This window comes from Diadema antillarum, unplaced genomic scaffold (assembly GCF_040938485.1).
Source record: "Diadema antillarum isolate AM-2024a unplaced genomic scaffold, OU_Dant_1.0 seq00001137_RagTag, whole genome shotgun sequence".
In the NCBI taxonomy this organism is placed as follows: domain Eukaryota; kingdom Metazoa; phylum Echinodermata; class Echinoidea; order Diadematoida; family Diadematidae; genus Diadema; species Diadema antillarum.
This window is the reverse complement of record NW_027271949.1, coordinates 1,051,885-1,196,063: the sequence shown is the minus strand read 5'-3', so window position 1 is coordinate 1,196,063 and position 144,179 is coordinate 1,051,885. Positions and strand designations below refer to the sequence as shown.

General features: G+C 38.5%; 1 protein-coding gene and 1 long non-coding RNA gene across 3 annotated transcripts; one reads left to right on the top strand and one right to left on the bottom strand.

Moving 5' to 3' along the window:
- Positions 1–37,318: 37,318 nt before the first annotated feature.
- On the top strand, positions 37,319–113,532 carry LOC139744121 (general transcription factor IIF subunit 1-like). Of its 2 annotated transcripts, none has more exons than XM_071654578.1 (13): positions 37,319–37,410; positions 44,212–44,288; positions 53,850–53,922; positions 61,585–61,790; positions 70,108–70,278; positions 71,751–71,862; positions 82,419–82,485; positions 84,464–84,620; positions 89,511–89,689; positions 102,956–103,038; positions 109,506–109,635; positions 112,166–112,271; positions 113,150–113,532. In XM_071654578.1, exons 1-13 carry the CDS (start codon positions 37,399–37,401, stop codon positions 113,361–113,363), a joined length of 1,587 nt encoding a protein of 528 aa, XP_071510679.1. In that variant the 5' UTR covers positions 37,319–37,398; the 3' UTR covers positions 113,364–113,532. The 2 variants fall into 2 exon arrangements, with proteins under 2 accessions (XP_071510679.1, XP_071510677.1); XM_071654576.1 differs by having other exon boundaries at positions 102,953–103,038.
- A 9,629-nt stretch (positions 113,533–123,161) lies between these two features.
- On the bottom strand, positions 123,162–128,273 carry LOC139744118 (uncharacterized). The gene is made up of 4 exons (XR_011711807.1): positions 127,808–128,273; positions 124,577–124,697; positions 123,796–123,940; positions 123,162–123,260 (listed from the first exon to the last, which is right to left on the bottom strand). It is a non-coding gene; the product is annotated as an uncharacterized lncRNA (long non-coding RNA).
- Between the last annotated feature and the right edge of the window lie 15,906 nt (positions 128,274–144,179).

The window sequence follows — 144,179 nt, the reverse complement described above, 5'->3', positions numbered from 1 at the left end:
CAAAAACAAAGAAAATAATCACATGCAATTCAGGCCCTATAGGGCCTACTCTTACTGCATTTCCAAACACACTATTCATGTCCCTAATTCCACCCTAGCCACCACCCTCATCCCCACCCTCCGCACGCCCTCTCTATGCATATGAAAACTACTCTACCCACCTCAAACCCATCTATGTCTACACCTGTCCACACGAACATTCACATAAACACACACACACACACACACACACACACACACACACGCACACACACACACCACACACACATACACAAACGCACACAACAGGCAAACACGCTCTTTTCATCATTTCGTCTTTCCCCTCCCCGGAGTCCGGCAACACACCTAACTCGAAAAATTCAGTACATGAGCAACATAATAACCTCCCTGAGTTTGTAGTCAAAGGAGCAAGTCGCTCATAAGCGAGCTGCTCTTGAGCAAGTCGTTCAAATGACATAAGCGATAATCAAAATAAAATTTCCACCTATCATTCCTTTGTCTGTATAACAAACGATTTAAACACATTTTACGTTGCGTCTCAACAAAAACCTAAAATTTGTCATTTTAACCCCCCCCCCCCCCCCCAGGAAAAAAAAAATCATAATCTTGATACATTAGGTTTCTCTTCATTTCGTCTTTTTTCATACCATAAAAATTCAAAAATCGTATCTTCTTCAGAAAAATACCCACTGTGGAATTAATATGAGGGATGAAACATAATTTTACTTTGGCAATGCATACGTTTTTATCAGTTGAGTTGTAATTTCCCCGTAAGTGTTAAATCCCTTTCTTTCCGCCACTCTAACAACCTTTTTGATTCTACTAAATATCTCTTTTGAAATGCAAATAATCTTCAACTTTTACACTAAAACAAAATACCTAAAATCTTAATTCCTGAACAAATTCGCAACGCAGATACATCCGGTTTATCACAAACATCGCTCATCCACGGAAAAAAAAAAAATCTTCTCTTAATTAACTTAGAGGCCAGTGATTTTTTTTAAATTCTTCAGAAATGATCCATAGCCGAACAATTTCTCATGTTCCTCAAACTGAACTTCTTTAATATCATCATCTATTCTTATTACCTGAGCCAGTGTTTCAATCGCTAACAAAAAGAGATAGGGTACCCCTGTCGAACACCCCGTTTGATTTCAAAATATCCAGCAGAATACCCACCGTTCATAACACAACTACTAGTATTCACACACACACACATACACACAAACACGAGCATGCGTCCATAAGCACACATAATATACGTATTCATTCCCCATTATAGTCAAGTAGGAACGAACTGTATTGATGTATGTATAAAGAGTTTATTTGATGAAGGAAAGTAACACTTTCTTATCTGACCCTATGTTACACTAATTCCAATACTGATGCAATTATATCTATATTCTCAGTTACTAGATTTATGCAGAAATAACATTACACATAGCACAGCATATAATTCATAACATTACGCACAGAGCAATGAACTATGAGGTGCACTCAAAGCTTAAAAAGTATATCAATGCTATGATGTCTTTTAACAGATATGCTATGATGTTACTGAAAGCAAGACCCCAATAAATAATTTTCGAATGGAAAAAAAAGGTAAGAGTAAGGACTTCATGATTATGTTTAAATGCAAAAGTTTTTGAGTAAAAAGAAAAATAGTCTCCCCCTCATAATTTTGTCCAGGCCAATATAATCCTTTTATGCTTTATGGCCTACTCAGTATTTGGTACTATGATGGACATAAGATTAACTCTGTACGTACGCATTATTTCAATATCACCAATTTTCTTCAGTAAAGCGCCTATTTCGTGTCCTAAGCAATTATGAAAAAAGGGGATTTTCAATACCTTTTTGCTTTGCTTCCCTTTATTGGTAACAGAAAGCTCCATTATGTATAGCCAGAATTCAGCATTAAACATCTATTATTGTACCCAAGTATTAATACAGAGTTTGAATATTCGGCAGAAAGGAATATCATTTTATCAGCATTAATAAGAATGTGACAGCTCACATCCCCCACCCCCTCCAAAATATCTACGCCGTCCCGACAAAAAAAAAAAGGTCCTTACTTTTAACTGATTGTTTCTTTCTGTTAACCTGCTCATTTTGTGGATATGAACTAAGATTATTATTCCAAGCACTTATACTACAGATACTACAGATGACAATGCAGAGCATCGGCGTAAATTCCGGGGGGGGGGGGAGGGGGTGGGGATTGAGAAAGGGGATAGCCTGTACAAACACTCCCCCCCCCCCCCCCCGAAATTGGAAAAAAATATATATAGATGTATTAATTTCAGCATATTGCATATATGGAAGCCCGCCTAGTGAGAACTAAAAGAACTTAACAGTATTTTATCTTTTAGGATTTGCATACATAATTCTCTGAAGCACTCGCTCACAAATAGTAATATCAACTTAAAGCATGGTTCAGATGTTGAAAACGCAAAATTCAATGCCAGGGTATACCTGCTATGACGTGCGCCACTCGGGACCATCTACAAATTACATACGAAAAACAAAACAAAAACAAAACAAAACAAAACAAAACAGACAGAAACGACCTCCCCCCATCCCCCATTTTTTGAATCATTGAGCAAAAGATGATGTCTGAGTCAGGATGCATCTATGGCAAAGAGGCAAATGCCCCGCCCCATCAAAAATAAAAATGTTGGGGCAAAAATTTGCCCCTCCCACATTATTTCCGAGATGAGGAAAATCTCGTACTTTTTTGGCAGAAAAATTTCCAAATATTCCACCAGAAGTAGGTTCCAGATCGTTGAATTGCAATTTAAAAAATACAAAAGCTCCCCCTCTCGGTCCCTTTCCATGGACTTTATACACTCTTGAGGTTGAAAAATTTCCGAATTTTTCATCAAAAAGTGTGCATCAGATCTTTCACTTTTAATACAAAACGCAAAAGTTCCCTCATTTTATGGCAATGTGATATTCCCTTCCAATTGACCCTTCCGTCGCTCAGTGCCTTATACTAGGTGTTACAAAAAAAACATTTCCCACTTTTCATCCTTAATAGTTCAAAAACTATATATCAGATAATAGTGACATTGATATGGGCAATAGCTGAATAGTGTACAATTTTGTTGGAGGTAATTTAAAAATGATAGCATAAATCAGTTTCATTAAATTCAAGATTTATCTTTAAGTTAGGTTTCAGATTTTGCTGTGTTTTCAACTCTCTGTACAAAATTTTAGTTTTGCACAGGGGTCAATTGGTGAGTATGGGAGTGTGTGGTTAACACCCTGACAATGGTCCTGAACAATGGCCAGGATTGGAATGCTCTATATTACATACTCATGAGAAATACCACTATCACAGCTAGTCTTTATTCATCCTGAAATGTAATGTATGCAAGCACATGAAAACACGTGCTTACTCTTTTCACGTGAATGCATTTTACCCCTTACCATGAATTCAGACTAGCAGTTCCCAGGGCAATCCATCATGAATTATTAATAAAGCATTCTTGTGCCTTGGAGCAACAGTCCAGAAACCTAAGTCAGCAGAGCTCTGAAAAGGTGGTATTCATGAAATTCATGTCTATTGTTCAGGGTCATTATAAGCAAACACTCACATATGCGATCCATGGGCCAGGCCAGATGTTGGTACCACCTGAGGTGGCAAAACCTTTTTGGTGTCATTTTGTTTGTCGGGCATAGATATGCTTATCAAGCTATGATAGCATTTCCAAATGAGTAGCTTAGTCATAATAAATGAATTTTGAACCAATTTGGTCTCGTTGTTATATCCCTATACTTCTGAATCGAAACTAACCGCTATACAAAGAAGAACACTGTCTTCTATGTTCACAGGTGTTCTGTTGTAAACGCGTTGCGCTTAGTCTTTATTCAAGGCAGCGAAGGGAATATCCAAAGGTTATGATGTCCGGACATCCCCGCTACTCACCCGGAAAAAGTTTTGATCGGACTTGCGTGAGCACCTCAGGGCAACTACAGGCGAGATACGCGCTAGGTACTGTCAGGTGCGGACCAACTGCGGAGAGCTCTGGGTAGCAAATTTGTTTCCCCGCAAGTCAAGCCGCAAAACTTCCCCAGATACGGTATGACAAGGCCTTGAGCATGCTCAAAACTTGTTCCGAGTGAGTCATGGGGGTTCTCTCGCAGAGGTACACTCAGAACACCAGTAGGAGACCCTTACCGGCAACACCTCGCAGGCAACTCCAACGCAGGTACTTCTCAGTACCCATAAGTCGCTCGTAACAGAAAACGGATCGGTTTCAAAGCTCTCACGCAGGTCACACAGAATGCACGCAAGTAGAAGCTAAGTAGCACGCGTCTAGTAGGTAAGAAACAAGTGCGAAAATTGCAAACATTCTTGTTCGCCCGCGGAAAATCTTCTACGTGCTACTACCTCCTCGCCAAAAGCCCGCGTAGCTTGCCCGGAAAGGTGTGACACGGCCTTTAGGATCAAAAGTGGAAAATGTTTTTTGTAACACCTAGTACGTATATTAAGCATACTTTTTGTTCTTGTTCCATATGCCACATTTCGGTACAAATTTTAAATTCCATTTGATTTCGAAAAAAATAAAATAAATTTAACACAACAGTCAATATGAGTTAAATTACACGAAATAATGTTGGAAAAGGATTATGAAAAACATGTAATATGAGAAGCCTACTAGAAAGCAAAGTTTGTAGGATATAGGCTCCAAATTTATAACATAAGCGTTTAGTACAATGTGTCATTGACGAAAAATAACAAATCATACAAGAATACAGTATGTCGAAAATGTAATAAAGTTTACAGAATGAACGAAATATTATGTTCATGATAAAACTTGAGGTACCAATATTTAATGAAGTAGCAATTCACTCAAACAAATGCAGTCATCCGAGCGAGTCATAATTGTAAGTATACGCAGAGATGTTGCAAGTGATCATGGCAAAATAGACGTAATTGTGTTAAGGGCTAAGACTGTACGAACGGGGGGGGGGGTGGGGGTGGGGGGGAGGAATAATAGGATCCATTGTGTCTTCTAGAATATGGATATCACTGTTTTTTAACAAACATTGAGGAAAACACACTAGGAAGATAGCCATTTTGATTAGCAATTTTCCAAATATTCTGTCAAAAATGTGTATGCGATATATTTTCATTTCAATTCCAAAAATGCGAAAGCTCCCTTGTGTTGAAGGGATTGGGGGATATAGAGACTATGAACTGTCTAATCTTTGAAGATTGACAATTTCCCGAATAAAATACTAAAAGTGTGCACCAAATTGTTGAATGGAAATCATAAAAATGCAAAAACTCCTCGTGTGAGAGGGGTATCCCCCCTCCCGTATTGCCCTGAATACTAGTATATATTTTTCATAATTTTTTCATAGATACACAAATTTAAATTTAGCAACAAAAAACGAGTATTTCATTTAATGGGTGCATCATATCTCTGAATTTCAGGTCTGAAAATTCAAAATAGCCTTTGTGCTCCTGTGGGTGATTGTTTTAATCTGTTTAGATCAAGAAAATTCATTTGTCCGGTAGAAATAAGAAAATATGTACTATATATACAGAAATAATCATCTATATTACCATTAAATCATTTTCATTTCACTTATATTAATGTATACATACACATCGCGCGCGTGTGGGTTTTTTATGGGCTTGTACTCCTCTGTTATACGGATTTACGCCGGTGATGCAAAGGCATACCATTATAAAGTGTATGCGTATTTTCGAATGATGGTTGTATTCATTTCTTTAAATTGTAAATTTGCTGTCTTTGTCATTTCATGTCTCTAAGTAGTTACTGTAAAGAATAAGTTTTATTTGCATTGGACAGATATTTCTATTTATCAAGCAAAAAGAACGCATTTATCCGTAATGAAATATATAAATTATGTTGAATGAAATGAAATGATACATCACTTTCCTAAACTTATTCATTACCTTGTCAAAATGACTGAATCCCACATGCATATATCATCAAAATTACAAGACCAAGACACTTAGACACGTGGTATTAACAAACGTTGAATTATCTATAGCTGAGATTGATAAATTGTTTATTTAATGTATGAATTTTGATCTGTTTATTCTGTAAAGTAAACAATAACATTATGAGCCGGACGAATTAATGGTAATTCGCGGAAGAAAATCCCAAATGCCCTGTTATGATAATGTCTCTCTAAATGCGTCTGAATACAATAAACCTACGTATGTTATCACATTAACAGCATTCAGGGTGAAACAACGGAGTATCCGCATGAAGAAGGTAGCAACCCAGCAAAACAGCTGTTCCCATGGCCACGAGCTCATCGCCTTCCACACATCGTCGCGTGTGGCCTGCGTCACTGGCTGCCTGGCAACTGAGGGATGCAAGTCATTCAACTTCTTTGTTGACACGATTTTGTGCCAGCTCCATAGTGCCGTCAGCGACTCATATCAGAATGACTACCAACAGACTGGTAGATGTGAATATTTTCTGATTGTCTGATTACTGTTTTAGCAGCTAACCAGAGGTAATACTCTTACCAATGCTTCAGAATGGTTTCATGACATTAGCATATTGCAGTTTCACTCTATGCCATTAATCATTACCGATGGGTGCAGTTATTTCCTAATCATATCTTAATGAAATGAACAAATTAATAACGATCGCGAAAATAAGCCCAAGACAAAAACATCAGAGGATGATACCAATGGATCCTGGCGGGGTCTGATATGAGTCAGGATAGGATTTTTGTTGAGTATTATTTCATTATGTAGACCTAAGTAAGGCACGCACGCTGATCATAATGAAGAAAATTTTGACCCGTTATAATACGGGGGGGGGGGGGGGGGGTTGGTTCTTCGGTGCGTAAACACCAACCACCTCCCCCCCCCCCCAAAAAAAAAAAAAAAATATATATATATATATATATATGTTGATAAGGTAGTCCACGTGTTGGCAAGATAAAAAAAAAGTAACAAAGCTGCAACAAAGTTCATGCTGTATTCACCAACGGTGTGAAGAAATAAACCGTTGGTGAATACAGCATGAACTTTGTTGCAGCTTTGTTACTTATCTTTATATATATATATATATATATATATATATATATATATATGTTGATAAGGTAGTCCACGTGTTGGCAAGATAAAAAAAGTGTGAAGAAATAAACCGTTGGTGAATACAGCATGAACTTTGTTGCAGCTTTGTTACTTATATATATATATATATATATATATATATATATATATATATATATATTATATTATATTATCTTCACTTTTTCCAAAGAACGTATTAACGATGAGCTTTATCAAATAAGCACTAGTCCAATGTGTAACCTAAAAGATAGATAGAATGATACGCCGTTGATCGTTAGTACGCTGATACACGACGCATCTGTCGTGACCCAAAACTATTTAGAGGGCACATTCTTACCCCGCCTCTGCACGCACGCATGTGCAATTACTAGTACACGAATGTTGTGGCTCGCGCTTGCTCACGCACCCTGTGATGTACAGTATATAGGCGGTGATGGGGGAGATGGGGGACGAGTCCATACAATACAGCTTTCACATTGGGCACGGGCCAGGAAAAAACAGTGTGTGTGTGTGTGTGTGTGTGTGTGCCCGCGCGTTCCCAATATGAAAGCGTTATCTTTTGTTGACATGGATCAACGAGCTTACACAATTCACCGTATGGAACGCGTGTCGCACCCAAATTATTATCTCATAAGTCGCAAAAAATTGAAAATGACTGCATTTACAGAAATTGGCGTAATATAAAAAGTGCTCAACCAAATTTAATGATTTTGGTATCATGGTCTTCTGCGGAAGATGCTCTTTCTAATGATGTCAAAAAATATATCACTTTTAGAACGCAAGGTACTGAAAATCCACCGTTCCGCTTTTTTGGGGGGACACCCGGTATAGTGAAAACACGCATACAACAGATGACAGATGCCACGATTTAGCCATTTATTTTGTCTCCGAATATTGCTTTTCCTTCCTGTTGGGACAGAAAATGTTGCAAATATTCCACAAAAATTACCACCAGAAGGTACAATTTTAATTCTAAAAACCTACAAACTCCCTCGTGTGGGATGGAGACACACCCTCCTCCTTCGGTCCACCTCCAGATCCAGCGAGGACTTGTACGCGGATCAAGGGGTGACAAATACATTGAACCATAATTTAGTCATTCGGAATTTCTCTGAATATTTATTTTTCTTACTTTTTTGTTGAAAAAATTGCAGAGAATCCATCCAAGCGTGCACCTGATCATTTAATGTCAGTTCTAAAAATAAAATAAAAAAAAATGCATAGGCTCCATCATGTGAGAGGGGGACACCCTCACCCTTGGTCCACCTCCATAAACTTCAATACACCGTGAAGACGCACACGCAGATTAAGATATGACACATAACACAGATAACAAATAACCATTTACATGGTCCCCTGAACATTTTGTTTTTAAACTCTCTTTGCTTGAAAATTTTATAACTCTTCCACCAAAAGTGAGGGTAACAATTCACCCTTGATATCCCCCCCCCCCCCCCCCGGTCGGGCCGCAGTAATCATAAGTCCGTTTTCGTGTCATATGCACCTCCCCTTGAAAAATCGTGGCTACGGGCTTTATTCTTGCTTAGTATATTATGTTCGCATGTGCATGTAGGTATGCATTCCAAAATAAAGCGAAGTACTGAGATGATTTAAAAGCGGAAGGCAAAATTAATAAGGAAGGTATTTGAATTGCAACGTAATGTATTCAGATGATTACATCAAATGAAGTCAGTTCGATTATATGCACGGCATCATAAACCGAGAGTTCTTAGGGCAGATTACACTTTCTTCCTAACCATGAAATAGATGAACTCCTCATCTCGTTTTCCCACAAACTTAAAGTAAGAAATGACTGTTCATCTTGTCTTTGTTTAACTACAGTAAAAGAAAGCACTGTTATTGTAAAATCATGATGTCGCGCTAATCACGAGAACGTTCACGTAGTTTTGTTCGGTGCTTCCCTTTAGAGGCTCCGGCTTAATCCCGTCTCTTCCAACAGACTAGATGAGTATATGGTTATCATGAATTGTTTTTAGCTTGATGTAATTCGTTGCCCCCCCCCCCCCCCAATTTACTTTTAGATTATTCAATAACCAGGCCAGAAAGAAATTTTGTCTATTAACTCCATTAAACTCTCATTAGTTGTGATTTCGCCTATATCCACGTATGTCTTTAGCTCTGAGACAAGAGAAAACGGAAATATTGTTTAATTCAGTAGTGGCATTATTTGAACTATCAGTCAAAGAAGCCCACACACTTCCATAGACGACTAAAGCTTCATTTTCTCGAACCGTAAATAACTCTATTTCAGCAAATCGCCTAGGTTTTACGATGTAGGACAGCAGGGTCTCTAACATTGGAGATCTCTACGAAATTCATCACAAAATCGCTGCCGAATCGATAGTCCCGTGTGTGCCGAATCAATCAATCAAAAAGTATAATTGTGAAATGCGTCAAGAGCGATCAATACCTAAGCCTTTCACCCCGGTCTAATAAGACCCAAATCGATAAGGCTCAGTTGAGTTCACTATCAATATCAGCTTGGAAATAAACATAAGTTTGTTTGATCTGTAGTCTTCCATACGGCGTGAATTCAGAGGTCTTTATATAGTTCACGTTTTCTACGTCAATCTATGTATATACGTTTTCAGACACAACGACGTTAGATACTATCCAAACCCCCTTTCTGCGCAGCCGTACATTTCAATTAATTATTGCAGTCGCCAACCTCATGATAGGAAATACAGACCACTTGTTGGACTGTGCGTGAGCAATTTTCCAGTCAAATTGTTTGAATTAAAGGTAATCAGCATTTCGATACGAAGCTCTATTTGTGCATCTTAATTGGCAAACAGACGGGGGGAATTCTGTCTCGTTTTGTCGCTAATCACAAAAATATTAAATTTGCTGTGTGCCCACTGGCTTTTTTTTTTCAAGTCAAACAAAATGAAAAAAAAAAGGATGATCTTATGGTTCATATGAAAATGATCGCCACTGCGTGTTTTAAAGAAAACAAAAACAAATAGAAGTGTAGATGTGTCGTGTGGGCAGGTGGCAGTGCAAGGCAGAGTTAATTCTAATTCGCATATTTTAGATATAAGGCATGCGCTCGACTGAAATATGCAGATAAACACCCCTGTAAAATCGACAAAGAAAAGGACGGGAGGAATGGAAGAATTCGGATAAAGTTTAGTTTTGGTTCAGGACGGACTAAAATTTGAGGAGAGATATAAATATATCTAGGACACGTATATTTGGTGGATACATATCATTTCGAAAACAAAATTAGGCCCTACTTTCTTAAATGAGCGTTAAAAGGAGAAAAGTGAAGTAAACTGCTTTAATAGTTGACGAGGTAGGTTGTAGTAGTTGTAGTTACAGTTTCGGATCCGCAGTGTCTGATTGATTTCTGAGATAAAACAGTTTTGGGGTTCTCAACTACTGGTGATAGTCCGTGAAGCGGCGAATTGAATATTTGTGGATATTCGAGTTTAGGTGAAATATATTGTGGAATAACGAGGAAAGTTGTTTTGTTGCATACTTGTACATGAATATCCCTGTTTGTAGAATGTGGATGTCTTGAAGTTTCAAGGTATTTCAGCGATGAAATAAAGGCTCTGTATGATAGAGATAAATAAAGAATTAGAAATGATGCGAATGGCACGTTTTGGGAGTTTCAATAGATTCAGCGCAGTAATACTACAGTTTGCCCATGCAATATTTTGAATAGTTTTATGTGGGCCAGAATTAGAGGATTGTATAATATAACTAGGGATCATTCCGATAGAAGATCGTTCAACCAAATGTTTCGAATAATCTCCCTGAGTAAATAAAGGCAACCACTAAATTATATTATTTTAAAGCACATATGAAAAAAATATCTTTTATCGAAATATAATAATGTATGACTGATGCTTTAAAGAAATTTTGGGGTTTTTTATGTTAGCTCATAAACAGCTTATGTAGGTATACATCGTATTAGGAGTCTAGTAATTTGCTGCATGGACCTTTTTAAAATCATACCCATGATTACATTAAAACTAATACTGTAAACAGAAATATGTAATAAAGATGTATATGACACACAAATACACTAAAAATAAACCCAATCATATATCATATGCCCAAACGTTATATTAATGAAATTGTATTTCACGCCATGCAGAGCACAGCACAGCACTCATCTTAGCAAGTCAGCAGAGTATTATACTGTAGTAAAAATGCCTATAGAAAACAAATAAAATGATAACTATTTTTTAAGTTTTCCCCTCTGTTCTTTCTTACCTCCTAAATTACTACGATATTTTGAAGTTGATTATTGATTATATTTTGTAGTTACGTCCGTTATACAGTTTTGTAAGTCGAACTTAGGTTTCAAATTTTACCCCGAGGCCTCGATCCATGTCACGCTGCTGCTTCTAATCGCGGTCTCCTGCTTTTCTGTTATTACAATGTCTGGAAATGCACAATTCTAAAATCATTTTTTTTTCTAAATTTCGTTTATCGTAACGACATGACATATTCTGAATGAAAATTCAATCATCATTTAGATAAATTACAACTGTTATTTTCACGGTTTCCTTCTGAACCATTTTTGTTGTGATATCATTCTATACGTCTTATACCGAATACTGTCATGTTCTCGATGCATGTATGTACTTTGAATTAATTTGTAAGACAGATTGCTTATGCGTCGTGTAATGTTGGTTTCTAACATACGTATTCTTTTGTTATGTGTGATTTGAAAAAAAAGGCAGAAATAAAACCAAACCAAACTTCTGAAGTACACTGATGTTTCTTGATTTGGCCCTCTGTATGCAGGATTATGTTCATCCCATGTTCAATGAGAATCAATATTGTAATACCTAGACATCTAATGACATGCTTTTAAATGGACGGTACAGTTTTGGTTGAGATGGATGGGGATTCAGCTTTTACCTTTTTGGAGGTAATTATGAAATCATATACAAAATATTAAAGATCATACAATTCTAAGAGGAATTCAAAGTTTATTTGTTGAAAATTGGTTTCTGAAACAAAGCTATCCCAATAAAAGGTGAGACCCACCTTTTGTTAGGATTGCTTTGTTTTTACATATCTCAGCCATTTCAAAGCCAATTTCCATCAAATAAGATTTGAAATCATCTTATTATTGTATGCTCTTTCATATTTCATAAGAAGTTGCTCCATTATTCCATGAAAAAGTAAGAAACAACCTGAAGCTCCATCTCAAACAAAACTACATTACCCCTTTTAGCAAAAAAAAAAAAAAAAAAATCACCTGATATTAAATTATGAAATTAAAATCCTGGGAGTTGGCTTTTCTGAAATGAACAAAAAATGTCTTATTTACATTCAATATAGTTTGTTTGATTTAAACCAATGCAGTATTTTAACCATTACAATTCCAACGTTTAATGAGGGTTCCTATATCATAATAATTATGATGCCATAATGGATGTATCATCAGCGAAAAGTATACGATTAAATAAGCTCCATCTCAAACAAAACTACATTATTCCATTTAGCAAAAAAAAAATAATAAAAATCACCTGATATATTGACATTAAAATCCTGTGAGTTGGCTTTTCTGAAATGAACAAAATATGTCTTATTTACATTCAAGATAATTTGTTTGATTTAAACCAATGCAGTATATTTAATCATTACTATTCAAACGATTAATGAGGGTTCCTATATCATAATAATTATGATGACATAATGGATGTATCATCAGCAAAAAGTATAAGATTAAAATTCAATTATTTAAGTGCATCGTGTTATTCTCTTTTTGAACCCAAGTAATGGATGTGGTTATGGCGACATCCAAGAGTTGTCGTTGATGCTGCTCGGTACATAGCTCAGCCTTTCTATAGCATGTAATTATCATGAATTTACAATCTTCTGCTGTATATCCTGATGCTCTTAAAATTGCAAAGATAATACTTGCCTATAAAAAGGGAGTTAAGAATGCGCCTTCAAATTATCTCGCTTCTTCCGATAATCAGAAAGATATTCGAAAAGCTTGAAAACAGTCGTCCGATGACATTTTTGGATGAAAGGAGAGTACTATGATAACATCAATATGGTTTTAGACAAGGGCACAGTGCAAAAATATCGTTGATTAATCTAAGTGATGAATTAGCTAAACAAATGAATGAGGGTAACGTTATTTTTAGACTTTGCAAAAGCTTTCGATACGATAAATCAGGGCATTTTCTCTATAAATTACAATACTATGGCATAAGTGGTTTACCATTAGAATGGATGCTCAGTTATTCATCAAACCGATATCACTATGTATGTTATGGAAATGCAATGTCTGCACAACCGCCGATTACATGTGTTGTTCCACAAGGATCAGTATTGGGACCTACTCTGTTCTTTGATTTATGTCAAAGATTATTTCCGTTTTCGAATTTTTGCAAATGATTTGAGTTTATTTCATTCTTTTCCATCTGGCACTAAGAATAGGCCCTAGTGATTTAAAGGAAGTGGAATGTAATTAATTACATGTTTTGAAATGGTGTATGATATGCTACCAAACTAACAATTAACACGTCCAAAACAATGTGCAGAGTTTTTAAAGGTAAACATAGACATGTGGAAATCAATTAAAATATAATGAAACGCACAGTTATGATAGAACAGGTACATTCGACTTTGTTTCTATGAGTTGATATAGACGAAAACATATTATGCTAAAACATATTGAGTGTGTCTCTTCTTCAATGAGGAAAACAATCGGAATCATAGAATTAGACAACTTATACCTAGAAAAATGTTACAAATTATATAACACCCATCCTTCCGCCTAAGACTTATGGACTAAAAGGTTGGGGATGTACATACCATTCATATCTACAATCTATGTTTTTGTTACAAAGGAAATTAGTGCGTGCAATTCGCTTCAAAAAACCTAAAGAGTATAATGGCTCTTTATTTCACAGTTTACAAAATGTATACGTTTACAGATTTTCCAAATTTGTAATTGGAAAATTGTTTGACCTAATTCATTACAATTTGCCGCAAGATGTGTCTGATTTCTGAATCAAAATTTGAGCTTGATTATGATACAGGGCTTAAAGATACATAATCATAAGCTATATAGAAAAAAATCAAATCTGAAACTGGTAAAGTGGCAGTATAAGTTGGAGAGGTTTTCCACAAGATGTAAAGAATATAAATACACGTAACACTTTTTCCAAATCATTACGAAAATATGGATCCCCAATGAAAACCTAAAAATATCGTGAATATAACATTGCTTCTGTAAATATTGCACATACGTAATATATTATGATTTGTATTGTTGAAAGGACTGGCCTCGGCTAGCCTGCACGCTATTGCCGATTCTTTTTACCAACAGTGTTCTTTAACTATTGATTACTCTGACTATATATTTTGGCAATGTTTATTATGTAATTATTTGGTAAATAGATTTCATTTCATTTCATTTCATTTAGAAACTCCTCAGAAAAAAAAATGAAATGCTCCCTCTCGAGGAGCGCAGTTAACGTAGGCCTTGACACATACCAAAGGGAATGGATATAACATTTACCATGAATGCTATATGCCTTCGCATACGTACGATGAAGAATAAAAGAGACCACTTAGCAAAATCAAACCAAAGTCCCATCACATTTTATCAAGCAACAGTGTCTTCCTTCACAATATTCTACGCAAGAAAGGAGCAACCTTGGGGAACGTTAAACAATCGGGCCACTAAACCAGCACAGCATTTCTTAACCCTATAAAGCCCAAGGGGGGGGGGGGGGCACATTGTGCCCCCTTCCCCACCAGATTTTCATTTGCCACTCCTTCGCCCTCAATTCGATCATTTTAGCCAAACTTGGTGACTTTTCCTAAGATCTTATCGCGAGATTTTTGATATATAATGTAGCTATATTTGATTTTTCTGGTTGCCATGGCAACCATAAACTGACAACCATGTCAGATTTTGCGTATTTTTCTGTTCCAATTTTAATTAACAATATTAAGGTGTATGAAACGGGAGTTTCTTGGCTTAAATTTCCTGAAGAAGCAAAATGTGAAGTTATTGTGGCCCTGACATGTTTTTCCTATTATTTTCATTGTTTTATGTGACAAAGGCATAAAACAATACATGTAATAGAGATATAGAAAACAACAGTATTTTCCAAAGATTGCCATTCTATTTTGTGTCATTTTGATTCCTTCACCCAAGTTATGTGTTTATCATATTATCAATCTGCAAATTGAAAATTCCAATGTTATGGAAATATGAAATGTGATAACAATACAATATGAAGACACTAATGACTGAAGTTTCATGTTTGATTATAAACGGCGGATTCAGGAGTGCGCCCTGTTAGGGGCCGGGGGAGGGGCATGGGGCAAAACTTTCACATCTTCAGCTGCTTAATGAAGACCCGTGACAGTTTTCACCAAACGTGGCAGGTCGAATATACCTAGGGTAACAGAATCACGTTTTGTTGAAGGGGCAAAGACCCCTATCTAAGGGATTAATCTTAAGAGAAAGGTAAAGAAAATATAAATTACATTATAAATGTAGTTTCAGATTTGCTATGGAGGATGAGGGGGTGCCCATCCCTCTAGTCCCTCCCTCTCCCTCCCCCCCCCCCCAACCCCCTCCATGATCAGTGGTGCGACTTAAAACGAAATCGAGTTCTGTACCCACTGTTCCCCTGGGGATGCTGCCTGTCACCTTTGGTGAAAATCTGTCATAGATTTTTCAAGAGGATGCTGAAAATGTGAATATTCCGCCTCCCCCTCCCCCTCAGCTAGGAAATCCCCTTCAATCGACAGAGCAAACTTAAAACTACATTCTTTAAAAAAGCACTGTACAACCTCTATAGAGAAGATTTTCTCTCTTTTTTTCTTAACAATCCCTTGCATTGGGGGACAGTCATGATCACTTCAGAGTAAACGGTAGAACGTTGCCTCACCGATAGAGATTTGTGTGTTGTCTGGGTTATCAGGTTGTTCTAATAACGTTGGCATGTCCACATAATTAGCATTGTTTAAAATAAAATCTATTAAATCCCCACCTTGCTTATAGATATACTATGTGATACTATATATATTCAATGCAAGCATCATAACTCTTTAAAATGAATCGATGGTTCATGACCGCACAAAGAATATATATATATATATATATATATATATATATATACAATATGTATTTGTTATCACAATGATAACAGGAGCAGACGTATACCCTTGTGCGTATGTCTGCTTCAGAAACGGATTTTAATCTAACATCACATCGCATCCTGGTCGCTGATGAAGAATGCGATGACTACCCTGTTTGGTGTCTTGTTTCTATATCATGCGCTTTCCTCACCATGATAAAGCGTTTTTAGTCTAATGCCATTTTAGGTTTTTATCACATATATTATATATATATATGTCATACATATGAGTAGTGTATGAGGGTCTTTTCGATACCAATTGAGGCGCCTTTTTGAAGGATCACTCGCGGAAAACAATAGATAATCCCCTAGAGAACAATAGCGATCCTCAAGAGAGAACAATAGGAGGCGCAGGATCTTGGAGGAGAGAACAACAGGAGGCGCAGGATATTTGGAGGTCATATTGAACCAAGATGCTCAGTACCTGTACTGATGGACGTGAGACAGTTCTCTCTCTCTCTCTCTCTCTCTCTCTCTCTTTCTCTCTCTCTCCCTCCCTCTCCCCCCCCCCCTTTTTTTTATTTGAACGCATGGGTTACGTTATTGTCACCAGAGACAAGAACAGTAGGGTTTCATCATCATGTACACTTGTATAGTCACATATTGATAGTATTTGTCACACAATATCTCGAAATATTGGTGTTATTAATAGAGTTAAATATTATTTTCCTATTCCCACCCTTTTAATGTTGTATTCAGCTTTGATTTTACCTTATTTGAATTATGGCATCATAGCTTGGGGGAACACACATCCAACATATCTCGACAGACTGTCCCGTCTCCAGAAAAAAGCTCTTCGAATAATTTGTCATGTTTCTTGGAGAGCCCACACCAATGTTATATTTTCTGAAAACAAAATTTTAAAGATAACTGATATTTATTACTATTGTCTTCGCCAATTTATGTATAAACTGTCTAATAATTTGTTGCCGTCTGTCTTCACAAGCATGTTTGCGAGAAACCGCTCGTTCAATAAATATCCGACTCGTCACTCAGATGAATTCCATCTGCCTTTAACTAGAACTATGTTTACACAATCTATATTTACATTTGCTGGACCTAAATATTGGAACAACCTTTCTAACAGTTTAAGGACATCTCCAAGTTTAAGTTCTTTTAAGAGTAATCAGAAAAATATATTGAATAGTTATAAGAATTGTTGATTCTTTATTGGTTGCAAAGAAGTGTAAAATCCAACCTTATATTCTGTTGAAATTACAGCTAAGCGGCTCCATCCATCCACTACCTCTCGTGTCCTCCTATTTTTTTTATCTTTTATCTTCACTCCACGCATTAAGCTGCTTTCTCCCCCCCCCCCCCTCTCTCTCTCATACACACACACACACACACACACACACACACATACACACACACACACACATATACTACTTTGTTTCTCTCCTCTCTTTTCCGGCATGGCAGCGACTTAGTGTAGGGATTTGTTTAGGGTTTTGTTTCGGATAAGTTAGGTTATAGGTCTTTTTGTCTTAGTTTCTTTGTTTCATCCATTTTCAATGTTTATCAGTCAATCGATCATATAATTTCTTGTATTACGTGTGGGGGGAATGCAGCCTACAAGCTCAGCTTTTTAGCATTCCTCCCCATTTCCAACATTTTCCTATACCTACAAGTTTTCTGTAAATTTATCCTTTACTTTGGATGATGAAATTTATGCACTGTATTCAATTTTTGTAATATATTTATATGTTTTTGTTGGAAATGAAAAATAAATGAATGAATGAATGAATGAATAGTGCTGAGATTTTGTTCCACTGCCATGTTGGCTACAATAATGCTTCTGGTTAGGTTAATTGACGAAATGTCGTATTGCTTTGTGAATGGTCATTTCCGGTATGTCATGTTGTTGTTGTTGTTGTTGTTTTTTTTTTCAGTTGGCAAGGGATATTGCATTTTGAACGAAAGTTGCATCTCATGCACGTTAAAGTATGATTTTTCTTTTGTTTGTATACCAACTCCTCTATAGCGATTACCATTTGGCATGATGAAATGGTTTGTACTCCGAAACAGCTAGATGGCATTGACATTGTTAGCAAACACTCCCGCAGATACACAACGATGAATGATATTCAATGAAAGCATTGGTCATTCATCGCGAGCTAACGACATAGATGTAGTTGAGAAAGAAATCACGATGAGGTTCCTGATGACGCAAGATGTGTGTCTCTTATACCACCTAAATCATTGTCTTCTTAAGATGCGACAGTCTCATCCACGAAAGACCATCGATGATGGTTATAGTGTTTCTCGCTGAAAAGTTATTCCCTTATTGTTAATCGTCGTTTTGTCACAATACTAGAATTGTAATTCCAGTCTGTTGGGGTGTAGGTCTACACACCCACCATCTCTATAACAATTACTCGCAGTTATTTATATCACTTTGAGGATATAGATACATATTATATGATTTTACATATATTTGCATATATATATATATATATATATATATATATATATATACATTCCGTTAGAGAAAGGGCTTGGAACTTTCTGAGGCTCTGTTTTCCCCCGCCATGTTCCAAAGTCGTCGTCACAAGGTTGTTGATATTACTACAGTTACAGGTTATACGTTAAAAGTTCAGTAGTGACTGATAAACCCGCTTGGTGCCGTTGTTTTTAAGATATTTGTTGATTGGTTCGCATTACTCTTCTTGAGGAACGATAGAACGAACTCATCTCTGTACTATTTCATCTTATCACTACAATGTGGCTGTTCAGCAGGTGTTGAATCAGATATTATGAAAACGTGTTCATATTCGACGTATTGGTCCTTCCAAAAGAGTTTCCAACCAAAGCGGCTAAGAGAACCAACGAAGGAAATGAGTGTCTTTCAGGTTTGTTATTCTAATAAAGGTGACAATAAAACAGTTCCATCGCAGTTGTCTATAGAAAGTGCTCTACAGACAAAATCGATCGGCAGTACCTGTTCACCCTCTATTCTTCCATTATTTGATGGGTAGTCATTTGAAGTGTCCGAAATAGAAGGACAGCGCGGGCGTGACGTCACAGCAAACCTCTCCTTTCAGTGCCTTTTGTGAATGAGACACGTTGAGACGTGTTCTTGAGGTGTGTAAATAGGGTGTATTCAAACAGATCGCCACGATCGCAGACGTCTGAGAAGGTAAGCCATATTATGTCAGCATCTCATTTCATTATGAATATGGGATAATCCAAAATTATCCGCAGCTATCCCGCGAACAGTAATCATGTAATGGTGGAAGAACTAACGAGATCCTTACAAACGGTGCTTTCATCCAATGTCCGTTATTTTTAGAGTAAAAAGTGAGGAACCTATACGGATCGGTGTATGCATGGACAGTCACGTGACACGCTTTAAGTTTATGACTACGAGTGAAAGTGAACTTTGTTGACAGACTGTGCCACTCGATTATACTTCATATTATTGCGTTGATATGTGTTATCTGCACTGTGATCAATGTTTCGTGCATTATAGGAATGTTCCGTTTAAGCAGCGATGGACAGCTGTGAGGCCACATTAACAAAATAGAACTCATAACGATGATTGTAACGCAAGTGATGATATTCATAAAGAATTTGCTGATAATACCGGATATGGAGACTGTATCTTTTATACGCCCTTTATTTGGCAATACTATACACTGTGTTGTTACGTTGTCAATGACATTATACAGCGATAAACGAGTTATTTTACCCGTGATACAAAATTAGATGTCGGGATAGAGGGACCATGTTATTTACTCTGCATATGCATGACTGGGCAATGATTGTACATCACTCACGCAGACAACAATGTCAATGGTCTATACCGAAGAATCTGTACTTTAAGGTAATTATAGCCTTGCAACGGAAGAGGGTCAAAGAAATATACTCGTTAGTATCATTTGATAGATATATTATCAGGATAAGACAACCAATAGTAAAATGAAAACGTTTAGTATCGTACATAGTCGACATGTTATTGTGTTATTGCTTGTTTTCAGAGATTGCAGACTTAATGTACCAAATCGGTCAGTGTCAGCGATAGAAATAACGTCCAAGGAAAATGACCTGGATGTTGTGTTCAGTTGTTTAAACGGGTGCACGTCACGAGACCGACACCCACGAGTCATACAGCCCACAAGTTATACAGCTCACAAGTCATACAGCCCACGAGTCATACAGCTCACTTAGTCATACAGCCCACCAGTTATACAGCCCACGAGTTCGACACTGAGTAAATAAAGCCCACGAGTCATACAGCTCACAAGTCATACAGCCCACCAGTTATACAGCCCACGAGTTCGACACTGAGTAAATAAAGCCCACGAGTTCGACATCAAGCAAAATAAGCCCAGGAGTTATACGGCTCACGAGACCGACACTACGCACAAAAGGCTCATGAGACCGACAGTAAGCAAACAAAGCCCACGAGACCGACACTACACTTAAAAGGTCCACGAGACCGACACTACGCATACATGGCTCACGAGACCGACATTACGCAAAAGAGGTTCACGAGACCGACACTAAGCAAAGAAGGCCCACGAGACCGACAGGATGAACAGCGCCACCTATCGACCAATAAATTGTATAGGGTGCCCTGATACCTGTAATAGCATAGGAAGATACGAGAGATGGAAAAGAAGAGTTGCCATCTCCGGCAAGGTGTTACCCCCATCAGTTGCCCCCCCCCCCCCCCCCCCCCGAAATGTTCAGGATCTTTAATTGTGTTTGCATGGGTGTGTGTTTGTGAAAAAAAAATGAACAAAGTACAGTAAAAGTGTGCAACAGGTCTTTCTACAATAAACCTTCGAGGGTGTTGATTTAGTATTAATTAAAAATAAAAAATAACGTAATCGTCTATTAAGGTAGCGTTAGGGATTCGGAAAAAACCAGATGCATCCATGAAAACAGCTATTGTATTTCACGATAAAATGTACTGTTCGGAAGAGAATAACACAAGCCACAAAATTGAGGTGAATCCCTGCGACATACATCATAGTTACAGAGAAAATTACAAGTAGATCTTACTGCAAAACGTCGTAGCAGAAGGGTAGAATATCTAAAATAGAATAAGTAACTAGTGAATCGGGAAAGAGAAGAGGTAAAATTTATATCTTGTCCATTTTCTAGCTAAAAGCTGGTAAAGCCTATTAAAAATAGCACAATGGCATTATCAATGATCTAAATTAATCCATACATCGTTATTGTCCTCTTTTGAATTCATTTGTGTTTTTTGTCTCCTTTTTTGGGGGGGATGAAGAATACTAATTCTTCTATTTTTTTTTTGGGGGGGGGGGGAGTGGGGGCATGAAGAATACAATTCCATTTGTCTACTTGATAACAATGTCGCTCCCTGACACACTCCCCCCCCCCCCTCCCCAGAAGTATGTAGAAATACATATTTGATGACGTTCATAATTATGTGCTAGATGGTCACCATCTTTCAATTGATAGCATTACGAAATTACACCCGCCAATATGTTATTTTTCCGTTCATGGAACACCCTGTAAAGGTGATTGACATGTAGATGGCGCTGTTTATCCTGTCGGTCTCGTGGGCCTTCTTTGCCTACTGTCGGTCTCGTGGGCTTTCTTTGCTTAGTGTCGGTCTCGTGAGCCTCTTTAGGTTATTGTCGGTCTCGTGGGCCTTTTTTGCCTAAAGTCGGTCTCGTGGGCTTTCTTTGCTTAGTGTCGGTCTCATGAGCCTTTATTGCTTAGCGTCGGTCTCGTGGGCTATGTTTGCGTAGTGTCGGTCTCATGAGCCTTTTATGCGTAGTGTCGAACTCATGGGCTGTATGACTCCTGAGCCGTATAACTCGTGGGCTGTATGACTCATGGACCTATCATTGATGTCGGTCTCGTGGACCGTATGACTCGTGGGTGTCGGTCTCGTGGGATGCCCCCGTTTAAACATGTTGTATTAGCTGAAAATACGTCCCAATAATGATGAATGGGAAAAATGGAATTTAAAGGCGCCGGGCTAATGATGTTTAATGCGCAGCTTGTGCAAAACATGAATTACATATACAACAGACGAGGAAAAAGTGGAACAGTAAAGGTGTAAGGATAATCAATTCACGTAGGCAAAGTTAAACAAAGAACACCTCCCATTTTATCTTTTCACACACCCGGGACACATTTGAATGATATTGACCACAACCCAATTGAATGAGACCTGTCGCAGACGGCAAAGTACATTCGCACTGAACTCCAATTCAAGAACACTGTCGCCAAACATGAATTATGTACGTGTATTGCACTGTCGTGTATATATATAATATATATATATATATATATATATATATATATATATATATATGTGTGTGTGTGTGTGTGTGTGTGTGTGACGGAGGAATGATTATATACATATACATGCGATGCAGCACCCACAACGTACGATACCAAGCCCGCTTCACCTATATAAGCATATATATATATATATCCTTGTTTTAGTTTTTCGGCTTCGACATTATGACATGGTGGCATAAAAGAAATATCAACTGTGTTGGTATTTCTATATGTCATTTCTTAACAAGCAAGGACCGCTGAAATTGCGTGTATTTACTGCTAACTACGCGTCTAAGTACAGACTAGATACTATAGCACATAGTATTTGTATAAACACCATGCCCCTACTTCGAGAACTCACCCACTGAATCACAACTCGTCGCATGAATACAGACATCAATGACAGAGGACACAGAAGCGTTTGTTTTCCTTTCGTAAAAACACGTTGTATAACGTGCCTTTATTTCCAGTCACGTTGAATTCTTGTCAACGCATCATATCGTAAGATATCCAGTTCAATTGTACATTATAATGTCGAGAAAAAAAACAACAACAACAACTGACCATTTCTGTACACAATATTTTGTACGAATCAGTCAACAGATTCGTTGATTTACTTCCGCAAGAAGCATCGAATCTCCCGGCGACCCCCGAAATCCTCCCAATCCTCCCGATCGATGGGAGGATTGGTATTACGTAATAGTGTCATCGAGAACAATAAAAATCTGAGGGTACAATGTAAATATGTGACAGATTGCGCAATGGGTGTTCTATACTGAATGATATATGTGAGGAAATATGATTTTTTATGAGTGTTATCTTTGTTTCGCTTCGATTGTTCTGGTAATTGCTATGACTACTGGTTGGTCTTTATGCGTTTTCTACTTCTCTGGTTTGCAGAGATTCACAAGACGATGTGTACACATGGACATGGTTAATGTAAACAACACTTTTTGTACACGTGATTGCTCTTTCAATAGACTGACAGGCCCGAATCATCTGCAGAAGGCAGATTCATTCATTGTAAGTCTGTTGTACGAGGACAAGGTTGCGTTTTTTGTTTATGATTATAGGTCTCACAAACTGTGTACGTATTGATACAATATTGGTGGAGTATGGATCTTGTAGGTAAAAGAAATGTCGTTCGTTACTATAGTTACAGGGCACACCTTTCATACAGTGAAACCAGTTTCTTTCCACCATGACTCGCATTGAGTAGGATTTAAAAGATGTTCTTTTTTTTATTTACGTTGAACCTAGAGTCGTCATAACACAGTTGTCATTTTGCACATGTTATATATATATATATATATATATATATATATATATACATATATATATATATATACATGATACATATACTATTTTTGCCAGTGTGTCAGACATTGATTTAACCAGTGTAAACGAATACACAAAGATGAGAAGTGTAGATGTTGATATTCTGTTTCTTTGGGTATAACACACTAGACTGAATGTTCTGCATGATATTCAATAATTTTTTTTTTCTTCATAAAGTTTAACCTAGGAACTTTGTTCTTTAACTTTTGTACAAAAAATATATGGGTCAGAATTTTGAACGATGTACAATTGAGCCAAAACAAGGCAAAATTTAAAAAGAAGGAAATTCTCCAAATAACTTATCTTACCTGAAAGAGTATAACTCAAGCTTTAATATGAACCCAATTATACTAGGATTTTCCCAGAGGAACAAGTTTTTATTCACCGCGGAAGTTTACCATGTCCAGAGCAGCGAACGTCCGCGAGGAATAGTACTGCACATACATTTGAATACCATTTAACATAGTTTGCAAAGATCTGATTCAGTTCAAAATCGTAACGAAATATCTTAAGGGACATGTATACGTGTTGGCAGAATATTATGCTTGTACTCTTAGCCTGTACGTAATGGTAGACAACTGATGATTTAACCAAATTCGTCATTTCTCTTGAAATATTGCTCTTCCGCTAAACACTTTCTTCACTTTACGCGCATTTTACAGAAACTCAATATTTTAACCTCTTATTTCACTATCCCATACTTTAATCCTCACTCCCAAATAATAACATACTTTTTTAAGATGTACCTGATCTAGGCAGTCTCTATAACCCAACAAACATAGCATAGTTTTCATCACGGAGGTTCGCATATAATTTACGGACGTTCGGAACAAACAAGATATTGAACAATGCAGCTCTCTTGAGTTGGAAACGCATTCTACTCACAATAAACAGCAATTTCATGTCGAGAACAAACTCCTCTGCAAAATCCAGAATAGATATTACCAATTCTCAATTATAAAAGCCTGTTTATCTTCTCATACTGAGGAATCAGAGAAAACAATTTTTCCATCTCTCGTAAATGAACGTACAAACGTACGTGTAATCTCAGTGACGTAGTCCATCCTTGAGAACGAATATATTTATCAAAATTTCGTTATCACGAAGTAAAGATTCAGGTCCTAAATTTGTTATCTAAAGTCTACAATGCAAAATTTTGCTTATAACGAACATGGTCACAGCTAAATATGACAAAGAATTAACATAGAAAAACAAAATAAGTGTGCTCCGTTATAGAAATACGAAGTTTAGCTTGGGAGGGCAAACTTATATGTTAGGAAGAAATCCCTCTGCGTTTGCTCCTTGTGTTACACACTGTTACCGAGGAGAATTTGTGCTATTATATTAGTCAGAAATGATATTAGGTTCGATACTGCGAAGTTTCATCATAACAAGACACAATTAGTCCATATAACTTGGATGGATGTTTGTGACTTCGATATTATACAATATGGTTTGTTATAACAAACAGTTTGTAGCGCGTAATTTCGGAGGCTCGTTATTCATACAGTTTGTCAATCCGAAAATTGGTAGAGTTCGTATAATCATGAAGCTTTTTTATTCGGTAAATGATAGGAATCTCCGAAGGTTGATCGAAAGATTTATTAATTGGAACATGAAAAATCAGGTTCGCCTATTCAAATGTGGAGAAAGAAGTTAACAACCAAATCCTCCAAATTTCAAAACCTCATGATAACCGTTTTCACCTAAACGAATATCAGGCCCATTCCACTTTTAGAAGAACGGACCTAAAAATAATGAGCCTTAATATTTAATTTTCGGACTAACAAACTTTCGGAATAAAAACAATTTTAATAAGAAACCCCCTGAATTAACTACGATTTTTTTTTTTCATTTTCGGAATAACAAACCTTTGCACATTCGGAGTAACGAATCTTTTTAACAGCGAACGTATCAAAGTGCAACCTTAAACCTATTCTTTATCATTACTTTTTTAGCATGTGTTTTCAAAGTAAGCACAAAGGCACAAACAATTTGACGATCTCTCTGTCTCTTAAATGTAAAATGACAAAAAAAAAATCTTGGAAAGAATGACAAATTAACATTGCTTTTCATTGATGAGTGTAAAAAACACCATGTCATGATAAGCGGAGGATTTGCGAGTTTTCATCAGACAATAATTATATACTGCATTATTTCTCTTCGCTTTTGACTTCATTTCGATGAATAAAAAAATAAGTAAAAAAAAAATACTTCTCCAGAGGAATTTGGGATAACGGGAGTGCACTGGCAATTCTTTTTTCTGTGCGTTGGAACTCGATCCCTTCTCTGTTTCTTCACATTTTCATTCAACTGCTTCCACGTCCTTTTGAAACTTTTCCGTTTCTTCTTGAACACATGCCCAATACAGACTTCTTCCGTCATTATCCTGAATGTGATTGCGTAGCACTTTTCGGATTTGTTTTGTTTTGTTTTGTTTTCTGTTTAGTCACAGAATATTCAGGCTACTTAGGGAATGAGAGAAAAATCGTCGTGAAGAGAAAAATAAGAATGAATTAAGGCATTTAATATCATGACAATTACAGCGAACGTCCGTTATGGAGACCAAAACTGGATGTGTTCTGTTTGAGACGGCAGCTACCATACTCAAAAGATAAACACTTGGCGCATCTGTCACTAAAAAGTGGCACTGTTGTTCTTTCTCCTACTATGTAATCCATTGACTTATTCTACCAACGAACATACGTGACCAAAACGTTTTCCGTGTGCTTTACAGGTGAATTGAGTGCTGAACGTTATTCACTTTTGGGTATGAGCGACTCGGTGATTTGGTAATATTTTCAAGTAACATTAACTTGATGTGCAGTGATATATTTGTAATTATCAGAAATTTCCTTTCTCGGACAGAACGTCTGTGTGCGAAACTTTCAGAACCTGTAACAGTACAAATTGTCTCCAGAACCTCATTAGAAAGAAATTTAAATGCACAGAGATTACAGATTACGCAAAATTCCATGTTCCTATAACTTTGTTTTCAGTGTTAAGCTGTTTTTGTATAATTAGAGGGAAAACAAGCGTAAAATTGTGAGTAAATTTTCAACTGTTTGTTCATCATGATCACATAACACTTTAAAATTTCTGAAACTACTGCTCTAAACTCATTGTTTACTTTGTAAAACTTTATTTGTCGCTATTGGAGCCAAAAGTTTTAAAGAATACAGGACACTTTCGGGACAAGTTATCCCTATCGGAGGGATTGCATACGTCACGGACGTTCGCTGGAATTGTCACGGACGTTCGTTCTTCTACTAGGGTCATGTTCCAGGACGGATAACTAATCGGCAGAGAGTACCTAGCCTTCCTAACTCTTTCAAAAATTTGAAAAGGTATTGTCAATGCAAATTATAAGAAATCTGACATCCTTACAACATATGTGTTGCTTAGAGGGGGATCAGGAGGTGAATTTTCAGAGAAAATATTAATTATTTGCTTGGTTTTCGGTAGATTGCATGGTCCAAAAACTGCGGACGAGCCTCAGTCCGCTCCAAAAATGACATGCAGCTCCTCGGTTAGACAGCCAAAGGTAAAATGTACCTTCGCCATCACAGCAAGATGGTGTCCCACTCGAAAACGTTTTAATCATCACGGACGTTCTTTTTTTCTCGGAGGTTCGTCTAAAAATATAATTTCGGTTCTTATTTGACAAAGGATGGACAGAAACTCAAAACAAACATATCATCGTGTGGCTAGATCTTAGTTGGTTACGACTCAGAACAATATCGCCAATAACGTTTAATGGGCTACGATCTTCATTAGAAAATAGCGGAAGTATACGTCCGTGACGAAAACCGAGTATAATTTTGCATAAAAGAATGTTACGTCCCATGTACAGCCAGCAGACGTACAATTTTTGCAGGATATGTTCATTTGGTGGAACACCAAATTTTGGTATACATTACAGTTGGGACAACAAAGTAGAATTTTCAGCAGCGATAGAAATAAAAGCATCACGGACGTTCGTCTGTTTAGGGCTTTGATATTTCAATTGTTCTCTGTAATTTTATACGTGCTCATAAAGTTCTTATAATTTTGTGGTACATACCCATGATATGTCAGATTCAGAACATGGTCAGACATTAGATGCCACGTATCATAAAAAGGCACATCATTAGTTTGAAAAACAAAAATTATTGTGAAAATAGTGTTTTTACCGTATTTTTACGCTTTAAGTCCTTGTCAAATGAAAAATATCAGGCAAAAGTCAAACAAACCATACATTTCCTGAAAGGAAATTTACCAATCTTTGAGATGACACGAAAAAATCTGGTTTCTTAGATCATCCTGGCGTGTTCTAAGTGAAAGAATGTCATAAGGTGCGAAAATTGGCAATTGTACATCGTTCAAAATTCTCACCCATATAGTTGCTTAATGAAAATCACAACACAGTTTAAAGCGTCGTTTCTCTTTTCTTTAAAATCTCAGTCTTTTTATTCATTTAAGCATAACTTAAACTAGTTTTTCTGAATTCATATCTATAGCTATTCTTCAATCCTCCTCGACATTCTCTAATCATACTTCACATTACTGACATTAACGATTATGTAAGAATAGATGTGCCTCGCTCGTGATTTCTGTATTATCTCCTGAACTTCCTTTGTACACATTTGGTATCTCTGCTATTGTACACTGCATCTGACTTGTACCTCGCTCGGGTGATCACGCAACTCTCAAGAAGTCTTGTGCCGCGGACATTGTTTTCTTTGTTTTTTCTTTTTCTTTTTACTTTTTGGCGTTTATATTTCTCCAATTCACAAATTGTCATTCCTTTAATTACATATACCAAGTAAGAAATAATCTCACATCCGCATCTGGGAATCTACACCCTACAAGCAATGCTTCTATGTAGATTCCTCGTATTTCACATGTTTTATTGTCTTATAAGCTGTACTTGACAATTCATCCAGGCTTTTGTATTGTGATGTTTATGTTTTATGTATTTGTTGAAATGTGGAATATGGAACAATAAAAAACAAAACAAAAAAACAAAAACACAAATAATATTTTCCAGACTAAACTTAATCTGTGATCTGGAAACTTCATTTATACATTTTCTGTTTCATTCCCGATTTGACCTTCAGGGACAAAATCTGATCAACAACGCGAGTAGATAAAATTGTCAAGAATGCAGTCGTAGTGTGAGAAACTTCCTTTAAAGCAGAATACTAAAGGAAACGCATATTTTGTTGGATTATTCCCCCATTTCAAGCATAGAGCATGTTAAACACAGCGGCCTTTAATTCATCCCTTTAGAAAATTGCGTTTTGGAGAACGGCTGCTTAGAAAAAGTGTATACTGAATCATGCTCAATCGGAAGATCCGTGGTTATTTTGGGGGCGTGTCCGTGACGTCATGGGATGAAAGGCAAACCCGGAAGTATCACACAACAGCCTAAGCTTACCTATGTATGCTCTCGATGAGAGCGTGATGTCGAGGCTCATATTCCGAAATCCCAAGACATTTTTAATCAGAATGTCACAAAAAATGAAATAAATTGTTTTCTACTTCAAGTCTCCTGTGAAATCACACATTTCCTCGTTTAAAAAGAGTCTGTTACGTGTTATTTAGGCCACGAATACAGAAGCTGTCAGGCCTAGTGCCTGTACGATGGTGCTTCGTAGTCGATCAGTCACATGCATGCGCCCATCACCGGCCGCGTACTAGTATGTCGCAGTGCAGTAGCCTCCGTGTATCAAAGAGCGGAGAAGCCTGTGAGCTTCGTACCTCTTTGATACGTACAATGTATTATATTGGCAGTTCCTCGGTAGTACTACAGCTGTGTACGCCATATACATATTGTACATGTACTTAGCGAGTCTATTTTTTCGCGAATCGGGACTTGCCAATAATTTCGCGAGTGCTTAAATTCGTGGTTGTGGAGTACACCACGGAAGAAGGAAATGTATACGGAAAGAGAGTTCATATTTTCTCGTGTTTTTAAATTCGCAAAAAGCACCAGGTTCGCGAAATTGGCGAAAATAATAATAATAAAAAAAAAAAACTCGCGAAACATTCGGCGTACGTGGATCGCTAATGCCTGGATACCACGCAATCAATGCGCGGGCATCGGCTAAGTCGAAGTCTTGACTAGGCCGGCCGGCCTATCTGGTGATAAAATAAACGATACAGAGCACTGCGATTTTCAGTGATAGTGATAAAACTTTGATGGACTCGGTGAAGTAATGAATGGATCGTGCAGTACCTAGCTCTTGCTAGACAGAATGCTCATGAGCGGTGAACGGGAGTACGGAGTGAGTTAGCCCGACCAGACGCTGTAAGTACGCTGTGCGAATACCTGTCGCGACGTACCTACGTACAGCGACTGGGCTGTACAGGAGTGAGTGTGATGTGATTGATAATACGTAGCCCGACCAGACGCTGCGCTACTTACAGCGACTGGGCTGTGTTCAGTTAAGCCTACTGCTGCTCTGAAGTACGAGATCAAGTCAGCACTAAGCTCTGTTCATTTTCAGTTCAGAATTTAAAAAAACAAACAAACTCTTACCCATCTAAATTTTGAAGTCTACCTGGTATTGGTCCTGCGTCACCAACATTGTCCCCTGGCCTGCCGTGTGGCAAGGGCTCGTACTGCCAATCTCCACTTAGTCCGTCCGCTTCAACCGGACCGCCCTGGGCCTTCCCCACTAGCTCGCCCGTAGCGTCTCCCTCCTGCGCCCCGCCGTGCGGCTCGTCAGCAACATCTATCTCTCCAACTTCACCAGGGTCATCATCACTAGTTTCATCATCGTTATCATCACTATAGTGTACTGTATCACTCAGTTTATCATCGCTCCCACATTCAAATTCCACCAAGAAATCATCCTGATCATCACTGCATGGCCTTAACGTACGATGTCGTGCATTATCGAAAAACAAACTTTTAAACTTTGTATATGCAAATACTATCTACAACAACTTGTATAATACAATGCATGCATTATGCGCGCGGGGCCTGCGGCGCTCGAGACCTTGCGCAATTCCTTTCATCCCATGACGTCATCGGCAAAGCCTCGAAATTTATGCTGTGACCTAGATTTCAGGGGGGTGACAGGTGTAAATTTTCAAAATCCTCTAACTCCACTTCAAAAAGGCCATTTTAAACGATGTAAACGACAAATTGTTCTATGTGTCCCACTCTTTCACTTCAAATATAATTCTATTTCTTTAGTATTCCCCTTTAAGATATTAAGCGAGTAAGCTTTCACTGAAGTCAGGCAAGATAGGCGACGCGATATGTGCTTGTATAGTGGTGTTATATTGTGTTATTTGGTTGTAAAGGCAAATATTCTCGATATTAGCGATGGCCCGGGACCATCATGCAGAAATAGACCTCGGGCCACCTCATTTAACCCTATAAAGGCCAAGCTATTTTGGGGTCATCCCACGATACCGACGCCCACTAGTCATGCGGTCCACGAGACCGACATCAAAAATAGGTCCATGAGTCATACAGCCCATGAGTTATACGGCTCACGAGTCATACAGCCCATGAGTTCGACACTAGGCACAAAAGGATCACGAGACCGACACTAAGCAAAGAATATCCACGAGACCGACACTACACAATTAAGGCTCACGAGACCGACAGTACGCAAAAGAGGCTCACGAAACCGACACTAGGCAAATAAAGCCCACGAGACCGACACTATAGGCACAGAAGGCTCACGAGACCCACGCTAAGCAAAGAAAGCCCACGAGACCGACACTAGGCAAAGAAGGTTCACGAGACCGACAGGATGAACAGCGCCATCTACATATCAATTACCTGTACAGGGTGTTCCATGAAGGGGAAAATTATATACTGGCGGGTGCAATTTCGTTACGCTGTCGAGCGAGAGATTGTAACTAACTAATAACAGCACCATCTACATATCAACGACATTGAATATGTATTTCTACACGTGTGGCTTTTAGGGGCAGTTCTGTCATGCTACGGGGAGCGACATTGTTACCATTAAAAAAAAAATTGTCCTCTTCATGGGACCCCCCCCCCCCCAAAAAAAAAAAAGTATGAAAAATATGATAGAGGACAAGAACGATGAATGGTTTAATTTTAGATGACATCGTGCGATATTTATTGTAATTGGCTTTCCTAATTTCTAATTAGACGGTGGACAGGATCTATTTTTTTTTTGTCGCCCTTTTCTTTCTCGCTTCACAAGTTAAGTCGGCCTTATAGATATCCCATCTGCCTGCTTATACCCTCCTGCTTAGCGTTTAATTTGTAATTTTCTCTTTAACTATAATGTTTGAAATTCAACGGATGAAAACGTTTTTTATCGCAGCGATTCACCTCGATTTCAGTGTCTTGTGTTTGTAAAATTATTCTTCTCTAAACGGTACATTTTTCATAAAATAGACAAGTTGTTTTCATGGATGCATCTTCTTTTTCCGAATTCTTGACGATGCCTTAATTGACGATTACATTATTTTTCTGTGAATTTATATCATTTCAATGCCTTTGCAGATGACTACCCCCCCCCCCCCCAACATGTAAAGCAGTTGTGCACTGCAACATTGACCATTTTGTGAATTATTTTCTTTTAGTTAACTTCATTTCATACCTGGGTATTTTTCTAGTTGGTTGATCTGAATTTCCACATCATTTTGTTATTTTTGTTTTCTAAGGAGGTGTATACCGGTATGGGCTTTGCAGATAGGGAATCGAGGGTGTTTTCGCATTTTCGAAAGTAATGTTGAAACATCTCGTGCACTTTTACTGAATTTTGTTTATTTTTTCACAAACACTCACACACAAACACAATTAAAGATCTTGAACCTTTCAGGGGATGAGGGAGGGCAATTGACGAGGTAATACCCTAGCAACTCTCCTTTTCCATCTCTTATACCTTCTTTATGCCATTATCTGGATACCCTGTACAACTAATTGGTCTATAGGTGGCGCTGTTCAGCCTGTCGGTCCAGTGCCGTATATTAAGAGAGTCTGGCCAACTCATAAATTGGACGCCATGTCGTTACCCAGCGTACAGTGCGCTTAAGGTTTTAGCGTGTGCGCTTGGGGGTTAGCGTTACGCGCAGGCGTCCCAAAGGCGCAAGGCACTGTGTTGGTTGACTTTTTTTTTTTAATAGAGAGAGAGAGAGAGGGAGAGACACAGAGAGAGAGAAAGGGTGTAGGTTGGGGGAGGGACATTCTTTCATTCCATCCATGTTGAACAAAGCCAACAATCGTCAATCATTTTTACACATTTAAATAGACCACTGTGGACACAAGCACCCAGGTATAGGGAAGCTGTCTAAAGGACATAATTCTTGAATATAAATATGATAATTTTTTTTTTGCTGTAAAAATAAAAGAAGAATTCACAGTATGCCGCGTCATACACTTTCACTAGACTGTATGCTGTATTATATTTAGCAAGCTGTCCAGGGAACAAGAATATTGTACAACAAAATGATAAATAAATTTACAATTCTAGCAGTGCACAGGCAATAGACGAATTCCACAGTTATTACTGTTTTGCACGTAAATAATCATCAATTGCCATCCTATTTATAGTACCATATAGTTATGTATGAAACAGACATGAAGGCTTACTATAGTATGTAATCCAAAAGGAATACGCCTATGTACAATGTACAACATGAAACGTCATCGGCAAGTGCGTATTAAGGTATGTAAAATGACCTCAAATTGCTTAGAAATAGTTTTTAAAAAGACCTGTAATTGAACGAAAGCACAAATACCTGGATATGATGATTAGGGATATCCTCAGTGACATCCGTACCAAATATAAACTATACGATCAGGACCATTTAATATATAGATATGAAATAAGTTCAAAAACAAATGAAATTGTCCAAATGGCTACCGGCATATATCTCAGCCATATTTCATTGTTCTCTTAGCAGGTGTACAGTATGTAAAAAAATACAATCAGATTTTCGCATTGATAACACCCAATAGGATTAAACTGTTTAAATGCTACTTCAGAGTCTTAAAATACAATATCTTAGCTCTCAATTTGGTAAAGCGGTCACAGAGAAAAGTGGATTGTTGTAAAGCATGTCATGAGTCTGATTCTTCCAAGTTAAGCACTTCGACGATGCTCTTGTGTGAGAATACAATACACAGAACTTGGAGGGAAGAGATTTCTGACATCCTCTACAAAACCCCTAATATCTCTTTGACCACTGAAGCAAATTGAATGGGGTTTTCTTTAAATAATGTGGGCAATGAGTTATAGTTTTATACCCTGAATTTGTATTTAGATTGATTGACTATTTTTAAAGATATCAATGCGGAGAGTCTCGTTGTAATTTTTTTTTTTTTTTGGGGGGGGGTACATACGGTAGAGTACGTCTTGACAATGTTACACGTCAGTTTCATATAATTGACAGGAAAAAAATGTCATGTTTGTCGTAAGATATAATACGTCGAGTGTTTACTTTCCTTGAACTAGGTGTGAATGGATGACTTTTATTGTTTAAGAGAGCAAGTATTAAGGAATTTGACCATTTTTTACTCGTCAGTTGACCTATCTATACTTCATGGCAATACCTTGAGTGGTTATTTTAAAAATATGTGGAAAATCTTGTCATTTTACTATTTTCACTCGACCTTTGACCATCATGGCCAAAATCTTTCCCTATATATACGCGTAACTGAGTAGTAATGGTGGCATGCAAATACCGTGTTTGGTTTTAAGTTTTTGCATTAGGTAATCTTCAAGGTGCGGAGGAACTGGGTAATAATATTTTAACAATAGATACTAGAATTTTAACATTTTACCTGACATTGATCATTGACCTTTGGCCCCCTCCCATGACCCCCCCCCCCCTACCCCCCAATAAATGAATAGATAGATAAATAAATCACAAGAGAATCATAGTCGCCGCAGTAAGTTTTGTCTGGAAATACATATACTCACCTTCAAAAATTGCATGTAGATATATGGGAAATAGTAATATTGTTTTAAGAATTTAACCATTATGTACATGATTTTGACCTTTCACTTTGAGCGTGTTTACACAAAAGTTTATAAGCTATCAAAGACAAAACTTCGTCCACTCACACCTGCACCTTATGTCAAACAGTTTCATTACAAACGGTGTCCAAAAATGATTACGGAATGGAGGACAGACAGAAGGACGGACGGACGACCAAAACAAATGCCTCAGGCTACACTTCGTACGTTATGGCGGTGGCATACAAATGTAAATAAAAACTTGGATAGTCTGAAAGACACCGTGAGGAATCCAAAGAAAACATATCATACAGTTTTCCCGTCGCACACTGATTTCTCACTTTTTGTTCCCTTCGTTTTGGCTCTGTCGGAAAGCGGTGCATCATTACACATGAGTCAGGTGGTTCAAGCAACACCATGCTGGGCAGGAATTTAGGCATGACAAATCTTCAGTTTTTCGCAGAAACACATCAAAATAACTTTAGAAATAATATATTATATACCTTCTACTTCAATAAAGTAGACAACGGCAATGACAATTCATCATCCCCGCTGCACCGTGACTGATATTGGGGATTTCCCAAAGGCAAACAAAATTAGCGCGTACAAAGCTGCGCGTAATGAACAATGGGCACTGCGTATGAGCTTTGCTCGCGCCCGCGTGATTGACTTTGGTAACGACATGGCGCCTGTAGATCACGGGACCAGCTTTTGACCAATCACAGGCTTCAAAACACATAAGCCAAAAACCGAGTTGGCCAGACTCTCTTAATATACGGCACTGTGTCGGTCTCGTGGGCCTTCTTTGCCTAGTGTCGGTCTCGTGAGCCTCTTTTGCCCAGTGTCGGTCTCGTGAGCCTCTTTTGCCTAATGTCGGACTCGTGAGCCTTTTAAGCGTAGTGTCGGTCTCATGGGCTTTCTAGTGCTTAGTGTCGGTCTCGTGAGCCTTTTGTGCGTAGTGTCGAACTCATGGGCCGTATAACTCGTGGGCTTATTTTACTTGATGTCGAACTCATGGGCTTTATTTACTCAGTGTCGAACTCGTGGGCTGTATAACTAGTGGGCTGTATGACTTGTGAGCTGTATGACTCGTGGGCTGTATATGACTTGTGAGCTGTATGACTTGTGGGCTGTATGACTCGTGGGTGTCGGTCTCGTGACGTGCACCCGCTATTTTGACCCTTCCCAGGCCAAAGGGGGTGGGGGTATATAGTACATTGTGCCACCCTATATAACTTTGTTACTTTGATGTATCAGCGTCATATTTGGCACATAGAGCGACTCACTACATGTCCTCACATTTGAATTTTCTTAATGTCACCCACGGAGGGTGCTATTGACCAAAATATAAGGAAATACATAGGAAATATGCTTTTAAAACATGATTTTTCAGCTGTGAGTTTCTTCAATGTCTCCCTCTAAAAATTCAGTTAACATGATTTTTCTGTATACTGTCTTCATCCCCAGTATACATGTCTATATATTTGCCACAAATGATATGTAAGTCAAATCTAATCGTTTGTTATACTTTAATTGAAATATGTCAAGGTCATTACATGGGGGCGCTATTCATAACAACATAAAGAAATACATTATGAGACCTGTGATGTATTGTTTGGGGTAGGTATATAGCACTATAGCTTAATAGTAGCTTGTTCCTTTTGGTTCTAAAGAAGAAGATTTGTCAAAAAAAAAAAGAATGAGGACTTTGATATCCTTATAACGTGGACTCATTTTGACAATGGATATCATATCACCCTATCTACCAAGCTTAATGAGAATCCGTTGTGGGCCTTTGAAGATTAAGAAGCTGTCTTAGAGTTAGTTTCAATTAAAGTGCTGAATGTGAAAGTTCGTCCCAGTCCCCCCCCCCCCCCCCCCGCCCCCAAGCAAACTTATCTTTGTAGCGCTTACTTTGCTCTATCTTATTGGATTTATGTTTTTAAAGAAGATTTACAAATGCGAAATGTCGGGACTTTGAGGCTCTACGGCTAATAGGTGATCATTTTAAATTGAGATCCTATCACCGTAGGGGCGCTAGCTATCTGTCAAGTTTCGGTAAATATCCGTTGTGGATTTTTCAAGAAATGAAAAAGGTTTATGCTCAGTTTTGCAATTAGAAATCTTTATATCATATATACTGCAGCAGAAATGAGGCCCTTGTATGATATAACAAGGTCCTAAATACATCTGAAGCCTTTTATGCCCCGTAAAAAGAATTAAGAAATTTAAAGGGAGGCAGAATATACTCTGTATGATATAATGTCGGTATACGACCACGTGATATCACGAGACGGCCACGAGACGATCCAGCAGCGGCTTGCATCCTAAAATGGCCGCCGTTCGGCTCCGTTGCGTAGTACTACGCCCGTTTACGTGTAAAATCGGAAGAGTGTTCTTAGCGCACTGTGTGCGTAGTACTACGCCCGTTTACGTGTAAAATCGGAAGAGTGTTCTTAGCGCACTGTGTGCGTGCGCTTCTATATCTTTGATCCACAGCTAATTTATTCGCACCGCGGTACGCACCGGCACATCGGACAACTGTACATGGTCGACACCACGACGACTGTTAGATTTCACAGCACAGGACCGATGAACCTGGAAGCAAATCATGGCCCAGCCGGTAAATAATTATCATTTCACCTGTTTCTCACCCTTTTGATCTACACTAGACATCTAGAGACAAGACGCCTCTTTACAGCGACTGGGCCGTGTATATACCTAGACTAGTAGAGGCTAGACTAACGTTCGAGAGATCACAAACCAAAAGAATAACCTGCTTAACCAACACACATAATAATGTATGGGACTACGCAATGTACCAGTGAGCAACTCTTCTTCTTTTGTTCTGTTCCGGACTAGTAGCCCGAGTGATTTCTAGATTCTATGAAAGTGAGAACGTTAGTACTAACTGTTAGTCTAAAATTTCTAGTTCAAGGTAGTTGAGTAAAATTTTGGCTAGAGTTCCATATCAGTCCGGGAAACCCGCTCATGAGGACTAGACAGCACAGATTGGCAGTTGGATTGGGGACCCTAACCCTAGCTCTAACCCTAACCATGAAACCCTAACCCTAACCCTAAACCTAACCCAACCTGTTTCCCATAGGTTTAATACGCGGCATGCCCCAATCTGTGCCGTCTAAAAAAAAAACGTGTACGCCTCATGAGGACCCCCCGTAGTACATGTAGGTACGCCTCATGAGGCCCCCGGGGGAGGGCCTCAAGAGGCCCCCTATTCACTTCTTATTCATCTCACATCTGACGTATAAATTGTCGCAACTTTGCACGGTGATTTTCAGTTACACACATATGTCCACTATCCATGATGAAAAGAAGAAAAAATCCTGTCTGTTTTTTTCTTCAAAAATCGAGTTTTAATCAACCGATGCAGAGCGCCCATCAAAACACGGGCGCCAGCGTGTTCGCACAATGCAAGACTGCTGCACCTAGCGGCCTGATCCGACTAAATATTTTCGGTGCTTTTTTCTGCGGCTCTCACCTCTCCGCGCGTGAATCAGCCTCGTGAAGCTGAAGTCTGACATCTTTTTACACAAATTTGTAACGAGAAAAATAAAATCAGTACTAACCTGATCTTGTGCATATATTCCAAATATACTATTCCACACTGATTGAGTAGGTGGGTACTCCAGTTTGTTAGCAAACTAATCACTTTGTAGGTATGATGGGTTCACTTTCTTTGTCAATTCCGCCGTCCGCTAAACTTTGGGCGCTTTTTCTGGAATCCCGCGACGAGACGTCACATCACATCACGCATCCCCATACCCATTAGCACTTACAGACAGCGCGCAAGCTGAGAGATTTTCAGAGCGAGCTTGCGCGCGCACCGGGGGATGCTGTATCCTTCGGTGCGTGCGCATGCTCGCTCTGAAAATCTCACAGCTTGTGCGTTTAAAAAAAAAGATAAGATTTTAAAAAATGGTCCCCAGATTTTTTTTTTTTTTTTTTGGGGGGGGGGGGAGGGTTGCAACCCCCCCAACCCCCCCCCCCCTCTAGATCCACTTCTGATACCTACAAAGTGATTAGTTTGCTAACAAACTGGAGTACCCACCTACTCTATCAGTGTGGAATAGTAATTTGGAATATATGCACAAGATCAGGTTAGTACTGATTTTACTTTTCTCGTTACGAATTTGTGTGAAAAGATGTCAGACTTCAGCTTCACGAGGCTGATTCGCGCGCGGAGAGGTGAGAGCCGCAGAAAAAAGCACCGAAAATATTTAGTCGGATCAGGCCACTAGGTACGGCAGTCTTGCATTGTGCGAACACGCTGGTGCCCGTGTTTTGATGGGCGCTCTGCATCGGTTGATTAAAACTCGATTTTTGAAGAAAAAAACAGACAGGATTTTTTCTTCTTTTCATCATGGATAGTGGACATGTGTGTGTAACAAAAAATCACCGTGCAAAGTTGCGACAATTTATACGTCAGATGTGAGATGAATAAGAAGTGAATAGGGGGCCTCTTGAGGCCCTCCCCCGGGGCCTCATGAGGCGTACGGGGAGTCCTCATGAGGCGGGGCAGTCCTCGTACGGGGGAGCAGTCCTCATGAGCGGGTTTCCCGGACTGATATGTACCCCCTTTAAAAAAAGTTTTAAAAATGGGGGGGGGGGGGTAGGAAGAAAATATATTTCATGATTTTATCATGAAATACATTCATATCTAAACGTTAAAGCAACAGGATCGTACAGTTTGGCATACTCGTGAAATATGCCCCACCACTGCGTGTCCGTACTAATACTACGGCGCTGCGGTTCGCCTGTTTGTACTCGTGAATTCAGCCCCACCGTGTGGCGTTCATCGGTAGGTAAGCACGGCAGCGGGGCTTCCTTCCACAGTATAATACTCGTGAATGCGGCCCCACCAAACGGCATTTACATGAGATTGATACAGCAGTGGGGCCAATTTCCACAGCATAGCATCTTTCGTCCTCCCTTTCTCCCGTTTTTTATTCTCGGAAGGACTCCCTAATGTCCCTCGACTAATTTAACGGCCAATTTAACCGTAAATACAACCCTACCTAACCTTAGGACCTACCCTTGCTTGCTAACGCACGGGTGCACGCACACTGTGGTGGGGCCTATTTCATGATTTTGCCCAGTTTTGGTTGAGACCTAATTTCAGGTTTCGAATATTTTTTGGTGAGATAATGAGAAACCTCTTATGAAATATGAAAGAGCATGCAATTCTATGAGGAATTCAACGTTTATTTGATGAAAATTGGTTTTGAAATGGCTGAGATATCAAAAAAGAGCGATTCTAATAAAGTTTGGGACCCACACTTTCTTACGATCGCTTTGTCTTACTTTGTTTTTGGATGTTTCATTCATTCCAAACCCGATTTTCATCAAATAAACTTTGAATTCCTCTTAAAATGGTATGCTCTGTACTATATCATAAGTGTTTTCTTGGTATCTCGTAAAAAGTTAAAAGCCCAATTTTCATCTCCACCAATAACTGTACCATCCCTTTAACGTTAGACATGGTCTACAAATGTGTATAGAATCTAGGGCCAGCTAGTCAGGAGCGCTGTAATCAGTAATGAACGGGTTGGGGTCGCTATTATGCGGCCCCACCAAATGGCGTTTACCCGAGATTGATACAGCGGCGGGGCTGATTTCCACAGCATAGCATCTTTTGTCTTCCCATTCTCACGTTTTTTTTCTTTGGTCTTCAACTTTTTAGTCTCGGAAGGACTCCCTTATGTCCCTCGACTGAATTTAATGGCCAATTTAATCATTAATACAACCCTAACCTAGAGTTGGGGCACCAGTTTGCTGCAGGGGTCCAGTTTGCGGCACCCCTAGGAATATCTAACCATATCTTCAAAAGTAGAAGGGAATTTTTATGCCTCCGCCACGAAGTGGTGCCGGAGGCATTATGTTTTCGGGTTGTCCGTCCGTCCGTACGTACGTCCGTACGTACGTCTGTACGTCTGTACGTCCGTACGTCCGTCCGCTTTCGTTTACGCGATAACTTGAGTAATATTGACTTGAATTCTACCAAACTTGGTCCCAGTATAAAGTATGATGGGGCAATTAGTTGATTAGATTTTGGGTGAAATCCGCCAAAGGTCAAAGGTCAAAGGTCAAGGTCAAATTGTGAAAATGTATCCGTTTACGTGATAACTCAAGACTGGATCGAGCAAATTTCACCAAACTTTGTCGGAGGATGATGTATGATGGGACAATTACTCGATTAGTTTTTTAGTGAAATCGGACGGAGGTCAAAGATCAAGGTCAAATCCTGAAATTTATCTGTTTACGTGATAACTCAAAACTGGATGAAGCAGCTTTCACCAAACTTGGTCCAAGGATGATGTATGATGGGACAATTAGTTGAGTAGATTTTTTTTGACATTGGCAAGAGGTCAAAGGTCAAAAGGTCAAGGTCAAATGCTAAAAATGTTGCTATTTCCCCAATATCTACATGTATGCAATGCCCTAAGGTGTTTTCTTGAAACTTGGTGTAGACATGTACTACTGCATAAAGATTCTCCAGAGAGTTTCATGTCATACGGTCAAAGGTCAAAAGGTCAAAGGTTAGGTGAAAATGTTGTGATATCACTTTTCTTACAAATGGTTCAATATATCTTCATGGAACTTGGTACATACGCATGTACTGACTGGCAGAGATTATCTAGGAAATTTAGGGGTCATAGGTCAATAGTCATGGGGTCAAAGGTCAAGGTCAACTCCTCAATATTTTACTATTTCCCTCATACACTAGTATATGAAATGCTTGCATTATTAGTTTTCAAAGTTGATATATGCATGCATTACCTAATGGAGATTCTCCAGGAAATTTCCAGCCAGAATGTCAAAGGTCAAAGGTTAAGGGTCAAAGGCCAGGTTTCAATGTCCCCCCCCCCAAAAAAAAAAAAACCAAAAAAAAAAACATAAAAATATATATATATATATATATATATATATATATATATATATTTTGTACTGTAATTACACTCTTTCTTCATACCTTGGAAATTACTCAATGCATAAACTTATAAAATATGTGTACCTGCACTCTTTGACAGTTATAGCAAACCCAGTTCAAGGAAAGTGAACATTCAAGTCATTTCTGACAAACCTGTCATATTTTTATTTTTTGCCAGTTATGTGAAACTGTCATGGATCACACATTGTAAAGACATTGTACTATACCCCTATTGGGAGAATCATGCATTATGGCGGAGGCATCAGTCGCCATAGCGACATTTCTAGTTTTTTCTAAATTGTTTTATTTGAAGAGCAACTGAAGAGCTTTCTTTTGATACCAGAATCATGAAATAACTCGGATGATGGCCTTCATAATTCTAATTTAAACCGTCTGTGTCACGCTGTAATAATAAAAAAGTATGACTTTCTTAACAAAACGTTAAGATTTTGTTCTGTTGCTAGGCAACCACCATCATCCCTTGTTTGTATCTTTATACAAAATCTTACTATCAAAAGAGGCCTGGCATGGAACGATGGAAGAGAAACCCAAATTTTCGCCCCTCTATAAATTGCGTATTTCACCAGCAAAAGGCTTACGGAAAGACTTCCATATGTACCCCCCACTAAAATTGCGTGAAAACAGCTATATAGGTTGACATTCCAAAAGAGGGCTATAATTTTGATGGGAGTTGAGTAAAAAATGGGCGTGGCATTGAGGGGGGGGGGGGTTATTTCTAAAAGAAAAAAAATATGCTCAAAAATTTTCTCTCCCTCTCTTTCCCTTTCTCCATCTTTGTGTCTCTCCTTCGATGATCTCCACCTCCAGTGGACTTTACTGCAGTGAACCTGTAGAGATAAACATGACATAGATCTAATCGATAAATGAAACTTTTTGATGCAACAAACTTGCCCGGTCCAGGTCTCGAACTCACTATTATGAGTTTATGTGCTCACAATCATGCTGCACGAGGAGTTGCAAAATAGTGTAATTCAAAAATTATATACAGGGCTCACACCCATAAATATTTTCCCATAGGGATATGTGTTAAAAATCAAATTTCAAAAAATTCTGTAAAATAGCTGGGAGAAATGAGGTCACTAACCTGGATAAGTGAGATATTCCCTTTCATCCATCAAATTTTCAAGGTGGAATCTTTGGCTCAAATTCTGTCCAGGGGTCCGCAAAGCCAGACTACGAGTTCATGTCACTCAAAAAATCACCTATTTTCCGTACACGTACCCAATGAAATATAGTCCCCTCAAATTCCATTAGAAAAGCTTTCATCTTCCAACTAAAATGCAGTTTGTAGAGGAATTCATACTCAATATCTGCAGCTATTCAGTTTTTTGCCAAACTACATCATTGATTTTTAATTAATTGTTTTCTTCATTTATTTTGGTATCTTTGGTACGAATTTGTGAAGGGGTCTGGGACATTCCATTGTATTTACGGGTGTGAGCCCTATAGTGGAGGTGATATTTCTCATTTGACTTTTTAACATCATAAATGTGTTTTTGGTGATATTTGCCCCTACATCTTATGGGAAATTACACATTCAGGGGTTATAAAGCTTCTCAAAGGGACACTTGAAAATCATGCCCTTTGGGGTTTTTTTCTAAAATAAATCTTGCAGTGTTGATCAGTTCTTCATAAGATGAATACATAGATGCAGGCAGTTATCCTTGATTATGGGGGTGTCATCATCACCTTATTGCCTACAAAGTACTTAAAAAAACTTTTGTCAAACAGACTAGCTTTATGTATTTTGAGCTGTTTCAGTGGTAGCCAAAACAAAGAAATACATTAAAATAACACAGTCATTCAAAGTTGTGTGATACTGATGGCTGCTATGTACAAAGATCTAGTACCACAACAACATAATAAGAAAACAAATTTACAGACTTTCTTCCCAGTCGTCTGCCTTGTGCTGTTTTGCATAGTAGGTGCAGTCTCGACAAATGAAGTTTCACCCCAGCACAAATCGACCTCGGACCTTTTCTAGTTTTGACTGTTTTTCAGGCAATTGAAGAGTTATGATTCCACAATTTTAGTCCATTAACGGAGAAAGCACGATCACCCCATGCATGTTTTACTCTGGGTGTTTGGAGTAACAATGCATCTGATGATGAACATAGACTTTGTGTTGGATTGTATTTTTGAACAGAGTTACTTAGGTATATGGGGGAATACAGCCTGTACAATTCAACCTTTGCTTGCCATGCATATGATTTCAATATGCATAGTTTCATTTGTCTCTCTATGGAGATGAGACCAACAACAGCAGGAATGTATTAAATTACAATGTATACCCCACAGTAGCATACAGTTGTAGTTCTGTCCCAATAAGGGCTGAGATCAGAATGATGCTCAAGTTCATTTCTTGAATTTTCTGAACAAAATCAAGTCATCTTCCACAAAGGTAAAGATCTTCTTTTCCCAAATAGAATTAATTGATAATTGTTTGTTTTCTAGAACACAGCATCACCTGCTCCAGGTACATCAAGACAGAGCCTGATGGAGGTCAAGGAGTACCCTTTCAGACTGCCTCAGTGAGTTCTACTTTGATGTCTTCTTTCTAAGATAGCAAGACTAGTATTAACCCTAATTGTATTTATCAATCAGCAGTTCATTCCATATCTGATTTGTTTTGTTGTTGTTTTTTAACTTTGCTTAGCCTCGGCTGAGGCAGGTTGTTGCAATTTGTGTTATTTGTTTGTTACCTATTCTCTATGTAATAAACTTTTTTGTTTGTCAATCTTCTTGGAAACTATTTTTTTTTTAAAGCAAGTGTGGCAGGAATCACTCAGGGATAGAGGATACAAAGTTGATTGTATGGGAGTCCTACTCCTGAAACTAAATTAGGCTAAAAATAAATACACAAACAAACATACATTTCAAAGATTTTCTCTCAAGTACATATTTTATGTTTGCATTTGCATGTGCAGCTCCCAAACTCTGGAATGATCTACCATTAGAAGTCCAGAAATCTCCAACTGTAGCAGTCTTTAAATCATGACTCAAAACACATCTTTTCATTTAACTGTTCATTATTATCAAGCACATGAGAAGCTTTTGCAGCACAGAAGAATATATGTCTATAGGTTTTGTGCTTTATAAATTGATATATTATTATAATTATGTTACAAAAGTCATTCATCAATTACAGTGATAGCTCAAAATTTGGCACCTTCTGTAATATACATATCGTCGCTAGGGCGACAAGACCTCGTATAAATGTCAAATGTTCAGGAGAGCCAAAAAACATGGCGGCCAAAGCACTGTGGCGAATGGGATAGCCTTTCCTTTGACCTGCTGTGGTGGCTTCATTTTTGTAGTAAGACAGTTGGGATTTGGACAGGACATCACTTAACCCATTATTTGGCCATTAATCTGAAAAAGTCATTTTCGCCAAAATTGCAGATACAAGGTCTTGTCACCCCAGCGACGACTGCATTACAGTCCCTCAGTAAAATCTCAAATAGTGACAAGCATGGCATCAAAGAATTCTTTGACATTAATACCTTTTTTCTTTTTCAGCATTCCATATTTGTATCGCGTATACACCTGAAGATACTCACCGTAGACAAAAGTGGTACATGTACATTGTATGTATTCATGAGGTCCCATGAAAATTAAGTCACAATGCCATGTAATTGACATACCCACAACAGGCAGCACATGCAAGTTGATCAATGATTAAGGTTGAATTTGTCTATTAAGAACTCGGGTAAAAATCAAGTCCCCTAGGACTCATCTTCAAAATCCATCGGGTTTGTAGAAATGTTGGGAATGCAGAGTGAATAAAATGCATGTGAGAGCCATAAAACAGGGCTTCAGAGGGCTGACACACTGAAAATTTCAATCATTACATTTAGGTCTATTCATACATAAGAAATATCAGTTTTAAGCTCACTTGAGCCAAAGGCTTCAGGTGAACCATTGTGATCATTCATCATCCAGCATAGGTCATGTGTCTTGCAATGTGTGTCATGCATAAGACCCCATGACAGATTTTTCACCAAACCAGGTACGTAGCATCCCTTTGGTAATAAGATAAAATTTTGTGCTGCTTGAAAGTTGGCACAGTGATGTACACATTAACTGTAGAAGAGAGATAGTGATAAAACCATTAGTTTGTTCAAATGCATGGGACTCCCCAGGGGGCCCAAAGCCCCCGAATTTTTAAGGAATCTTGAAAAATCTTATTTTCGAGAAACAGAGAAGGTAGAGGGATCGTATAGTTTCGGTTAGGAACTTCACGTTTGTAACTTTTTTTTTTGGTGAGATAACTAGAAACCTCTCATGAGATATGAAAGAGCATGTGATTTCAAGGGGAATTCACCATTTATTTGATGAAAATTGGTTTTGAAATGGCTGAGATATCCAAAACAGAGCAATCCTAATAAAAGGTGGGAACCACCTTTTATTACGATCGCATTGTTTTACTTTGTTTTTAGATGTCTCAGCCATTCCAAAACCGATTTTCATCAAATAAACTTGGAATTCCTCTTAGAATGTTATGCTCCACTACTTCATAAGTGGTTTCTTGGTATCCTGGCAAAAAGTTAAAAGCACAATCCTCATCTCCACCAATACCATCCCTTTTATAGTTAGTACAAACTTGTAGTATGTACAGTGTACATCCATTGGTGGCTGCAACTTTGCAAGTTTGTGTATGATGGATCTTGAAGGCTTTAAATAATGATCTTTGTTAATCAGAAGGGATAGTAGTGCTATGTGAAAGCATGTTGGTCACTGTAGTTTCAAATATGTACAACTTGAATACATTCATGGGGGGGGGGGGGCAAGGGAGAGGTGCCAGGTAAAAATGGCAGAGGTAAAAATGGCAGAGGTAATAATGGCAGAGGTAAAAATGGCAGAGGTAAAAATGGCAGAAGTAATAATGGCAGAGGTAAAAATGGCAGAGGTAATAATGGCAGAGGTAAAAATGGCAGAGGTAATGATGGCAGAGGTAAAAATGGCAGAGGTAAAAATGGCAGAGGTAAAATGGCAAAGGTAATAATGGCAGAGGTAAAATTGGCAGAGGTAATGAGAGCGATTTTGTCGGAGGTGAATGTATGAAGAGGTTTTGAATAATAACCTAGCCAGAGCAAACTGTATCTATCGAATCATCAAATCCAAACTGCAGATTTGAAGAATATTTATGGAATAATCATGTTTTGAAAAAAAAATTAGAGCACTCTCATTATGAGTTTGATTCAATTGCAGTGGAGTAATCTGTCTGTTCAGAGGAATATTAAACCAGCTAAGAGCCTAGTAGGCCTATGGGAAATTCTTCTTATTATATTATTATTACTACTATTATTTATCATTATAAGGGGGTTCCAACAATGCTGCAAAGCCCTTAAACAGTATAATCCTAAGTTTTTCAGCGAGTATAATCCTAAGTTGTTTCGCCCAATGAAGTTATCACCCCCCCCCCCACACACACACACACGCACGAACCCACTTATGGTATAAACATATATTCTATACGCAGATAGGATACATACTCTCACATACACACTCTTCACAAACGAATTCGGCTCACGTCCAGGTTAGTATATTGTCACTATTTTTCATTTTTTGAACTGTTTAGTGTAAAGAAGTGAAGGAGACATAGTCGAAGCAAACCGCTAATTTTTCACCTGTTCTATGTTATTTGCTCACATTCAGGTTTCGTAGGAGCCTATATATTTCACAAGGTCTGATCACGACATAATGTAGAAGTAAAAATACAAAACGCAAAAAAAAAAAGCAGATGTATCGGCAGACATAGGTAAGCTCTTGCAAGATATTTTATTACATTGTTCCTGTATCACATGGCGCAAAAAAACAAATATCTCGAAGTTTGATGAACACTTTGTGGTCACTTTACAAACCTATGCCTTTTAAAACTGGAGACGAACTTTAGCAGTAGACTGTTCTAGTGAGAGTAAAAACTGACAGTTTGCCATGGCATTTCTTTCAATTATTGTTGAACGAATCCGCAGGCGAAAAAAAAAAATGTAAATGTTTGATGCCTTTCAAACTTAGCTGTTGCTCCAAAGTCAAATTCCATTATGTTTAACGTAGTAAATTTATCTACATGGTGTGTTGCTAAAGATTGGTAGATTCAGCCTCCGAAAATAACGTTGTTCCCTCGTTATACAACAACAGAAGAAAACTTCACTAAAACAGTAATACGAATCTTTCAGTTGAAATTACAAAAGGGGAGTAACAAAAATATACAGGCTCAAAATTCGTTAATATTTGTTAGCAAAAATATGGATATACCCAGGTGTCAAACCAAGACTTTACCAGTCTGATCGTTAAAAAATTTCATTAGATTCACAAACATTTTTTTTTTTTTCGGGAGGGGGGGGGGGTAGTTAAGTAGTATATAGCACAGGAGTGTAGGAACATTTTGGGCTCGTGATTGACTTCCAGATTTTGATTTATAATGTATGCATTCAAAAACTGTTCACAAATTTTGATAATCTACGTGACTATACAGATTGCACCATGTCACTTTAAAGGTGAGAACTAATGCTACTCGTTTTCATAAGATGTCACTAAATTTGGCTGAGTTTGTACTATAGGGCCATTTACACTTGCTTGGAAAGACCACAATGCTACGAAAACTGTGGCACTTTGATGATTAGATGCAAATAGATAAACGACAATATTACGGTGAGCTTATACAGGTGGCCCAAAAAATTTTTTAGGACTTTGCTGGGATAAAATGCAATAGTATTTTAGCTTGTTGGGTGAAACATCCATTCTTCATTGAAATAACATCAGAATCAATTTGGTGGAGAACTCTTTATTATACCCCCACCCACACATAGTGTGTAGGGGGGGGGGGGGTATATAGGAATCACCCTGAGGTCGGGTGGCCGGTCGGTTGGCCGGTCGGTTGGTCGGTCGGGCGGGTGGTCCGTTGCAAGATCTTGTGGGTCGGACTCCTCTCTCAATTTTTGAGCAATTGACCCCAAATTTGGCATGTGTGACCGCTATCAAAGGTAGATGTGCAAGACACCTTTTTCGTTAGTATTGCATAATGCGTTGCCATGGCAATGGCATATTTTCGTAAAAGCTTGTGGATCGAACTACTCTCTCATTTTTTGAGCAATTATCCCCAAATTTAGCATGTGTGACTGCTATCAAAGGGAGATGTGCAAGACACCTTTTTGTTAGTATTGCATAATGAGTTGCCATGGCAACAACAAATTTTTAAAAAATCTAACAAAATGTTGTGGATCGAACTCCTCTCTCATTTTTTGAGCAATTGACCCCAAATTTGGCGTGTGTGACTGCTATCAAAGGTAGATGTGCAAGACACCTTTTTCATTAGTATCGCATAATGCGTTGCCATGGCAACGGCATATTTTCATAAAAACTTGTGGATCGAACAACTTTGTCATTTTATGAGCAATTAACTTCAAATTTGGCATGTGTGACTGCTATCACAGGCAGATGTGCAAGAGACCCTTTTCATGAGTATTTCATAATGCATTGCCATGGCAACAGAAGATTTTTCATAAAAATCGTGCAAAATGTGGATTGCTCTACTCTCTTAGTTTTGTAGCAATTCAGTTTTAATTTGGGTTATGTGATCAATGTAATGTATATTTGTACAAAACACATTTGATGTGTGTGGTAATGAATCTGTTGCCATGGCAACAGTATTTTTTTAACCAATCATACAAAAATGTGTTGATTAGCCTAACTCCTTCAGTTTTCAAGCATTTGGCTTAAAAATTGGCACATATGACCACTATTGTATGTAGATCAGGTATGTGCATACTTACTCTTTCGTCATTGTTGATCAATGTGTTGCCATGGTAACAGCATAGTTTGAATGAAAATCATACGAAAATATTGTGGATTCAGTTAACTCCCTCAGTCTTAGAGCATTTGACTTGAAATTTGGCACACATGACCACTATAGTGTATAGATATGCAAACTTAATCTTTCGTGAGTGGTGAGCAATGCGTTGCCATGGTAACAGCTTTTGTTTACCAAAAAAACATACAAAAATATTGTGGATTCTGCTAACTTCCTTTAGTCTTCGAGCATTTAGCTAGAAATTTGGCACACATGACCACTGTGGTACGTAGATGTGCAAAGGTAATCTTTCGTCAGTGGTGATCAATGCGTTGCCATGGTAACGGCATATTTTGAATGAAAATCATACAAAAATATTGTGGATTCAGTTAGCTCCCTCAGTCTTTGAGCATCTGGCTTGGAATTTGGCAGATATGCAACCACTATAGCATATAGATGTGCAAACTTAATCTTTCGTCAGTGGTGAACAATGGGTTGCCATGGTAACAGCAGCTTTTCACTAAAATGCATACAAAAATATTGTGGATTCAGGTAACTACCTCAGTCTTTGAGCATTTAGCTTGAAATTTGGCACATCTGACCACTATAGTATGTAGATGAGCATACATAGTCTTTGGTCATTGTTGATCAATGTGTTGCCATGGTGACCGTATATTTTGAATGAATATCATGCAAAAATATTGTGGATTCAGTTAACTCCCCAGTCTTTGAGCATTTGGCTTGAAATTTGGCACATGTGACCACTATAGCATATAGATGTTCAAACTTAATCTGTCGTTATTGTTGAACAATGCGTTGCCATGGTAACAACATTTTTTCACCAAAAAGCATGTGGATTCCGCCAACTCCCTCAGTCTTTGAGCATTTAGCTTGAAATTTGGCACACCTGACCACTACGGTGCGTAGATGTGCAAACTTAACCTTTCATCATGGTTGATCATTGTGTTGCCATGGTAACAGCATAGTTTGAATGAAAATCGTATAAAAATATTGCGGATTCAGGTAACTCCCTCAGTCTTTGAGCATTTGGCTTGAAATTTGGCACATGCAACCATTGTAGTACAGAGATATGCAAACTTTGTATTTCATCATTGTTGAACAATGTGTTGCCATGGTAACAGTGCATTTTAAATGATAATGATACACTAATATTGTGAATTCAACTAAGTCCCTCATCCTATTACTTGTAGCAGTTGGCTTGAAATTTGGCACATGTGACGGCTATGATATATAGTTGTGCAAACTTCATTTTTTTCTTAATATCCAACATTGTGTTGCTATGGTTACACAATTTTTAATAAAAACCATAGAAATCATCAATTTATCTTGCTCACTCTGTTTTTGAGCACTTGACTTGAGATGTGGGACATTTGACTAACAGTAAGCAATACATTTATTTACTGTTGGACAGTGCATTGCCATGGTATTTTTTTTTCATTAAAAAGTAAAAAAAAAAATCCTGGTTGAGCTAATTTCCTCAGTTGTGGGTGGGGGTATATTAATCACAATGAGTGATAGTTCTAGTTTTATTAGCAGTTCAGTTTGAATAGTCATTTCCGGGGTTTGCTCGTGTAGCAAATTCAGAGCTCTGTCCTCCATTGATATATGAGATCGATTACAACACTTCTGCTGCATGAGAAGTAATCATGGAAAATGAAACAAATTATTTGTACAGTATTTTGAAATGCTAGGTAAGATAGAAATATGTCGATTTCATGAGGGTCAGCTTTTTTGAGAACAGGGATGACTCGTGCAATTTTGCCACCCTTTACATGACACGTGCAATAAAACCTTTACGTGTGTTTTCTCGCGCATGTATACTTTTTTTTTCCGTTTGATGTTTATGATAACGTACATCATTTACGTCACGGTTTACGCACTCTTATTTCATAACCCAATGAAAATATTTCAGATAAACCAGAAAGAGGCCAGGTGAGGCGATATGCATTCTACCTGTAAGTGAGGAAAACGAGGGAAATATTTTGTACATGTACGTAGGCCCTACTGGTCGTGAAGGAATACAGTTTCCATTCTGGACAATTTTTGTACATGCTCCATTTGCAATAGTTTAGAGACGTTGGGGGCTGGGTGGGAGGTATGGTTCTTTCCATTGAAACGCAGAGGGTATCCGTGAGAAAAAAAAATGCAGGAAAGGGAAGAAATGGGACATTTTTGCATCATCATGAAAGATTCCTTGTAACTTTTAAAATAATTTGTCAAACTAGGTCATAATCATTATTATGTAGTATAGGTTCTGAAATTTATAGTAGAGTACTTAGTGATACCCCTATATATAGAAAAACATTTTCGTTTAATTAATGATTTGTTTAACCCCTAATTTGGGGGTAAATGGGACATCAAGCGGAGAGAAATGAAACAACCTGGAGAGAAATTGGATAACCATCATGACCAAAGTAGGATTTACATGTGCCGCCGGGAGAAATGTAACACTGCCCTATTAAATTACTCCCAGTGGTAACAGAAACAGTAATAGATCCCTGCAAATGTTTCATACCTGCATGTCTGTTATCAAGCAATTTTATTTTCAGAAGTTTGCACACTTATTAAAATACCTATTAACATAGTATAGGACCTACCAGATCTATAGTAAGTTTGATATTTTACTGACAAGATACCTGTAGAGCTGTATAGTGGTTAATATGTCTATTTTCAGGTGTACCGAGGCTCATCTTTTCACTGATATAATTGGATTGTTGACTGGCCGAGCATTTTTCAAGTTACATGAGTGTCCCATATTTCTCCCCGGTCTCTACCGTGCTTTATTTCAGGAGAAGGCACGAAAATTGCGTATTGCGAGAAGTGTCAGAAACATGAAGAAAAAAATCTCTGTCACTTTCACCTCGTCCTTTTGCATTTCTACTACTAAATTTTTATCAATGACATATTTATCTCTGGCATTTTGACCACTGACATTACGACCTCTGACATTTTTACCACTGACATAATTCAGGGCTCCACACCAACTGTTTTGTTTGGTGGCCCGATTGGGCCACCAAAATCGTCAATTTTAAATTTTTGGTGGCCCGAGAGAAAAATTTGGTGGCCCGAAAAAAATAACTATGAAAAACGTTAAAAGCCCTGTTTTTGTAATGCTTTAAATATTAAAGTTTTATCATAGTAAGAATTGGAAGTTGGACATAATCTTCTCATAAAATAAACCTCAACAAACTCGCAACACTCACTCTCAGGAATTCATTCAGTCCTTTCCATCAATCCTTTAAAGAAATTTAACTGCTAATTTCCGGCGCAAAAATTAACGAATTTATTGACATACTTTTCAAAAAATTTTGCCCTTTTTTGAAATTTGGTGGCCCGACTTTCATATTTAGTGGCCCCGGGCCATCGTTAGTGTCGAGCCCTGCATATTTATTTACCTCTGACATTTTTACCTCTGCCATTTTAACCTCTGACAAATTTACCTCTGACATTTTTACCTCTAGCAATTTTTACCTCTGCCATTTTTTACCTCTGCCTTTTTTGCCTCTGCCATTTTTACCTCTGCCATTTTTACCTCTGCCATTTTTACCTCTGCCATTTTTACCTCTGCCATTATTACCTCTGCCATTTTTACCCCTGCCATATTTACCTCTGCCATTTTTACACCGAACCAAGGGGGAGGGGGCGAGGGAGGGAGCAAAGCAACCTGGCAAGGGGGAATGGGGTAAGGTGGGATATCTCCCTGCAGATTAGGTAGCTGTTGCATTCACAAAATTAGAATCAAACAATCTGGTGTACAAATTGTAAAATGTTTTTGTGTGTTGTTGTTTTTTTTAATAAAAAAGTAAGACAAATTAGTATTAATGGACATTGTGAATGTATTTGACTCATATGGTTCCGTTCACCTCTTGATCCATATGTGCATCTTCACTGTGTACCAAGTTTGTGGAAGTGGACCGGGGGGGTTCCCCCTCCAACATGAATGAGCTCTTGTTTTTTTGGAATTGTAATTCAGCATTCTGGTGTACACCTCTGGTGGAATTATTTGGAACATTTCCAATCAAAATTTGTTTGCTTATTGAGGTTTGCAAATCAAACTATCACAAATTCTATTCAGGCTGAGATTTTTGTTGTTGTTTCTTTCTTTCTTTCTTTGTTTCTTTGCTTTGCTTTGCATAAAAACTTCCAGGAGGGACATGTCTCCCGTTCCCTCAGAGATCGCTGCCCATGTATACCTGTGTAACATGCAGTACATCAGCTAGTTAATTGGCTAATGGTGTCTTCTACATTCTATGACATATTCTATAATCTGTTTCTGCAGGAATCAAAGGAAAAAATACAGTGTCATGCAGTTCAAGAGATCTGACAATGTGGATATGACCAAATGGAAACAGGTATCCTGCTTTTCTTTGTTTTTTCCCCCTTGGACACTTAATAATGATAATGAATAACATTTGTATAGCGCTTAATACTGACGTTTCTAAGCGCATCAATCCGGGAAAAAAATATATATAACGTAAAAATAAAATACAGCATTATGTACATATTATGATACAACAACAGCAACAACAACAACAGCAGCATTAAGGTTGTAAAATAAAAATACACTCTCATTCCGTTGTTGTTGTTGTTTTTTTCTTTGAGGAAGGGGAGCCAAGAACTGATTACCAATTACAGTCTGGCCTCTCCTATCCGGACATGTTGGGACCAGTGCGCATCCGGATTTTAAAAGGGATTTGGCTGGATATGGGAGACTCAATGTTCAATACATGTAGCTGCTTACCCAAGATTGGTAATCTACACGTGTACACTGTAAATATGCAGTAACATATTGCAGGTAGCATACACTGAAACTCTTTCTTTGATGTCAGCACAAAACTATTAAAAGCTTTTTGTTTTACCAAAATGAAATCAATTTGTTGTCAAATTTATCTGTCAAAATATGGAGGAATGTGTCAAGCAGGTCTTGGAAAGAAACAGACTGAGTCAACAAAACTAAATTTCAAATTCAATCATCACTGCTCAGCGAAGTTGACCATTGTTGGACTGATGCTCAAACATGATTAATACCTATACTGTCCTGGGCTTGGTGTTTGGGGCATATGAAATTTGGTGAAACTTGTGTATGATTATAAGTGTGTGTACAAATAGTGAATAAATGTTATTCATCGCCCAGCCAACGAACTCGAACTAATGCAAGTCCAGTCATATCTGAGATGGGCATGTGGCAATGAGAATGAGAGGAGCACATACACTGTACAGTGTATCAATTTTGTTGTGAACGTGGCACATCCTCATCCGATCACCAGCTGGTATGGGTTTTTTATGTGAATGTATAATGCTAATTATGTTGGGAAGAATATGAAATATATATACAAGTGTGTTTGTGTGCGAATTTTATTTGAGTTTGGAATCCCCCTTTTCCCATAATTATTAGATTGAAGGAAAAAAAAAATAACACCGAGATTGCATCCAGAGAATAGAGAGATCCAGGTAGAGGGAGGCCAGATAGGAGATGATGGACTGTATGAGTGTCCCATTGCAAATATCCCAGAGCAGTCCTTTTAATGACAGTGTAAAATCATTCCAGTGTGTGACCCAAAACAAATGGATTGATGCAGTGTAATGGAGCTAACCACATAGTACATTCATGTTTTAAGTTTTACAGTGGAATTCCATTATAGCGAGATCGGATTCAATGATATTTTGCATTATGTGACAAGATAATTGTTCGGGTCCAACTAACCGTTCACGGTATTACCTGTGGGAGTTTAAAGTTGATTTTATTGCAAGATAAATTTCCACCCTAAAAAGGCAAAAAAGAATTTGTGCAGATGTAACATTTTTTTTTTTTTTAACTGAACCAAACAGTGGGCAAAGGCATGCATTGTGGCAAAACCAGAAAACTGTGGAATGTATTACCTTTCCCCATACTTGTACTTGTCTGCATTATCAATGCATGCTTGCAGCGACCATACTGTTAGTGCCAAACAGACCGCAAACAAGCAAGAAGTGCCTCAACTTCATAAATTCTCTTTCCATAGGCTGTGATGGGAACAGCATCAGAATATCTAAACGTTAAAGCCTTCTGTAAAGAATATTATCATGATCACACATGCTACAGTTTGATTTGTTGTGTGATTTTTTGGAAGGGTGGAGGGGGCTTAAGGAAAAAATGGTCTATTTATATATCTAGAATACTAAGTTAAGCTTTCAGAAGCTTACATATCAAATGATGGAAAGAACTGAAATATATGTCAAAAGTGAAATATGATGAGGTTGTATGGCAAAATATGAATCAACTGTATTAAATGTAAACGCTATCCCAGGGGATTTTGCAATATATTCTCCTATAAACATGGATAGCTTTGTACACTTCGCCAGGTAGTCCAGTAGACAATTAAGGCGAAATTTCGTTTGTACACAACCAAAGAAAACTATTTACGTTGAGTGAGCTTTCGCCTACTGTCTGTAGGCTTCATCAGACTGACGTTGACTCACCGTAGATGGGTGTGGGTGGGAATGTACGCCGAAGATAATTTGTATTGTCCCTCGTCACGATTCATCATGTGTTCCCGCCCCCGTTGTATGTGGATCGCCTCTCTTATCCAACGTGTGAATTTGTTGCTGTCTTTGGACACGATCTTGCTCTGTTTCCAGTCAATGATGTGGTTTTCCTGCGCCACGTGATCACTTATGGCTGACTTTTTAGGAGTGAGATCTGCCTTTTTATGCCTCCGCCACGAAGTGGTGCCGGAGGCATTATGTTTTCGGGTTGTCCGTCCGTCCGTCCGTCCGTCCTTCCGTCCGTCCGTAATGAATTTTGTGGACAAGGTAACTATCAAAACCTGTTGAGGTATCCTAATGAAACTTGGCATGTATGTGTATTAGGGGGTGAAGTTGTGCCTATCAACTTTTGGGTGCACATGCTCAAGGTCAAAGGTCAAAAGGTCAAGGTCAAATACATAAAATTTCACTATTTCCACCATATCTATTGAATGCCTGAAGATATTTTCTTGAAACTTAGTGTATACATGTATTACCCGATTAAGATTCTCTGGTGAAAGTTTGGGTCATGATGTCAAAGGTCAAAAGGTCAGGGTCAAATACATCAAATTTCACTATTTCCACCATATCTATTGAATGCCTGAAGATATTTTCTTGAAACTTAGTGTATACATGTATTACCCAATTAAGATTCTCTGGTGAAAGTTTGGGTCATGAGGTCAAAGGTCAAAGGTCAAAAGGTCAAGTAAGAATATTAAAACTTCTTTTTTTTCTCCGTACCTTGGAAAATTGTTCAAGGTATCTTTATGGAATATAGTATATACATGTACTGACTGGAAGTGATTATCTAGAGAATGTAGAGTTCATGGGGTCAAAGGTCAGGGGTCAAAGGTCAAGTGCAACACTTCAAAATTTTACTATTTCCTTCATATTTATGCAATGCCAGCAGGGTTATTTTTTTTTTAACACTTGGTGTATGCATGTGTAACCTAATAGAAATTCTCTTGAAGTTTTTTTTTTCTTCTTTTTTTGCCTCAAAGGTCAAAAGGTCAAAGATCAAGTGAAAGTGCTGAACTAACTTTTTCCTCCATATCTTGGAAGTGGCTCAAGTTATCTTGAAACTTAGTACATATTATGTATGTTCTACCTGAAAGTGATTATCTTATATTAGGGTCAAGGGCCAGATGAAAATGGTAACAATTTACTATTCAATTCAGAAATTGCACTTTCTCTCCACACCTGTACCTTGAAAATTACTCAATGCCTAAATGTATGAATGGGTCAAAGTCAAGTTAAAGTCCTTAAATCCCTAGATACATGCTCTCCTATTCATCCAATTAAACCTAGGTCATGGAAGGTGAACATTCAACACATTTGTGACAAACTTGTCATTTCAATATTTTGCCAATTTTGTGAAAATGTAATCACACATTGTCCACATGTACTATCTAGACCTATTGGGAAAATCATGCATTATGGCGGAGGCATACCAGTCGCCAGAGCGACATTTCTAGTTCTTTTTGGCCCTTGTGAAGTATGTCTTCCCGATTGACTCTGCCTCTTTTTGGTGTTCTGACTTCCTGACTCCGAATTTCCTGCCCGTCTCCCCTATGTAGACCTTGTCACAATCCTTACAAGGTATTTTGTACACTACTCCTGTCGAGTCCTCAGGTGATCTTTTGTCCTTGGGGTGAACCAACAGTCCTCGTAGTTTAGTAAGGGGGCGCATGGTGGTAGCAACGTTGTATTTGGTGAAGATCCTTTGGAGTGCTTCAGACGTGCCCTTTACGTATGGGATTGTGACCATGCATTTCTTCTTGGTGGTCTGGGTAGACTTGGGTTTATCCTTGGGCTTTTGGGTCATCTGTTGGTTGACCTGTCGAAACGACCAGTCAGGGTATCCACATAATCTGAGGGAGGACTTGATATGTTCTTCTTCAGTCTGTACATCCTCTGGGTCTGTGGTGATACCATGGGCCCTGTCCATGAGTGTTCTGTAAACTCCAAGCTTCTGATGAAGCGGATGGTGTGAAGAAAAGTTGAGGTATTGTCCTGTGTGTGCTTTCTTCCTGTAGACAACTAACTAGGCCTTGCCGTCTGGATGTTTGATGATTCTTGTGTCCAAAAAGGGGATTGAGTTTTATTCTTCCATCTCATGTGTGAACTTGATACTCCCTGTAACATCTGCTTGGTTAAGATGGTCTTTGAGTTGGTCTACACATTCCTCCTTCACGACCGCAAGTATGTCATCGACATATCGTTTCCAGAGTCTGGGTTTGATGGCAGTGGGTGCTGTGGAAAGGACTGTCTGTTCTAGATCTTCCATAAACAGGTTCGCCACAATAGGGGAGACCGGGCTGCCCATCGCTGCACCAAACTTCTGGCGGTAGACCTGGGCCCCGTTGCAAGAAAGTTGCAATCAATTGCAAATAATTGCTAATTTTGAAACAACCATTCTGATTGGCTGAGGGTCTGCCCTATTAAGCAGACATGCATGTAACAATGATTTTGATTGGCTAGTGACAATCAGTTGCAAGTTGCGTTTAAACGCAAAGTTTCTAGCAACGGGGCCCTGGTCATTGAATTGGAAATAGGTGGTAGTAAGGATGAAACTCAACAGCTCGATGATGTTGTCTGGAGTCAGGTTGGTTCTTTCCTTCAGACTAGTATCCTTATGAAGACGATCTTTGACAATGTCCAAGGATTGGTCGATGGGAGTATTGGTGAAAAGGCTGACCACATCAAAAGACACCAGTGCCTCTCCTTGTTCAAAGGTCAATTCACTGATTTCCTCAGCGAATTCTTTGGAATTCTGGACATGATGGTCTGTCTTTCCCACCAAAGGAGCAAAAATGTCGGCCAACGACCTTGATGTGTTGTAGCCAATTGAGCCTATGTAGTCAACAATGGGGCGGAGAGGGTAGCCTTCCTTGTGGGTCTTGGGTGTGCAATACAGGCATGGGATGTTTTCTTCCGTGGGGTAGAGATGTTCATACTGTCTTGGTGAGATCCTCTCTTCTTCCCTTAATGATTTCAGGATGGAGACAAGTTTCCTTTTGTACTTAGGTGTTGGGTCTGACGGAAGTTTCTTGTATGTTTTCTGGTCTTCTAACATATGACTGACCTTCTCCTTGTAATCCTGTATATTCAGTACAACTGTTGCCTTCCCCTTGTCCACCGGCAAGATAACAATATCTTTGTTGCTGGACAAGTCCTTCAAAGCTTGTCTTTCTTGATTGGTGTTGTTGGACTTAAGAGGGTTGGCATTTTTGAGGATCCCAACCACATCATTACGAAGGAGGCTGGCTTGGGTCTGATTCAAACCTTTTGTTGCTAACTCTGAAGGAACAACAAACTCTTCAACAGGGAGTTTGCTTGGAGCAACGACAAAATTCAACCCCTTCCCCAACAGGGATGTTTCACTCGAGGAAAGCTTGTGTTTTGAAATGTTAATGACCCACCTTTTCAGTTGAGAGCCAGATAAGTCGATCTCCTGTTTTGACTGGCGCTGATGGTTGTCAATCAGGCGCTGTAACTTGGACTGTTGTCTCGCTTTTGACCGAGGGAATTCCTTCTCCCGTGACTTCTCCACCAACGCAAGTGTCTTGTGGAACAAATCTTCCGGTAGATTTTTTTCCAGATTCTCTCTCAAATGTTTGGAAGAGCTGGAAAAATCTTTGATCTTATTGGTGGTGATCCGAATCCACTCACGGAGAAGGGCTTTCCTTGCTTTCACAATGATTTCCTTGGCGCGTGTTGATTGTATGGAATTCCTCACTTTCAAGCTGACCGGAATTACCTCCTCTTGTTTGCATCTTAGACTGAACACAAGATGATTGCGATGTCGCGACAATTTCTTCTCCGTACATTCCCATTCTCTCACTTTGCGAACGATGTTCTGTCTAAAACTATTCCTTAGATCCTGGAAGAGGTTCATCTGATTGGTAATTCTCTGATTAAGGCGAAATTTCTTTTGTACACAACCAAAGGAAACTATTAACCTTTCGTGAGCTTTCGCCTACAGACAGTAGGCGAAAGCTCACGAAAGGTAAATAGTTTTCTTTGGTTGTGTACAAAAGAAATTTCGCCTTAATCAGAGAATTACCAATCAGATGAACCTCTTCCAGGAGTCCAGTAGACATTTTCATTTGCCATGTACATGGCCCAAAAAATTGTTAGTATAAGGGTTTTTTTTGGGGGGGAGGGGTGGTTGATTTATGTCTTGATGTAAATTTAGCTTGGTTGCCACCTGGGCAACTATGGGCAACTTTTTTTATTAGCGTAATCTCAATTATGATTAGCATTAAATGTACAATATGTAATAAATTGCTCATTTTAAACCAGGAAGCCAGAAAACAAGGATAGTGCAACATTACAAGGGTTTTCTATGAGGAATCCATTTGTAGTAACAGTTTTCATTTTGAAAAATACGGATATTAAATTATGCAGATTTAACGTACCGTAATGAGCTAATTTGAGTACAGTTGAACCTCTCTTATCCGGCCTCCCTTTATCGGGATCTCTCTATTATACGGACGCAATCTCGCCGTGATTTTTTTTAAAAATAATTACAGGAGGAAAGGGGGATTCCCAACTCCTTGAGAACTCCTATACAAACACACATGAATTGCATATACTTGATACATTTCTTAATAATTATTTAGGTAAATCATCCCAAAAATTCATAAAAGAAAATGATTTCATTCTTGCAAACACGAACCTCTATTTTGGGGTCTGTTACTGAGTGTAACAATGAAAAGGTTGCAGTATACACATTACTACATGTGGTACTACAATGGGCTACATCAGTACATGTGTATGTATATGTACACGGTATAAAGCATTGAGTCTCTCGTATCCGGCTAAATCCCTTGTCCGGATAAGCCCCGGTCCCTACTTGTCCGGATACGAGAGGTTCAACTGTATGTACAATAGTCAAGAGAGAAGATGGGGTATACTATGTATATGACTTTGAAAAGTTGTTAAGTTGAAGCTCGAGGGTCCTTTTGTTGATTCAGATTCTAGATAGGGTATTGAAGTATTAAAATTAAGCTGGGTTGCCACCTTGGCAGCCTTGGGATATTAACTATATTGGTCTAATAAGCATGAATTCAGCTAATTAACCTACTAGTAATACACTGTACATTATAAGTTGATCATTTGCTCCAGGAAGCCTAAAAACATGGATGATACAAATTTTCAAGGGTTTTATACGCAGACGTTCCATTTTGAAGTGATGCAAATGTCCTATATGTCATCATTGGCATAATGAGCTAATTTGCATACATGTACACACAATGGTCTCATAGATGATAGCATATGAAATAGTCATGACCTGCAAAAGTTGTTTCGCACTTGTAAGTTTCTGCTAATTTGAGTTTAAGATGGTTACTGAAGTATATTGTGCTGAAGATGTAAGCTTTAAGATGGAATTTCAATTGAATTTCAATTCCAACAATAGCCAGACAAACACTTTTGAATTAAAGATTATAGTTGTACCTTTACAAGGATTGATACCGGGTCATTACCTGTAACATTCACATCATCAGGCTCGGATGGAAAGAGAGAACAATAAAATGCAATACAAGACAGACCTGGATGACCTTCCAAAGTTTGGGGCAGGCAGTGAGTTCGGCAGAGAGCGTAGGGAAGAAGCAAGACAGAAAAAGTATGGTATCACAGCCCAGAAGTACAAAGAAGAGGACCAGCCGTGGATACTGAAACAAGGTGGAGGGGACAACCAATCAGCAAAGAAGTAAGTCAATTCTTGGGCGTCATAACTTATGAAATTTCATACTGAGATAAGCATGACTAGTTCATACAAGTTGATGAATATAGTGTTGTTTTGGTGCTAATCATGTAAGGTGAGACAGGCAATGCACACCTGGGCAGTTGGGCATTTTGAATTCTTTCCTTAAGTCTTGACTCATGAGGTAGAGTACCATACCTATTCAGTGGATGTTTAAAGAACTTGACAATTTTATGTCTCTGCAAGAAGAACATTTTGTGTTGACCTTATATTTACACACATGTGGTCACTGAACAGTGGCGGATCCAGAGGGGGGCGCAAGGGGGGCCCCCCTTTATTTATCGTTAAAAACAAAAGAAATAAAAAGAAAAAAATGAAATGAAACCCGGAAGTGGCACCAGAAATATTAGTTACGCCCCCCCCCCCCCCCCCCCCCCCTTTATAGAATTCCTGGATCTGCCCCTGCTGAAATCACATTTTGTGTGAATTTGATTTTTTTTTTTTTTTTTTTTTTTTTTTTTTAGGGGAAGGGGCATATTTTTAGGCCCCCTAGCTTCAGTGACGCCATTCTTGTTATTATTGCAACATGAACACTTGTGATGTGTTACACTTCATGTACTCACTTCTCAAAAAACTTGTGATGTTAGCTCCAACTAAAAAAATCACAGAGTTTCAGGAAGAACTGTTAACTTTGCACTCTGACTAGCAAATTTGTGAGCATAGTGGTTGAAGTTGGTACAAATGCTGTGCAACTTTTACTGTGTACTTTCATGAGTTTCCTACACTTACAGTGGTGAGTTTTTGAGTTCACTAACAATGACCCTGTTTAAAAATGCTCAGGACCAGATTTTGTGGGCACTCATGGATTTCTACCTGCTTCTCAGACGTACCAAACATTTTCACAATTGCATCATATATTCTCATGCAAAGCATCCTGAAGTTTGGGGGGTTTTTGTTGTTTTTTTCTCAGCTACCAAGTTCAAGGACCATCCTTCATCCCATTTAAAGTACATGATGCATGTACTGCTTGGCAGTGATCTTTTGGGACTTTTTGGGTCAAAGGTCCGGTTGAAATGCTAAAGCTCTACTATGTAATGCTGAAATGAAACTATTTCTCCATACCTTGATGATAACTCAGTGCATAGGGGTCTACACTTTATAAAACTATATACATGCACACATTGCTGCACAATGATTCCGTGGGGTCAAACGTCAAGGGAAGATGTTCAATGTCAAATATATCCCATATTTTGACCTGCTCTCTTAAACAATCTAGCCATCCTTCCAAATGAAACCCATTTCAAGGAAAGTAAACACTCAACACATTTGTGACGACTACATCATTTAAAATCTTTGCCAGTTGCACACGTGTGTATGTGAAATTGTCATCTTACATTGTCAAGACGTACTCTACACCTATCGGGAAAACCATACATAATGACAGAGGCATACCAGTTGCCATAGCGGCATTTTTAGTTAAGAATTGAAATGGAGCCTCTGGGACACAGCGAATCACACTATTCTACCAAAAAGTGTTCAGAAAAACTGCTGAAATCACAATTACCCATTTTGTATGATCCCAAACTGTAGAATAATGTAGAAGAATTGCTCTTTCAGAGAATATGAAAAACTCAGGATTGGCTAATTTGACCCTTTTCCCCTATTTTGAGTCCTCACACAAAATCAGTGAGTGTGACTTTTTGTTGATTTTGTGATGCACAGTTACATGTTGTGTGTAAAGTGGAGAGATATACATAAACATATGTGACCCTGCATCACAAAACAAACAGAAAGTTGCCAGACAGGACATTTTAGTTAAGAGCATATTCTGAAAGAGCAGACTCTAAGCTTTCAAATGATGTATAATTCAAATCAAATGGACTCTCCTAACCTATCTAAATATTGGAAAGAGAGCACACACTCAGAAAAAGTGTGAACTGAGAAAAGAGGCTCTGAAGGACAGTGTCTATTCAAGCACTTAATCTTCACCAAGCTGTGCAGGCTGTGTGATGAATGGGACAAAAAACAGGATGTAAACCACAGGAGTAACAACAATGAAGGGATTATCAGATTAAACTCAAATTGAGCATGCCAACTTTCAAAGCAGTAGCATCATCCTTTCAAAAGTTACTTTTTTTTAAAACTTTTTTTATTAGCGTAATCTCAATTATGATTAGCATATATGTACAATATGTAATAAATTGCTCATTTTAAACCAGGAAGCCAGAAAACAAGGATAGTGCAACATTACAAGGGTTTTCTATGAGGAATTCATTTGTAGTAACAGTTTTCATTTTGAAAAATACGGATATTAAATCATGCAGATTTAACATACCGAAATGAGCTAATTTGAGTATGTACAATAGTCAAGAGAGAAGATGGGGTATACTATGTATATGACTTGGAAAAGTTGTTAAGTTGAAGCTCGAGGGTCCTTTTGTTGATTCAGATTCTAGATAGGGTATTGAAGTATTAAAATTAAGCTGGGTTGCCAAAAAACAGGATGTAAACCACAGGAGTAACAACAATGAAGGGATTATCAGATTAAACTCAAATTGAGCATGCCAACTTTCAAAGCAGTAGCATCATCCTTTCAAAAGTTTTTAGAGTTGTAAGTGAAGATTGTGTGCAAGGTTTTTAAGAAAGGAAAAGGGGACTCTAAAGACACACCTAATCACACTATTCTACCAAAAAATGTTCAAAATAAACTGCTAAAAATACACTTTCCTGCCCGTTTTATGATCCCAAATTTTAGTATAATGTAGAAGAAGACTTGCTCTTCCAGAAAATATTAAAAAGTCAAGATCGGCTAGGTTGACCCATTTCACCTATTTTCAGTCCTCACACAAAATCAGTGTGTGCGACTTTTTGTTCATTTTGTGATTCACGGTCACATATGATGTATATGAATACATATAACTGGATTTGCCTTTGATGTGTAAAACCAGCTACCAACAAGTCAGGTGCCCTGTGTAATACTTAATGTTGCTTGGATGTTGACTAAATCCAGTAATATTGCAATTGATATAAAACTTAATTATACAGATACTTTAACAGCTTCTCCATCCTGGATCTCATCCAGTCCCACCCGTTGTCTTGTAGTGCCGGTGCAGATGACTGTAAAACATGATATTTTCGCGGTATGAAATTTTCACGAATTGGAGCCGAGCGCGGCATGACATTTTCACAAGTTGCCCTTAACATTCAATGCATATTAACTAATAGTGTTGTAAACATGAACTTTTGCATAATTTCATGAATCTTGACTCTCGCGAAATTCATGAAATTAAAATGCACACGAACATTCCTCATTTTACAGTTTGTATGCATGTAAAAGGCATTGTGTTCTTACTAATAATAGCACTAGTGGTGCTGCTTTCAATTGTCTGCATGTACAATGTATATAGTGGGATATGCAGCATGTATCTGTACTGGCACTGTGGTACACTGTTGTTTGTTGCAGTAATATGGCAGGCAAACTGCAATAAATAGAATGCTGAAAAACTGGAAGGTCACTTTGTGCCTATCTTTTTCATCAGAATTTATCATATGTGACCCGCGACAATAAAGTCGCAAGAGCAAATTCCCTCCAAGGCGGAGTACAAAGATTTTGACCGTTATTTTTGTCGAATTTGGGTTTTTGCAGAAATAGAATCTTTGATATACACTAAATTTCATAGCATAAGGCTAAGTTTTTCCCATTGAAAAGGGAATTTTAAACACCCTATGTTGGATTGCTACAGAAGCCCATTCGTGTCACGCAAGGATAAAACTTTCAGTGGATCGATGGAGCTAACTGGCGGCCGCCACTTAATAATCTGGCGGCTGCCACATAATTATCGATATCGCTAAACGATAATTAAGTGGCGGCCGCCACATAATTATCGATATCGATATCGCTAAACAATTATTAAGTGGCGGCCGCCAGATGATTATGTGGCAGCCGCCACTTAATTTTCTGGCGGCCGCCACTCAATCATCGTTTAGCGATATCGATATCGATAATTATGTGGCGGCCGCCACTTAATTATCGTTTAGCGATATCGATATCGATAATTATGTGGCGGCCGCCACTTAATTTTCTGGCAGCCGCCACTCGATTATCGTTTAGCGATATCGATAATTATGAGAAATGTCGATATCAATAATTATGTGGCGGCCGCCAGTTAGCTCCACTGAAAGTTTTATCCTGCGTGGCACGAATGGGCTTCCGTAGATCGCACTCGTCAGTTTCGATCTTCTTTCAAACACAGAGCTAATATGCCAAGTGTTGCTACGATCTTGTGTGCGATTGGCTAGTGCATCGCACACATTTACATAGTTCGGCTTTCGGAGATTCGCGTTTCCGAAATGTCTTGTCCACGTGTGTATGCTCCATTGTTGTTGCAACAATACATACCAGTGGGTATGCTCACTCTGTAGTGTATGCTCTTCATTTGGCTTTCTATCCGAGCTTTTCTACCGCGCAATGTTCGACAACGGAAGTGAAGCAAAAAGTGAACAGTAACTCTAGGCAGCAACATCCAATGTGAAAACAGATACGATAGGGAACATGGTTTGAATGTATCAGAGTCGCAAATCGCCACACAAATCGTGCAACGTGCGATCAGAAACTCACTTTTCAATTGTGCTTGTAGTAAATATGACAGCAGGCAGACTCAAAGACAGCAGAAGAGAGGAAAGGAGCGGTCATAAATGACCAATATTCAAATACTAAACGTCAAAATTGCACCAAACTAAGTATAGTCGTGTTTGTTTGTTTGTTTTTTTGTTTATCGCACAATGCAGCACATGCACGTCTTGAAAAATAAACAAAATAACAGGTAGCGAGACCCTTGCAATCTTTCTGCCTTCGAAAGGGTCCCAAACGATTAGATTTACAAGACACATCGACCACAATGAAAACGTTATTTGTAAAGATGTGGATATGAGTGCGCCATCCGCTCCTGTGACGTGTACACACAGACATAGCGTGTGGATGCATAGTTTAAAGGACAAGTTCACCTTCATAAACATAAGGATTGAGAGAATGTAGCAATATTAGTAGAACACATCATTGAAAGTTTGAGGAAAATCAGACAATCCGTTCAAAAGTTATGAATTTTTGAAGTTTTTGTGCAGTACACGCTGGATGAGAAGACTACTGCAGTGTATGAATAACTTAGATGTCACATGCGTACAACAATATAAGGAAAATATAAAGAGAATTTCACAAAATTCCATCTTTTGAAAAAAGTACACATTCCCCTGACTCGTTACCGATAAATGTTATGGGTAATATTATTCCCCCTGCCTTTAGAAAGAGGCAAGTCAATTGCTCTTTTATTATGCGAAAAAAGTGAAAATATGTTGAATTTTCTTTTATATTTTCTTTATACTGTTGTACGCATATGACTCACAAGCTGTAGTAGTCTCCTCATCCAGCGGTTCCAACACAAAAATTTAAAAAATTCATAACTTTTGCATCGATTGTCCAATTTTCCTCAAACTTTCACTGATGTGTTCTACTAATATTGTTGCATTTTCTCAATCCTTATGTTTATGAAGGTGAACTTGTCCTTTAATATGTGCACATACACACTCATGTATACATACAATGTAACCAGCAAGCTTATCGTATCTGCCATCTTGAAAGATGTACTGGTAAACAAACCCGAGCGAAACGCATTGTGTACTCGGCTCCATACGCTGAGTTCCGAGGAAGGTGCCCGGGAAATTTGACTCTCTCAGTGAGCCAATCAGAAGCCGCTGTGGTTGCTAGAGGCGGAGCTTAATCTCAATTGCCACCATCGTACGGATGGGTGATTCTCACCTCGAATCGCCGCTTGGCATTGTCTTCGAGCAAGAGGTGAATCTTCAAAGCCCGTTTTCTCGCAATTTTGTCAGGCTAACAAATCAAAAAGGGCATTATATTTCGCTTTATGTGACCACTTACTGTGCCGGAAAATACAAGTGTTTCATATCAATGCAAAGCTTTGGAAATGGGCAATATGATTCAATGAAAAAATGAATTTACAAAATTTCTGACTTTTGCTTGAAACCGTTGTCGCCGGTCACATATTAAGGCAATCAAACATTCATTTCTCCTGGGAGAATACCCTGAGCCTCCCAGGTTGGTCTAATTTGTAGGTTTATTGACTTCAAAGACGCAGGATTGTTAAGTTTGTCAACTGTGATATACCGTGGTAGTTATTATAGGTGCAACCAAAGGGAGGGGGATGAGTGGAACGGATGTCCCCCCCCCCCCCTCCATTTTGAGCTTTTTCATCTTTATGCTTGCGTAATTCTCACCTATTCTTAAAGGACAAGTCCACCTTCATATACATAAGGATTGAGAGAATGCAGCAATATTAGTAGAACACATCAGTGAAAGTTTGAGGAAAATTGGACAATCCGTTCAAAAGTTACGAATATTTTAAGTATCTGCGCAGTCACTGCTGGAAGAGAAGACTACTACGGTGTATGATGTCACATGCATACAACTATATAAAGAAAATAAAAAGAGAATTTCACAAAACTTTACTTTTTGAATAAAGTGCACATTTCTTCGACTTGCTACTGACATATGTTACGGGTAATATTATTCCCCCTGCCTTCTGAAAGAGAGAAGTCGAGTGTTCTTTTGTTATGCGAGAAAAATGGAAATATGTTGAATTTTCTTTATTCTTTGAACTTTACATCGTTGTACTCATGTGACATCACAAGCTATAGTAGTCTTTTCATCCAGCCGTGACTGAGCAGAAACTTCAAAAATTCATAACTTTTTAATGGATTGTCCGATTTTGCTCAAACTCTCACTGATGTGTTCTACTAATATTGCTGCATTCACTCAACCCACATGTCTATGAAGTTGAACTTGTCCTTTAATGGAAGATGATCCTGCAAGACGACATTCCGAACAGATCTTGCCCAAATTTTGGTCAAGGGTTATTGAGTCTAGAATGTATGTACATGTATTACTGTAATGGCTTACAATGTAATAGGTGGCAGCATCTTTTAGAAACCTCTTTGGCTTGTATATTTAAAAAGGAAAATAGCAACGCTGGATAAGATAAAGCCATGTACACCTGTAGATATCCTCTAGCCAACATAAAGAATAAGGAAAAAGTAATGTACAGCGTAAGAAAACTTAGTTCAGCTGAAAGTTGACTTCTCATCCAATGTTCATTATTGATCCATATACCTGCTTCATTTCCTTTTTACTTTCTGGAAGGTGTGAGAAAACGATTGCTGGGTGGATAGAAAAGGGTAAGATGGGGTGATGGGGAGTGAGATTTTGATGGTTTGAAGATGATTTTTTAGAAACATTTTAGTGCGACTGTGATTATGAGGTTGCTGCCTAAAGTGCAGTTTTCTTGGTCCCATATGTTACCACATTTAAGGTAGGTTGTGGTGGGGGCGGGGAGAGAGGCGACAGGGCCCCATGCACTGCTTCTTGTGCTGCATATGCGCTCTCTTACTTCGACTGAATTGCTAGCTGATGCTGAGCATGAGGTCAACTCCATGTCTATACATGTACGTCATCACAAATTATGGCTGAAAGTGCACCACAGGTAGTTAAAATAGTAGACTCTTTCTTAAATCATGGAAATTACCTTTAGATAATTATCAAAATAGTGCATAATTCCAACAAGCCAAGAAGTTCTCACAAAATAAACATTTCTCAGGAATGAACACTTTGTATTATCAGATTACTAAGAAAACAAAACAAAACAGAACAAAACCTCAACCATTAAGATAGGTCATTCAGTCATTGGATATTATAGATTGCTCATTGGTGCATTGCATGCCGGTAGTCCAATATACACATTTTGTGTGATTTTTTTTTTAAATGCTTGTTGTTGACTTTGTTGAGCGGGTATTTCACTTGGTTAGAAAGATTGTACTAGGTTGTGGTAGCATAATGAGGCCACAACCACATTGACTGACTATTTCTTTTAAAAAATGGTACATCATTATTGCCTGCAAATGCAGTAATCAAAGTTAAATGTGGATGTGTGGACACCCTTCATAACATCACAATCTGAACACATGTTAGAATCAGTATAACTACTTGTACATCCATGTAGTACCTACCTGTAAATCCTGGTCGTTAAATCCTAGTAAACACTTGCTGATTACATACCATCGGTTTTGCTGTTGCTAGTAATGTAAATTTTTTATTGCAGTGCTATGTGGTGATTAAAAGTCCAAAATATCTTCATTTTTGGATATTGTCAGTTGAAATCAAACTTTGTAGCAAGCGTTTTGAGCAACCAACATGTGCTAAAGTGAGAATAAATGTGCTAACTGAATAGTTGTCATCAACATTTCTCCATTAAAGATTCAAGGGCAGAAAGGAAGGCAGAGTGAATGAGAACTCAAGCTACTTCATACTTGTTCAACTGGCTGATGGGACCTTTGAGGCATACCCTGTCGACTCGTGGTACAATTTTACAACCATGCAGACCTACAGGACTCTCAATGCTGAGGAAGCTGAAGAAGAGTATGGAAGGTAATCTTGTGCTTAACTTGGGGCCACAGAGATCAGTTTGTCTAAAAAGCATAGAAATTAAATGATTCAATATTTTTGTGAATAAAATTATAACACCAGAAGTGCGGAGGCAAGAAGTTTAGAAAATTTCATTATGATGAATGTAGTATACTTCATCAGATGGGCTTTTCACAATCTTTTTCCTTTAAAATACACATCATGTAATCTGAGATATTTTGTGTACAGTATCCACCACATAATCAGGCACCTGATAATTGGGAGCACTGGCTGAATGATGTATGTCTCCCAGAAATATTTCCAGTGCACACTATATTCACTGTATAATCAGATGCAGACCTCAGATAAACAGGACACTATTTTTTCAAGCAATATTTATTTTTTTACATATTCTACACAAAAAAGATTAAAACAACAACACAACTTTACAAAGATTCCTTATCAGTTTCTGTTTATTCATCAATATGTGCTTAGCACTTATGAAAGCAAGTTTCAAACTAGTGAGTTTCGCAACCTCCATCCAGCTTCACTGTGTGCCTGTTGCAAGCTAATTCGATGAACCTTCAATCAAACATTGACAACATACTATATGGTCGAGCATACACACAAGCGCTAGTCTGATAGCGCCCAGTAGCATTATGAAAATTATGATCAAATGCAATCTGGAAAATCAAAAGCTTACCAGATTTTATTGTAAATATGTTTATTTCTCTTTGACCTGTATTTGATGGTAGCTTTTCATGATCCAACAGGGCTGAGCTTTTGCTAGTTACCGATACATATTAGTCATGGTGATTGAAAGAACATTCATTTGACGTTCCCACATCAATTTTGGCTAATTATTGCCCATAAATACAGATTATACGGAACATCCTACACGCCCAATGTATGAATCATCACGTAGAAATAGATACAATTTGGTAAAGGCATATGAGAACAAAATTAAAATGGCCCTTTTTTATGTCTCTGCAGCAAAGTGCCATGATCCGTAGTGATCTTCTGATCCAGTGGTCTCATCACCAAATTTCAAAAATTCGCAACCTTTGAACGGATTGTCCGATTTTCCTCAAACTTTCACTGATGTATTCTACTAATATTGCTATCAATACATTCACTCAATCAACATGTATTTTTGGGTATCATTCTTCTTAAAGTGATTACAACTACATGTAACCGGTAACTTGGCACCAAACTTCGTGCTAATCCAAGAGGTGACTTTGAGGTCTTAAATCTACTTTATTACCAGAATGTGGCCAAAATTGTCCATAGACCCCTTCAAGGTAAAAGCAGGTGAAGTGGTCTTGAATGAAACTGCATCCACATTGAGAATATATTATACTCTTTGTGTGTCTTGTTTGTGATTGCTTAATTGTTCAAACTAAGAAGTCTTTAGTGGAATCATTGTGTAGCTGCAAAGAGTGTCTGAAGTCACAAGAAAATTTACATCAATTATTAACTTTTGTCCTTCTTTTCAGGAGAGACAAGACAGTGAATTACTTTTCGCTGATGGTCCAGAAGAAGCTTCGAGATCTAAAAGATGAAGAGGAGAAGGAGGAGGAAACATCAAAATCAAGGACCTCAGATTTGGTATGGATAAGAGTGATAGCCATTGCGGTTTTTAACAAATGTGGTATGTCCATTACTTTTATTGTCTTTTTAGTATGAATATCAAGAAAGGTAAGCAAAAATAAATAAAAAGGAGTGAGCTTTTTCCTTATAATTGTATTTACAAGGATGAAAGGCCGGGTGATAGGCCAACTACATATTTTTTTAAGCCCCCCAGAGGTGAGGGGAGACTAAGGGATCGTCTGTCCGTCTGTCGTCCATCTGTCGTCCATCCATGGTCTGTCCGTCATCTGTCCGTCGTCCGTCCATAACGCTACAAAAACTTAATTACTTTGTACTGAGTGCTTCAATGTCAATCAAACTTGGAGTGAAGAGTGTTTATGCAAAGTTATAAATGTTACCAGCAGGAAGGTCACCTTAATGTCAAAGGTCATAGGCAGGGTCAACGAACTTTAAGGAGACAATGTTCAGTTTTTACGGCACATTCCAATTATGGCTCATAACTTTTGATTGGTGTGTCCATTTGTGACTAAACTTAAATGGTAGGTGTCCCTTGAGGAGTTGAAGGTCACCACAAGGTCAAAGGTCACAGTGTTGGGTCAACAAACTTTTAGGGTCCATTGGTAATTTTTTACGGCACGTTTCAATTATGGCTTATAACTTTTGCTGGGTAGGACTGTGTGGGACCAAACTTTGGTGGTAGATGTCTCCTGGGGAGTTGAAGATCACCATAAGGTCAAAGGTCACAGACAGGGGTCAACAAACTTTTAGGGGCCGATGTTAAGATTTACGGCACGTTTCGATTATGGCTTATAACTTTTGCTGGGTAGGACTGTTTGTAACCAAACTTTGGTGGTAGATGTCTCTTGGGGAGTTGAAGATCACTACAAGGTCAAAGGTCACATACAGGGGTCAGCGAACTTTCAGGGGCTAATGTTAAGTTTTTATGGCGCTTTTCGATTATGGCTTATAACTTTTGCTCGGTAGGACTGTTCGCAACCAAACTTTGGTGGTAGATGTCTCTTGGGGAGTTGAAAATCACCACAAGGTCAAAGATCACAGACAGGGGTCAACAAACTTTCAGGGGCCAATGTTCAGTTTGACTGTGTTATAAATACCTAATAAAGTATTTTTTCTCTCTTTTTATTCTATCGTGTTCTCTCTTACAATCAAATTGTATGTACACCATTTTTTGTCATCCATATGACATTTTCACAATTATTGAAATATACTGTTCCATGTTCTTTTTGGAGCCATTTTCTTTGCAAATAATTCTTGTTTTACAAAGCTCTTGCTGTACTAGCACTTTGCCTTGATTCCACTTTATAGCAATCAAAGTTAAAAGGTTTTTACAAATGTGTTGTGATACATTTGTGGGCTAGACACATTTCGGCACGTGCCCTGTTTAGAAACCTCTCCACTGGCTAGACTCATGTTGACGATCCTGGCAATCACAGGTGCAACTACAGGAGCACACTCCTTGAGCAGCATCATCGGCACGGGGTAGAGTTCGCATGACGTTGCTTTAAGTATTAATGTATTAAAGTGATGTAATGTTGTTAAACGTCGTTGGCTCAAAGACTAAAAAAGTTGATATGCTAGCAGAGATCATTTAGAGACATCTGGAGATAGGCTGTGTTGGATTGTGTTAACCTTGTCAACAAACAAATCAGTGTATTTGCAGGTGACTTGTTACAGGTGATGGATGGAGGTGGAGACGATAGTTTCTGATTGAGAAGTTGATTAGCTTTCTAGAGTTATTGACACAATCATTGATAAGTATGTAGTATGTTTCTTGAGTTTTTCTGATTTTTTTTTCTGCATTTTCACTAGTTTGTGTTTTTGTTGAAGAAGTACTATGAACGCAGCATTCAACAATTGGAAGTGTACACAATTTTTTTAATGTAAAATTTGACAGTTTAAAAATCTGACATGGTCTCCACGGCAATTACAACCTATGACATTTGCCCATCCTGTCCCCGTGCGTTGTCTCACATCCATTCTGTTTTATCCAAGGGGGGCCTGACAAGTGACTGTTATGGCCGTCGGGAGCATGGTGTAAATGCAGCACTAGGGTGAAATGCATAGGTGCTGAAAGCACACTGTAAGGACAGAGCTCCACTCCAGCACGTCCTTCTTCTGGCACCTCCCAAAAATTACTCTCCAAACAGTCATCAGAGATGTTGCTCAACTTTACATCCCTTGCAAAAGATGCTCTATCAATTACCTTGATGTCATGCACAATACATATTCTTTCTATCAGGTGGAGGTTTGTCCAAGTTGAGAGAAGACTTTGTAGGAGAATGGTTGAAAAGGCCAGGGATTACTTTGAAATCTGCCATATTTGGCCGTCAGATGATTCTGTTCTACAAACATTGGTGTGTGGACACATTTGTAGGTGGGTGATGTTACCAACTGATCAAGACAACAACTGGCCAGCAAGTCGTTGAACTTTATTGTGTTGGGAAATGTCGGATTGTTAAAATGTGTCTATGTTTTGGTCTACTCTCCCGTTATAGCAAGGGGAACTTGTCTTACAGTATTCTCCTCTAGGATTATTGTGAATTCTTCAGTGAAACTTGAGAAGGCAACATGAGTCCCAGGGGGTCAATATTATACAAATAGTGAATGGTCACAAGTGCGATGGTACAAGATTTCACACACGGTGAAAGATAGAGGCACTTTATTCAACGAGGCGAAGCCAAGTTAAATAGTGTGTCTCATCTTTCACCAAGTGCGGAATCTTGTTCCATGGCATGAGTAAGCTCAAAAGACCATACACTTTTTGTTTGATACGACACCTTGGACATCAACAAATGTCCATACAAATCCTTGAATTGAGCACAGAAATTGCAAACAATTTCCTTGAAAGGGGACGGTGTCAATTTTCCATCAAGGTGGCTTGATATAGAGTTCCTAATGTGTTCCCAAATTCCACTCAAATTTCACTCAAAATTACATGTTTACCTACTGACAGCTTGGTTTTTAGCAACACTACATGTATGTGACTGTCTTTAATCTGTCTTTAATCTGCCTTCCTTCGCTGGAGGTCTGTTTTGTGCAATATTCAGCAAAATGATGTGAGTTATCTCTGTGTTTTCTGTTGCTGGGTCTGTCTATTTGAGGGATGTCTACTGACCAGTCCCAATTATTGATTACCATGTGAGTACTCAAGTCATTGCATCTGCACTTGTCTCTAGCCTGCCCTTCTCGCTGGTTCTACATTCCAACGAATTATGTCATTTGGTTCCTGTTACGTAGGGACATGCCAACTACAATGCCAAAGCCGGGTTTAAGATCGAAACAAACAGTGGACAGAGCAAGCTCACGCGATGCAGCAGCCGCTGTCATAACAGGCGACTCTGCTCCCTCGCCCCCATCTCAAGCGATCGATGACCTCTTGCAAAGTTCAGCTTTTCTCCAGCACATCGATCACGTGATTCAATCCATGGTACAGATGACAAAATATGTTCGCGATATGGATATATGTGAGACCAAATTATCGAACATGATAAAAGAAAAGCTTTCTTGTCTTCATGATCTAGAAATCTCCATGATGCCAAGTTACGAGAGTTTGAATCAGTGAAGGAGTCTGTTGAGAGGGTAAAGGATGAGGTCAAGATGATTAAGTGTGAGGTTGATCACATCGAACGATACTCTCGTACGAACAACGTTCGCATTCTTGGCATCAAAGAAACACCGAATGAAAGCACTGAAGACAACATCCGTGAAGTTGCTGCCAGCATCGGTGTAAATCTTGCTCCGCATGACATCGACCAATCGCATCGCGTCTCTGGCAGGTCTGCTTGAATGAGAGACCAGTTGCAGGGAAGCCAGTCTTATGCAGGAGCCGCATGATCCAGTGATACCCATCCACGCCCAATAATTGTGAAACTGTCGTCTTACAGGCGCAAACGAGCTTCGATGAAGAACAAACGGAAACTGAAGGAATCTCATCGAGTGATTGTCGAGGACCTCACTTAACGTAGTGCCCAATTTTTGTCAGATGTACTGAAATGAAAAGACAAGGTATCTGTGGCATGGTCTCTCGATGGTAGGATATTTGCAATGATCAAGGCCTCAAATGGGAAAGAAATTTAAAAAAATTGATTTCCTCTACGTCTGACTTGAACACCTGAAAATGGTGTACAGTTTAATGCTGGGAATTCTCATTAATTAAATGTTTGTTAAGAACAGCCTCCAGTTATATTTTGAATTCATAGTATATCTCATTTTTGTGTGTCTATGTTTATGTGATTTTCTAGTACTCTTTTGATACCTTGGTAGTTGTATGAATGTAGATATGTCTCTTTGTCATTTGTATCAATGTGCAGTTGATGATCTTGATTTGAATTCAATCTCTCACAGTTTATCTCCCTTGAATGAAACCCCTAATGATGGCATTAATGAGTCATATTATTCCCCTGATGAATTTAAAGGGTGTGTACAGTTCTGGTCGAGGTGAAGATTTAGCTTTTAATGTTTTGCGAGATATTCAGGAACTACTCTATGAGATGTCAAAGAGCATGCAGTTCTAAGGGGTATCAAAAGTTTATTCGATGAAAATAGCTGAGATATCCAAAAACAAGGTGAAACAAAGATATCCTAATAAAGTTGGGGCATGTCGCCTTTTATTATTAGCACTTTTTTGGATATCTCAGCCATTTGAAAACCAATTTTCATCAAATAAACGTTGAATCCTTAAAATTACATGCTCTTTCATGTATCATAAGAGGCTTTTCATTATCTCACTTAGGAATGTTCAAAACATGAATATCTACCTCAACCAGTACTGTACAGTCCCTTTAACAATGATATTTGAAACAAATTAATAGATTCTAAAACTTTACCCTCAATGGTGCATACCGGTATGAATTGTTGAAGTATTTCAAAATATTATGATAATATTGTGTCATTTTAAGGTATTTATCATTGCAGTTCTCTATGATTGAGGTTACTGAAACCTGGCTGAAAGATGATATGACTAGGTGCAATATAAGTGGATATATTCATTTCTTAAAAGTAAACGAAAGGATGGAAGGGGTGGAGGAGTAGGAGTATTCACAGGAGAATTATTTTCATACGTGGAGAAAGGATTTGGATATACATAATGATTTTATTGAAAGCATTATTATTGAAATCAGAAATGACCATGGGAAGAATGTTATTGTAGGTGTTATATATAGGCCACCTGACCAACCAGTGTAATATTTTATGCATCTCTTCATTCAATTCTTCAGATTGTAAATAATGAGAATAAAATTATATGCTTTTGGAGATTTTGATATCAACGTATCATCCATTTCTTCCTGTCAATATGCGAATGAATTTTTAGATATGTTCATGTCATTCACTATATATCCGCTCATTCACCATCCAACACATATGGGTCATCATTCATCTTACCTCGCCGCTTTCATCTATTTTTAATGTTTGTGTGTCTAATGGTGTTTTTCCTTATAGGCTAAAAATTGCGAAGGTTGTCCTGTGCATAAGGGTGGGAAAGTTGATGATTTAGCAAACTATCGCCTGATTTCTGTGTTGTCATTGTTTCCTTATGAGAAATGTCTTTCTAATAAATTATACAATTTTTTTTGTCTTCGTGCAATATTCTGTCAGATAACCAGTATGGTTTCAGGAAGGGCACTCCGCTTCAGTGGCCCTTCTTGATTCCATTCATAAAGTTTCTTTAGCTTTAGATGATAAAGAATATTTCATTGGATTATTACTTGATTTAAGTAAAGCTTTTGATATGTTAGATCATTCAATTTTGTTGTGTAAATTATATGATTATGGAATATGTGGAAATTTATGACATTTGTTTGAGAATTATCCTAATTGATATCAGTTTGTAACTGTTGATAATCACTGTTCTTTATACAAACCTATTCGTTGCTGATGCCTCAAGGTTAAGTATTGGGACCATTTTTATTTTTGATATACATCAATGATATTTGTGATTCATCTCAGTTTATAAGTTTTATACTTTTTGCTGACGACACCAGCGTGTTCAAGTCAAATAGTGGTATAACAATTTTGATTGATTCATTTAATGAGGAACTGAGAAAATTGAATAGATGGTTGGTTAATAAAAGATTAGTTTTCAATAGTAAACAAAAAAATGAAATATATGTTATTCAATAATAAAAAGGTAAGCATTGATAGCATAACTATCAATTTCAATTATTATGATATTTCACATGCTACGTCTACAAAGTTTTTAGGTGTATATAATATTGATAGTAAATTAACATGGCTTGAACATGTCGGTGCCGTCTGCAACCACGTAGCGAAATGTGTTGATGTGCTCTATCGTCCTAGACATTTTCCAAAACGCGTATTATGATATATTATACTTTGATATTTTCTCATATTAATTACTGTAATGCAGCGTGGTCTAATTGTTCAGATTGTTTTATGAAAAGGTTTATTACAGAAAAAAAAGCAGACCTATTAATTTCAAATGCCCCTTTTAATGCCCATACATTGCCAATTTTCTGTGAATTACAATTATTGAACATATATGAAATTAATATGTTGAACACAGCCATGTTTCTGTACTTATGTTCCACAGGTTTGCTGCCTGTAGTTATGTTAAAAAAGTTTATCATGGGAGTCAATGGAAATTGGTGAAGTCAGCCATGCAATATCCATTTTTGCTGGCAAAAAAAAAAAAATTGCACAGCTGACAGAGACAGCTTGTGATGGTACTTTTAACTGACTGTTACATGTACGTGATGGGCAATCAACTAGTCGGATAGCTACTTTATTTTAAGGTGTTGTATAAACTGTGATAATGTCAATGGTCATGTTGTTACTAGATGGTTAAGTGGCAGACATGAACCCAAAGCTCTTTATTTCAGACAAATTCTTGACAGGTACTGCCCATCCATCGTGGCTAAGAATGGCAAGCCTACCATCTCTTTTGTCTGCTTTGCATTTGTACCTGAAAGTGTAGCCTTGGAGAGGAAGGTTGACAATAACTGCATCTTCAGATGACATTATCCATGTCTCACAGATGCACACAATGTTAAAACTGTGCTCTAACACATAATCTTGGAATTCATCAGTTTTACTCCATAGGGATTGGGCATTCAACATGCTTGTTGACAGCTGTCTCTAGGTGAAGTCCTTAGGTTGAGGCTGGGACTTGAGGTGCCCCAAACCTTCCCAAGTTTGCTATTTTCTTCTTAGATAATAGTCTGCAAGAATGCATCAATAGTGAACTTGTGATACTCAGATATACTGAGACCCCCTATTCTCTTGTTAATGATAGTGCGACTGCAACACAAGGTCATTTGTGTGATGAAACGGTAATATTATAGGTTTTCCCATCCATTTTCGCACTTTTGTCATTCAATTTCAAAGATTTATTATTCAATTTCGTCTTGAGAAGCAGGTGGAACGCAAATCCAAACTTCAATTTCGTCAATTGTCATTGTAATTCGTTTTTCGTCAAACATTTTCGAAGACATAGCATTCAAAATCGTCAGTTGTCATTCAAATTCGTCCCTCCTGCTGACGGATCGCAGAATGTGAAGATCAAATTCGTCTTTGTTCACACAATTTCATGAATTTTTCATTCAAATAAGTCAGATGTTGTCGATTTTTTATTTTGATGGTGAACCAACTTTAAGCCAACATATTTTTAGTTTCTCTCGTAAACTGTATCGTTACACATTATTCCCTAACCATTTGCTTTAAAGCAGAATACTAAAGGAAACGCATATTTTGTTGGATTATTCCCCCATTTCAAGCATAGAGCATGTTAAACACACTGGCCTTTAATTCATCCATTTAGAAAATTGCGTTTTGGAGAACGGCTGCTTAGAAAAATTGTATCCTGAATCATGCTCAATCGGAAAATCTGTGGTTATTTTGGGGGCGTGTCCATGACGTCATGGGATGAAAGGCAAACCCGGAAGTATCACACAACAGCCTAAGCTTACCTATGTATGCTCTCGATGAGAGCGTGATGTCGAGGCTCATACCCCGAAATCCCAAGACATTTTTTATCAGAATGTCACAAAAAATGAAATAAGATTGTTTTCTACTTCAAGTCTCCTGTAAAATCACACATTTCCTCGTTTAAATAGAGTCTGTTACGTGTTATTTAGGCCACAAATACAGAAGCTGTCAGGCCTAGTGCCTGTACGATGGTGCTTCGTAGTCGATCAGTCACATGCATGCACCCATCACCGGCCGCGTATGTCACAGTGCAGTAGCCTCCGTGTATCAAAGAGCGGGCGAGAAGCCTGAGCTTCGTACCTCTTTGATACGTACAATGTATTATATCGGCAGTTCCTCGGTAGTACTACAGCTGTGTACACCATATACATGTATTTAGCGAGTCTATTTTTTCGCGAATCGGGACTTGCCAATAATTTTGCGAGTGCTTAAATTCATGGTTGTGGAGTACACCACGGAAGGGGGAAATATATACGGAAAGAGAGTTAATATTTTCTCGTGTTTTTAAATTCGCAAAAAGCACCAGGTTCGCGAAATTGGCGAAAATAATAATTTAAAAAAAAAAAACTCGCGAAACATTTGGCGTACGTGGATCGCTAATGCTTATGCTAGATACCACGCAATCGCTAGATACCACACAATCAATGCGCAGGCATCGGCTAAGTCGAAGTCTTGACTAGGCCGGCCGGCCTATCTGGTGATAAAATAAACGATACAGAGCACTGCGATTTTCATCGATAGTGATAAAACTTTGATGGACTCGGTGAAGTAATGAATGGATCGTGCAGTACCTAGCTCTTGCTAGATAGAATGCTGATGAGCTGTGAACGGGAGTACGGAGTAAGTTAGCCCGACCAGACGCTGTAAGTACGCTGTGCGAATACCTGTCGCGACGTACCTACGTACAGCGACTGGGCTGTGTATAGTTAGGAGTGCAATGAGTGTGACGTGATTGATAATATGTAGCCCGACCAGACGCTGCGCTACTTACAGCGACTGGGCTGTGTTCAGTTAGGCCTACTGCTGCTCTGAAGTACGAGATCAAGTCAGCACTAAGCTCGGTTCATTTTCAGTTCAGAATAAAAAAAAACTCTTACCCATCTAAATTTTGAAGTCTACCTGGCATTGGTCCTGCGTCACCAACATTGTCCCCTGGCCTGTCGTGTGGCAAGGGCTCGTACTGCCAATCTCCACTATTAAAGTCCGTCCTCTTTAACCGGACCGCCCTGGGCCTTCCCCACTAGCTCGCCCGTAGCGTCTCCCTCCTGCGCCCCGCCGTGCGGCTCGTCAGCAACATCTATCTCTCCAACTTCACCAGGGCCATCATCACTAGTGTGTACTGTATCACTCAGTTCATCATCGCTCCCACATTCAAATTCCACCAAGAAATCATCCTGATCATCACTGCATGGCCTTACCGTACGATGTCGTGCATTATCGAAAAACAAACTTTTAAACTTTGTATGCAAATACTATCTACAACAACTTGTATGATACAATGCATGCATTATGCGCGCGGGGGCCTGCGGCGCTCAAGACCTTGCGCGATTCCTTTCATCCCATGACGTCATCGGCAAAGCCTCGAAATTTACGCTGTGACCTAGATTTCAGGGGGGTGACAGGTGTAAATTTTCAAAATCCTCTAACTCCACTTCAAAAAGGCCATTTTAAATGATGTAAACGACAAACTGTTCTATGTGTCCCACTCTTTCACTTCATATATAATTCTATTTCTTTAGTATTCCCCTTTAACAATACACAAAAAACAAGACAACCAATGGAAATGATTGAAGGATAAACGACAGTCAAAAGTCATAACCCAGGACAGTATGTCAGTGTCACATTTTGAGCTTTAACTCGTAATGTTCAGGTTTTCGCATCATAGGCCTAATGCATGAAGCAAAGTTTAAATTTTATACCCTGGAAAGCAGCAAACATAATTGTTATCCATTCTTTGACATTAAACAGGCGACAATTCACACTTAAATTTTGTCTTTAATCATGTTTGCCTAGAAATTGTTTGTCAGTGTTTTCGTTTACGAGACGGTATACGTACACATGGTACATGTATGTTTGTTTCAGTGTGTACTCGGATTGCTTGTGTGTGTGTCTGTATCTGTGGTTCTGTGTGTGTGTGGGGGGGGGGGGGGCACTTAGGTGTATGTTAACTCCTGAATGTAAAATGTGAACGGTTACAGGAAAAAAAAAAAAAGAATGACTGGAAAATCGCACCGGGTAGAGATATGAGACGAATAAGAATGAAAAATTAACGAAAATGATTGACAAAAGACTAAATCGATCCTGCTGTTTTGAGTGCTGCGAGTGAGACTGACGAATTTGAACTGTAAATGACGAAAATGTATACCAAATGACTAAATTGAATGGACTTTATTTGAAAATGAACGACGAAAGACGAATTTGAAAGTAAGATTGGCCTACTCTCGACATTCCGCGACGAAATTGAAGTAAAAATTTGTGAAATTGAATGAAAAAAGTTTGAAAATGAATGGGAAAACCTATAATATATTACCATTAGAGTGATAATCCAGAATGTGTTTCTTTTGACTGTAATATTGCTTAACATTGAATGTGTCTTTTTTCTGTTGCAGAGGCTTATGGAGGATGATCTTTACTTGATGTCAGATGAAGAGATGGAAAGTGATGACAGTAATCAAGGTAAAGACAAAATCAACTGAATGTGTGTGGGGGGAGGGGTGCCATTTACCAAACTTGTGAGACCTGCAAAAAATTTGTCAAGATATACTGTGGTGGGATCAAATTCAATTATCTTTAGATATTTATCTGTCCTACAGAGTATAGGGAGGGAGCATCTTTTGTGCACATTGGTGAGACCGAAAATACTGCATGTGATGTAACATGTACTCGGGGGGCCTTCATCCAGCAAGCTTAAATTATATGATTATGAAATTGTACATTTCCTCGGAACTCAGCGTAAGGATTACATTTCCTGTTGTTGTTGTTTTTTTTCAAGCATGTGTTGCTTTGTGCGAAGTTGTTTATCATATAAAAAAAAAACACACACAAATAAACAAACACGGCTATAGTTTGGTGCAATCTTGACGTTTTAGTACCGGTATATGTTGTATTTGAATATCGCGTCATTTATAACTGCTCCTTTCCTCTTCTCTGTTGTCCTTTGATGCAACCTGTTGTTTTATTTACTATTATGTCATTTTGCCGCATTTGACAGGTGAGTTTCCGATCCCATTGCGTGATCTGCCAACTGCAGCCCCTAAGAAATTATGGATTTCACTTGCACTCCATGTACATGTATAGATGTTGGAAATACACTACTTGTGGAATTTGACTGATGGAGCCAATCCACAGACGATCTTGACACGATCGCATGCAAACTATTCATTTACAAATTCGAACATTCACTAAGAAGCACATTCTTGATATCCTATTTCATTGGCAAAAAACATCTTTTTACACATAAAGGTAATTCCCTCACACACATTTCCAGGTTATCAGTACTAATTGAAATGTGATATGTAGTCCTACATGTACAAATGAATGTCTTTATGTTATGCTTTTTTCATGCCAACTGATATAACAAGATAACTATGCTACAACGAGGAAAAAGACTCAGTCCTGACCTTCCCGTTATATCGAGTTTCCCCTGTATCAGATTGCTTGTACAACTTAATTAGCTGTGAATGAAAATGCACGTAAATTCATATGCAACGACAAGTGTAACATGCGTAATTTTACGTCACTGGAATTAAGAAATTGATGCCATCAGTTGAGTAGCTGAATTCTAGATGAATTCCAAGGCCAGGAATGAGGGAAAATCAACACATTTTGCAACCTTTCAAAAATAAGTTATTTGAATGTTAGACTGAAAAATACCAAAATTTGTATTCGGTATAACTGCTTCTTGGTATAGTCAAGTCTCAACAAAATTGGCCTGGTAAAAAGTCAATGCATAGGATGTTAAAGTTGACTAGCTGCTGCTCCTTTTCATTGTGTCATGTCTGAACACTTGATACCTGTGTATGCTGGAATGTTGATAATTTTCAAATTGATAATTGCCAAGGAATGAAAAATGGACATCAAATTCTCAGAAGACACTTTAAGTAAAACTGCAAGAAGTAATATATTTTGTCGAAATAAGATAAAGGTTCACTAACTGTGCCCAAACATTTCCATGACTTTGGCTAAGGTCATGTGAAGTGTGATTGCACTGTATACCCCAAAAGTGAGTTCAGTTGGTCTTTCAGTCAATTGCATGAAAAAAATGTTACACTTAGTGGCCTGTAATGTAGATGTATGAGACCCTCCTACCAGTATGAAATGTAGGGCACTTCTTGTTAATATCAAAGCTGAGTTTTGTTTAGATTCTGAGTTGATTTTTGAAGGTCGCTATATATTGCTTGTAATTTCATTTATTCTACCACACTTGCAGTCAGATCAGGGGCCCGTTTCATAAAACTTGTCATCAGTGACAAGTTGTCATAGATGTGACAAGCTACTGAAATCCTTGCATCTGATTGACTGAGAGCAAATTTGTCATAGAAATATGGCAGTTGTCACTGATGACAAGTTTTATGAAATGGGGCCCCTGGTACATAACAGCCACATCCTGTGAGTCAAGTGCATGAACACATCTTGTTTCTTTCCAATATCACAGGCAAGGCTAAATCAAAGAAGGGGAAAGGTCATGGTACTAAGCAGAATGAGAAGGTGAGACGGCCAAAGAAGAAAGCCTCTGACAGTGAGGCAGAGGAGGAGAGTGATGAAGGAGACTTTGATGGTCGAGAGTTTGATTACATCTCTGAGCAGTCCAGGTATGTGAAGGAAGGAATGCCAACATGTAGGTATTATGTGTTCATTGGTGCTGTGTACACTGTATGTCATATGATCAAAATGTCCTGTAATACTACAATTCTCAGTGACATTGTTATATGTCAGCTGACATTTGAGTTGCATATTCAAGTCAATTGTGGCCTGGAAAGAATTGTTTTGGATCAACACTGTTAACTTCCAATTGTATCATGCATCTCTCACTGTGTACATATATGTAGTAGATATCTGACCAGATTGAGATAATTCACATGTGCAAATATGGTATTGAGGTAAACCTTTCTGATAACGGGAACCAAGTGTGTCTGAGCAGGGTGGCTTTTCACCTTTACTCACAAGGGCCCAAGATTATGCATGGTTGCACACCTTCTGCAGAGTGATTTTATTTCCATTATGCTTTTAGTCATGAGCAGCAAAGATGAACTTCATTAACCCTATTCTAACTGGGCTATTTGAGACCAAGTTTTTACTGGGGGGTGTCAATTTGACCCCCCCCCCTTCAGATCTCGGCCGCCGATCACACGATCGCCACAAAATTTTGCCTGAAGATAGAGCTGGATGTCAACTAAAAGATTACATGGTCATACAAAAGAAAAATATTGGCTTTCTATTTTTAGTAAATTAAGTATGCAAATTTACGCATGAAATCATATTTTCATCTATAATTCCATTAAAATGACTGAAGGATCCCTAAATGTTTGTGTCAGCGTTCCTCAAGACACATCAAACAATTTTCTTGTAAAAAAATAGCGAAATCAAAATCAATTTCTTTTGATTTTTATTGTTTTGTTAATTTCTTATGTATTTTATTGTTTTTTCGACCTTTTTTTTCTCTATTGTTTTTGTGCCAAAATTTGTTTGCAGGCACTTTTTCAAGCTTATCTACATTAGAATTGATTAATTTCAATGGTTTAAAGTTGAAATAATCTAATTTATATCAATTTAACAAAAAAACACAATTTGCATTGGATTTGCACAAGATATCATGAATTTGAGCCGTTTTTGGGTTGACATGCATATGCAAAACATTACGTAACTTCAGAACAGTGTACTCGGACGTCGCAAATTTGGTCTCAAAATATGTGGGAGACTTCAATGAAAAAAGTCATGAAACGACGCGGCAAAATCTTTGCGCATTGCGGAATCGTGGCGCGAAATGTTGAGGGGGGTCAATTTGACCCCCCCCCCCCCAATTGGAATAGGGTGAAGAATTCAGTTCTCTTCAACCATAGACTTGCCATAAAGGGATTTTTAAGATTGAAGAGAACCCTGCTTCACCAAACATACCAGTGTAACAGTTTTTGCCATAGATAATGGTAAAAGCAATCCACTATTATATATGTGTCTGAAAAGCATTATTCAATATTTTATGGGTTATTCAAATGTTGCATTGTAATTGAATAAACATAATCACATGATACAGCTGTAGAAGATCATGTTCTCCTATGTGCAGGACATAATCACATGATACAGCTGTAGAAGATCATGTTCTCCTATGTGCAGGACATCCTTGGGATGTTCTCCTTTTTAAAGCAGAAATTTATAGAGAATCTAGAAATATGACAAGTTTGATATCTATGGAAAGCTAACAAGCTAGTTAACAAAACTGGATATCTTTTAGACGATGTAACTTTACCCCCAAACTGTTTTTGAGATTGAAAAAACACCCTATTTCCATGACCACGTAGCTCCGTTCGCTACAAGAAACATCGGATTTGAGCGACGTCACCTAATGTGTATGAGCTGATTTGCCATACGGCTATATGAGACCGGCTCTGGCAAAACCCGAAACTTCTCGGCAAGTGTGATTTCGCGCTACAGCCGAAAAAGGTAAAAAAATGACCTACCTCAGGGACCAAATTGACATTTTGGTATCACGTTGTAGGGGAAATTTTCTAGTTTCTGATTGATATCAACAACATTTTGAAATACAATCTACAAAATGTGGAATTTTGAAGAGAAAAGTGGGATGTCAATCTCAAAAGTTGGCCAAAATCTTACGTCTAAAGACCAAATTGCCTTCGCTTACGGCGAAAATGACCGTTCTTTTGGCGATTGTGTCTTAGATATTTTGCGATGAATCCTGACACATATGGTACCTCCAGAAAGCTCTACCTCTGCTTATTCCAAATATGGTCATGGCATGATGTCATGCTACTCACTTTCATTCATAAATCCGTTTGAAACATGCGTAAGTTTATGCAAATCGTCTCCCAGACGCGTAAACAGCCTTGTTGCTTACCAAGACACGTGATCGAAATACGTGTTCACGATTGGTCAACTGCGCCGAGGACCCCCTTGTTTACAAGCAACCTACGTGTTATACAATGGGGATCGCTGCAGCAGCGGTGCATGCTTGCATGCAACACGTGTATCGTGACTGCTGCTCAGCACGGAAATGTTGCAGTTTCCCGCTTTGTTAGACTGTTTTTTTAGCAAGTTGAGGTAGAAATTAGAATTTAAACCAACACACAAGAGAAAAAGAAGGTCACATTTATCTAACAAACCTTCATCATGCCATTTCGAAGAAGAATCAAGCTGAAATCACGGCATCAAGGAATACCTCTTCACTGCCGATTCTGCTGGTACTGTTGTGCGTACACCTGATCACGGCAATCGCGAATCTTGAGCTGATTACAGTAGGTTTTGTGCTTTTCAAACGTCGTATTTCCGTAAATTTATGAGTGTAAAAATGATTTCCAATCAATTACAGCTCTTTGACTTAGTTATCATCCTTCATGAGTCTGTAAGATTACCTCAGCTATACGCAATTCCCCCACAATGATCGATTTGTTGTGTCAATAATAACAGCAAATTGTGGCCGTACGAAGGAACAGCTGATCACGGCAATCGTGAATCTTGAGCTGACGATAGGTTTTGTGCTTTTAAAACTTTGTTTTTCCGTAAATTTATGGGTGTAAAAAGTGATTCCAATGAACACAAACAAACAAACAATTTCACGACGTGAATATATAGTTTTGGCGGACGATTTATCCTAGATTGACAACAAATTACACACCAATTTCCTGAAAAGTGCACACAGTTTGCCTATAGATACGTAAATCTCACTGGGTTGCATACACATTTGGTGACGTCGCAGATTTGGCACTTTTCGTAGCCGCATCGAACTTTTTCCAGTGCTCAAATTTGGTAAAAATAAAGATTCTTATATTCAAAGCAGAGACAACTTTATTGCATGATTTATGTCAGAAATTAATCAAAATAACATTAAATGATGGAAAACAGTCAATCTATTTGATATTATTTCCTATAAATTTCTTCTTTAAGTAAATTTTTTTCATGTAAACAAAGGGCAAACAATACTCACTGTTAGAACATGTAAAGTTGCAAAGTGGTGAACAGGTATTAATGTGTAGGAATATGTGATATAGCAGGGCTCGACACTAACGGTGGCCCGGGGCCACCAAAAATGCATGTCGGGCCACCAAAATTTCAGAAATTAAGAATCAATGTGGTGACTCGATCGGGCCACCAAAAAAGGTCGGATATTTGCCTTTGGGCCACCAAAAATAAAAGTTAGTGTGGAGCCCTGGATATAGGAAAGCAGTGAATATTAAGTACATAAATATGGGTATACACTGTGCCTGAGGTGCAAAAACACTGATGTGAAGTGTTAATTCCTTGTGGAAACCTTGCTCTGTGCTTGTTACTGATGCTCAAAAAAAAAATGGCTACCATTGAAAATTAAAGTTAAAGGTATGCGTTGCTCTCAAATTACTGTAAAACATGATATATTCGCGGCATGAATTTTTCGCGAATTGGAGCCGATGGCCTTTTTTGCGGCATGACATTTTCGCGGACTGCCACTGGCATTCAATGCATATAGTGTACAAAAGAACTTTCGCGTGCATTTTAATTTCGCAAATCTTTGTGCTCGCGAAATTCGCGAAATTAAAATGCACGCGAATATTCCTCGTTTTACAGTACTTTGACCAACCAGCAATTATGATTTTTGTTGTCAGAAATATTACAGTGTTCTAACCTCACGATCTTTGGGGAGATTGTATTTGTAGCTTTGCAACCTTCCTCAACAGCCTTTCAAACCATTGAGAATGATTATTTGATATGCTCAGTCTCGCATGCCATGCATCACGTACAGCAGTGTTATTATTCAAACGTCGTGCAGGTCTTATGCAGCCTTGATAACATGCAGATGTGGTGTTAACATTAAATGGAACATACTATATGTCTTTGTGAATGTTACAAGATACTGAAACAGCTTTTATATGATGGCATGATTTTTGTGAAATACTGTGAAATGAGGAATGTTCGCGTCACATGCATTTTAATTTCGCGAATTTCGTGAGCGCCAAGATTTGCGAAATTAATATACATGAGAAAATTCTTGTAAAACTATATGCGTTGAATGCTAGAGGCAATCCACAAAAATTTCATGCTGCAAAAAAAGGCAGTCAGCTCCAATCCATGAAAATTTCATGCTGCGAATATATCATGTTTTACAGTAGTAAGTGGCAGTTCCTATTAGTTGACTTTGCAGGAGAGTATTTCATTCATACTGTGCTCAGTAGGTGCACACCATTATAGGGTTGTCAGAGGAGAGTGGTGGTGTCATGTACTAAAATAGTTGCATTGAATACAATTCAGTTAAAATTCTCAATGACTCAGTTGATAAGATATCAATAGACTTCTTGGTAATTGTTTGATTTTAAAAGTAGTAGTCCTGGTATTTTATCACCAAGGATTGAATGGAATATAAAATGAGTCAGTGGCTCGCAAGCTGTGAGAGTGATCAAAGGTTCTTATTGTCATGAGTCACACCATATGATTGACATAATTAGTGTCTTATGGCTTTAATGTGCCCTGAGCTTTGACGAGCAGTGTTTCCCCCACAGTGATGACGATGAGGTCGAGTTGGCCAAGACAGACATCAAAGGACTGGATCAGGAACTTCAACAGTTGGAAGAAGAGGAAACAGAGGAGACAGAAGACCTTTCACGAGATGATGATGATGAGACCAAAGACAGAGAAAAACTTGATGACTCTAAAGATGAAAAGGAAAAGAAAAATGATGGTAAATGTCTTCCCATACGTTGTGTTGTTTATTACCCAAACATTCACTCTTAAGGGGCAAAAAAACTTCAGTTACGTTGCACAGTTTAAGAATCCCCTGTTTCGTCCTCAATTCCACCCTTTTTTGTCGGTAGAGCACCGGGCTAGCAATCCAGAGGTCTCGGGTTTGAATCCCGATGGAGTCCCATTTTCTTTACTCATTTTTCCAAGAATGAATTATATTCATTTCTGGTTAGTTTTCTTCTGTTTGCATTTGTTACATACTCAAAAAGCTGCATCACTTCGGTGATCCCTCACATTTATCCCAAAGTTTAATCATCCTTCAAGTTTATGCCAGGTTTCATTGTGTGCAAGTGTGTCACACACAATCACACCGCTACAGCTTCTGACCATTCGAGCATTGAGAAGTAAAGGTTTCTGGAACAAACTCTGAACAAGGGCTTTCTATAGCTTAGTTGGTAGAGCACCGGGCTAGGAATCCAGAGGTCTGGGTTTGAATCCCGGTGGAATCCCATTTTCTTTGCTCATTTTTCCACTCATCTTTGATTTAGGTAACACCTAATACCATGTATGTTCAGAAACCATAGAGGTCTTTTTATTTCAGTTTATTTAATGAGGGAATATGTGAAAGCTCACATAACTTAGTCAAGTATAATACATCTCTATGAACTGTGCTCTGTGCAATGAATGGGACCAAAGAAAAAAAAAAGACAAGATGTAAAACTCCATGGCAAACACATTGAAGGCACTATCAACTTAAATTTAAATTTTCTTTGAGCAAATTCTAATCATGATTATAAAGTATTTCAGAAAAACTGTAAACACACACGCACATCTACACACACAATATTCCATTCTTTTACTGATCCCAAGGCTTAGAATAATGTAGAGGAAGAATGTGCACTCCTAAAGGCCCTGTCACACCTTTCCGGGCAAGCTAGGCGGGCTTGTTGCGTGTGGGGATTTTCCGGCACGCAGGACAATTTTTGCAGGCGGACAAGGATTTGGGCGAGTTTCAAATGCGTCTTATCTGCTAAACCCGTGCTACTTATGTTCTACTTCCTTGTGACCTGCATGTCAGGCGCATGGGTGGTGAGTGAGGGCTGACAACTCGGTGAAGGAATCCCTCTGAAGGAATGGCAGAACTCCCACAGAATGTCATTATCTTGGCTGCATACGGGGACTGCGAAATACCTGCGTGGGAGTTGCCTGCAAGGTGCTGCCACTAAGGGCCTCTCCTGGCAGTCTGCGTGGACCTCTGCAGGCAATCCCTGCGACTCACCCACAAAAAGTATTGGTCATGCGTGCGCACCTCTGGGCAACTACGGGCGAGATACGCGCCAGGTACTGTCAGATGCAGACCAACTGCTGGGCGGTCCAGGTAGCAAACATTTTTCCCCACAGGTCAACCTGCAAGGCTTCCACAAACATGGTGTGACAAGGCCTTGATCATGCTCAAAACTCATTCCAGGTGAGTCGCGGGGGTATGCCTGCAGAGGTACATGCAGTACACCAGTAGGAGGCCCTTAGCGGCAGCACCTCGCAGGCAACTCCCACGCAGGTACTTCGCAGTCCTCGTATGTGATGTCGCTCGTAGCTGAAAATGGATCGGTTTCAAAGCTCTCATGCAGGTCACACGGAATACACGCAAGTAATAGGTAAATAGCACGCCTCTAGCAGTAAGACACAGGTACAGAACTCGCCAACATCCTTGTCCTTGTCCTTTGACTATGTCGAAGATAATTTCATGTCCAGATTTGTATGAGTACTTGTTTATCCCATTGCACATGTCAAAGTTTTTTTTCCCCCGTACATCGTTCAAACATGGAAATAAAGCATTCTTATATTCTTTCATAAGTAGACATAGGAAAATACATTATTTTTGTAATGAACACTCCCAAAGGTTCAGTCCATGTTATCTCTAATTTCCCCTCTATCCTTGATGTCTTGCTGAGCAGAACATAAATTACTTGTACCAGGATAGAGGCAAGCTATGTGTGGGCAACGCAGCGGGGGTTTGGGGAAGAAAAAAATCCTCACAATCACGTAATGGCACCAAGACGAATGTGTACTCTGTCGGAGGACGTTCAGACACAGTGCTGAAATATCTTATCAAACCAGAACTTTTCAGAAAGCTATACATAATTTGATCCTAAAATGTGCAACCCTTTCCTTTCAACAAACAGGAACCATTGTAACACAAGCCTCAAGCTAAAAACTTCGTTTCTGAAACAACCCAAAGAAAATTGACCCCACACTCCACTAAAATTTGGCATGCTTTCGATCGTACACCAAGCCTAAAAAAATCAGGAAATATAGCAAAGATGAAAAAATGAACATTGTAATGCCAGTTTTGCACCTCTTTCTTCTCATAGAATGATATCAAATGAAGTATGATTGTACGCATAATAGTCAAGGCGCTAATTCCTGTAAGGGGCTTAATTAAGGAGTTCGTTCAACCCACCCCGCAGAAAAGGTTTGACCACACAGGGTGGTAGATGGGACCTCCAGGAACAACCCCAGGTAGTATGTGGTTTCAAATTGTGGTATCAATAAAATTTTACAGGCCACTTTTCATTATTATTAGTTGGCACAAATGTAAAAGAGTCTGCGCACGCCAAGACTACTACACGCACCACTGGCACTTGCAGGAAGCTCTAATGGGGATGTACAGTGCCAGTTTCGCGTGTAGTAGTCTTGGCGCAGACTTTTTTTTCAACCAAGAAAGGGTTTGTGCCTGGAAACTAAAGGCCCTGTCACACCTTTCCGGGTAAGCTATGCTGGCTTGTAACGAGTAGGGACTTGCCAGCATGCAGGAGAATTTTCTGCGGGCGGACAAGGATGTTGACGAGTTCCGTACTTGTGTCTTACCTGCTAGACGCGTGCTACTTACCTGGTACTTGCGTGTATTCCGTGTGTCCTGTGTGAAAGCTTCGAAACCGACCCGTTTTCAGTTACGAGCGACATACAGGGAATGCAAAGTATCTGCGTGTGAGTTGCCTGCGAGGTGCTGCCATTAAGGGCCTCCTACTTGTGTTCTGCGTGTACCTCTGCGGGCAAACCCCCGCGACTTACCCGGAACAAGTTTTGAGCATATTCAAGGCCTTGTCAAACCGTGCCTGGGGAAGTCTTGCGGGTTGACTTGAGGAAAGAAAAAATAGCTACCCGGAGCTCCCCGCAGTTGGCCAGCACCTGGCAGTACTTACCACGTATGTCACCCGTAGTTGCCCGGGGGTGCACACGCTAGTCCGATTTACCCACAGCCAAGTTTTGAGCGTGACCAAAACTTTTTCCGAGTGAGTCGCGGGGATCGCCTGCAGAGGTCCACACAGAACACCAGTAGGAGGCCCGTAGCTGCCGCAAGTCACAAGCAGTTGACCCACTTGAAGTACGTAAGTAGCCCGTGGATCTATGCAAATCAACTTCCTTCAGAAGGATTCCTTCACCAAGTAGTCAGCCCTCACTCGCCACCCATGCGCCTGACACGCAGGTCACATGGAATGCACTTAAGACGAACGTAAGTAGGACGGGTCCAGCATGTAGGACGCACGTGAAACTCGCCCGAAGCCTTGTCCGCCCGCAAAAATTGTCCTGCGTGCTGGAAAATCCCCACACGTAACAAGCCCACGTAGCTTGCCCGGAAAGGTGTGACAGGGCCTAAACTTGACTGCGGGTAAATAGGACTTGCGCGCGCAACTCCGGGTAACTACGGGCGAGATACATACTAGGTACTGTCATGTGCGGGTTATCTGCGGGGACCTCCATGTAGCAAAAATTGTTCTTCGCAAGTCGCACGCAAGGCTTGCCCGGAAATGTGTGACAGTATGGCCTTTACTTTTCATGCCAAGTGGTAGGTGACGCTGTTCAATATTTTTCAAGTAGATTGTTAAGAAGCATATAAGATTGAACAGAAAGTATCTTTCAACAAGAGATAAAAGCTTGAAATTTGGCATCAATTTTTTCAATGTGTCATATTTTAAGACAAAAATAACATCCACACAAAAAAAATCAAGATAGCAGCCATTTATCAAGGTTGTCGTTAATGTGTTACGTAAAAGTTAATTCTCAACCTATAATTTGATAAAATTGCCATTTTAAAAAGATGATTTTGCTGTCTATTCATTTGTGTTCATACGCATTCTAACAATATTATACTAGTGAAAACCATGTTGAGGGTCCCTTCCCCCTTTTTTTCTTGTATGTTACTCTATTGGTGTATAAGCATAAATGATGATGTTACATATCCAATAATTTCGGGGTCAGATAACTTTCTATTTTATCGTAGTCATTTATAATTTTGCCGCAACAAAGTACACATTTTAGGATAAAGTGAAAAAAAAAAGATATCTGGAATCCAGACATGTTTGTTTCTTTTACCTTTCGTGCACATCACCCATTGTAGATCGGGTCTTAGACTACCTACCTCAGCACTACAAAATTAGCCTGGATAAAAGGGAAAGAACGCCCAAGATTTTCCCTCATTCTCTCCTTAGCATTAATTCATTACTGAACGTTTTAATACAAATTTACATGTCTATGATTTTTCATTTTATTCATTTATTTATTTTTTTATTTTTTTACAATAGCTTACGAACACAAATACTACATTTGCCTGTACTTTGAAGTTAAATATTTGTTGAACGTACGACGGATGCAACTTTTTCATGCATTTTACTATTCGAAAATGATATCTTCCTTTCAATGGCCATTTTTGTCCCCGCCGAACGAGTTCGAGCAGGGGACTATGAAACGGGCTCCATACGTGTGTGTGTCCGTGTGTCCGTCCGTCTGTCTGTCCGTCCGTTCGTCTGTCTGTCTGTCTGTGCGTCCGTGTGTTCAATTTGCTACTTCTCTGTCATTTATGAGCCAATTTTGATTCTGTTTGCTCTATATGATAGCACTACATGGGAGCTTTGAAACTTCTACACAGAATTTCAGTTGTGACCTTTGACCTTGACCTTTGACCTATATTGTACATTTTGCTTCAAAATGCTACAACTTCGCCATTTCTAACCCGATTTCGATTCCGTTTGCTTTATGTGATGGCACTAGGTGAGGGCTTCAAAACTTCTACACAGAATTTTGACCTTTGACTTCTTTGACCTTTGACCTTGATTTTTGACCTATATTGTACATTGTCTACAAAATGCTACTCCTTCGCCATTTCTAACCCGATTTCAATTCCGTTTGCTTTATGTGATGGTACTAGGTGAGGGCTTCAAAACTTCTACACAGAATTTTGACCTTTTACTTCTTTGACCTTTGACCTTGATTTTTGACCTGCATTGTACATTTTGCTACAAAATGCTACTCCTTTGCCATTTCTAACCCAATTTCATTTCCGTTTGCTTTATGTGATGGCACTACAGTCTGTAGGTGAGGGCTTCAAAACTTCTACACAGAATTTTGACCCTTGACTTTTTGACCTTTGACCTTGATTTTTGACCTATATTGTACATTGGCTACAAAATGCTCCTCCTTTGCCATTTCTAACCCGATTTCGATCCTGTTTTCTTTATGTGATGGCACTAGGTGAGGGCTTCAAAACTTCTACACAGAATTTTGACCTTTGACTTCTTTGTCCTTTGACCTTGATTTTTGACCTATATTGTACATTGGCTACAAAATGCTACTCCTTCGCCATTTCTAACCCGATTTGGATTCCGTGTGCTTTTTGTGATGGCACTAGGTGAGGGCTTCAAAACTTCTACACAGAATTTTGACCTTTGACCTTGATTTTTGACCTATATTGTACATTGGCTACAAAATGCTACTCCTTCGCCATTTCTAACCCGATTTGGATTCCGTGTGCTTTTTGTGATGGCACTAGGTGAGGGCTTCAAAACTTCTACACAGAATTTTGACCTTTGACTTCTTTGACCTTTGACCTTGATTTTTTACCGATATTGTACATTTTGCTACTAAATGCTACTTCCGGCGGGGACATATTTTACGCACCGCGTAATTTCTACTTTTCCTTGTCTCAAAATGTTTTTTAATATACCTTCGTTTACAAATTTTGCTGTAACTTGAGAATGCTTCAATATTTTCTTCCCAAATGTGGTACACTTATGCAGAAGGACATGCTTATTGAGCTTTTTGACATTATGGGCTTTAGTTTTTAAGTTATTGACAGCTGAATCCTGATTGGATAATACTGGTTTCCATGGCAGCAGAAAACATTTTTGAAAAATAATCAATATTTTTTTTATTGCATCTATCTACCAAAAAAAATGAAAAAAATACCAAAGTTTGCAGCAGTAGGAGGCATTTTGGGGGTTACCAATCAATTGGAAGGCATCTGGTTACCATGGTAATCATGCACAATATTATACCTTACAATGTATCCCATTGTATTGCTGACATCTCTAGCAACATGTACATATATAGTTTTATGGAGTTTTGATAAATTCTTCATGAAATGAATGCAAAAACTGTGATTGTTTTGTCATTTTCAGTGCCCCCTTAAAACAATAGCCACAAGCGTCACCGACCCCATGGCATGAAAAGTTAGTTTGCAGGCAAAATCCCTTGTTTGTCGAAGAAAAAGTCAGCTTGCACCAAGACTACTACATGCACCACTGGCACAGATGCCTGCAGCAGTGCCAGTGGTGCGTGTAGTAGTCTTGGCCCGCGCAGACTCTTTTACGAGCAAGAAGGTCTTGTCGCAACTAAAATGGCCTGTAAAATTTTATTAATACCACAATTTGGAACCACATACTACCTAGGGGTGTTCCAGAGGGTCCAACCAAACACCCCATGCAGTCAAACCTTTTCTGCGGGGTGGGTTGAACGAAGTCATTTTTTCTGGGTCCCTGCGCCTTGGCTATAACTAGGATTTGCGTGCGCACCTCCAGGCAACTACAGGCAAAATACGTCCTAGGAACTGTCATGTGCGGGCCATCTGCGAGGACCTCCAGGTAGCAAAAATTGTCCCCCACAAGTCACAAGCCAGGCTTGCCCAGAAAGGTGTGACAGGCCCTTGAGCATGCTCAAAATCTCTGCCGTGTGAGACATGGGGATTTCCTGCAGAGGTCCATGCAGAACAACAGTAGGAAGTTTGTAGTGGCAGCACCTCACAGGCAACTCCCATGCAGGTAACACGCAGTTGTAAGGCAGGTACTTCACAGTGCCCGCATGTCACCCATTACTAGAACGTAAGTAGAACATAAGTAGCATGTTTCTAGCAGGTAAGATGCACATGAAACTTGCCCAAAGCCTTGTCTGCCCGCAGAAAATTATCCTGCATGCTGGAAATCCCTACACACAACAGAAAAGTGTGACAGGGCCTTAAATAATTACAGTCATTTCATCAAAAAGCACTACCAGTATTTTCGATGTTCATTTCATATATTAAACATGATTCAATGGGGCGTATGGAGCAAATGCGTGCAACTTTTTCATATGTGCCAATTCAGACAGTAGCTACAGCAATTCAGGCTGAAGCTGCATGAATTGAACACAAGATCTTGATCCTTTCGATGTGCGTTAATGAGTATAAAACCAACTCAAAACCAGTACAAAGGTTCATGTTCACTCGTATGCTATGACTTAATTCTGTCCTCTGCACTTTTTAGTTCACCTGAGCCTAAGACTCAAGTGAGCTATTGCAATCACTTGTCGTCCGGCGAGCGTTTATACAAATGATGCACAGGATAGAGTGCGTTAGTGTAGGCGTATAGTGCACTCGAGGGTATTTACAATTGTGAAACATGCACGAGGCGAAGCCGAGTGCATGTTGCACTACATTGTAAATACCCGAGAGTGAGCTACGCCTCCACTAACGCCACGAAATAATCCTGTTCATCATTTGTTTTATAAAATGGGTCGAAAATTCGAAAACTATATATAGCAGCATTTTTCAGCGTTTTTCACGTACCTTTGTGGGTCAAGACATCCGAAGATGTTCGTCCCAAACATTTACGCACGTCGCACTCGAAAATCCCGCACATACAGTATAAGTATGATGGGGGTTGGGTTTCCGGACACTTAAGTTCCCGCATGAAAACTTACTTATTTTACATAGAATATGCACCCTTTACCTTAAAGACTTGATATAGACTCCTCATACAGGCCTACTAGACAACATACTCTGAAAACGGCGTGAGAATTAACCTGCTAAATCGTTGGATTTGCCCTTCAAAGTGACTCCATGTAGGCTACGCGTCCGGTCCCACAACGCTTGGTCTACTGTACTGTACAAAGTGTACGTAAGTAGAGTATAGGTACGCCACACATGTTATGCATGCACAAGGGAAGAAAGGCCGGCCGGCCGGCCGGCAGCCCGCCCAAACTAGAAGTTGTTTACAGGATTGACAGCGCGTATGCATGCAATTCAAAGGAGCCGCCGCGCGCACAGACGATCGGCAATAGGATTTAACACGCAGTGCAATGGGACTAGAATAAAGGAAGCACACGTAACTCATTTCAGCGCTTCCTATTGGCTACATTCTTGAACCCATTTTATAAAACTTTATATTACATTTTCATCTTCTTCCAAAGAACCCCATGGCTGATTTTCCATTTCCCTTGGGGGATAGGATCTCAATTTGTTGAAATGGGCATTATGGCCCCACCTGTGGGGCCACCAGGGGGCCAAAGCCCCCCCAAATGAAGGAATCTTTAAAAATCTTTTTCTCTCGAACCAGAAGTGATAGAGGTAAGTTAATACCATGAGGTAGTATATTGATGACTGTAGTTTCAAGTTTGTTCATGGTGGAATCAGGTGTGCCCCCCTTGGGACCCAGGGGAGGGGGTAGGGAGGGGTCCTAATGGGGCCTAAATTGTACATTTTCATCTTCTTGAAAACACCATGATGAATTTTCACCAAACTTAGCAGCTAGCTTCCCTAAGGTGATAGGCTTGTAATTTCTTGAAATGGGTATCATGCCCCTCCTAGAGGGGCCCAACCTAGCCCCCCCCCCCCCCCCCCCCCCCGAATCAGAACCAGAAGTGATTGAGCTATTAAAGTTAATACAATGAGTCAGTATATTGATGACTGTTGTTTCAAGTTTGTTCATGGCAAACTCAGCCCCCCTTGGCACCCAGGGAAGTGGGGTGGGATGGGTCCAAATGGGACCCCTCGATGAATGTGCCACCAAACTTGGCAGGTAGCATTCCAGGGGGTTAACATCTCAATTTGTTCAACTGGGCACCATACTCCCCTTGGGAGCCCTGAGTGTGTACATTGATGATGTGATGGAATATGCAAATGGACGCCATGCCCCCAGCTTTCAAAGCTGCCTCTGCCTCAAGAGTCCAATGTTCTCAGGTAAGAGTCTGCAAGAATGCATGGAAGGTGAACTTGCGATACTCAGATGAGCGCTAGACCTCCAGGTCTCTTGTTAGTTATTAAACAAGTATTATTGCTGATGAATGATGTGATTGATGATGATCACAAGTATCCGAGTGAAGAATTAAGATAAATAGGCCCTACGTGAATTCCCTCACACTCTTACTTGTCATGATGGTTGTGACCGTGAGAAAAATATTACATGGAACATATATCAATTAGTGCAGTCCAATGATTTAGCATCACAACTCTTCTGTACAAACTGAAACAAAACAAAAACACTACATAAAAGATATTGCTACTGTAGGATGTAATTTAATGGTCAATCCAAACATAAAAAAGACATTGCATAATGAAAATTCATCAGGAAATCAGAAAAAACAAATCAATTTCTGTGGATGTCAATTTTTGCCTAAGTCAAAGTGTTTTCATCAGTCCCAATAGATTTGACGTAGGCAAGGTTTACTGTATTAGAAAAAAAAAGTAAAGATTTATTGGGTTGACCGATATCAACTATTTTGAGTTGTCATGTTAAATTGGAGCATGCAACTTCTTGTTGGTGTTGTGATGCATGGTCACATGTGATCATCCTCAATCTGAAAACTTTCTACTCAATTGTGTTCGTGACTTTTTCTTTGATCATTTGGGGGTTTGATTTGTTGTTATTGTTTCAGTAATACCTTTTTTTCGTGGTTTTAATGCCTCCGCCACGAAGTGATGCCGGAGGCATTATGTTTTCGGGTTGTCCGTCCTTCCGTCCGTCCTTCCGTCCGTCCTTCCATCCGTCCGTAATGAATTTTGTGGACAGCATAACTAAAAAACCGTTTAAGGTATCCTAATGAGACTTGGTATGTATATGCATGAGTGGGCGAAGTTGTGCCTATCAACTTTTGGGCGCACATGCTTAAGGTCAAAGGTCAAAAGGTCAAGGTCAAATACTCAAAATTTCACTATTTCCCCCATATCTATGCAATGCCTGGAGGTTTTTTCTTGAAACTTGGTGTATACATGTAATACCAAATAAAGATTCTCCTGAGAGAGTTTCGAGTCATGAGGTCAAAGGTCGAAGGTCAGGTCAAGTGAAAATGTTAAAATTTCACTTTTTTCTCGATATCTTGAAAATGGTTCAAGCTATCTTCATGGAACTTAGTCCATATGCATTCACTGACTAGCAGTTATTGTCTAGGGAATGTGAGGGTCATGGGTCAAAGGTCAGGGTCAACTCATAATTTCACTTTTTTCCTCATATTCAAATGCAATACTTGCCGTATTTTTCTTGAAACTTGATATATACCTGTATAACCCAATAGAGATTCTCTGGGAAGTTTCTATCCCAAAGGTCAAGTGAAAGCTTTTAATTTCATTTCTTTGTTCATATCTCAAAAGTTACTCGAGGTATTATCATGAAACTTAGTACATATATCTATACAGATGCATGTTCTACCTGACAGTGATTCTGTTGGGAATTTTAGGGTCATAGGGTCAAAGGTCCAGGGTCAAAGGACAAGTTAAAATGCAAAAATTTTACCATTTGATAGTAAAATGACACTTGTTCTCCATACCTTGAAAGTTAATAAATGCATAGACTTATTAAAAAAAAAGTCAAAAGTTAAAGTATGGTGAATGAGAAAAAAAGGACGATATTCATAAAAAAGGTGATTTATGCATTTCTGGAAAGCTTGAGTCTCTAGGAATACGAACAATTAACTTTCAGAAGGTAAAAACGTCTCCAGAACGATGGAGAGATGGTGTTTTGAGACCGTTTTTAGACCACCTGAACCCGATCTGACGGCGAAATTTTGGTGACCAAAATTATGACATCACGAAATGTGCGCTGTGCTACCACTCCATCCACGCAGTGGGCTCCGTCTATGGAGGGCCGTTGCGGACGTGGTTCGTTAGGGGCATACGTATGGAGAGGCAGTGTGCCCATTTCCATGTATGCCCCAAACGAGTTGTGTCCGCAGCGGCCTTCCATATCCGTCGCCTCTCCCTCGCTTCTTCTACCACCCCGACTTTGCCACTGTCACTATCAGTGTCATTGTCACTGTCATCACTCAATTCACTCTCGATGTCAAACTCAAAGTCTTTCCGTACAATATAAGGTAAGAATTGGACGTTTTAATGTCTCAGCCGAGAAAGCAGAGGCGACTAAAGACAGGCCAGATATTGCATCCGCTCACCAAGAAATACGTGCTTTATGAATGGCGGCCTTGATGTCCCGCTGCACTCGTAAAGGGTTTTGTTCATTTCGTGACGTCATATTTTAGGGCTTGAAAAAGACGGCTGTTCCGGAGCGAAAATCGGTGAAGTAAATCAGTCAGTTTTAACTCGCGATTTCTCAGTGGCGCTATTATCTTTTAATAAGTCACATCAAAAATCTGTTTTAGGAGACATTTCCCTCTGCTTTGATACCTTCTTTTATATGATTTTCTTGATTTTAATGTCTCGTTCACCATACTTTAAAGGACAAGTCCACCTTCATATACATAAGGATTGAGAGAATGCAGCAATATTAGTAGAACACATCAGTGAAAGTTTGAGGAAAATTGGACAATCCGTTCAAAAGTTACGAATATTTTAAGTATCTGCACAGTCACTGCTGGAAGAGAAGACTACTACAGTGTATGATGTCACATGCGTACAACTATATAAGGAAAATAAAAAGAGAATTTGACAAAACTTTACTTTTTGAATGAAGTGCACATTTCTTCGACTTGCTACTGACTATGATTAAGGGTAATATTATTCCCCCTGCCTTCTGAAAGAGAGAAGTCAAGTGTTCTTTTGTTATGCGAGAAAAATGGAAATATGTTGAATTTTCTTTATTCTTTCTTTATATCGTTGTACTCATGTGACATCACAAGCTATAGTAGTCTTTTCATCCAGCCGTGACTGAGCAGAAACTTCACAAATTCATAACTTTTTAACGGATTGTCCGATTCTGCTCAAACTCTCACTGATGTGTTCTACTAATGTTGCTGCATTCACTCAACCCACATGTCTATGAAGGTGAACTTGTCCTTTAAAGTCAAGGTTGATTTCTATCCTACTGAATTCATATCATGAGTGTGCTTTCAAACTGAACTGCTTTCAGGTTGTAGCGTCATAGTTCGTGTTGACTTACGTAAAGATCCCGATACCATAAATTGAAATTTAACTCGTGCAGAACTAAATATTATCTGTTAAAGTTGCAGTCAAAAAGAATATATATATATATATATATATATGTATATATATATATATATATATATATATATATATATATATATATATTGTTTGCTCCACGTATTGGCAGTACTAGAAATAGCAATAATAATGTCACAATTGACACATGTACTCACGTGACATCACAAGCTATAGTAGTCTTTTCATCCAGCCGTGACTGAGCAGAAACTTCAAAAATTCATAACTTTTTAACGGATTGTCCGATTTTGCTCAAACTCTCACTGATGTGTTCTACTAATATTGCTGCATTCACTCAACCCACATGTCTATGAAGGTGAATTTGTCCTTTAAGTAAAAATTCTCCAATCCCCAAATACCTTGGCTCTTCTTAGGCAGTATAGCCATACATCCAATTAAATCTAGTTCAAGGAAAGTGAACATTCAACACATTTGTGACAAACCTGTCATTTTGATATTTTGCCAATTATGTGAAACTCATGACACATTGTCAAGACATTGTAGTATAGACTTAAAATAGTTACGAGAACCATGTTAAGGCGGAGGCATACCAGTCACCATAGCGACATTTCTAGTTTATTCGTTTCACTGCACTCTGGGTCCATTTTGTAGAACTACAACACTCCATATATCAGGTGACTTCATGTTTCTATCTATATATAAAGTAATCTTTTGCTTTTCAGTACCTGGGTATTGATGCCTTTTGTTGATGCTCCTCCCAAACCTGCATGTGATTAACAAATGAGATTTTTTTTTTTTTTTTTTTTTTGCTACTGTTTATTCCAGCAGACAGCAACTCAGACAGCTCTGGCTCTGAAAGTGACATTGATGAGAAGAACATCCAGTCTGCAATGCTTCTCCAGGTGCGATCAGTAAGTGTTTACACAACTCTGGACCAGTATTAACCCTATTAAGCCCAAGCTATTTTGACCCCTCGCAGGCCCAAGGGGGGGCACATTGTGCCCCCCCCCCCTATATAACTTTTTTATCATTTGATGTATCATCGTCATATTTGGCACGTGGGTAGAGTAACTCATACTCTACATGACCGTACATTTGAATTTTCACAAGGTCACCCATGGAGGGCGCTATTTACAAAAATATAAAGAAATACATAGGAAATCTGCTAAAAACATGATTTTTCGGTATAATTTCCTTATCCCCATTATATATGTCTTCTCATAGACCAATCATATTCATATTTGCCACAAATGATAAGCAAGTGGAATTTTATTATTTGTTATGTTTGAAATTTCTCAAGGTCACCACATGGGGGCGCTATTCATATCAACATAGTGATACATTATGAGACCTGAGATGAAATGTTTGGGATGGGTACATGTATAGTTATGAAATTTCATATTTGCATAATAGTGGAATTTTGAGATTGCAAATTGATAATATGATAAACTAATGATATTAGGGGCATAACTTGGGTGAAGGAATCAAAATAACTCAAGATATAAGGGCAATCTGTAGAAAATATTATTGTTTTCAATTATCTCTAATATATCTATTGTTTTATGCCTTTGTCACATAAAAACAAAGGAAATAATAAGAAAAACTTTCCAGGACCATAATTACTTCAAATTTTGCTTCTTCAACAAATTTCAGCCAAGAAACACCCATTTCATACACTGTAATGCTGTTAAATGAAATGGGAACAGAAAAAAGATGCAAAATCTGACTGACATGGTTGTCAGTTTATGGTTGCCATGGCAACCAGCAACATCAAATATAGCTAAATTATATATCAAAATGTTCGCAATAAGATATTAGGAAAAGTCACCAAATTTGGTTGAAATTGGATTAAGGACGAAGGAGTGGCAAAGGAAAATCTGGTAGGGGGGGCACAATGTGCCCCCCCCCCCCCTTGGGCTTTATAGGGTTAAACTGCTATATAGCTGTCTCAAGGGAGATATTCCCATTTCTTTTTTTTTAACCTAAAAGCTTGACCAGTATGATGAAATGAATGAAATTTCATTTATTGTGAGTTTATCCCATTATACAGAGCAGTAGTATAAAAGATGACTGGATTGCTTGGTACCAACAATTATCAGCAAACCAGTAATTATGTGGAATTGTGAAGGTTATAATGATATCCAAGCAAAGTCCATAGTGCGTTTCACACAATATTTCTATACCCTCAATTCTGTTGAGCACTGACAAGTGATCACAACATTGATAAGCATCACTTCATAATATTGTGTCTCTTTGTCTGATCCTGAAATCCTATGCCTCTACCCAAAGGATACCTGATGCATTTAATTCATCTGAGCCCAAAGGTTCAGTGTTCATCATGCACCTTGCGTCATCTGTTGTGCGTAAACTTTTTTTTACATTTTCAGTTTCTTTTTGATAACCACAAACTTGGCAGGTAGCATTCATAGGGTGTCAGGATATTCATTCATACAAATGGGCTACACTGTATATGCCCCCTTCCCCCTTTGGGTTGTATATTGACTCCTGGGGGACATTTCAAGAAGCAGTTTGGTCGGATATTTCTCTGACAAACTGTTACAAGCTACTGAAATCCTTGCGTCTGATCGGCTGAGAGCAAATTTGTCCAATAACTTTGTCAGACAAAATGCTTCATGAAATGCCCCCCTGGAAAAAGTCCTTAATTTGGGTGCCCAAATGTCCTCGGATGAAGGAATCTTTTAAAAATCTTCAGCAGAACTGGGAGTGATAGAGCTTAATAAGTGCTATGATGAAGTACTGTTCAGTGGTGACTGCGTTTTTAAGTTTGTTCAGGATGGATGGGGGGGGGGGGGCAATTTTCACATTTTTCATTTCCTTGAAAATGCATGGTCAAATTTTTACCAAGCTTGGCAGGTACCTTGCTAGGATGGTAGAATACATGTATTTGTACAAATGGGCACCATTCCCCACTTTTGTGCCCCCATTCAGACTTTAACCCCCAAATTAGAGAATTTTATCTTCTTTAAAACCAGAAATACTCCGAGTTAATACAATACACAATACCAAAGTGTTTTGGGTTTTCTTTTAGGATTTTTTTTCCAGGATTATTTTGACAAATCCAGGGGTGGCCTCCTTGAGGCCAGGACCAAGCTGAGGGCCATTTTCACATCTGTTTAATTAAACAAAAACAAAAAAATATGTCAAGATTGTCACCAAACTTGGCAGATATTAATCCCAGTGTGATAGAGTAAATGGACATCATGCCCTCCTGGAGATCCCCAAAGCTCCCCAAGTTTGCTGCGATTTCTTGGTTAATATGTAGTCTAAAAGGATGGAAGGTGAACTTGGGGAAAGTCAGGTGAGCATGAGACCTCCTGGTCTCATGTTGAATTATCCTTTGTTCCTTTATCCCACAGTCCAATCCACTTTTTTTTATTTATAACGATACAAGGAAAAAGAAAATCCAGAGGACTTGGCACAGGATTGTTAGGAAATATAGATGTGTTGATGATATTTTGGCCAAGCCCTGATTTTTTTTATTTTTTTATTTTTTATTTTCTGGTTTTGTTTTGTTTTTTGTCTCATCTGAGGATTTATTCAGGATTCCATTCAAAATGCACAATGAAAGCCATATACTCGCACTGATATACGTAACATAATATGAGAGCGATACAAACACAATGAAGCACTATAGGTTCAACAGTTCTGTTGATAATGTTTGTTCATGTTTGTTCCTAGCGTTCTATATTTTTCGTGATATTTTATTTCTATTGTTCTAATTTCTTCATACAAATGTAAATACACATTTTAAAGAGCAGCTTCTTTTATCATGACTGGTTGTGCTTCTTTTTGAAATTATCTTATAAATACTCCAAAATGCTCTTGTCAAAAGCAGACTTTGGTGGCTTCTGCACTCTATTTTCAACAAATATAAAGTGCTTTAAAAATAGTATTTGTTGTTAGTGCCAGTTTCTTGTAAGAAACTCCTTAAGGCCGTGTCACACCTTTCCGGGCAAGCTACGCGGGCTTGCGGCGAGGAGGTATTTTCCAGCACGCAGGAGATTTTCCGCGGGAGGATAAGAATGTTTGCAAATTTCGCACTTGTTTCTTACCTACAAGACTCGTGCTACTTAGCTTCTACTTGCGTGCATTCCGTGTGACCTGCGTGAGAGCTTTGAAACCGATCCGTTTTCTGTTATGAGCGACTTATGGGTACTGAGAAGTACTGAGAAGTTGCCTGCGAGGTGCTGCTGGTAAGGGTCTCCTACTGGTGTTCTGCGTGTACCTCTGCGAGGGAAACAAGTTTTGAGCATGCTCAAGGCCTGGTCATACTGTATCTGGGGAAGTTTTCCGTGGGACTTTGCCATTCCTTCAGACGAATTCCTTCACTGAGTTGTCAGCCCCCACGCGACTGGTACAGAGGTCACACAGTATACCCGCAAGCAGAAACAAATTTGCTACCCTGAGCTCTCCGCAGTTGGTCCGCACCTGACAGTACCTAGCGCGTATCTCACCTGTAGTTGAACGGAGGTGTGCACGCAAGTCCGATTTAACCACAGCCAAGTTTTGAGCATGACCAAAACTTTTTCCGGGTGAGTCGCTGGGATGCCCGGAGAGGTCGACGCAGAACGCCAGTAGGAGGTCCTTTAATAGCGGCAGCACTTTGCAGGCAACCCCCACACAGGTGTACTTCGCAGTCCCGTATGCAGCCAAGATAATGACATTCCGTGGGACTTTGCCATTCCTTCAGAGGAATTCCTTCACTGAGTTGTCAGCCCCCACGCGACTGGTACACAGGTCACACAGTATACCCGCAAGTAGAATTTAAGTAGAACACGTCCAGCAAGTAAGACACATGCACTGACTCGCCCAAATCCTTGTCCGCCCTCAGAAATTGTGCGGTATGCTGGAAAATCCCTTCACGCAACAAGCCCGCGTAGCTTGCCCGGAAAGGTGTGACAGCGACTTAACATGGTTGCGGGTAAAAAGATTTACGTGTGCACCTCCGGGTGACTATGGGTGAGATACGTGCTAGGTACCTTCATGTGTGGCTCATCCACGGGGACCTCCGGGTAGCAAAAATTGTTCTTTGCAAGTCGCACGCAAGGCTTGCCCGGAAAGGTGTGACAGGGCCTTTACATATGTAAGAAAATTTTCATTAAGTTTGCATTCAATAAAAGCATGAGTGATGTTCTCTCTAACATTGCAATTCGGGCACAAAGTAGAATCATCATAACTTAATCCCCTTTTGAATAAATAAGTTCTTACAGACAATTATACAACATTTTCAAATTGAATTATCATAATTTGTTTTCTTTTATGCATTGTAGATTATATCTGAATACACTGGCCCAATCAGCTTGAAAATTAAGCTTGTTCTCCCAACATAAAGAACATGTATTGGTTAACAAATGTTAAGAAGGTATCAAATTATACAATGCCCTGCTGCGTAAATCTATTTTTTCAGAAAACACTTCTGGACCAGTTGTTACGAATATTCAGATAAGCAAGTTGACGATGTCATGCATTCACAATTTCTTATTTATTTCGTATACAGAAATGAAAAAAATCTCATATTTCAGCTTTCTAAATATAAAACTTGTCTTAAAAATGCCCAAAATGAAAAAGAACAAATGTTAACTCTGAGATATCTTGGTTTAGGAATTCAGAAAAATGTAAATTTTTCTGAATTCTACAAGCAGAGTGTATTACTGGCAAAGAACGGTGTTGATACTGCCAACATCCGTGTACCTGGTCAGTTTTGCAGGCGTGGAGCGAGATGTACAAGCAAATTTTGTGCATGGCGAGGGTCAGTTACTGCCTTTCTGCCTAGTTAGTTGAGAGTCGGCTGCGGCCAGGAAAATGACATTCTGTGGGACCTCTGCCAAATAGATAGCCTTCAGAGGAATTCATTCACTGATTGTCAGCCCCCATGCACCTGACATGCAGGTCACACAGAAAACCCACAAGTAGAACTTTTAGTAGCATGCATCCAGTAGGTAAGACGCATGCAAAACGCACCCAAATTCTTGTCCACTCTCAGAAATTGTCCTGTATGCTGGAAAATCCCCACACGCAAAAAGCCAGCATAGGTTTCCCGGAAAGGTGTGACAGAGCCTAAACATGGCTGCGGATGGACTGGATTTGTGTATGCACCTCCAGGCAACTACCGGTGAGATACGTGCTACTAGGTACTGTCATGTGTCCAGGTAGCAAAAAATGCTCTCCAGGAATCACATGCAAGGCTTGCCTGGAAAGGCGTGACAGGGCCTTAGAATATGCCTTTCCATTGATGGTTTCTAAGTTGGGCACTAGTAAAGTAGTGTTCTCTGTGCCACCTTTTCTTTCGATTAGTGTAATTCGACGGAATTTAACCTCTTCTTCAGAAGCAATGAATGTACTTATGATTTGTGTTGCTGTCTGCTGCTGTTAGATTGGTCCATTTTTTGACATCTGTAATACCTTCTCTGAATTTTTCCCGAATTCATCCGAAGTGCTTGCATTACAGCAGATATCATATGAATTTTCTCTTTGCTCTTGTTGCATTCCCCATTGTGATAGGAGCAAGTCTTACATTTTGTCCTTTCCAAGATTCTGGCATAAACACAGCATATTGATTTGTGCCAAATGGTAATTGTCTTGAATATTCACTTTAATGTATTTGTCATCTCAATGGTCTGTGTCTCTGTGCAAATGCTCGTCAGACGTTCAGTATCCACTTTTACATCTACTTATTGCTTGGTCCATGGCTCTTCAATATAATTACCAAATACAGACAAGCTACTGTATTTTTGTGGGATCATTGGGTGAACTGACATGTTATTATGCAGGAGGGGACACATCTCTATGTAAAAGGTCATGTGAGGTCAGTCTTCATACCTGCTGTTGCTAATCAAATGATGACACTACCTCAAACTCTCCAACCCCTCATATCATTGTAGTGATTTCGTTCTCTAAACTTGCATGACAGGCTACGCTTCTTTTTATCAACGATATAATTAATCACTGATAGTCTTTCACATTTACAAATAACACCCTTTGGTCTATTCATCTGTTCAATAGAAATTTTATGTAAAAGTGGATATTTTTTGTGTGACTAATTTTTTGCGCTCGGCCAGGTAAGATGAGTTTTGCGTTTTTTTAATTCCGCGGAATCAAGACATCAACGACTGGAACATGTGGCAAGTAAATATAATCATGTGCTTTTATTTTCGTGCTAGTTTCTGGTTTGCGCGAAATGCATGAAAATTTCCACTTTTACAATACTCTCTGAATTGACAATTTGAAACACAATCTGGCAGAGACCTTTGGGTTTTATTTTTTTTCAAAAGTTACACACCCTGCTTCTTTTTTTTATCGCAATGCCTTTACCATTTTGTTTGTTTAGTTGTTGTTTTGTTGTTGTTGTTTTTTACAGAAGAAGAACACCAAGAAGGCTTCTGTGCCTTGCAGTGGAGGTCAGAGTAAGTCTGAGATACCAAGTATTCCAGAAGCTTCATCTGCTGGCAGAGATGCTACTTTACCAGATGCAGGACAGAAGCTAGAAAGTAAGAATGTTATTCTCCACTAGTACATCCAGAAATTTTAGGTCATTGCTGACATTATGCATCTGCAGAGCAAGTAGCACTAGATGCTTATGTTTTACTGTTCATCTGTCTGTGTGTGTTAATGCTAAATCTTTCAAGAAATATCCCAACAGAACGTGATACCTTTATAGGGCAGGAGTACAACACACAAACAAACAAGATATAATGTTAATTGCCAAGAAGATCATGACACTATCAGTTATGTTGCAAAAATGCACAATGCTGCTTCACAAACTTCTATTTCAACACCATGGATCTTTGTCAAATATAGTTATACAAGACATCACTTTGTAGACAGAACATCCTCACCCCAGAATACAAATGTTTGCAAGAGGAGTTGTATTATTAAAGATGTGTTTATGACTGGGCAAGTCCGAGATGATGTCCCCTCAGATGCTCAAACTCATCTTGATCTAATTGAAAAATTATTGATATGCTGTAGCTAAAGAGTTGAATTATATGATTCCAACAAAGAAAATATTGAATTTTGCGAATTTATGCAAGAATACTGCCTTAATTTGTATCAAAAACAAACCTTACGTATGGGACAAATAAGATATATTCATCTAAATTCAGGTCAAATTCAAGCCATTTTTTACAGAGAGCTCCCTCAAAGTTGGCAAAAAAAGAGAAAAATATGTAAAGTTTAAGGTCAGTGTCACCTTTGCGCCACCTAGGAATGGCATCATTTTTTGTGTAATGATAGACATTTACATATTATCTTGGGTTACCAAAGAAATTTTTCCCCCAAATGTTCAATGACTAATTTACACCACCGAATATGATTGTAAACAGTGAAAATGCCTATGTAATATCACATATGTGAATTAGAAGACATTCCCATTTCCACACCTTCCAGATGAAAAGCCTTAGCCATGAGATATTTGCAATAGAGATTTGTAACATCACAAATGGAGAACGATATACAGAAAATATAAACAAAATTTCATTTTTCATAGAAAGTACACATTCCCCTCAATTTGTTACTAAACATACAGTTAACAACAAAATCATTCATACCCCTAAGAAATTATTAGTTTTGAGCAGATTTCTTACAAGTGAAGGATGGAGTGATGGTGATTCAGTGTTAACTTTTTACTCTTATTTATAAATTGACACTAATTCCAGTTTCACCTCATTTGCATAACAATAGAAATGTTGAGATATAACACCGAATCACCATCACTCTATCATTTACTTGTAAAAAATCTGCTAAAAACTAAAAATTCCCCAGGGGTATGAATAATTTTGTTGTTAACTGTATGTGTATGTTAAAGGTAATATTATTCCCTGTGTTTTCTAGGAGAGGTAAATCAAGGGCCTTTTCATGATGCTAGAAAAGTTAAAATATGTGGAATTTCTTTATGTTTTCTTTATATCAGTCTTCATACATGACATTACAAAAACTGTAGTAGACTTCTCATCCAGCAATGGCTTTGAACAGATTATTTGATTACTTTGAACTTTCCTTCAACTTTTGTTCAACTAATATTGCTGCATTCACTTAATCATCATGTGTACTGGGTTTCATTCCCCTTTAAAGAGGAATCAAGCACCAGTAATACACATGTGAATTGAGTGAATGCAGCAATATTAGTAGGACATATCAGTGAAAGTTTGAGGAAAATCAGACAATCCATTGAAAACATGAATTTATGAAGTTTTGGTGCAGTCATCGCTAATGGAGGCAAGTGCTGCAGCATGTGAAGACACATATGGAAAATAATGTAATACAGAGATAATTCTACAAAATTGTATTTTCCTAATAAAAAGTACACCTTCCCACGACTTACTAGGGAAAGAAGGGTAATATTCCCTGTCTTCTGTAAGAGGTAAAATCAAGTGCTCTTTCATTCAGCTAGAAAAGTTAAAAGTTGAATTTTCTATGTCCTTTTTCATACATGACGTCGCAAAGTGTTGTAGTCTTCTCATCCAGTGATGGTAGCACATAAACTTTTAAAGATTCGAAACTGTGGAATAGATTGCCCCACTTTCCTCAGACCTTTTCTGATGTCTTCTACTATTTAAATATCACAGCAAAATATTATGTACAGTATATGTTGAATTTTCTCTTTACTTTCTTTCTATATCCTTTTCTATACATGATGTCACAAAGTGTTGTAGTCTACTCATCCGGCAATGGCAGCACCTAAACTTTAAAATTTATAACTTTCGAACAGAACTTCTGCTAACATTATTACATTCCCCCAATTTATGTGATATTTGGGTGTCATTCGTCCTTTTAGGGAAAGAAGTTCAAAGGTTATCAAACTCAGAAAATTAACAATATCAGCATACTCACTGTCATTTCATGGTAACAGATGTAAGTCAACTTGTTTGCAAGTTAGCCTTTTCTCTAGTCCTGTTCATGTCAACGTGTGTGAGGTTTACTGTATTTTAAGTAGTGAACATACACATTTATTATTAAATGACTGAATTTTCAAATTACGCTCTTTATGTGCTTTTGTTTCTCCTTTGTGTTTGTGTCAAGGCTCTTCTATGAAGAAGCGCCCCATACCAGCAGATTCACCTGCTAACAAGAGGATACGCACAGAGAGCCCTGTCCAAGGAGGTTCATCAAATAGGACATCCTCAGGGTAAGATGTCAAAGATACTGGGAGATCAGATACATATCGTTGCTGGGGCGACAAGACCTCGTATCTACAAAATGTAAAATGTTCAGGAGAGCCAAAAAACATGGCGGCCAAAGCGCTGTGGCGAATGGGATAGCCTTTCCTTTGACATGCCATGGTGGCTTCATTTCTGGAGTACCGGGTAAGACAGTTTGGGATTTGGACAGGATATCACTTAACCCATTATTTGACCATTAATCCAAAAAAGTAATTTTCACCAAAATTGCAGATACAAGGTCTTGTCACCTCAGCGACAATATGTGTATAGCTTGTCCTATGAAACAAGTACCGTAAAGTAAAGCCAAGGTGCCGTAAGTTTACAAAGAGTGTGATCAGACATTCATATGATGATAAAATCTATGATGATAATGATAACCACGATAAAAGTAATGCTAGCAGTAATAATAGTGTGTTGTCTAGGAGGTATCTGTGGAGATTATTACAGTGTATTATTTTTTTGTTGTTCAGCAGAACTTGACCTAGTCTTGATAGTACTTGCACAAAATCATAGTGGTTTTGTTTTGAGTGTAATTTTGGTGGTGTTGTTGGGTTTTTGTGTTGTTGATTTTTTGCTGTTTGTTTCATGATTCACTGTTTCTTGATAGAGATTTTATCATTGTATCTACTCAAAAACAACTGAAATTTACATGTAGGCCCCTATATTAGTGGTTCTGTTTTAGAACGTTCATACATACATTTTTTGTCCATGTACATTTTGTATGTCTGCAAATCTGTTGATCTTTGCATTAAGGTTAAGTGTAAGATATCTAACTGACAAATTAGTAAATTTATGAGTGGAAGTATCATGTGTCTGTCATTTCTTGTATCATACTTTGTGGCAGACACGTGCCTCTTACTGAGGAGGAGGTCAAGCGATATCTTATGAGGAGACCAATGACCACCAAGGATCTTCTTGTGAAGCTCAATCCTCGGAGGACAGGCTTACCCAAAGAGACCATTGAGACAAGGCTGGCAGAAATTCTTGACAAACTCAACCCAGAGAAAAGGAAAAAGGACAGCAAGATCTATTGGTTTATCAGAGAACATCGTATGTAGATGGAAACAACAGCTAATGGCTTTCCATCTTCCATAGTGCAAAGGAAACCAATGGACAAAGAACACATTTGCATAGCTTTGGAAAAAAAAAAGTATGTAAAATTTTTTGGGGAAAAAAAAGATCATAATATATACATGTATATATACACTCAACCAAAAAAGTAAGTTCCCCCTGGCATTTTTGAATATATCTCAAAAAGTATTTTACCGATTTTCATAATTCAAACGGGAATGGATAGGGAATTTTATTACTGATGACATGAATGGCATATCATTGCCACCACATATCATTATTGGTGTGAAAAAAAAACAATGCATTTTATGTCAAAATGCATGGAAAAAAAGATGCACTTTAGTGATTTGCATTGACTTTCACACAAATTATCAAACAATCACTCATGATTCTGAACTTTTAAGCATGGTTTATTGCATATTTCTCTATCTTTTTCTTTTCATGAGCATACAGTGAAGTATTTAATAATTGATATGTCCACCATCCGCTTCAATGACCAGCTGGCATCTCTTCCTAATACTGTTAACTAAAGTTTGTATTTGGCTCTGCTCAATGTTGTCCCATGCTCTGTGCAAGATGTGCTGAAATTCTTGCAGTGAAGTGTCATCTTTCACCTTCTTGCTGAAACTTTGCTCTAAGTTTCCTTATGGCATTGGGCGAAACCCCTAGTCTCCTGGCCACCTCCTTAACCGGAACCCCAGCTTCAAGGAAAGCTGTAGCTCTCCCTCTTTCAAAAATTTGCAGATGCGGCATGATGCAAAATGGCCATAAGCACATTAATGTGATCAACCCAAATTGGAATTAAAAAGCACATGGCTTCGACCAACATTTTCATATTGAAAAAGCATATTGTTTAAGAAGTATGCATAACATCTGTTTAATAGGGAAGCACATTGCACCTGAAGAAATTCCTGAGAATTGCATAACAATTTAAAAAGGTCATTTGCTAACTTGCATAGGAAATGTACACAATATGCTTCATATAACCTTCAGTGCAAATTTTTTTCCCATGCATTTTGATGTAAAATGCATTTTTTCACACCAATAATAATATCTGGTGGCAATGATATGCCATTCATGTTATGAGTAATAAAATTCCCTATCCATTCCCGTTTGAATTGTGAAAATCGGTAAAATACTTTTTGAGATATATCCAAAAATGCTAGGGGGGAACTTAGTTTTTTGGTATATATATATATATATGTATATATATATATATATATATATATATATATATATGTGCGTGTGTGTGTTGAAATTTCACATTTTGACTCCACGAAGAAATTAAGAAACACTGGTAATGCATTTTTGGCCAATAAAGCATGAGTTTATTCGACTCAAATTTTCGGCGTCCTGCGCCTTCTTCAGGAGTCTTGACAATGACGGTATCAAAGCAAAACAAAAATTGAACACGTAGAGCGTGCACTCATAGACAGACTTAGTTGCTATGAGACATGGCTGGGGGTGCGCACCCTTTACAGTGATGTTGCCATGTAGAAGCAATGTAGTCGTGGCACCCATAAGGAGGAGAGCATTGACAGGTTTATTACGTAACAATGGCGTTCAGTTTAAGCATCATATCACTTTGTATTATCACATGCTATGATGAGATACCAAATAAATGTACTTATCAACATACCATAAGTTAGAGAATAATGGACAAATTCAGGAACAGGTTAAAGAGCGCTCCAACAATTGAGTTGTTTCATGATTTTCACTGATGGAGACTGTAGTATATAATAATCATCAATAGGACGAAGTCGGATTAAGAATTCCTGTTGAGAAATAGATAAAATTATCAATTAAAAAAGCCACAATTCAGTGTCTCACTGTAATCTAATCAGATTTGAACATGCAAGTATGAAATTGATTGTATAGTACCAATCTTTAATAGGATGGCAGTATGAAGCCATCTATATAAAATATAACATAACCTGAGAAAATTGATTAAAAAACTTGAGACCTTAGATTATAATTTTCACTTTAATATAAGCCAATAATTTCTCATAACATCAGTGTAAGTGAAACTATTATCAGTTAAAAAGATATTTTGAAAAATATCTTAGAATCGCGCCATGACTAATTCCTCGAACGGAAGAATGAGTAACCGTTTAGAATGGATAAATCCCTGGTTAGCCCTTCCCCTTTAAAACTCTTACTCTTCACGATAACTTGTAACCCAGCCGTGTCTCATAGAAACTAAGTCTCTCTATGAGTGCACGATGTACAATTTTTGTTTTGCTTTGTTTTGACACCATCATTGTCAAGACTCGTGAAGAAGGCATAGGATGCCGAAAATTTGAGTGGAATAAACTCGTGCTTTATTGGCCAAAAATGTATAACCGGTTTGTTTCTTCATTTACATGTATATATATATATATATATATATATATATATATATATATATATATCCCATATGATACAAATGTTATGACATAGAAAATGTTTGGTACGTTAAACCTACATAGTATTTATTCTGATTGCCACAAGCTTTATGTGCTACAGTATACTCCCGTTATAACATAGTCCTCTGGACCAGCGATTTTCTTTCATTATATCGAAATTTTGTTATAACCAAACAGTCATAGTGTATAAATGTTTATAGATGATAATTTTGGGGCCTGATTGATTTTGTTGGAATGAGAATTTCATTATAACTGTTTGTTACAATGTGAGTGCACTGTAGTTACTTACAAACGACATATGTACAATGTATGTTGTTAAACAGTAACTTTTGTGAAAATCGAGTGAAGATCACCGATTTTTAAAAAAAAAAATGATTTTTGCATTCAAAACGTGACATATACTTAACGTTTTAACACTGACATTGTAATCATGAGGGGGGGGGGTTCAAGTGGGGGCCAACATATTTTCTTTTTCTTGAAAATACAGTCAAAAAGCACTGAATTGATCAGTGTTTTAGATCCATGATTTTTTATCATTGCTACTACTAAAACACTAATCAATTCAATGCTTTGAATTTGAATCAATTTGAATCAATGCTTTGAATCGACATTTACATCGATGTCGGGCAATTTGTCAATCAGTTGCAATAAAAACACCTCGACGGAAGAATTTCATGAATTCTAATAATTACGCAGTACCTGCTGCATGCTATTAGGATTAGAACCAACACTTGCTGTCGGGCGAAAGCTTGGTGGTCTTATGGAGATGACGCCTGTCCCATGATCAGGAGGTTGCAGGTTCGAATCCTGCTCGAGTATGTACGCCCATGATTTTTTTATCATGGCTACTCCTATTAAAACACTGATCAATTCAGTGCTTATTTACGTCGATGTAGGGCAATTTGTCAATCAGTTGCAATGAAAAAACCGTGACAGAAGAATTTCATGAATTTGAATAATTACGCAGTACCCGCTGCATGCTATAAGGATTAGAACCAACACTTGCTGTCGGGCGAAAGCTTGGTAGTCTTGTGGAGATGACGCATGTCCGGTGATCAGGAGGTTGCAGGTTTGAATCGCGCTCGAGTATGTACGCCCATGATTTTTTATCATGGCTACTACTAAAACACTGATCAATTCAGTGCTAATTTACGTCGATGTAGGGCAATTTGTCAATCAGTTGCAATGAAATCACCTCGACGGAAGGATGTCGTGAATTTGAAAACAAACTTGTTTAAACCTGCAAATACTCTGAGAAAATACATTATTGAAAGCACTTTCAAGGTTATTTACACTAGATCAAGGTTTTTGTTCTGTTTTTTTTAGCTGCATAAATAAAATGGAATATACATATAGACACCAGCCCCCATAACCCTTCAAAGCTGCTTCCCCCCCCCCCCCCCCAAGTGTGCAATGTTCCAGTAGTCTGCAAGAATGTGTGGAATGTGAACTTACGCTATTCAGATGAGTGCGAGACCCCTGGTCTCTTGTTTGTTTGTTTGTTTTTGTTGTTGCAAGGAAATTTTTAACATGTTCAAAATTTCCAACGAAACCAGCAATTTGCTACGTTCGCAAACATTCACCCTTCAGCGAGGTACTCTCTTACACTTTTGGATACATTTATACATTTTGTTTTTTATGCCTCCGCCACGAAGTGGTGCCGGAGGCATTATGTTTTCAGGTTGTCCGTCCGTCCGTCCGTGATGAATTTTGTGGACAGCGTAACTAAAAAACCTTTTGAGGTATCCTAATGAAACTTGGCATGTATGTGTATTAGGGGGTGAAGTTGTGCCTATCAACTTTTCGGTGCACATGCTGAAGGTCAAAGGTCAAGGTCAAATAGGTAAAATTTCACTATTTCCACCATATCTATGCAATGCCAGAAGATATTTTCTTGAAACTTAGTGTATACATGTACACTTTACCCAATTAAGATTCTCTAGTGAAAGTTTGGGGTCAAAGGTCAAAAGGTCAAGTAAAAATATTAAAACTTCACTTTTTTCTCCGTAACTTGGAAATTGTTCCAAGGTATCTTCATGGAACATAGTATATATACATGTACTGACTGGCAGTGATTATCTAGAGAATTTAGGGTTCATGGGGTCAAAGGTCAAGGGCAACACTTCAAAATTTTACTATTTCCCTCATATTTATGCAATGCCAGCAGGATTATTTTTTATTTACTCTTGGTGTATGCATGTATAACCTAGTAGAGATTCTCTGGAAACTTTTTTTTTTCTTTTTTTCTGTTTTTGCCTTAAAGGTCAAGAAAAGGTCAAAGATCAAGGGCAAGTGCTGAACTAACTTTTTCCTCCATATCTCGGAAGTGGCTCAAGTTATCTTGAAACTTTCTACATATTTATGCATGTTCTGCCTGACAATGATTATCCTATGAATTTTAGGGTCAAAGGCCAGATGAAAATGGTAACAATGTACTTCTCAATACAGAAATTGCACATTTTCTCCATACCTTGAAAATTACTCAATGCATAAACTTATGAATGGGTCAAAGTCAAGTTAAAGTCCTTAAATCCCCAAATACATGCTCTCCTATTCATCCAATTAAACCTGGGTCAAGGAAGGTGAACATTCAACACATTTGTGACAAACTTGTCATTTTCATATTTTGCCAATTCTGTGAAAATGTAATCACACATTGTCCACATGTACTATAGACCTATTAGGAGAATCATGCATTATGGCGGAGGCATACCAGTCGCCTTAGCAACATTTCTAGTTTGTTTTTGTTTTCCTTGTTTATTAAAGTTAAAAAAAACACAACACTATAAATTGTAGAGTTTGTGATAACATATTCCTTAGCGAAGGCAGTAGCATTTAGATGTTCCGATGCTGTTCTGTCGTGGCCTCTTGGAAAGAGCTAGACTTCATGAACTTGTGATGCTTCTTGTATGCGTTCTGTTTGGCATTGGCAGTCACTGCCTGCACACAACGATGATTCAGACAAATACACAGAGAATGGTTTATTCCTCAGTAGTTTCTGGTTTTGAAACAGCGCAAGATTTTGCCCGCTGTATAGTTGGGTTTAAAAAAGAAATCATTACATCAAAACAAAAAAAAATCAAAATCCAGTTGTTTATGATAGGCCTTACACATATATAGATCACCCAAGTCAGGTTATTGCCAAACAGCCTTGTACAGGAGAATCCTGTTATAAAGAGATCATTGGTTCCACATGATTTTTCTTGGGATTTTCACCAAACTTGGCAGGTAGCACCCATTGGGTGATAGGATCTTAATTTTCTTCAAATGAGCACTATGCCCCACAGGGCCCTTAGGGGCCCCCAAATCAAACAATCTTTAAAAATCTTCTCTTGAACCAGAAGGGATGGAGCGTACAAGGTGTAGTTAGTGCTATGAGTTAGTACATTGATGACTAGTTTGAATTTTGTTCAGGGGGTGTCCTTTCATTAAACAGGTTACATTTTCATTTCCTTGAAAATGTATGGTCTAAGTTTCACTGGATTTAGGAGGAATTTTCACAGGGACGATAGAATGCGTATTGTACGAATGGGCACCATCCCCACTTCAGGCCCCCAGGGATCCCAGAATCTCCAAATTAGAGAATCTAGTCAATAAAACCAGAAATGTTCCAAGTGTTTACAATGTACATTTAGTGAGATTCAGGGGTCAATCCCTTGGGGAAATATAGAATACACATTCTACAAATGGGCACCATCCCTACTTTGGGACCTCAGGAGGCCCAGCACTTCCAAATAAGAGAATCTTTATTAAGTCATCTTCTATTATTAAACCAGAAATGTTCCAAGTGCTTACAATGTACGTTAATGAGATCCAGGGGTCACCCCCTGGGGCAGGGACTAAATTGGAGGCCATGATCAAATTATCTAAAAACTCAGCAGATTTTATTGCTATTGTGATAGACTAGAAGAATGGACACCATGCCCTCCTGGAGGTCCCCCAAGCTCACTAATTTTGCTGTGTTCTTCTTAGATTATAATCTGCAAGAATGCATGGATAGTGAACTTGTGATACTCCGGTGAGCATTTTGATAAACATCCATTCATTCACCAAAATTCATTGCTTGTATTGAGTTGTGTGTGTGGATGTACTGTGTATGTCAGGTCAAACCTAGACTTTAATGTTAAAGTCAAAGCTCTGAAACAGTGAGGTACAATTTAAATGCAAATACAAATAAAATACATGTAACTTTGAACAAAGTCTGACAGCTTGTTCCACTGTTGTTTATTTGCTTGCTCTGGATTTGTTGGGTTTGGTTTGCTTGTTTTTAAACTAGTAAGATGTGATTGAGAGAGGTGTCAATATCATAATCCCTATGTTATGCTACAATAAGCCACAAGTAATATCCAAGAAAAACGTGCAGCTCAATACATGTTTAGATGACTCACAACGTCCTAACCAGGCATACATCTTGTACATATCATTTTACACATACGTACACAAACGTGGCATGCATCGTACCTCCTCACACTGAAACGGAGAGAAAATGGGTACTACGCAGAAAAATCATTTGTAGCAAATAGTTTGACTGATTCTTCAGTTGATACTTCCTCTCCTGCATGGATGGGAGGCATCCTTAGAAAGATCGTCACTTGAAACATGTTGGATGTTCCCCCCGCCCACATCACTCTCTCTCTCTCTCTCTCTCTCGCTCTCTCTTCATGATGTTTGCACTCGTAGACCCACAAATTGAATACAGTGTTTTCATATATTCATACTAAACAGAAGGATGGTTTCACTGTTCGCTTACTAATTTATATGCATGTACGTGTATTAACAAATGTTCTGTTAAAAATACATGTACAGTTAAACTCGCCTAAGTCGACATCGCATATGTCGAATAATCGCGCAAGTCGATGATTTTAAAAAGTCCTGATTTTTCCCCATTGACTTACGTGTAATAATTCACTCACAAGTCGAATTTTGTAAGTCGAATACTCGCCTAAGTCGATGAAATTCCAAGAACACTTTCACGGAAAAACCATTAAATTCACTGTGCCTAAGTCGAATAAGATTTTATTGTGCAATAAATCACTGTCAAAATCACGAGACGCCAGTTTTTGTTTACATAAGAACTAGCCCGACCAGACAGGTGACAAAAAAATGATCTAAAGTATCAAAATTCAAAGCGATCGCATGCGATTGTTGAACTCTCTTCGTGTTTGGAGGTCCTCTGGTACAGCCCTGTTGCGCTAGCGCTACGTACGTACAGCGACTGGGCTGTGTATAGTTGTGCGTACAGCGACTGGACTGTGTATAGTCTGTGTATGTTTGCAGTCTGCGCTGTGCAGTGGATGGATGAAGCTGCTGAGTTTTCAAAGCGGAGAGTAAGAGGGGGAAAGTTACGGGCACGGGTAAATCAAAAGTACACCTCTACATGAATTTCAAGCCACGGTATGGTAAACTGGAATCAATCACTGCTCAAATATCGTTCATATTCACTTCCCCAAGGTTTAACAAGGGTGTAAAGTAATCGGACCTGTGCTAATGCACTGTCCATGCAAAGTTACCCGCGGCCCTGCCGGGTGACCCGTGCTGCGGCACACCTCTCCAGCTCTCAGCTCCAGAGTAGACAACATACATGTACATTTATACATAATGTACGTGTGGTGTGACTGTTGTTAAGTCGATTTTTTTTTCGACTTACGCACAAGTCGAAACTCGCCTAAGTCGATGTGTTTTGCTCAGTCCCGAGAAGATCGACTTATGCGAGTTTAACTGTACAACTTTGTATTTCATGCAAACATGCCAAATAGACCAACTTTCTAACCTGCGAGTGTTACTAAACATGTCATGACTTTAGACGCATTGTGTGTTTATGTGGCAAGGTATGGGTGTCTGTTTTAACAAAATTTAGTTTTTTATAAAAGGAAATTATTGTGGTCCCCACTATTTCATAATGGTGTTCGTCTGTACATTGTTAAAATGCCGATGCCATATAAGATACATATAAATGTACTGATGCTAAAGCTTAATTGCATTTGTTGCACCTGTTGTACAAATATCAATGAGTTCATTTAATTCTCTATTGAGATGTACAATCAACGCTGCTAGGTCTCTCTAATTCTGCACAAGCCTCCCTGAAACCTGTATTTTTTTTTTCTTTTTTATCCTGGCAAAAGAATATACAAAAATCTGTCTGATTTGGGAATTGCTTTTGCCCATACAACACACAAGTGTCTCCATGACAGCTCTTGAATTTCCCTGATTTTGATATGTGAATGTGAATATATTTTGTAGGGCAACCCAGCGAATTAGAGGCTTGTTACATCATGTTCAAAACATGTGCAAAACTGGATGCAAGAGTATCTGCACACATTAAGAACTTAGAAGTTTCAGTTAGAAACAAAGTCTGTCTCTGAAAAAAAAAAAGTGTCCTCAGTCTGAGCTGCTATGGCATGGAAACCCATGTGAGTTTATGCACATTATAACATTGTGATAAGGCAATATGTAAAAACTATCATGTGAACAATATAGGTGATGTTATAATCGATCAGAAGATTTATTCAGGATTCCATTCAAAATACACAATCAAAATAATGTAATCATAACGATGTCACATGAAAATGATACAAACATAATCGTGCATTCATTTGGTAATAATTGTTCATTTTTCCTTTATGTTCTTCTATGTTTCATATACACTGTAACATTGTATTTCTATTCTCGTTCTAATTTCTCTCATAAACACATGCTTCACAGAACAGCTTCTTCTATCATTACTGGTTTCATTCCGTTTCAAAATAAGCTTATAAATACTCCAAAATGCTATTGTCAAAAACAAACTATACTGACTCTTGCACTGTATTTTCAACCAGAGTAAGACATTGATATTTGTTACTGATGCATGGTATACATAGAAACAAACCCTTTATGTATACCACCAAAAAAAAAAAAAAAATCGTTAAGTTTGCATTCAATGAAGGCATGAACGATGTCCTCTCTTACATTGCAATTTGGACACAAATCATCATTACTTAAACCCCATTTGAACACATTGCTTCTCACTATACAACAATTTCAAATTCTTGTAATTTGTTTTCTTTTATGTATGTGAATTTGCATAATTTATGCATTATCTGGATAATTTGAGCACAATTGATTGTCACATGAACACAACAAGTAAGATTATTTGGTTATACTTCTCCATCACTTTACTGTCTGGAACTTTTGTTCAAAGTAAGTTTTTCATTTTTTTTTTTTTTTTTTTTTTGCCCACTGGAAACTATGGTATATTCAGATGTCTACGTGTTTTACTCATAAACATATGCTTTTGTAGTCCAACAATTGAGGTTTATGTCTCGTGTTTATGAAACATTGAATAATATTTTAAAATATACACATGGTATACTACAGGTACCGTACCTCCTTTAATAGTGCCTTTACTTGTCAGCATGATGAGCCTGCCATGACCTTCAACATTGGCCTACAACAACAGGGCTTGCACTCCAAAGCCAGAACATTGGCTGTATTGCAGAACTGACAGAATGATACATTCAAAATATGTGAAGTGTGTACATTTACTTGTTACTAACAGAAAGGAGAAACAACAAAGATGCGTCTTGGCTGGAGCAACTATTCTTCTGTGTATGATATTAACATAATAAATTATGTTTGTGTGTTTTTGTTTGTTTGTTTTTGTGCATACAACCCCCTCTACACATTAATCAAAACAAACTTTGCTGCCTTATCACTAACTACAAGCAGGTGCATAAGTATTACAGTAATGTTCAAATGTGTGCAAGTTAAAGCGTCATGTGCAGGCCAAGGTATCGAGCTTTGTGAAGTGTAGGTCCTACAGGTGACTTACAGTTTCCCAATATCTGACCTCTTTCAACTGGTACAGTCATTTACTTGAACAGAGGTCTCACTTCGGAGTCATCCAGATTTAGTTGTGGTAACTGTATATCAATCTTCACTGAAGTTGCTATTACTTCAAGTAATTTTGATTGTCATAACCACGTCAGGACACAGTAAATTCAATGTTCTTATTGCTAGATTAAACAGAAAGTACCTTGTGACAGTTGATGCCTTCCTGGCTTTTCACTGGTGCAATTTGGAAAATTAGTCCCTAGTAGACAAGTGTAAAATAGGATGACAGCAGCTCCTCTCCACACTTGATCTCCCTCAGAGAAACTAATGCCACAGTTCGCAATACTCTGAAATGAAAGAGAAAGAAGTCTCTCTACCTTTCTTACAGCAATTATGCGACCATTCAAGTTTCAATGCTACTTTCTATCAGAAGGCACAATGTATACTGTATAAGCTGAAATTTTCGCAGTGGTTTTATTTTCGTGAATTTCGCGAATCGCCTTTGAACCGCGAAAATAACAACGCGCGAATAACTAAGTTCAGTTAGACCCTCGCAACCGCGAAATTAACAACACGCAAAAATGTCCTCCAAGTAGCAATTCGCGAAAATATCTGTACGCGAAAATTTCAGCATGTATAGTAGTCAACCTGTCTATAGCACCCACCCTTGGGAAACAACAAAAGTGGCCGCTGTAGACAGGTCGGTGGCTTTTTTGAATTTCAACACTTGCCTTGTGTAATAGCATACAATACCACATGTTATTCTTTGAAAAAAAAAGCAAATAAGTTTGCATACATATGCAGATATATACTATGGTGATTTCTTTGTACAATTTACTTCATTTTATTCTTTACAATAGTTTTAGAGTTGAAACCCAACAAAAAATGAAATTTTCAGACATTCAGACATCATAAGCATCAATGCATGGATATCTAAAAACTACAATTGCATGTATCAACACAGAAACTAGTATGTTACAAACCTTCCAATATTGCCTGTATCTTGCAATGTTCCATAAAAGTTATTTGGGATGAATCTTCGTAGATTAACTGGAAAGTTGACAGGCACATCAAATTCTTGGTAGCAGACATTTGCAGGAGCTCCTTTATTAACAACAAATTATGAGACATCAATAGAAAATTGACATGATGATCTGTAAGACTTACTACATTAAAAAAAAAGACAACCTATTGCATTACTACATCCATTCCTTTGATAATCGGTAAAGGTTTGTTTTGTGTGAAAGAAAGCTAATGGTGGTGAATATGCCACATCTTAATTCATTACGTGTTCCTTACAGTCCTAGTGCTAGAGGCAAAATCTTCATTTACCATCTGCCTAATGTTTTCTGATAGTGATCCGAACCTGAATGATGCAACTCTTGCATTCTTGAGGGTTTTGAGATACTTACTCAAGATGGCAACCAAAATGGTCACTAAAATCTAAAATTCCTATATATTTGATTCAAATGTTACAAATGGTAAAAAGATTGGAAACAAAAAATAAAGGTTCTACCTTATTTTGAGGAATCCTAATCTGGATGATGCAACTTTTGCATCCTTGAGGATTTTTGAGCTATTCAAAATGGCCACCAGAGACGGAAATTCTTGTGCATTTCCTTACACCCCCGTCTCACTAGAAAGACAATTATGGCGACCATAGCAATCTGTGAAGAATTCACAAATCATGGCACAATAAATTGCTCCCCCCCCCCCCCATCTCTATTTTTGGCCTGCAAGTTTCTCCACGCTTTTAGTATAATTCTGCCACGTTGTTGCCACTTTCCCAGGCCGACGAGACGTGCTGCTTCTGCGATCAAACAGATATTTGTACACTTATCAAGACCTCGCTACAACAGTGCTACGATTAGAGCGACTGTGATACGTTAATGCCAGGCTCATGCTACAATCTTAAGCGATCAGGATATGAATTGGGTTACAATGATTGAATTTCTTCATCAGATGTCGGTGTCAAACCAAAAAGGATGTGCATAATTATGGTTCAACCCTATATCTTGTATTCAAGAACACCAGTTGAACCTAGTGTGAAACTGCTGTGAATAGTTAGTCATCTATTCGATTGAAAGTCCAAGGGTGAAATGTATGTATAGGACCTGCTAAAGAACCAGACTAAGAGCAAACTACAAATCATATCTGACAATGAGCCAATTTTATGAAGGTACGGTATATCTGCAATGATTGCAACTTAAAGTAATTGCATTGAGTAGCAATAATAAATGAAAAACAAACAAGTTAATAGACAGAAGATTCATAATGCATGTACAGCTGTATGTGGAGAAAGAAATTGATTAGTACGCTTTTCTCCGTTTCCACCTCCCTGATGCATGATGTGGTGCATCAATTTCTTTCGTTTATGATAGGTTCCTGTTACGTAATACCGTAAAAGTAGAAATGTTCATGGGTGACAGGGGCCACTTCCAATGGGCTTAGTGTACGTGTATGCTTTACACGTTGCTACCATGTTAGACCTACAAATATTTCATGTTTAATATGCTCATGAGCCAATTGTAATGCACTCTAAAACCACCACACTGTCGCTACGAAAACTTTGGACAAGTTCAAAACTTGGTGCTGACCATGGCGATGGTGGCGACCCTCTGCCCTTCCAAAACGCTCAAGATACAATACAGAAGATTTGAAGCAATCAAGCGACGATATGCCGTGCTTTGTCAATTTTTGAGGATCGTAGCGAAATCGCCATCTAGTGAGATGGGGGTATTATGAAAGTTCAAAACTTGAAAAGATTAGATGGTTTTAACCTCTTTCAAGGGTACTGAATCTGAATCAGGATGAGGCAAATCTTGCATTTTTGAGGGTTTTTGGATACAAATGGCAGCCAAAAATTTACATTCAAATTTAAGTATTTCCTCATAAATGGTAAAAAAAAAAAACTATGCCGTGCTTTGTCAATATTTCAGGATCGTAGTGGATTCGCAATCTGGTGAGATGGGGGTATTATGAAAAGTCAAAACTTGAAAAGATTTGATGGTTTAAACCTCTTTCCAGGGTACTGAATCTGGATGAGGCAAATCTTGCATTCCTGAGGGTTTATGAGATACAAATGGCAGCCAAAATTTTACATTCAAATTTAAGTATTTCCTCATAAATGGTTTTAAAAAAATGAAAATGAATGAATGGTTTTACCCAATTTCAAGGATGCAGAGTCCGAATCTGGTTGATGCAACTCTTCATCCTTGTCTGGTTTTGATTTATGCAAGGTGAATGCCAAAATGACAAACACAAACCTTGAATATCTCAAAATATAATTAATTACAAATTAAATGAAGGTGCTGTCACCAAATGCATTAGCCAGGTAGCCTTTTTCATGATATACTTAAATAAATCAACAACTCTCCATCCCTTCATCTTCCGGAAGTCTTTAGCAGATTTACTGTTAAGAAGGTCCAGAAACAGGGCAGCATGTGTATAAAACATCATCGCGCCTGAAATATTTGTATTGCTACAAGTATACATTCAAATAGTCAACACTGATATTATCAACTCAGATGACAATTCGATGGGTAATGCTTTTCACATTTTTAACATGTAGGATAAAATTAATACAAAACATACATGACTAGGTTGGTCTTTGTGCAACATGGCTATTAAAGCAATGTGTCACCTATTTCATTATACCAGATGAATGATTTTACTTCCGAATCAGTAGCTAACAAGAGGTAGAGTAACCAAATAAGTGATACTCTTATAATCATATAATTATATATAGCACTTTCTCATTAGAAAAGTAACATGTTTATTTGACAAGACCTTCTAATTTTTGATAACATATTATTCTTAAGTTTCCTGTAATCATTTCATGTGCCATGTCAAGTTCATGTCAAACCATTGTCACCTTTATCTTTGCCTAATACTCCAAATTATATCTAATAGTACTCAACAAGTATACAAACATTTAGCTTTACCTATATTCCAAATTATATCTAATAGTACTCAACAAGTATACAGACCTGGGGTCCGTTTCATGAAGTCATCACATAAAAGTCTTTACATTAATCTCAGAATGGCCAAAGTGGCTCATTATATGTAGCTATGAGAAACTTTCAAAGACAAGTAAAATCCCTTTCATGAAGTCTCTTATGAGTGTGTCTTATAATTAAGCGAAAAGTCTTTCATAAAACTTTCATGAAACAGACTCCAGGTTATTATTAAGATCTGTCAGAAACTAACAATACCTTTGTATTGATTGTTGACATATTGTCCAACAGCCATGGGGTTCAGAAGACAGGGGGTCAACCAGGAAATGTCACAGAACACATGCGGGCCAAGTCTGTCTCTCTGAGCACATGATCTGTGTGATGTCCATACAAAGTACTTCTGCATCATGAAACCTGGCCATGGCACAAATCATTGTTTGAATGCTTACAATCCGATTGACCTCACTTTGAGGGTACCAAGTAAATTTTCTATAAACTGGGTTTCGGTATCTTACTTGTATGACAATCTAGTGCTGATTTTCTTACACGTGACTATGACATCAAAAAACATTGTCAATTTGCGTGACAGATCTGTGATTTATGATAGTAAGTACATATCTATTCAAACAGACCCTAAAAACATTACAGGATAAATATTAAAGGAACTATGTAACGCACATAGTATGCATGTTGACTGTTGTTGATTCATGATACCCCAACATCACTCATGTGTCACTTATGTCTTGAAGAAGGTGCATTCCAATGCCGTTTATATTAATCATATTAGTACTTTAGCAATGACTGAAAGATGAGGGCACAAGCAGAATTTCTCTGTATGAAAGGTTTTTCCTTTTGTGTGTGTGTGTGTGTGTGTCAATGTATACAAGTAATCTGAAGAAACATAGAAAAATCATTATAAAATATATGGAACATACTTTAGATATTCATTTTGCCACATTAGCAACGTTGAAGATATCATTCATAAACACAAGTCAAGTATTTGCACTGCATAGGTCCTTTAATCTCACAATATATTGCACTTCATCAGTGAAAGATTTTATCATAGCTACATGTAAGTTAGACTCGAGGGCCCAAATTCACGAAGGTGGTACAAATGAAACCATGGTTTAAACCATGGACAAAAACCATGGAGCGCCAAGTGTCGCACGGAATATTTCGTTACGAAACTGAATATTTCATTACGAAATTGGTCATTTCGTCAACAAAATGACCGTTTCGTTAATGAAATTATCATTTCGTGGACGAAATGTTCATTTAGTTACAAAATGTTGTCATTTCGTTACAAAACAATCATTTCATCGACGAAATGACTGATTTCGTAACGAAATACATTGTATTCCATGCGACACTTGGCACTCCATGGTTTTTGCCCATGGTTTAAACCATGGTTTCATTTGTACCACCTTCGTGAATTCGGGCCAAGGAGGGTTGTCTGGTTTTTTTTTTGATTTGTTTTGTTTTGTTTTGTTTTGTTTTGTTTTTCTATTTTTAATGGCATCTCAAATGGGTGAGTTCAACATTGTACAATATATCATCAAAATATCTTGTGTGTCTTACCATTATTGACACTATGATTTTTCTACTATAATGTAGTAATACTTAGTATTTTTCTTCAGATTGGGACGGTGATTTGCTCAGTCAGTAGTGCTTCTGCCTCCAGATCCACAGGACCTGGGTTCAATTCCCAGGTCAAGCTGAGCAGTGTTGTGTGTAATCATACCATCCCCTCTAGTAAGGGGCAAAACACTCTGTCCCTCAGATACAACATAAACTGGCGGTCCAGTTTGTTGAGAGTCATAACTAATGCACAAACACTTGTAAAACGATCCCGCTTCATTCAGTCATTAAAAAGAGCAGAGTGCATAACCTGATGAAGCAGTCCATGAAAGACCAGCTAGTGCAACCAGGGGTATATGGGCTATCCAGCCATCTTCTCAGATGGAAAAATGAAACAAACACAATTTTTTTTTTTATAATACCACATGGCACAGAACATGACCAACAGGACACTTTATTCAAAAGAGGCTGGTGACATAGAGTATTCAGACTTAACTCTAAATGAAACAATTTGCCACTGATGATTTCGTGCCAGACCAAAGAACAAAATGGTGTAACTCTCTCAATGTGTTTGAAAGAGCTGTCCTGTCACTCAACTTTTGCATCACATCACTGCTTAGAAATGACTTTAATCCCATGTTAGCACAGATCTCATGTAATTGAAATACAATGGTAGATATTAAGTCGGTGCTAGCGATGGTGTTACTGTTATCTCAACATTAGCACTGGCAATAATCCTGAACTTGAAAATCAGTTGGTGTTTAAATAGCAGGTTTACCTCATAGTATAAGTATGATGTAGTTCTGGTACATTATGTGTTGGGCTTGGTGTTGAATGTTGTCTGCTGAACCAAGCTCCACTATACTTCTTATCAGCAATGTAAATTGTATGTGCTTTATCCAGCAATAACAGCCCCCAGGGATTATCAAATTTGTCATTTCAAGTGTCAATGCTCGCATTGCTACAGTTGTATGTGTGAGACCCAGAGGCGGGTCCAGGAATTCCATAAAGGGGAGACGCCTTTGCAAAATTAAAGGGGGTGCACATACTTCCCCCCCCCCCCCACACACACACACACACACATTTTCTTTCTTTTTCTTTCTTGTGTTTTTCAAACCAAAAATAAGGGAGCACACGCCTGACGCGCCCCTCTGGATCCGCCACTGAGACACATATTCATGCCTGTGGATGCACACTCTTCCTATATTCAGACACATATGTGCAGTCTAGATGCTAATGAAATGGTCACCTGTGGAACGTGTAAAACACTTTAAGGACGTTCCTCAGTTGAGTTTGTGCGCATCATAGCTGCGCAGGTGTCAGTGACGTAACAAAGAGCGTAGAAGCGCACGCACGAGTGATGAGCTGAGCTAGCTGAGCTAAGCAGCTGCTAGTAGATCGAGCTAGAGTGTGGTTCGTGCACGTACGGATACCCGACAGCTCCCCACCGCGGCCGCTCCGGGCAGCCGCGCTGGGCGACCTCGCTCGGCTCGCGTGCCGACTGTACGCGTTATAATCTGTACATACTACGCAAAGTTCAGCGGTCCGAGCCGCATATACATCAGGCCCGTAGCCGGGGGGGGGGGGGGGGGGGGGGGGTGCGTCGGGTGCGTACGCACCCCCCCCCCCCAAAAAAAAAAAAAAAAATTCTGAAAGGCCCACTTTTTCATAATAACGGTTTTTAGCAATTCTCAAGATAACAATCCAAATAAATATAAAGACACATTATATGCTACGTAAATGTGGAAGAGTACGTTTAACAATGTTAAAAATAATTGTACGAAACCCTTTTGTTGTATGAACCATCGGATCGTCCCCATGCACACAAACACAAATGTTATGTATCAATTTGTGCGAGCTATTACATATTGAAAACTTTCGGTCATCTGCGAAGCCGCGCTTCCGCGCGAACGCTACAACACGTAAAACGGGTCAAAAATCGACGCATTTTTCCACAAAATCTGCCATAACTTTTAAACTGTTTAAGAAGCAAACTTGGGGCGCCCGTATTCTGAAAGTGGACACTTTAGGGATTATTTATGTGTATATATCTTTATTGTAACATTTGTAGCAGTGACGCAAATTAGATCAGAAAAGTACCTTATGAGTAGAATTGTCTATGGCGAACAGTCCAAATTTGACGAATTTGAGCATATTTTGCCGTCTTGCAATTCTTCCAGACGAGATATCTCGAGAACGGAAGATCGCACAAACTTGGGGCGCACGGTTTCAGAAAGTAGAGGTTCTGCCCATTTTTGTGACATAAGAATCTTGTCCATTGGTTGAGCAGCCCTAACGCAAATTTGCAGTAAAGCTAGACTACCCATTCACAATTGCTGTCATAGGGAACGTGTACAATCCTTACAGAACTATCACGTGACGAGACTACCAACGAAAATTTGAGCCGTTGACCTTCACTGTCTGCCGTTGTCAGCAGTGTGAATTCCTGTGATTTCAAGCTTTTGTTTCTCGCCAAATATCATTTTCAACGCAATATCCAGATACAGTTGTATGTGAGACATTATCTAGATACGTAGCAGCCTTATTGACAACATAACTGTTAAGTTTGGGAGCAAAAACGACCAAATACATTCCACATTCCATCTCATTTTTCGATGATGGCTGTAGTCGGACTGGTGCATTTCCTTCGGAGGTGGTAATAATGTAAGTAATTGCAACGGTCACCTTGCCACCTGCTGTCTGCAATCGGGCGCTTATATACACGTGTTGTACACAGGTATTAAGAGGGCCAGCATGACACAAGACAGGCTGTCTGCTTTGGCACTCATGCATATCCATTACAACTTTGACGTTGATAACGAGAGGGTGGTGAAATTGTTCGCCAGAAAGCATCCCAGAAGACTGGAACTCCAAACAATGCTTAAAGACTAGAAAAAGACTAAGCGAAGATCACACTGCACAAGTGCACATTCAAAGGACCGGCAAAGGCTCCCCTCTAACTCCTGTTATGTAATCATCATTTTCTATTTTGGATGATTACTTGCCTGTCTCAATATATTGTTGATTATTAGTTATACATTTTCTCATGTTGTGACAGTTCGATTGGTTCTCATTTTGAAGTGAGCCAAAACCTAAGAACATTCTCACTTATAATTTCCAAAGAGTATTATGCAGGCACGCAAACTCAATTCAGTCGTATTTCATTTAAATGTAATGGGTAAGAGGGTATGAGAGAGAATGCTGAGCTATGAAGTAAAATGGTAAAGTAAAAAGTTTGTCAGATAGTATTACAAAAGCCTGAATATTGCAAGAGCTCCGGAGTAAAAACAGTCAGTGAAAAACCCTATGTATGATAGCATTGTGAGAGCGTTAGGCTGCATTGTGACGCATCGTTATTCAATTTATATTCTTTATTGATATATTTTCATAAATATCTCAGGTAATGAGTCGGATTGGATTACAATTCTCACTTACAGCTTTGTAGAAGTCTGAGTCAACAGTATCACACAGTACTTCAAGACGTATTATAGTACAAACGATTTCTTGAGCCTGCACCGTTTCAGGCTCTGTTCTGGATACGGCGGTAGAAACTCATTCTTTTTTGTTGTTTATTTTATCATTATTTACTAATCTCTTTTCTAACTTACAGGTAGCGGATTTCTTTGCAGGCCAAATTCGGAAATGTACTGTTGATTATTACTTATACATTTTCTCATGTTGTGACAGTTCTATTGGTTCTCATTTTAAAGTGAGCCAAAACCTAAGAACATTCTCACTTATAATTTCCAAAGAGTATTATGCAGGCACGCAAACTCATTTTAGTTGTATTTCATTTAAATGTAATGGGTAAGAGGGTATGAGAGAGAATGGAAAGTGCTGAGCTATGAAGTAAAATGGTAAAGTAAAAAGTTTGTCAGATAGTATTACAAAAGAAACTCATTCTTTTTTGTTTGTTTATTTTATCATTATTTACTTATGTCTCTTCTAACTTAAAGGTAGTGGATCTCTTTGCAGCCCAAATTCGAAAATGCCTAGAGACAGCTAGTAACCAAATATGCTACTATAATTTAATAAATAAGAAATAACCATTCCAGTATGTATCTTAGTGTGCACAGTAAGACAGATCAAATCAAATAGGAAAACATCTGAGCACTAAGCCTGAGGTCTGAATTTGCACTCAACTTCTTCCAATGGCTAACGGATGTTTAATTTTTGAATTTCACTGACCTCCAAATTTCACGAAGAAAACCTTCTTAGCATGATGGTTAATATGACATTTGACTGATATTGGAGATGTTTGCGAATCGGATCTACTACCTTTAATATTATTAAATCTAAAATGATTATTTGAAAGTTCGGAAATGCTGGAAATATCCTACCACAAGGAGGCAAAATATAAATGGGTCACATTTACAATTCATTTTGTTTTAAAAATTTTCTTATTTATTTTCGTTTTTGACAAACTCGCATACCAACGGCTGATATACTGTATAATGAAGTGAATGTTTCATCTTCCAAACAGCATCCAATGGGATGGAAAACTCCAACTGAAAGGTGGACACCGTGACCATACTCGCTAAAGAAAACGCGTAATAGGGGTCGTTTTTTTCTCACGGATTAGATGGAAAGTGTGATGTACGAGCGCATATAATCAAAGGGTATCAAAAAGGCCGAAATTTGGGAAAATGGTATATTGTTCAATCATGATGAAGTACTTCTTTAGGGTGCAGGAAACATTTAAGGAATACTTGTTTTTAAGGCCCGAAAAAATCATATGATCATTACTCGTTTAGGGGCCATTTTGAAAGTCCATGTATGAGCATGGTGTCCACCTTTTAATTGTCGCTACCCCTCCCGGGACAGTATCAAAGGACCGTTTTGTTAATTAACGCAATCCCCCCTTCCTTTAAAAATCCTGGCTTCAGGCCTGCTAACGCAGGTATACAATAGAAAAAATAAAAGTTAAAACAACACCAGGAAAATCACTATTCTCAATTTTGCGGCGCGCTACGCGCGCAGAGTCTCGAACACAATTAAACTTTGCAACTTCCTGGCAAAATGAGTTTTTACTATTTCCTAGATGAAATACCGTAACGCGATTGCATGCAACAGACAAAAATACAAATTTCCTCGAGACTTTAAAACGTCATTAAAACAGTTAAAATTCACAATTTGCGGCGCGCTTCGCGGGCAAATTCTTATACAACTTTTGTAGTTCGGTCGTCCAAAGAATATATATATATATATATATATATATATATATAAATATATATATATATATATAATTGTGTGTGTGTGTGTGTGTGTCATCATTGGTATTGGTACCGAAGGTCCGTTTTTTTAGTGACCGCACCCCCCCTTGAAAAATCCTGGCTACGGGCCTGTACATGGTCATTGTAGCACAACACTGACTGACGGGGTTCACAGAGCTGTTTCCATTTTCAATCCATAGATCTGTTTTATGACATGAAGTTCATTATGCGGTCATCAACATGGTAAAGTCGAGTGCTATTCAGGTACCAAGGGCCTATAGGCCCTAGTCGGGGTCTAAAGCTCACTACTCTATTTGATTAGGTGTTTTAAAAAAAAAAACAACAAAACAAGCATATGACAAACATTTCATCTTTAGGTCTAGCAGCTGAAACAATCTGAGTATCTCTGTTAAAAATTAATCTAAATTAGATCTAAACTTGTCATTACTATATAGTAATACAAAATATTGGTTTTTTATTTTTGGTTACAAAATGCAAGGTCACGAAAGTGTTATCAAACAAGACTATTCATCACTTTCACCATTCATATGTTATTTTTTTTTATTACCAAATCTGGTGTAACAAAAGGAGAATCAAAGAATTATTTTTTTTTTCCTTTTGGGGGGGGGGGGGGGCAAGGTACATCTCCATAGCTTACAACACGCACTTTACCAACCACTGCAACAACCAACACATGCAATCTACAATCAACGTCATTGTATTAAGATTTGTTTTTCCTTTGGAGGACCGTCAGACTAATGCCAAACCTCCCATTTCCTTATATTTATTCTTCTTCCTCCATTATCACTTTCTGTACATGGTTATAGCAAGTGGGTAAAACAAACAAGCGTGCATGTCAATAATATGGAGTTTTCCACGCTTGCATCCACATAATGTCATTATGGCTGTGTAAGGGAAATATAACAAAAACGCACATGGACCTTTCTTTCTGAATATTTTTCACCATATCACTGCAATTGTGACACATTTTTTGTTTGTTTGTGTGTTTGTTTGTTTACTGGTGTGGTTTTTTTTAAAGAAAATGGGTTTTCGAGTGAACCGCATGAGATTCATGCACCTTAGCAGGGTACTAGTATATCCCTGTATTGGTTCCTGACCAGATTTGGGGGTCTGTATACGATGATTTCTGTCGCAAGGAGGCTCCGCTAGCACTAAAACGAGCACATGAACCCCCCATTTTTACAATTGTTCTGCATTAAGTAACCCTTCTTCTACAATTTGATAAAGTTTCGTAAAAATGACATGGGTTTTGAATGTACAGCATGACATTCACGAACCCCACCTACAATCAGGACACCCACGAGAGGTTTATAATGAGATTTTGGGGTCCGGTGAGGTGATTTCTATCATCTGGGGATGCTGCCAGCACAAAAATTAGGACATGAACCCCCACCTTTTATTGTTTTTCTGGAATTAGTAAGCCTTCTTCTATAATTTGGCAAAGTTTCGTGAAAATGACATGGGTTTGGAATGAACAGCTAGCATAAGTTTTATGAACCCACCTTGTCAGGGTATCCCTGCATAGGTTCTTGACCAGATTTGGGGGACTTACGATGATATATGTCGCATGGGGGCGCTGCTAGCACAAAAAACGAGCACATGAACCCCAACTTTCAATTATTTTTCTGGAATTAGTAAGCCTTCGTCTACAGTTTGGTCAAGTTTGGTAAAATTGACATGGGTTTTGAATGAACAGCATAAGCCTAATGAACCCATCTTGTCAGGGCATCCCTGCATAGGTTCCTGACCAGATTTTGGGGACTTACGATGATATATGTCGCATGAGGGCGCTACTAGCACAAAAACGAGCACATGAACCCCCACTTTTAATTATTTTTCTGGAATAAGTAAGCCTTCTTCTATAATTTGGCTAAGTTTCGTGAAAATGACATGGGTTTTGAATGTACAGCATAAGTTTTATGAACCTTGTCCTTTTGCTCACCCCTAACAGAAAACGTCGATGAGAGGGATTTGAGAGATTTCGGTGTTTTCTGCCGCGTGAGGGCGCTGCTTGCTCGAGAATGCGAGTGTAAACCCCAACTTTAAAACCTTTTCCTCGTTTTGGGTACCCTTTCCTGCAATTCTTGCAAATTTGGAGAAAATAACGTGGATTTTGAAAGAATTATGGGGATTTAAGTTTGTCATTGCAGATTTTGTTGCCAATCGTGGTCTTGATCCTGTAACGCTATCATTTTGGTACAGGACGGCAGATAAGTCATATTCTTCAAAGTCCCGTAGAAGAAAAACAAGCACATGAACCTATGGTTTTATTTACATATTTGGGCTTCGGATGGGTCAAAGTTACGGTATGGAAAGTTTCAAGAAAATGACATGGATTTCACTTTAACTGAGGAACGTCCTTAAATAGCCCCTATACTCATAAATCTTTGCCTGGGAGCAAAATTAAGATTGTATTTCGGAAAGAGGATAATCGTTGAAGCATTTTGATCTGTTTTCCCAATCATGTGTCTGAAACTCAGCAGTCATGACTACACTTTTAACATTTTACATGAACCAAGCACCATCACTTTTATCATTTGTGCAATTCCTGCAAGTCTATGCAGTGGTGTGAAGATACCACTAGAGTTTGGGGATTGATAATCATGACCTGTATTGCTTGCACTAATTTGACCATTGGTGGCAGAGCTCAATAACATCAGCACCAGCACAGGCACCAAACTTGAAATCGACCAATGTTGTACTTTTACCTCAGACCTCCAAACCCATTCACTGTACATAGGCCTAAGTCAGTTGAATAAGTGATTTCATGCGTATTTCTGTATATCAATCACATATACATGTGACACACACAATGGTTAATTTATCATGCCACATGGTGATCTTTATAGATCTTAAGTAGCACTCAAAGTGTTTTAAACTTTTTTCTATTAAATCTCAATGATCTCCTGCTTTCATGATGAAATCAAATAGTCCAATGCATTTTTCTTCATAATAAACGAAAGAAAAAACAAGATAGAGAAAATAAAATAAGAAAAAGAAGAAGTATTATATCCTTGCCTGAAAATCATTCGGGAAAGATACTTGTCATGTCCATCAATGTGAATGCCATCCAAGCACCTGAATATAAATGGGTTTCCAAGGGACTGAAGCAGCATTGGTTCCGAGTGCATGTATATGGTACCTGTACGGAGTAAAAGATTTAACTAGATTTAACTATGGCAACTGATAAGCCTCCGCCATAATGTGTGGTTCTCCCAACAGGTCTCTAGTACGTCTTCACAATGTGTGACGACAGTTTCACATAAATGGCAAAAAATTAAAATGATGTGTGTGATTTAAATGAAACACAATGAATGTTTCTACACAAATATTCAAATCCAAACTTAAACGTATCTGTTCCTCTCACACTGAGGATTATGACTGCAATCTGTAATATTCAGAACAATTATATTCTTTATCTGGCTGGTATATGTATTAATTGTTGTTATTTGCCATTTTCTTCTCTGTCGTCAAGTTTGAACATGTTTTATAAATATATACCCGGTACATTCATGTTTTGAAGTGCCATAAGCACCAAAAGGTGGACCTGTGCACTATACAAGTAGCCACTATTATCATTATTATTATTATTATTATTATTATTACTATCATAAATGTGTCGAGTGTTCACTTTCCTTGAAATAGGTTGAAGAGGGGTGAATGGCTACATTGTTTCCGAGAGCAGGAATTTGGGGATTTGAGGATTTTTACTTGACCTTTGACCCTTTTATAAGTTTATGTATTGAGTAATTGCCAAGGTATGAGGAAATGTGGGGAAAATTTCAGCATTAAAAAGTAAAATTCTAGCATTTGAATCTGGCCTTGATCTTTGACCCCATGACCCTAAAATTCCCAGGAGAATCAGTGTCAGGCAGTACATGCATACGCCTAAATATGTACTAAGTTTCATGACACCGTGAGCCACTTCTGAGAAATGGAGGAAGAAGTAAAATTTAGCATTTTCACTCGACCTTTGACCTTTTGACCTTACACCCTCGGGCCAATTTTTTTTTTTTTTTTTTTTTTTAAGAGAATCTCAATTGGGTACCGGTAATACATGTGTGTATATACACTAACTTTCAAGAAAATGCCTTCCGGTATTTGCATCCACAAGGAAATAGTGAAATTTTGAGGAAATTGACTTTCACCTTTGACCCTTGACCTTTGACCCATGATCCCAAAATTCCCAAGAGAATCACTGTCATATTTACACGCATATGCACAAAGTTGATCCTCAAAGATACCTTGAACCATTTCCTAGACATGGAGAAAAGTGAAATTTTAGCATATATTCACTAGATCTTTGACTTTGACCTTTCACCTCATAGCCCAAAACTTTCTATAGAGAATCTTTATCAGGTAATACGTAGATGTATGTGATACACTAAGTTTCCAAAAAACAACAACAACCCAATACGGGGGGGGGGGGGGGGGGGGGGGGGGGGGAATAGTGAAATTTTGAGCATTTGACCTTCTTTGACCTTGAGCATGTGCACCCAAACGTTGATAGGTACAACTTTGTCCACTCATTAGGCCTTTACATGCCAAGTTTTAATAGGACACCCCAAATGATTTTTTAGTTTAACGGTCGATATGCTGTCCACAAAGTTGACAGATGGAAGGACAGATGGATGGACAGACAGACGGACAACCTGAAAACATGTATCTGTAATGCCTCTGGCGACACTTTGTGGCAGAGGCATGAAAAAAAAACCAAGGCAAGTGCCATAATGTGTCTCGCCCATTCGCGTACAATTTCTTGTACATGCATGGGATATAACAGATTAAAAAAAAGAGATATAACAGATAAAAAGAGATATAAAAGGGTATAAATTTATGGCAAAAAAGAACCGTGCCATAAAAATTTAACATTGGGCCCTTAAAGTTTGTTGACCCCTGCCTGTGACCTTTGACCTTGTGGTGACCATCCACTCCCCAAGGGACATCTACCATCCAAGTTTGATCACAAACGGACCTATGGATCAAAAGTTATGACCCATAACAGAAACGTGCCATAAAAACTTAACATTGGGCTCTAAAAGTTTGTTGACCCATGCTTGTGACCATTGACCTTGTAGTGACCATCCACTCCCCAAGGGACATCTGCCATCCAAGTTTAGTCACAAATGGAGTTATGGATCAAAAGTTATGACCCATAATACAAACGCGCCATAAAAACTTAACATTGGGCTCTAAAACTTCGTTGACCCCTGCTTGTGACCTTTGACCTTGTAGTGATCATCCACTCCTCAAGGGACATCTACCATCCCAAGTTTAGTCACAAATGGAGTTATGGACCAAAAGTTATGACCCATAATAGAAACGCGCCATAAAAACTTAACATTGGGCTCTAAAAGTTCATTGACCCCTGCTTGTGACCTTTGACCTTGTGGTGACCTTCATATATAATAAAATGTGAAACTTTGTATGACCCCTCTTCCCTCGAAGTTTGATTGCAATTGAAGCCCAGAGTATAGAGTTATTGAAGTTTTTGTAGCGTTACGGACAGACGACGGACGGACGACGGACGGACAGACGCCGCAGGCGATCCCTTAGTCTCCCCACACCTCCCGTGGGCTCGACAAAAAGGAGAGAGAAAAGAATAACATTCACTCTCTACAGTACAATTAAAATACAGTGCTCATCACATTAGAAACTGGACAACAGTTAGGCGTACATTTGTACATACCCATGACCTTGTTTTATGCCTCCAGCCTATTGAAAGATGGTGCTGAAGGCATGGTTTGTTGGTTGTCCCATCTGAGGGCCCCATTTCATAAAAGATGTAAGGACAGCAACTCTTGCTGGAATGGCAACTACCTACTGTAAAACATGATATATTCGCGGCATGAATTTTTCACGAATTGGAGCCGACGGCCTTTTTTGCGGCATGAAATTTTCGCGAACTGCCACTGGCATTCAATGCATATAGTGTAGAAAAGAACTTTCGCGTGCATTTTAATTTCGCGAATCTTGGCGCTCGCGAAATTCGCGAAATTAAAATGCACGCGAAAATTCCTCGCTTTACAGTATATAGCAACAGCCAACCAGGAAGCTGGATTCTTGTCATCACCATGCCGATTGCCATTCTAGCAAGAGTTGCCATCATATCAACCTTTTATGAAATGGGGCCTGGTCAGTCCATTTGCTCCTTCATCCTAGACCACCATCATGGACTGAAGGAAATTACTGGTGGATTTCCCTGATCCTTTGCTCATTGTTCACCAATCATGTGTAGATACCCTGTTAATTTGGGGCAAAGTCCCTCTCAGTCAAAGGTCTATTGATTTCAATTAGATTGGTAAGACAGAAACAGACCACAGAAACAGACAAATGATGTCGCGGTGAAAAAGACAATGTCAAAATACAACAACTAAAACACAAGTTCTCAGTATGACCATAAAGATCACATACAGCAGTGTTGTATTACCTGGATATATTGCTACCACTGTACCCTTGGGCACCACTCCTTTGGTGACGTACACTCCAAGTCCTCCATCTCTTATTTGACTAGGTCGGCGTTTAATGGAGAAACCAAGGACATCATACATGATACAAGATGGGTCTCCTGCACTGTGCCTTCCAAAGTCTGGTACTTTATGACAGTCCATGTTTTGATTTGGGAGAATTTTGTTGTTACCTATGTCAACATACTGTGATGGCCGTCCTGTATGAGGGTCATCACCATGTGCAAGAGTTACATCGGGCCTGTGGGGACTCATTGGCTCATCCGGTAGAGCGACTATTTCAGAAACTACAGCTTCCACTCTTTCATTGAATTCAGTCTTATGTAAAGAATCTTTGGACAAGGTTCCATGTGATAGTGGCTTCTTCACCATGATAGTTTCACACAAGTGATTTCTATCACGGGATGTTGCCCTCTTTCTGTCACATTGAGCACTTACAGACATGTTCTGGAAATCTCTGGTATTTTCTTGTTTTCTTGTCAGCAAAGTTTCAGAGTGCTTCCATTTCCTGCAAACTGCACAAGACTCAGGACAAAAGTTATGCACAGTTTTATTTTCACACGATTTTAATGTTCCTGTATGTATACCAGTGGCTAGATGTTGTTTGCCCTCTGCACAGCAAGGGTCAGATTCAAAGCCAGTTTCAACATTTTTGACCATCATTACATCTTGCTCTTTGTTGCTCCACCACACTTGCTTCTGATGCTTTTCCAAGGCTGTAAATAGTCTCAAATAGGTTTGCTCAACAAAATCATCTGACACCATCTTGTCATGTCTGGTATCCTGCACTGATCTTACATTCCTGAATTTAGATAAAGAAAATAGAGATGATTGACAATTGATAGAGATTGACTGAGATTGATCTCCTCTACATTATGGTTCCATTTTAAATCATTTTAATTTCAATAAAATGTGAAAAAGCAAAACCACAAGGTTGCTACCGTACTTTTGGTTGAATAAACTTTCTATTTCGAGAATATTGTTTTGTTTTTATTTTCATTCAAATCTTAGAACATGAGAGCGCCCTTCTGTTTTTCAGCTGACAATATAAAGGTTGTGCTTTTTGGCAGCTTAATATCATGGCGCTACTGTTTAGTAGCTCCACGTAGTGAGAGCATGCATAAAATGTTAAACTAATGCTAAAGTTCAATTTCAAAAGAAATATTGGAGTAGCCACAAAACCTATGCTAAGGGATCAATTAACAGAGGCACTATATCGAGTGTACAAGCATACATGTTAGAAAAGCACAAAAAAAGTAAAATAAAAAGTTCAGAATATCAGAAAATAAAGGTCACAAATGAGTAAAGTATAAGGAATCTTCTCGTAATTGTTATCAACGCTTCTAGATGGAACTGTGTATAATCAGAATAGTCCCTTCATCCACTTTGAATTATAATTTTGACATGTCAACCTAAGGGTTATATATCTCCATAACAGATCATGAGTCATTCATGAACTCCAATGGGAAATGGATATTAATGTGTGACACAACACATATCTTTACTGCATTGTTTAAACAAAGATCCCCATTATATTTGCGATCTCAATCTTTATCTAAATGCCAATAGATTTATCATTTGTGAATTCAGTACCATACTCATTTTTTGAGAGTTTACTTTTGCACCATTCCTTTCAAATTTCCGTTTCTTTTTTCCTGATTAAAGTTAATTGCCCAAGGAATATTACATGGCGCCAAATCATTGCTGGCCGGCCAGTATACAAATATATCAGGCCTGAGAGGCTCTGGTTGAAACTATGCGCATGAGGTGACTTCAGTAGCACTATTTTCTGAGGGGCGCAGCCCCGAAGAAAATAGTGCTACTGAAGTCACCGAAGGCACATAGTTTCAACCGGTGCCTCGAAAAATTGGCCTGGTATATTTGTTTTATATCCCTCCCAATGAATTTAAGAGTATTCGACTGCTGGTATTCTGTAATTTACCCCCTTTTTAGGGCATCTTTCTTTACTCTTTTCAAGAAGATTGACAAGTCATTCACGCTCGGGAAGAAAGCAGTTCAGCAGGAGGGCAGCGTGTACGCGTACTACTAGGTGTTTCAAAAAACATTTCCCACTTTTGATTCTTAATAATTCAAAAACTATATATCAGATAACACTGTAATTGATATGAATGATAGCTGAATAGTGTACAATTTGGTTGAAGGTAGTTTAAATATGAAAGCATAAATAAGTTTCATGAAATCCATGATTAATTTCACAGTTAGGTTCCAGACTTTGCTCTATTTTCAACCCTCTGTACAAAATTTCACTTTGCACAGGGGTCAATGGGTGTGTATGGGAGTGTGTGGTTAACACCCTGACAATGGTCCTGAACAATGGCCAAGGTTTGAATGCTTCATTATTCATTCATGAGAAATTCCACTATCACAGCTAGTCTTTATTCAGCCTCTGGCAGTATCTGTGTAAAGTCAAACGCCTGTCGATACTGTCGTTGAGTCGCGTCAGTGCTCTCCCTACTTCTGAAAAACAAAATTACAATGAATACCTTCTGTTCTATTGTAAACGTGGTGACAGGAAGTAAAGAAAATTAGAGTATACACTTGTGTATATGGAGCTTTGAATAAATCTACTCTGAAACAAATCGCCCCAATGATAAATGCTGCTGAACTCTTTACCAAAAATGATCTCTTTTTATTGAAAAAGCGACAAATTTGTCAGACTATTTAATTATTAGACAGTTGTATTAAAATGAGGAATTTTAGATCATTTATGCTTATTTATATCCCAAATTTAGTGATATGTCAGAAGCAAAATTTGAAAATGATTGCCAGCTGGAATGAAATGTGGTGTTTGCAAGCACTTTACCGTGCATGAATTCAGACTAGCAGTGCCCAGGGTAATCCACATGAATTATTGATTAAGCATTCATGTGCCAGGGAGTGCCAGACTGACGCCTAGTCAACAGGTGGTTCAGGCATGTTCATTGTTCAGGACCATTGTCAGCACACACTCACATACACATCATTGGTTCCTGTGCGAAGTTCAATTTTTGTACAGAGGGTTAAAATTTGACCAAAATGTGAAACCTTGCTTCAAAATCAATCTTAGATTTATGTTTTCACGTGCAAATCACCTTCAACCAAATTGTACACTATCCAGCTATTACTCATATCAATGACAATTTTATCGAATGAATAGTTTTTGAAATATTTATGATCAAAAGTGGGAAATGTTTTTTGAAACACCTAGTATGAAGAGACAACTGCGCGCTCAGCCGCTAAAGTGTACTCGGTGCATTGCTGTACAACGTACTAGTACTGGTAAACATGCGCAAACTGCAAACTCACTACGCGCTTCATACATGCAATACGCCCACTAGTATCCGATCTGTC

Bases quoted from the DNA above. Each gene is read 5' to 3' on its own strand.
- LOC139744121 (XM_071654576.1), top strand. The intron at 61,791-70,107 runs GTAAGTCAATTC...TCTCCATTAAAG, and splicing joins GACAACCAATCAGCAAAGAA to ATTCAAGGGCAGAAAGGAAG. The intron at 84,621-89,510 runs GTATGTGAAGGA...TTTCCCCCACAG, and splicing joins TACATCTCTGAGCAGTCCAG to TGATGACGATGAGGTCGAGT.